The 143,358-nt window shown below is 45.7% G+C and overlaps 3 protein-coding genes and 1 non-coding gene across 6 annotated transcripts; 2 read left to right on the forward strand and 2 right to left on the reverse strand.

Annotated features, from left to right (window-relative positions):
- Positions 1 to 17,230: 17,230 nt before the first annotated feature.
- THPO (thrombopoietin) lies at positions 17,231 to 31,778 on the forward strand. Of its 2 annotated transcripts, none has more exons than XM_087726128.1 (5): positions 17,231 to 17,331; positions 20,096 to 20,223; positions 22,695 to 22,781; positions 25,838 to 26,002; positions 30,522 to 31,778. In XM_087726128.1, the coding sequence occupies exons 1-5, from the start codon at positions 17,319 to 17,321 to the stop codon at positions 30,702 to 30,704; spliced, it is 576 nt and encodes a 191-aa protein (XP_087582254.1). In that variant the 5' UTR covers positions 17,231 to 17,318; the 3' UTR covers positions 30,705 to 31,778. The 2 variants fall into 2 exon arrangements, with proteins under 2 accessions (XP_087582254.1, XP_087582255.1); XM_087726129.1 differs by having other exon boundaries at positions 17,239 to 17,296.
- Positions 31,779 to 35,369: 3,591 nt separating this feature from the next.
- Positions 35,370 to 41,619, reverse strand: POLR2H (RNA polymerase II, I and III subunit H). 2 transcript variants are annotated; one of them, XM_087725151.1, is made up of 5 exons: positions 41,372 to 41,619; positions 39,833 to 39,916; positions 38,635 to 38,728; positions 37,614 to 37,697; positions 35,370 to 35,976 (listed from the first exon to the last, which is right to left on the reverse strand). In XM_087725151.1, the coding sequence occupies exons 1-5, from the start codon at positions 41,442 to 41,444 to the stop codon at positions 35,859 to 35,861; spliced, it is 453 nt and encodes a 150-aa protein (XP_087581277.1). In that variant the 5' UTR covers positions 41,445 to 41,619; the 3' UTR covers positions 35,370 to 35,858. The 2 variants fall into 2 exon arrangements, with proteins under 2 accessions (XP_087581277.1, XP_087581278.1); XM_087725152.1 differs by having other exon boundaries at positions 41,256 to 41,383.
- A 3,103-nt stretch (positions 41,620 to 44,722) lies between these two features.
- LOC148043522 (major facilitator superfamily domain-containing protein 8-like) lies at positions 44,723 to 77,901 on the forward strand. Its single transcript, XM_087725153.1, has 12 exons — positions 44,723 to 45,026; positions 58,884 to 59,069; positions 60,455 to 60,517; positions 63,313 to 63,432; positions 64,516 to 64,595; positions 65,462 to 65,780; positions 66,380 to 66,453; positions 67,897 to 67,980; positions 70,605 to 70,734; positions 71,772 to 71,894; positions 75,723 to 75,853; positions 77,284 to 77,901. The coding sequence occupies exons 1-12, from the start codon at positions 44,951 to 44,953 to the stop codon at positions 77,371 to 77,373; spliced, it is 1,476 nt and encodes a 491-aa protein (XP_087581279.1). The 5' UTR covers positions 44,723 to 44,950; the 3' UTR covers positions 77,374 to 77,901.
- Positions 77,902 to 141,989: 64,088 nt separating this feature from the next.
- LOC148043523 (5S ribosomal RNA) lies at positions 141,990 to 142,108 on the reverse strand. The gene has a single exon (XR_015698101.1). It is a non-coding gene; the product is annotated as a 5S ribosomal RNA (ribosomal RNA).
- Positions 142,109 to 143,358: the final 1,250 nt, after the last annotated feature.

The following is a 143,358-nucleotide window of genomic DNA, read 5'->3' on the forward strand; positions in this document are numbered from 1 at the left end:
CACCGAAGCAATGCGGGTGAGCTTAAATGGACTCCAGAGGATGGCAGAGGACAGGAAGGCCTGGAGGAACGTTGTCCATGGGGGTCGCAATGGTTCGGCCATGACTTTGCAATTAAGAACAACAAGATGATTTAGAATAGAATAGAATAGAATAGAATAGAATGGAATGGAATAGAATAGAATGGAATAGAATTCTTTATAGGCGAAGTGTGATTGGACACATAAGGAATTTGTCTTTGGTGCAGATGCTCTCTGTGTACATAAGGAGAATAAAATACATTCATCAAGAATAAATGATACAACAATTAGTGATAGTCAAGGTTAATAATAAGCTATCAAATCATACTAGGATTAGAACAACTAAAATGATTAAAGGCCTGGAGATTAAAACATATCAAGAATGGTTTAAGGATTTGGGGTTGGCTAGAAAAGGAAGGCTGGGGGGACATGATAGCAGTACTCCAGTATTTGAGGGGCTGCCATGAAGAAGAGGGGGGGGGGGAGATCAACCAATTTTCCAATGTGCCAGAAGGCAAGACAAGAAACAATGGATGGAAACTCATCAAAGATTAGAACTAAATGTCCTGACTAAACAAGTCTGTGGAATAATTTGCCTCCAGAAGTTGTGGGTGCTCCATCACTGGAGGTTTTTAAGAAGAGACTTGACAGCCACTTTTCTGAAATGGTTGAGGGTCTCCTGCTTCAGCAAGGGGTTGGACTAGAAGACCTCCAAGGTCCCTTCCAGCTCTATTCTGTTCCGATTCTAAACTTTGATAATAATGTTTTATCAGATTGTACGTCGTGTGACAGTGAGGTCAGAGCATATAAATTTAATAAACGAACAAGCAAATAAATAAGGTGTGATTTAGACCAGGGGTCTCCAACCTTGGCAACTTTAAGACTTGTGGACTTCAACTCCCAGAATTCCCCAGCCAGCGAGGGAAATCATATTGCATCACAATGGAATCTTTTGTTTATTTATGACTTTTGTGTCTCATCTCCACTTTCCTGCTCTCCTCTAAAAGACTATTTAGGCAGTTACTTGAGGCTAAATAATGCAAGCATCTCCCCATTTTTTTTCCCAGAAGGAAGATACTCAGAAATATTTGGAAGCATTAAATATGGACACAGTGGAGGCATTGCCAATATTTATGGGGAAGTGATGGGGTTAGTACCACCCAGATGGAGAACATGGCTTTGCCAAAGAAACATTGCTATTTTTTATACTCTTTTTTTCCAGCAAAAGTTCCACTGTTTGGGTTGGTGGTAATGCTGCAAAACCAGACGGAGAACTGAACAGAAAAACTCTCTTGCCTGTCCAAATTTTGTCTCTAAAGTTTTGCCTCTAAAGTGAACAGAAGCTTGATCTGCACGCATGCCCGCACACACAAACACACACAAACACACACACAGACACACCAGCATCATCAAAAGACGAGCTTCAGATCCAGACAGACTTCTATGTCAGTGTCTAAAGTAGAAGAATGTGGGTTAGACAGCATCACCACCAGATGGATTCGTAACTGGTTGACCAACCGCACTTAACATGTAGTCCTCAATGGAACTGCATTTACATGGAGGGAAGTATGCAGTGGAGTCCCCCAAGGCTCTGTTTTAGGCCCAGTACTATTCAACATCTTCCTCAATGATTTGGATGAGGGAATAAATTGGGAACTCATCAAATGTGCAGATGACACCAAGCTGGCAGGAATAGCCAACACTCCAGAAGACAGGCTTAAGATACAGAAGGATCTTGACAAACTTGAACTTTGGGCACTATCTAAGAAAATGAAATTCAATGGTGAAAAGAGTCAGGTTCTACATTTAGGCAAGAAAAACAAAATGCACAGGTACAATATAGGTGGTACCGTCTTCAATAGTAGTAACTGTGAAAGGGATCTTGGAGTCCTAGTGGACAACCATTTAAATAGGAGCCAGCCGTGTGCAGCAGCTGCCAAAAAAGCCAACATAGTTCTAGGCTGCATAAACAGAGGGATAGAATCAAGATCACATGAAGTGTTAATACCACTTTATAATGCCTTGGAAAGGCCACACTTGGAATACTGCATCCAGTTTTGGTTGCCACAATGCAAAAATGATATGGAGACTCTAGAAAGAGTGCAGAGGAGAGCAACAAAGATGATTAGGGAACTGGAGGCTAAAACATATCAGGAAAGGTTGCAGGAACTGGGTATGTCTAGTTTAATGAAAAGAAGGACTAGGGGAGACATGATAGCAGCCTTGCAATATCTCAGGGGTTGCCACAAAGAAGAGGGAGTCAAACTATTCTCCAAGGCACCTGAGGGTAGAACAAGAACCTGGATGACGGAGAATCTCCGTAGACATTTGAGATCAGGAATCTTTGGTCATAATCTTTGTATCAGGCCTGCAGCCATCTTTTCTGTCATTCTACTATGCATTTTCTATTGTACGGAGTGAGATGCAATGTAGCCATAACAACATTCTTTCTAGAAAGCCAAGGTCATCCTTTGTCTTTGCACCTCTGCACCTGACCGGAACTGGATGCGTGGAACTGCCAGCAGGGCAGTGGGAGATTGGACCATGGGATGGACTTGTGGGTGTGGGGGGCAAGATCTTGAACTTTCAACTGAGTGGGAAAACCCGGGAAGCTTTCAGCTTCGGGTTTTCCCCAGATGTGCCAACATGGCTCTCTTAATAAATTGGAACTTTGAGCAATACTTTGCCTCGGACTCTGATTTACTTTTGGATGCTACATGGGACCCTGACATTTTGGTCATAATCTTTGGTCATGTCATTTAACTGCTAGTTGATGTTCATGAACTTTTGTTTTCAATTGCCTTCTTATTTGTCCCACATCTCCCACATCTGGTGTCTTCTCCCCATCACTTTCATTTTGCTTTGCATTTTGGGCTACTGCCCTGGAGGACAGATAAGGAGAGTGTTGCTGAAGCTTAAGAGAAGCCCATCAGCTCCTCATTAACTGCTAATAGCTGCAGGCCATGCTGTTGTTAAAGGACAGTGTTAGGAACCAACCAATAGAGAACTTGACTCTCTCTGGTCCTCTGGTTAATCTTCCTGGGTTGATAAAGGAGAATATTTGTCACTCGAGACTGAAGGAGGGGGTCCTTGGTTTTCTCTGAGGTTGGTTGTTTTCTTGCAGACGTTCCAAGATCCAAATTAAGCAACATTATCAGTGCTAGGAGCGAGTGGGATTTGCTCACGTTATATTCTACTAGCACTTCAGATGTTACCTAATTTGGGTCATGAAAAGATCTGAATTCTAATTGCTCTGCATCCATTTGGTGGCGGACAGTGGGAAATTCTGGTATCCATCACACTTGTAGTCAATCAATCAATCAGAATAGAGCTGGAAGGGACCTTAGAGGTCTTCTAGTCCAGCTCTCTGCTCAAGCAGGAGACCCTATACCGTTTCAATCAAGTGGCTGTCCAGTCTCTTCTTAAAAACCTCCAGTGATGGAAAATCCACAACTTCTGGAGGCAAGTTCTGTTCCACTGGTTAACTGTCCTAATTGTTAGGAAATTTCTCCTCAGTTCTAATTTGCTTGTCTCCTTGATTAGTTTCCACCCATTGCTTCTTGTCCTGCCCTCAGCTTTGGAGAATAGCTTGACTCCCTCTTCTTTGTGGCAGCCCCACAAATACTGGAATACTGCTATCATGTCCTGCCCTAGTCCTTCTTCTCTCTAGACTAAGACAAATCCAAATACTGCAACCGTTCTTCATATGTTTTAATCTCCAGGCCTTTAATCATCTTAGTTGCTCTTCTTTGAACTTTTTCCCTCAAAAGAAGTAGAGTTATATGCTTCTTTATTGCAAATCAGCTCAACCGTCTCTCAAAGTAGGACATGGGTAACATGTGGTGGTAAAATTTTGAAACCCACCACTGGTATACACGGAAACCAAGTTTGACATCTGATCTACTACAGCCTGCTGGTTCTTTGATAGATGGCTTTTCATCTCCATTTAGTTTCTCAGCTTCTTGCAAGCAGGATGGTGTAGCGCCGTTGTAAAAACGCATCAAATAACTGCATTAAATAAACATTGGAGACAGAAGATCAGAGAAGAGTTTGAAATAAAGTGAGCAAACGGCTGGCTCTTAGATCTTGGCAAGAGGATTTTAGATCACTAGAAGAAAAATGATATTAATGTTCAACTGTTTGTTCTGGTCGGCTTTAGTTCAGCTCTGCCTTATTCCAAAAGGGTTTTTTTTGGTTTGTGTGTGTGTGTGTGTGTAGGTGCCATTTCTACCCTTCTTTTTTGTCCGTGGTCCATCTCTTTTCCTTTCCATGGGAAATCTACCAGGAGAAGTTGGACTCCAAGCAATTTTTTGTGCTGCCTGAAGAGAAAGGAAAAATAAACTCCCTTTTGCAATATATATATATAGGGAAGGAAACGCTCAAGTAGTCCTTGGCTTGGAACAGTTCACTTAGTGACAGTTTAAAGTTACAACAGCACTGAAAAAAATGACTTTTCACACTTACGATTGTTGCCGCATCCTCATGGTAACGCAATCAAAATTCAGAAGCTTGGCAACTGACTCATATTTATGATGGTTGCAGTGATTCCCCTTTGCGACCTTCTGACCAGCAAAGATTTAAGGGGAACCATATTCACTTAAGAACCGTGTTACTAACTGAACACCTGCAATGATTCACATAACCACCCTGGCCAGAAAAGTCATAAAATGGGGCAAAACTCACTTAACAAATGTCTCAGCAACTTACATTTGGGGCTCAATTGTGGTTAGGAGTTGAGGACTACCTGTATAAGATAAATGGGGAAAGAAGAAAGAGAAGCATTACAATACAATACAATACAATACAATACAATACAATACAATACAATACAATACAATACAATACAATACAATACAATACAATACAATACAATACAATACCAGAGTTGGAAGGGATCTTGGAGGTCTTCTAGTCCAACCCCCTGCCTAGGCAGGAAACCCTATACCGTTTCAGACAAATGGTTATCCAACATCTTCTTAAAGACTTCCAGTGTTGGGGCATTCACAACTTCTGAAGGCAATTTCTGTTCCACTGATTAACTGTTATAACTGTCAGGAAGTTTCTCCTTAGGTCTAAATTGCTTCTCTCCTTGATTAGTTTCCACCCATTGCTTCTTGTTCTACACTCAGGTACCTTGGAGAATAGTTTGACTCCCTCTTCTTTGTGGCAACCCCTGAGATATTGGAACACTGCTATCATGTCTCCCCTAGTCCTTCTTTTTATTAAACTAGACATACCCAGTTCCTGCAACCGTTCTTCATATGTTTTAACCTCCAGTCCCCTCATCCTCTTTGTTGCTCTTCTCTGCACTCTTTATAGAGTCTCCACATCTTTTCTACATCGTGGTGACCAAAACTGAATGCAATGTATTCCAAGTGTGGCCTTACCAAGGCCTTATAAAGTGGTATTAATACTTCACGTGATCTTGATTCTATCCCTCTGTTTATGCAGCCTAGAACTGTGTTGGCTTTTTTTGCAGCTGCTGCACACGGCTGGCTTATTATTTCCATTTTTTTTCCAGTGCATAAAAATACAAAGTAGAATTGCAGTTTGAACTATACCAAGTTATCTTAGGAGCCGTTTCTACAATAACCAACTTATCTTAATTAGCTAAACTCAAAGTCAAGATTTTTTTTCCCTGTCTCCAGGAAAAAAAAATCTGGATAGCACCAAACCTGGATTATTTAAAGCCGAATCAATTAATTATTATTTTTTCTAATTAAACCAGTCCATTTCGGCATCTCTTGTCAGTGTCATCTCTTTTTCCATCCATTCTTCGCCCCCCCCCCCCATTTCTGTTCGGGTTAGGCGAGGGGAGGAGGCAGCTTCCAATGATGGCTAGATGTAGGTGAATCTCAAAAATCGGTTTGCCTGCATTCTCATGCAGACTGTTCCTCTTTGTGTGCATGCGTGTGTATTTCTATATCTGGTAAAAGACAGAATAGCCAGGAAGAGGAGTAAGCAACTGCCAGAGACATCACCAACGAAGGTGTGTATAGTCAAGACGATGGTTTTCCCAGTTGCAATGGATGGCTGTGAATGTTGGACCATAAGAAAGGCTGAGAGCCAAAGAATGGAGGCCTTTGAACTCTGGTGCTGGAGAAGACTACTGCATTGAGTCCCTTGGACTGCAAGGCCATCCAACCAGTCAGTCCTAGAGGAGATCAACCCTGACTGCTCTTTAGAAGGCCTGAAGATGAAACTCAAATACTTTATCCACCTAAGGAGAAGGAAGGACTCCCTGGAGAAGAGCCTCATGCTGGGAAAGATGGAGAGCAAAAGAAGGGGAGGACAGAGAATGGGGTGGCTGGAGAGTGTCAAAGAAGCAGTGAGCTTAAATGGAGTCCAGAGAAGGGTAGAGGACAGGAAGGCCTGGAGGAACATTGTCCATGAGGGTCACGATTTTGCAACTAACAACAAATGCTTATTTGGTACTTATCACTACATTAACGTTGAGATTGTTGCAATGAATGGAACACATCAAACCCATTTTCTCCAATGTGGATTGATTCCGCCTGGGGGCCTCCTGAATCAGCCAAGGACTTGAAACCTTGATTTTGACACCTCCAGTTAAGTTGGGGGTATAAATCCACCCCCATCCCCGATCATTAACAGCTGTCTTTGCCTTTCTCTGCAGGAGCTGTGGTGCCAATTAGTAGCCAATCAAGGGCTGCCAGCTTTTTGGATGGGAGAGACAGCTGGACCTTAATTGCAGTTTGAGAAGCTGGCATTAACAGGTGATAAGATGTGAAAAGATGTGATTTATTTTCTGGTTTTCAGAAAATGGTAGGGGGTGGGTAGGAGCTAAGAATATCTTTTTAAAGGTCTTTTAGTCTGTGAAAACCATGGGTGGGGGGGGAAGTAATAATAATGACAGCCTGACAAAGAGTTGGAGGGAACCTTTGAGGTCTTCTAGTTCAACCCCCCCTCCCCCGCTCAGGAGACCTTATACCATTTCAGACAATACAGTAACGGCCCAAATTGCCGAAACCTTTTGGGGAAAGTGTGCAGTATTTTTGAGGTTTGATGGCTAAAATAACACCACTTTTTTGGGAGTAGAGCTATAAAATTATATATCAATGGAAAGATAATTTAATCAAGAATATAATGCAATAACGTTTACGAAGGATTTGCTGTTAGAATAGCAGTTATAAAGAAGAAAAGTGAAACACATAGTAAAAACGAGATATACAAAAATGATCACCATGTCAGTTAATACTTAGTTGGGCAAACTTTAGCATGAATTTCGGCCTTCCCGTGGAGTGAACCAAGCCTTTTAGTTCTGCAACTGTTATAATGTGAAACCAAGATTGAATGACTGCTTCTATTAACTGGGTTTTATTGCTGGCTATATTTGGCTATACCTTTTCATAGAATACAGATAATTGAAAAAAAAACTTTGTTGCATTATATTCCTGATTAAATTATCTTTCCATTGATATATAATGTGATGGTACTACTCCAGAAACAAAGTTATTAGCCGTTAAACCTCAAAAATACACTTTCCCCAAAAGGTTTCCACAATTTAGGCCACTATGTTTGAACAATATTAAATTTATTCTATGCTTTAGTCGTTTATAACTGCCCTTTTCAGTAAATGGCAAGAGATTAGGAGCTAGCACTATTTTCTTTTCTTTTTCTTTTAGTTTGAAAACCATGAAGGGTGGGGAGGAGAACAATGATATGAGCTATATTAAATTTATTCTATGTTTTATTCCTTTAGAATTGTCCTTTTCAGAAAATGGCAGGAAAGTAAGAGCTAAGAAGAAGAAGAAGAAGAAGAAGAAGAAGAAGAAGAAGAAGAAGAAGAAGAAGAAGAAGAAGAAGAAGAAGAAGAAGAACTACTACTACTACTACTACTACTACTACTACTACTACTACTACTACTCTACTACTACTATTACTAGCAATAGCAATATAGCAGTAGACTTATATACCGCTTCATAGGCCTTTCAGGCCTCTCTAAGCGGTTTACAGAGAGTCAGCATATTGCCCCCAACAATCCGGGTCCTCATTTTACCCACCTCGGAAGGATGGAAGGCTGAGTCAACCCTGAGCCGGTGAGATTTGAACCACTGAACTGCTGATCTAGCAGTAGCCTGCAGTGCTGCATTTAACCACTGCGCCACCTTGGCTCTTTACTACTACTACTACTACTACTACTACTACTACTACTACTACTACTACTACTACTACTTCTTCTTCTTCTTCTTCATCATCATCATCATCATCATCATCATCATCATCATCATCATCATCATTTAGGTCTCAGCTTTCCAAGATCAACCAAAACTACGAAAGATGCTCTTGTGACTTTCCTGGACACACTCTTCAAATCAGAATAATAATGATAATAATAAAATTAGAGCTCAGCACTGGCTGAGGGATTCTGGGAGTTGGAATCCACACGTTTTATAGTTGCTGAAATTGAGAGGCACATAGTTTTGGAAAAATGGACTGTGCCAAATTTATAAAGCCTTAGTATAGTATAGCCACACCTAAGAATGGTGCATCCAGTTTTGGGAACCATATTATAAAAAAAGAAGTGGAGACTATGGAAAGAGTGCAGAGAAGAGCAACAAAGATGATTAGGGGACTGGGGGCTAAAACATATGAAGAACGGTTGCAGGAACTGGGTATGTCTAGTTTAATTAAAAGAAGGAACAGGGGAGACATGATAGCAGTCTTCCAATATCTCAGGGGCTGCCCCAAAGAAGAGGGAGTCAAGCTATTCTCCAAAGCACCTGAGGGTAGAACAAGGAGCAATGGGTGGAAACTAATCAAGGAGAGAAGCAACTTGGAACTGAGGAGAAATTTCCTGACAGAACAATTAATAAATGGAACAACTTGCCCCCAGAAGTTGTGGGTGCTCCAACTTTGGAAGTTTTTCAGAAGAAACTGGACAGCTATTTATCTGAAATAGGATAGCAGGGGATTGGACTCAGGGGTGAGTTCCGGCAGGCACTACTGCCGGCTCGCTTGTGTGCCCGCTTCACGCTCCGCGCTTGTGGGCACACTTCACCCACGTGCACAGTGCAATTAAAATTGTTCTGCGCATGCACAGAACTGAAAAACAACCGGGGAACCGGTTCGGGGGTGTGGCAGGTTGGGGTCGCTGCCAGTTCCAGCCAAACCACCAGTGGTTGGACTAGAACAGGGGTCGGCAAACTTAAACACTCAAAGAGCCATTTGGACCCGTTTCCCACAGAAAAGAAAACACCTGGAACCACAAAAGTCCTAACCGGAAGCCCCCTATTCAGTTCTGGAGCTGACTGGAAGTTCAGTTCCTCCACCATAGAGTCTCCTCCTAGCATGGCATACTTTTTCCTCTACCTGTCATAACCCAAAGCCCTATCAATTGTGGAGACAACTGGAAAACCCTCCCCTTGCCGTAGAGTCTTCTCCTGGCACACTGTGCTTCTCTCTCCCCCACCCCACTGGAAGGTCTTCTCAAAATTGCGCCGACCAGTGACAGGGAGCCACAGCAGAGGGAGGAAAGAGCCACATGCGGCTCCAGAGCCGCAGTTTGCTGACCCCTGTACTAGAAGACCTCCAAGGTCCCTTCCAACTCTGTTCTTCTGTTAAATTGCTTTCATCCATCTGTCAGGAAACTTCTCCAGATGTCCATGAAAGTCACCAGAAGATTCTAGGAATCAATAAGATTGGGGAACGTTTGCAATTTGAATCACAGCCGGAGGATTAAAGAAAAGAGAATGAGAAATGATGAAAGGAAGGAGTGCTTGCCTCCAATTTCGTGAAAATTGGAGCTTAATTTATTCAAGATTATTTTTCAATTTGAAAGGAAAATGCTCCTCATTTAAACTACTTCCAGTGGACTTCCCCCCTCCCCACTTGAAAACAACGTTCCTTTTCTGCCCTCTGCTGTCTTCCTGTGATACTGCAATCAGATTAAACATAATTTTGCTCCCTTGCCATGTAATAGCAGGCTACAGGTAGTCCTCGATTTACGACCACAATTGGGATTTTTAACTCCCTTTGCTAAAATGATGCAGTTGCTAAGTGAGTCATGCCCGATCTTACAATCTTTTCTCCCGCGGTCGTCCAGTGAATCATGTCAATAAGCAAATCTGGTTTATCAAAAGGCAGCTCGGAAGGTTACAAATAGGGATTAAATGATCCTGGGATCCTGAAACAGTTGTACAGGTAGTCCTCGGTTTACGACCACAATTGAGCCCACAATTTCCATCGCTAAGCAAGACAGTCGTTAAGTGAATTTTGCCCCATTTTACGAGCTTTCTTGCCACACCGGTTAAGCGAATTGCTGCCATTGTTCAGCTAGTAATGTTGTTAAGTGAATCCCATTGACTTTGTCAGAAAGTCACAAAAGGGGATCACCTGACCCCGAGGTGCTGCAAACGGTCGTAAATATGAGACTGTGTGGAAATGGCTAGGTTAACATTAAAGATAAAGGATAAAGAAGATACAGAATACAGGTTTGTTTTACCAATGGTTAAATAACAGAGGTAGAAATTAGAAGTTGGAAGAATATCAATAGAATAAAATTGAATAGAATAGAAATAACAAGAGAATATCAATAGAATAGAATAAAAATAATGAGAATATCAATAGAATAGAATAGAAAAGGAATGGGAATAGGGATGGGATGAGATAGACTAGAAATAATGAGAATATCAATAGAATAGAATGGAAATAACAAGAGAATATCAATAGAATAAAATAGAATAGGAATGGAATAGGAATAGGGATGGGTTGGGACAGAATAGAATGGAATAGAGTAGAATAGAATAGAAATAACAAGAGAATATCAATAGAATAAAATAGAATAGGAATGGAATAGGAATAGGGATGGGTTGGGACAGAATAGAATGGAATAGAATAGAATAGAAATAACAAGAGAATATCAATAGAATAAAATAGAATAGGAATGGAATAGGAATAGGAATAGGGATGGGTTGGGATGGAATAGAATAGAATGGAGTAGAATAGAATAGAAATAATGAGAAAAGCAATAGAATAGAATAGGAATAGGGATGGGGTGGGATGGAATCAGTGGTGGGTTTCAAAAATTGTTCGAACCAACTCTGTGGGTGTGGCCTCTTTTGTGGGAGTGGCTTGCCGCCCATGTGACCGGATGGGAGTGGCTTGCCGCCCATGTGACCGGATATGAAGATGCCGACGACACTTGTCAGAACCACCTTAAATTACCTCACACACAGCACTGGCATGCAAAAGAATATGATGTAAACTTGTTTTTTAAAAGGCATCTTTGGTTTGCGTTAAAGCAACTTCAACACACACAATGTTCTGATTGCACCACAAACGCAGTAGTCATCCTTACCTTTCACAGAGGCACTGAATTTTATCAATATGAGCATGATAGTGTAGAATAATCATATCCAAGGACCAGTGGTGGGTTTCAAAAAAATTTGGAACCTCTTCTGTAGGTGTGGCCTGCTTTCCGGGTCCACTGGTGGAACCTCTTCTAACCGGTTCGGTAGATTTGATGAACTGGTTCTACTGAATAGGTGCGAACTGGTAGGAACCCACCTCTGGATGGAATAGAATAGAATAGAATAGAATTGTGTTCTTTATTGGCCAAGTGTGATTGGACACACAAGGAATTTGTCTTTGGTGCATAAGCTCTCACTGTACATAAAAAGACAGGATACATTCGTCAAGAATCATAAGGTACACTTAATGATAGTCGTAGGCTACAAATAAGGAATCAAATCATACTAGGAAACCTTTAATATAAATTGTAATGATGCAAGTAACAAAGTTATAGTCCTACAGTCATAAGTGGGAGGAGATGGGTGATAGGAACAATGAGAAGATTAATAGTAATATTAATTATGTAGAAGTAAATAATATTATCCTTACTATTATTATGAAGTAAATTGACCCAGACAATACACTGCTTATTAAGCACTTATGCATGTTAAAGAAAAAGGCATAAATAAAATTTATAAAATAAAAACAAATGTGAGCCAGCTACATCCTAATTTTGATCCCATGACCACAAGGATGTTGCACTGATCGTAAGCCCAAAAAACGATCAGAGGTCATTTTCTCACTGCCGTCGTATCTTCAAGTGTTGACTAAACGGATGGTTACAAGTGAAGGACATACCTAGATGAAACTCCTCCTATCTGCTGGACCCAGATTGAGGAAAACTGGCCATTGGCCCAAATAGATTTGCCAGTTTTTAAAGCACCACTAGACTTTTCCCTACTTTGCGGTAGCCAACTTGTCTGTCTAGAGAGACCAGGGGTCTCCAACCTTGGCAACTTTAAGACTTGTGGACTTCAACTCCCAAAATTCTGCTAGTTAAAGTCCACAAGTTTTTAAGTTGCCAAGGTTGGAGACCCCTGTTCCAGCTGGTCTATTTCTATTTCCCCAAGTGCTGACTGAGGAATTCTGGGAGTTGGAAGTCCACAAGTCTTAAAGTTGCTCCTGGTCTAGACACAGTTGGGTCTTAATTTCCAGAGAACCTCACAGGAATGAAGCCTATAACTAGTTTCCTGCAGCTGGAACAAGTTGATTTCCAGCCAAAATCCTTTGGCTTGCTCGGAAATCCCGCTTGTAGCTTTTACTATCACCGGGAAAGTAATCTCACATGATCCAGAGGGATTCTAGCAGGAGCTCAGCTGCAGGCGTGAGCTACGGCAGCTTCTGAGTGCCGGAGCCAAGTTGGTTGACCTTCCTTATCCTTAATCGTCTCTTCTTGCTCCCTTGTATGTCAGTTTCCTCTCCATTCCTCTCCCGGTCCAGGAGTGACATCAAGGCTTCTGGCTATCCCCTGATTTTACCTCAGATCTTCCAGTGATCAGTGAAGTCTCAGAGCAGGACTGAGATTGGTTTGGTTTGGTTTGGTTTAATTTTATTTGTATGCCGCCCTTTTCCCTGAAGGGAGTCAGGGCGGCTCACAACTCAAAAGGGAGGGGAAATACAAACAGAGTAACAAAACATAAAAAACCATACATAGTTAAAAAGCATAACAATCATACCATTCGAAGTGGGGCAGCGAGTCTTTAGCCCCAGGCCTGTCGGAACAGCCAGGTTTTAAGGGCTTTGCGGAAGGCCTGGAGGGTGGTGAGGGTCCGAATCTCCACGGGGAGTTCGTTCCAGAGGGTCGGAGCAGCCACAGAGAAGGCTCTCCTCCGGGTGGTCGCCAGTCGACACTGGCCGGCTGATGGAATTCGGAGGAGGCCTAATCTATGGGATCTTATCGGCCTAGTGGAGGTAATTGGCAGTAGGCGGTCTCTCAAGTACCCAGGTCCAATACCATGAAGGGCTTTGTAGGTGACAACTAGCACCTTGAAGCGTACCCGGAGATCAACAGGCAGCCAGTGCAGCTCGCGGAGGATAGGTGTAACATGGGTGAACCGAGGCGCACCCACGATCGCTCGCGCGGCTGTGTTCTGGACAAGCTGAAGTCGCCGAATACTCCTCAAGGGCTGCCCCATGTAGAGCACGTTGCAGTAATCCAGTCTGGAGGTCACAAGGGCAGATGGGTGTTTTTGTTAGACATAGTCAACTGCACAGAAGGAGCTTGAGGTGTCTGTAGAGATTCTCAGTTATCCAGCTCATGGTTGTCCCAATGGTGCTTTTTCATGAGGCAACGGGATTTTCTTTCCCCAAGAAGCTGAGGACACAGATAAACCTCCAAGTGGCCTCAACGACTCTCTTAAAAGGATGAAAATCTCCAGCTGTCTGCAAGGAGCACAAATCCTTTCATCCTCCACTATCCCGAAGAAGCTTCTTGGATGAGAAGTGAAACGTCTTCAAAAGAAAAACAAGAAAGTCCAGTTTCCTCCTGAAAAAGCCCCTTTGGGGCAACCATGGCCTGGATGGCTGGGTTCCACCACAAAACCGCGGACGACAAAATCGCGGTCGACGAAAGCGCGTATGTGACATCATCACAGCGCGACAAAAAAGATCGAAAAATGTAAAAATAAAGCGAAAACCTTACCCTAACCCCCCCAAACCTAACCCTAACCCTAACCCTAACCCTAACCCTTAACCTAACCCTAAACCTAACCCTAAACCTAACCCTTAACCTAACGAAAAACCTAACGCTAACCCTTAACCTAACGCTAAACGTAACGCTAACGCTCTAAACCTAACCCTAACCCTTAACCTAACCCTAACCCTTAACCTAACCCTTACCTTTATGTGAATCGGCTTGCTGTAATTTAATTTTTATTTCAATTTTTCGATCTTTTTTGTCGCGTTTTGATGACGTCACATACGCGATTTCGTCGACCGCGCTTTTGTGGAACGCGGTTTTGACGGGTCACGGGATGGCTGAGGATCTCTACAGACTTTTAGCTATACAATTTGGGATGAAGACCCTTTGAGTGGTGTGGGAGAAGGAATGGATTTCCAGAGGAATAACTGCAGACTACAAGAACCAGGAGCAACCGGGGTGAAAAATGAAAACAACAACAACAACAACAACAACAAAGTCCACTTGCCACCTGAAAAAGCACCTTTGGGACCGTAAAATTTGCTTTAAGCCACTTTTTGTTTTTTTGGTTCCAAACATTCTGGATTTGGTAGATCCCGATGAGAGGCAGCAAAGTCAAGATCCAGCTTTGGAGACATCCATCAGTGACATCCATGTCCCATAGAACTAGGGGGGCAGTGCCGAGCACCCCCAAATCTATCTGTCTTTCTCCAGGGCTGCATGGGGTGCCTCAAAGAATTGGGTATGTCTAGTTTAATGAAAAGGAGGACTAGGGGAGACATGATAGGAGTGTTCCAATATCTCAGGAGTTGCCACAAAGAAGATAAAGTCAAGATATTCTCCAAGGCACCTGAGGGCAGGAGAAGAAGCAATGGGTGGAAACTAATCAAGGAGAGAAGCAACTTAGAACTGAGGAGAAATTTCCTGACAGTTAGAACAATTAATCAGTGGAACAGCTTGTCTCCAGACGTTGTGAATGCCCCAACACTGGAAGTTTTTAAGAAGATGTTGGACAACCATTTATCTGAAGTGGTGTAGGGTTTCCCAGCTAAGCAGGGAGTTGTACTAGAAGACCTCCAGGGTCCCTTCCAACTCTGTTATTCTGAGACTCTAGAAGGGTTTCAGAGAAGAGCTACAAAGATGATTAGGGGACTGGAGGCTAAAGCATAAGAAGAACAGTTGCAGGAACTGGGTATGTCTACTTTAATGAAAAGAAGGACTAGGGGAGACATGATAGCAGTCTTCCAATATCTCAGGGGTTGGCACAAAGAAGAGGGAGTCTAACTATTCTCCAAGGCACCTGAGGGTAGAACAAGAAGCAATGGGTGGAAACTAATCAAGGAGAGAAGCAACTTAGACTGAGGAGAGATTTCCTGACAGTTAGAACAATTAACCAGTGGAACAGAAGTTGCCTCCAGAAGTTGTGAATGCCCCAACACTGGAAGTCTTTAAGAAAATGTTGGATAACCATTTGTCTGAAGTGGTGTAGGGTTTCCTGCCTAAGCAGGGGGGTTGGACTAGAAGACCTCCAAGGTCCCTTCCAACTCTGTATTCTTTTTTATTCTATTCTATTTCCCCAAGTGTTGAATGGGGAATGCTGGGAGTTGAAGTCCACACAATCTTAGAACTGCTGAGGTTAAGAGACACTGACATAGAGATCTGTCGGGATCTAAGCTCATCTTTATCCTAAACATGATGCTGGCCTGTGTGAAGACCAATAATAAGTCATTCCCGCCCCCCGCCCCCAATGGCACTGTAGCTTTGAACTGTCACTAAAAAAATAGTTGGTTGTTGTGAGCTACCTGTAGTAAGCCTTCTTTAGAAAGAGTGCAGAGAAGAGCAACAAAGAGGATTAGGGGACTGGAGACTAAAACATATGAAGAACCGTTGCAGGAACTGGGTATGTCTAGTTTAACGAAAAGAAGGTCTAGGGGAGACATGATAGCAGCCTTCCAATATCTCAGGGGTTGCCCCAAAGAAGAGGGAGTCCAACTATTCTCCAAGACACCTGAGGGTAGAACAAGAAGCAATGGGTGGAAACTAATCAAGGAGAGAAGCAACTTAGAACTAAGGAGAAATTTCCTGACAGTGAGAACATTCATTTCATTTCATTTCATTTCATTTTTCATTTATTAAGATTTATAGGCCGCCCTTTTCCCTGAGGGGACTCAGGGCGGCTTACAATCACAAGGGAAGGGGGTGCAGTATCAAAGGACAAAACAAAATGTGAACAAAGAAAAAAATAAAAACACAACTTTCGTTCAGCAATCAACACTCGGGCGGGTAACTTGGAAACCTATCCCCAGGCCTGCTGGGAGAGCCAGATCTTGAGGGCTGCGCGGAAGGTCTGGATGGTGGTGAGGGTACGAATCTCAACGGGGAGATCGTTCCACAGGGTCGGAGCTGCAACAGAAAAGGCTCTCCTCCGTGTAGTCGCCAGTCGACATTGACTGGCAGATGGAATTCGGAGGAGGCCCAGTCTGTGCGATCTAGTTGGTCGAAGGGAGGTAATCGGCAGGAGGCGGTCTCTCAAGTACCCAGATCCACTACCATGGAGTGCTTTAAAGGTGGTCATCAGTACCCTGAAGCGCACCCGGAGACCGACAGGTAGCCAGTGCAGCTCGCGGAGGATGGGTGTAACGTGGGCGGACCGCGGTGCGCCCACTATCACTCGCACGGCTGCATTCTGGATTAACTGTAGTCGCCGGATGCACTTCAAGGGCAACCCCATGTAGAGCCCATTGCAGTATTACAAACAATTAATCAGTGGAACAACTTGCCACCAGAAGTTGTGAATGCTCCAACACTGGAAGTTTTAAAGAAGATGTTGGATAGCCATTTGTCTGAAGTGGTGTAGGGTTTCCTGCCTAGGCAGGGGGTTGGACTAGAAGACCTCCAAGGTCCCTTTCCAACTCCCTTATTCTGTATACTAATAAAGCCTTGAGGCTGGAACGTGTTTGCAAGATCCCTGCGGATGGCTTCTCGTGGCTCAGTCCGTAGCTACTGTGCTGCCTTTCCTCCATCAGCTGCGAGCCAAGACGGAAATATCTGGAAGTGAGAAGTTTTCCTGACGGCCTGCCGTGTTCCCTTCTCTAGTGCCTTGGCCCAGAGGTCAGCACCACCAGTAGCAGCAACACAACAGGAAGCGACGCAACCCTGACTTGGGAAAGCTGGAATTGCGCAGCAGAGAGCCTTGGCAAGAGAAGCCAGCAACCTCTGGGGCTCTCCCCTCTGTGCGGCACTGGGGTTGCGTGGTTAAGCCGTCTTCAATGGACGCCGGGCAGGAGCTGGAGAAGACCAGCTGTTGTCCCCCTGCGGAGCGAGGAGGTGACCCGATGGACAGTGGGGCATGGAGTTGAACCGTGAGTGCCAGCCTGGCAGGAGAGGGCAGGGCAGGGAAACCCCAAAGTGCAGGGATCCTTGGTGCAGGCATTTCGCTGGCAGCACTGATGATGTTACCTAGTTTGGGTAATGGAAGGTCTGCAAGAAAGCCGCCAAAGCTCAGAGGGCACCAAGGATCCCTCATTTTCAACCCCGGGCTACAAATATTCTCCCTGATTGACACTAAAACGAATTGGGGAAGGACAGGAGCTCAAATAGAAGGCCTGGCATGGGCTCTTTCTTGAAAAAGTAGCATGCAAGGGGGAAAGCACTCTGCACATGAGCTGAGGCTAGAGGGCAATAATCCAGGATGAGGTCTGGGGAAGAACTAGCCCCACCCCCAGCCCCAGACTGAATTGAGTGTCCAAACTTGGCAACTTGAAGATGTCTGGACTTCAGCTCCCAGAATTCCCCAGCCAGCATTCGCTGGCTGGGGAATTCTGGGAGCTGAAGTCCACAAGTCTTAAAGCTCCCAAGTTAAGTTTCCAAATGGGGAGGGATCCTATCTAGAACTTAAGATATTTAGGTTTGGGGTTAGAATTAGGAATCTGCAATTCAGCTGACCCCAAAGATGGGATCCTGTTAATAAGCCACCTCAGCTGGGGATGATGGAGGTTGGAAGTCCAACTGTTTTGCTGGGGTTTCTGGGGGAGGTTGGTCGAAAAACATCAAGATGGAGGCCTCAAGTCCTCGATTTATGACCACGATTGAATTTCTGTTGCTAAGCGAGACAGAATTTTGCCCCATTTTACGACCTTTCCCGAAACGGATGTTAAGGGAATCGTTGCCGTTGTTAAATTAATAACGCGGTCATTAAGTGAATCTGGCTTCCTCATTGATTTGCCTTGTCAGAAGTTCGCAAAAGGCGATCTCACCTGACCCAGGGACACTGCAACCGTCATAAATACGAACCATTTGACAACCGTCTGAACTCTGATCATGTGACCATGGTGAGGCGCCAACGGTCGTAAGTGTGAAAACTGGCCATAAGTCACTTTTTTCAGTGCCGTTGCAACTTGGAAGGTCACTAAACAAATGGTTGTAAGTCGAGGACTTCCTGTATTAGAAGCCCTTTCTGTTTTCTTGCATGCAGAGAAACCACCGGTAGAGCCTTGTGTTTTTGTGGCTGCCATCTTGACTTTTTTGACCACTCCCAGATCGATCTAGGGCATTTTTGCGGCCTTGCCTCCCAAACTACAGTATCCATTATCCCAGGCTGAGGGGAGAGCCAGGAGGGTGACGAAACTGGAAACAAACTGTATTTTGGGTTGGAAACTAGATGCATCTGACTTAGCAATGAGCAAAAAATTAAGACTGGACGTTTGAAGTTGTACATTTAGGCAAGAAAAACAAAATGCACAGGTACAGTATAGGTGGTACCTTCCTCAATAGTAGTAACTGTGAGAGGGATCTTGGAGTCCTAGTGGACAACCATTTAAATAGGAGCCAGCCGTGTGCAGCAGCTGCCAAAAAAGCCAACACAGTTCTAGGCTGCATAAACAGAGGGATAGAATCAAGATCAGGTGAAGTGTTAATACCACTTTATAAGGCCTTGGTAAGGCCACACTTGGAATACGGCATTCAGTTTTGGTCGCCATGATGTAGAAAAGATGTGGAGACTTTAGAAAGAGTGCAGAGAAGAGCAACAAAGAGGATTAGGGGACTGGAGACTAAAACATATGAAGAACGGTTGCAGGAACTGGGTATGTCTAGTTTAATGAAAAGAAGGACTAGGGGAGACTTGATAGCAGTCTTCCAATATCTCAGGGGCTGCCCCAAAGAAGAGGGAGTCAAGCTATTCTCCAAGGCACCTGAGGGCAGAACAAGAAGCAATGGGTGGAAACTATTCAAGGAGAAAAGCAACTTAGAACCGAGGAGAAATTTCCTGACAGTGAGGACAATTAATCAGTGGAATAACTTGCCTCCAGAAGTTGTGAATGCCCCAACACTGGAAGGCTTTAAGAAGATGTTCGATAGTCATTTGTCTGAAACGTTATAGGGTTTCTTGCCTAGGCAGGGGGTTGGACTAGAAGACCTCCAAGGTCCCTTCCAACACTGCTATTGTATTTGTATAACTGCGTGGACTGAATTCCTGCAATGCCTGTGTGACGCCCCTGTGCCCCCGCCCACCACATGCACACGCAACCCCCCTGTGTGCTCCCGCCCCCGCACATGTGCCCACGATCCCCTGTGCTCCCCTGCCATCTGCACATGCGCCCATCATGCCTCCCCCATATATTTTTTTGCTTCCAGGTTGATGCAGGAGGCTTTCCAGGCCCAAAACAGGCAGGGTGTGTGTGTGCGCATGTTACTGGTTCAGGCGAACCGGTATTTCCAACGATCAGCTGTGACGCAAGATTTATATTAGCTAGAAAGCAGAATTTCCCGCTTTCTAGCTAATTAAATCACGTGGCGTAGCAGATTCCCCCTCCGCTCCCTGTTCTATTCACCTTTTAGGCATGCTGGCTAGCAGGCTCTGCCCACCCGCCCGGACGTCAACACACCCATTTTTGCTAACCTGCGCATGCGCGGAAGGTCCTGCGCATGTGCGGAGGAGGGCGTGGGCGCCCACATTTGCGAACCTGTAGTGAAGGTAAGTAGCTTTCACCCCTGGTTTGCACCGGTACATGTTAGCTACTTGTGGATTGGGTGAGCGTTTCCGTTTTGTGAGAGTGCCCACCTTCAAACTCTAGCAGAAGATAGTTAGTGAGTCCTTCTCTGGTCTATCTCCTTGGTCTCCTCCAGGGCTGCTGGTCTTCGTTGTATTCCTGTTCCAGATGAGACTCTCCGGGATGTGGCCCACGGAGCTCGTATGTGACAGGCGACTGATTCAGAAATACGTGGCTGAAGCTATGGACATGGAGGAAACGTTGGTGAGAAAGCACCTATTGGTCTGTCCAAGCACACTGAACTAGTTTCCCCTTCTTGGCCTATTTCAAACGGGGGGAAGAATAACAGAGTTGGAAGGGACCTCGGAGGTCCAACCTGCTGCTTAAGTAGGAGACCCTATATTAGGGGTGTCAAACTCAAGGCCCACGGGCCGGATCCAGCCCACAGGGTGTTTAAATCTAGCCTGCGGGGCATTGGTGGGTTCCAGATCCTGTTGCAACCGGTACGGCGTCCACTACATGAACACACGCAGTGCACGCATACATACTTACCACCCGCAACACCTCCACGATGCTCCAGCTGCTCGGTGGAGTGTTGCGCAGGCGCCGTATGCTCGGTGCACATGCACAGAAGTCCTGAAATCCTCAAATACCGGTAAGGAATGCGGGCAGGCAGGCCCTCCGGAGCACCATATGGGAATGATATCGGGTGCTCCTGGCAGGCACCGGTACGCCCGTACCGGGGCGTACCGGTTGTTACCCACCACTGCTGTGGGGGTATCCTGTAAACAGCGAAGGACCAGCTCACAGTGCCTCTGACAGCGAAATCGGAGCTTGAGATGGCCATATGCAGATTCACTGACAGAGGGCTGCAGGAGGCCATCACGGCCAAAAACAAAGCCTTAATGAGTGACATTGAGCTGGCCACGCCCACACTGGCCACATCCCCCCCAACCCCTCCCAAAGTCAAACACAACCCTGATGCGGCCCTCAATTAATTTGACACCCCCGCCCCAATACCATTCTGGAGAAATGATTGTCCAATCTCTTCTTAAAAACCTCCAGTGATGGAGCAGCCACAACCTCTGGAGGCAAGTCGTTCCACTGGTTAACTGTTGTCGCTGTCAGGAAATTCCTCCTTAGTTTCCAACTGTTATTTTTTGTCTTGCCTTCGTGTTCCTTGGAGAATACTATATTTTTCGTAGTATAAGATGCTCCGAAGTATAAGACGCACCTAGCTTTTGGGGAGAGAAATAAGAGAGTAATGACTGTGCTCTCTCATCCCCCTCCCCCAGCTCTGAATCCTCGGTTACTTTGCTGACATGGCAAAATGACAGCATTTGTTTTTCGCGGTGTTGATTTCACCTTTGGGGTGTTTGGGTTGGGAATTATGAGGGAACTGGCGTGAAAGCGAGACTTTGTCCTGTTGTGGCCAGGAGTCTCGCTGAAGCGTCTGAAGCCTGCGGCCTATGGTCTCGCCCAGCTGTTTACAAAACGCCACCCCAACCTGCGTTTGAAAACCATAAATAAATAAAAAGCACATTCAGGCAGCGTTAAATCACCGCAGGGGGATGCCGTAAATTATTCCGTTCCTATCACATGTGGGATTCCCTATTCTGACGCCACTCTGTTTGAAATGAGGGGGGATTCCAGGTACCCATGCAATGTGGGGAACCCCTTTTGCCTAGTGAAGTTGGGGCAATTAAATTTCAGAGTTGGCCCCATATACCAACCAGGCCCAAAGTACCATATCTTTCAGAGTATAAGATGCTCTGAAGTATAAGACGCATCTAGCTTTTGGGGAGGAAAATAAGGGGGTGGGGAATCTGCTTCTGCCTCCCAGCAATTTGCCTCCTTGCAATCAACAGCAAACAGTACAGAAGATATACACTGTTTGTAGTGTTACATTTCAGACTATACTTGTGCAGATGTTGTTAAAATTGGTGTGCTTTCTGGAAGTATAGTTATTCTCTGCTATTTAAAAGAAGATACAATAGCACTGGGCCTCTTCAGATCAAGCATTAACTTTAAAAAGCTTCTTCATTTTGTTAAATTGTCTAGAACAAGAATAAATCAGTCTTTAAAAAATAAGTCTAATAATTTGAACATTCTATAGGCATTTCTAGTTATTGACTTACCTTCTTGCAGGAAACAGCAAACAGCCTGATTAGCACAAGAAAAAAAATATCTGCCTCTGCCTCCCAGCAATTTGGCTTGTGGAGCGAAACAGCAAGTTTCACTTTCAATTTCAGCAGGGGCCTCCCGATTATCAGCTGTTTCAGGCTGCAGGGATTGCTATAGCCTATTGCAGCCTCTGCAAGCTGCATTTTCCCCGTTTGTTGCAAGGAGGTAAATTGCTGGGAGGCAGAGGCCGAAGGGTGGAGGACAGTGGGTGGGTGAGGCTACATTCAGTGTATAAGACGCACCCAAATTTTCACCCTCTTTTAGGGGGGGGGAAGGTGCATTTTATACACCTAAGTTGACCCCCCCACTCTTTTCTGCGGCAGCCCCTCAAGTAATGGAGTATGGATATCACGTCACCCCTAGTTCTTCTCTTCATTAGACGAGACGTGCATACTTCCAATAATCCTTCATCGTAGATTTAGTCCGCAGAATAATATTTGCCTTTCTAACAAGAATATTCCCATTTCTGTTTCCTAGAAGGGGTAGAAGGCAGAAGTGGAATTTAGCCAGCCTCAAGCTGATTTTCCTCTGCTTTTCTCCTGTTTCTGCAGAGCCAATGTGAAGAATTTCCTTTGCTCCTGGAACCTGTGCATTTACCCTTGGTGGGGTTGAACCTCAGGGTGTGGAAAACAAAGACGGTAAGTATGTTCAGGCCACTTGGGGGTTCATCTGTATCAGGGGTGGGTTTCTCGCCCCGTTCCAACCGGTTCGGTTGGAACGGGGCCGGCGGCGTCCTCGTGCACGCGCGCAGTGCACGCATGCGTACTAGCGTCTGCGCGATGCTCCAGCTGCTCCTGGACGATCGCGCAGGCACTGTATGCATCCTGGGCATGCGTGGAAGCGCAGAACTAGTCAAAACAAGGTAAGGACCGCGGGCGAGCGGGCGCGCCCTTCGCCGTTCCCAGAAGTTACTTACTTCCGGGTTCGGCGACCAACCGGTTCGCAGGGACTGCTGCAAACTAGTTGAAACCCACCCCTGATCTGTATCCTCAGAATCACCTGAATCAGAGTGCAAACGGTTGTGAACCTTATTGGGACTGCTGAAAGGACCGTGCTAAGAGACAGGTGCTGCCATATCCTATGATCTAAGCCCCAGAGTTCACTGTAACAGCATTGCCAAAAAGGCATTCAGAGTTGTTAACCTAATTTTACGAAGCTTCTTCTCCGATAACACTGTATTGCTAACTAGGGCATACAAAAACCTTTGCCAGACCAATTCTCGAATACAGCTCGTCTTCCTGGAATCCACACTGTATATCGGACAGTAACACGATTGAGCGGTTACAGAGATATTTCGCGAGAAGAGTCCTCCAGTCCTCCGCTCACAATAGTATTCCCTATGCTACCAGGATTGAAATTTTGGGCCTTGGACAATCTGGACCTGCGCCGCCTGCGGTCTGATCTGAGCATAGTACACAAAATTATCTGCTACAACGTCCTACTTGTCAATGACTATTTCAACTTCAACCGCAATAATACATGGGCAATCAATACAAAGTCAAGGTAAACCGCTCCAAACTCGATTGCAGAAAATACAGAGTGGTTAACTCGTGGAATGCTCTACCTGACTCCGTTGTTACATCCTCAAACCCCCATAACTTTAATCTCATCTGTCTACCATGGACCTCAGCCCATTCCTAAGTGGTCCATAAAAGGGGTGTGCATAAGCACACTAGCGTGCCTTCCGTCCCTGTCCTACTGTCCCCATTTATCTGTTTTTACTTCCTTTGTTCATGTTTATGTTCATATCTACTTGTTATCTTGTATATACAATACAATACAATACAATACAATACAATACAATACAATAGAGTTGGAAGGGACCTTAGAGGTCTTCTAGTCCAACCCCCTGCCTAGGCAGGAAACCCTATACCATTTCAGACAAATGGCTATCCAATATCTTCTTAAAGGCTTCCAGTGTTGGGGCATTCACAACTTCTGGAGGCAATTTCTGTTCCACTGATTAATTGTTCTAGCTGTCAGGAAATTTCTCCTTAGTTCTAAGTTGCTTCTATCCTTGATTAGTTTCCACCCATTGCTTCTTGTTCTACCCTCAGGTGTCTTGGAGAATAGTTTGACTCCCTCTTCTTTGGGGCAGCCCCTGGAACACTGCTATCATGTCTCCCCTAGTCCTTCGTTTCATTAAACTAGACATCCCCAGTTCCTGCAACCGTTCTTCATATCTTTTAGCCTCCAGTCCCCTAATCATCTTTGTTGCTCTTTTCTGCACTTTCTAGAGCCTCCACATCTTTTCTACATCGTGGCGACTAAAACTGAATGCAGTATTCCAAGTGTGGCCTTACCAAGGCATTGTAAAGTGGTATTAGCACTTCACGTGTTTGACAAACAAACAAAAAATAAATAAAATAAAATATCCCAATAACAGAATAGTAGAACTGGAAGGGACCCCAGAGGTCTTCTAGTCCAACCCCCTGCGCAAGCAGGAGACCTTATAGCATTTCAGACAAATGTTGTCCAATCTCTTCTTAAAAACCTCCACTGTTGGAGCACTACAAGTTCTGGAGGCAAGTTGTTCCAATGATTAGTTGAGAGAGGGTTGCTCAATAGATGGCCTCTTTGATCTCTCTCTTTCAAACCAGTGGTTCTCTCTGTCTGGGCCAAGTGGACCAGTGTTTCCAAGCTAAAACACTGTCTGAGGAATTCTGGGATTTGAAGTCCACCCATCTTAACGTTGCCAGGTTGAGAACAGAGTTAGGTGTACACAACTGTAATGGGAAGAAGAAATAACCCTGAAGAACAGTGGGAAAAGTTTTAATGAGCGTCACCTTCAGATAAAAGAAATTTGAGTCTGGAACAGAATGGTAATCTAAGTATCTCACCTTGCCTAGTTCTCATAGTGAGAGAGTGAAGATGCATTTAGACTTGTAAGCTTTATAACATAATAAAAGTAACATTAAAAGGTAAAGGTTCACCTCGCACATATGTGCTAGTTGTTCCCGACTCTAGGGGGCGGTGCTCATCTCCGTTTCAAAACCGAAGAGCCAGCATTGTCCTAAGACGTCTCCGTGGTCATGTGGCTGGCAGGACTCAATACCAAAGGCGCATGGAACGCTGTTACCTTCCCACCAAAGTGGTTCCTATTTTTCTACTTGCATTATTACCTGCTTTCGAACTGCTAGGTTGGCAGAAGCTGGGACAAGTCACGGGAGCTCACTCCGTTACGCGGCGCCAGGGATTCGAACCGCCGAACTGCCGACATTTCTGATTGACAAGCTCAGCGTCTTAGCCACTGAGCCACCGCGTCCCTTAAACTAACATTAGCATGCGTTAACTTTGGTTTCCTAGCCTTGCCTAGGAAAATTAGTGTGGTAGCTAAGCATGACATTTGACTGTAGCTTGTATGGATTACTGATTTTTTTTAAATTATTTTGGGTGTGCTGAAATTCTGCTGTAATACGGGACAAAGAGGCTAATGGCAGTGAAACTAAAATGATGACAGTCTTACCTCTTAAATTTTAAGGGGAAAAAACCCCAATTCTGGTCCCACCCTAGTAAATACAGGAGTGTTTCTCAGTTTGACAACTTTAAGAGGTGTGGACTTCAACTCCCAGAATTCCCCAGCCAGCCTTGATGGCTGGGGAATTCTGGGAGTTGAAGTCCACACTTCTTAAAGTTCCTAAGGTGGAAATAACAATGTCCTTCGGGATGGCAAAAATGACTGATTCTATTTCAGAATGAAGTCAAGGCGCAGGAAATCCTCCAAGCGTTGATCCAACTGATGGATGGTGTAGTGGTGGCCCAGCGATCGACGAACGAGACCTGCATCCTGGTACGTCTTCAGCAGCTTTATGAGAAAGCCAACTTCTTCCTTCAGCACTTAAGGAGCTTCCAAGGGCAGGTGAGCCAATCCCAGAATTGGTGGGGTGGATGGATGACCACTACAGAAGCCATCTCATCACGCTGTGGGGTTTTCTGAATGGAGAGAGATAGTATTTCTATATGGATTTACAGCAGGGATGGCGAACTGGATTTCATTGAGGGACAGATCAGGGTTGTGTTTGACCTTGGGGGTGCTGGGGTAGGTATGGCCATATCGACGTCACTTGTGTCGGGGGCACCTGTGGTGGTCAAGTGCTAAGGCAGGACTTCCTTCAGACCCTCCCTCACTCTCATTATAATCTTCCTTCCTTCCTTTATCCCTTCCTCCCTTCCCTTCTTTTTCCTTCCCTCTTCATTCTTTCTTATTCTTTCCCCTTTCCTTCCTTCCTCCCTTCCCTTCCTTTCCTTCTTTAGCCTTCCCTCTTCATTCTTTCTTCTTTCCCCTCTTTCCTTCCTTCCTCCCTTTCCTTCTTTAGCCTTCCCTCTTCATACTCCTTTCTTCTTTCCCCTCTTTCCTTCCCTCTTCCCTCCCTCCGCTCCCTTTCCTTCTTCTTTTTCTTCCCTCTTCATTCTTTCTTCTTCTTTCCCCTCTTTCCTTTCCTCCTCCCAACCTCTCTTCCCTTCCTTTTTTTCTTCCCTCTTCATTCTTTCTTCTAAGGAGCTGAGGTGGCACAGTGGTTAGAGTGCAGTACTGCAGGCCACTTCAGCTGACTGCTATCTGCAGTTCAGCGGTTCAAATCTCACCGGCTCAAGGTTGACTCAGCCTTCCATCCTTCCGAGGTGGGTGAAATGAGGACCCAGACTGTGGGGGCAATATGCTGACTCTGTAAACCGCTTAGAGAGGGCTGAAAGCCCTATGAAGCGGTATATAAGTCTAACTGCTATTGCTATTCTTCTTTCCCCTCTTTCCTTTCCTCCTCCCTACCTCCCCTTCCTTTCCTTCTTTTGCCTTCCCTCTTCATTCTACTTTCTTCTTCCCCTCCTTCCCTCCTTCCTTCCTTCCTTCCCCTGTTCCCTTCCCTACCTTCTTGTGCCTTCCCTCTCCATTCTTTCTTCTTCCTTCCCCTCTTTCCTTTTTTTCCTTCCTTACTCTCTTCCCTTCTTTTTCTTTGTCTTTCCTCTTTCCCTTTCTCCTTTGCTGTCCCTTCTTGCATGCTCAAGTGCAAAAGGAGAAACATTTCTCCTTTCGTTTTGTTTTTAGTTTCTTTTGCTAGCCCTCTGCCAGCGAAAACAGAGGGCAGGGGAGCCAATGGGGTGGGGGGAGAAAGCGCATACTTGGCCCTCCCAAGCTCCATTTTAGCTGGCAGAGGCATCATGGGCTGGTGGGCCTTGCGTTCGACATCCCTTATTTAGAGAATGTAGAGAATTATGGGGAATTACCAGGGATTTGGTGGCTCAGTGGCTAAAATGCTGAGCTTGTTGATCAGAAAGGTCGGCACTTCGGCAGTTCGAATCCCTAGCACCCCGTAACTGAGTGAGCTCCCGTTACTTGTCCCAACTTCTGCCAACCTAGCAGTTCAAAAGCATGTAAAAAATGCAAGTAGAAAAATAGGAACCACCTTTGGTAGGAAGGTAACAGTGTTCCATGTGCCTTACGGCGTTTAGTCATGTCGGTCACATGACCATGGAGATGTCTTTGGACAGCGCTTGCTCTTTGGCTCTGAAACGGAGATGAGCACCCCCCCCAGAGTCGGGAACAGTTAGCACACATGTACGAGGGGAACCTTTACCTTTATAAAGGACTATCTGAACCATTTACATATTGCCCCCAAGAACCTGGGTCCTCATTTTGCCAACTTTGGAAAGATGGAAGGCTGGGACAACCTCGAGCTGGTCAGGTTCGAACTTCTGATTGCGGGCAGAGTTTGCCTAAAATTTAGAATTATGGAAAGCGAAATCATCGGTGTTTGATGAATGCATGAAAAGTGGCATCTGGCTTCAATAAACCACGCCTGAAAGTAAATTGGGTAGCGGCTAACGAGTCAACACTGAACAGGAAGAATGTGTGACATCCGCTGAACTGTTTAATGATGGAATGAGTGGAGATGAAAGAGAAGAAAGTCACAGGGCAGATGAAAGAGTTGAGATTACGGAGAAGAGGGACATGAGAAACTTCCGTAAGGTGTGAAGGGTTTGATATATACAGTATACCATAGTTGTGATGGACGTTTGTTGGCACTAAAAGATAATGGACGGGCAGTGAATGCTCTTGGCATAAACATAGGATATGACTAAGGGTTCCACCACAAAACCGGGAACGACAAAATTGCGGTCGACGAAAGCGCGCATTTGACGTCATCACAGCGCGACGAAAACATCGCGCTGTGATCGAAAAATGTAAAAATAAAGCGAAAACCTTACCCTAACCCCCCCAAACCTAACTCTAAACCTAACCCTAACCCTAACCCTTAACCTAACCCTAAATCTAACCCTAAACCTAACCGTTAACCTAATGCTAAACCTAACGCTAACCCTTAACCTAACGCTAAACGTAACCCTAACGCTCTAAACCTAAACCTAACCCTTAACCTAACCCTAATCCTAAACCTAACCCTTACCTTTATGTGAATCGGCTTGCTTTAATTTTATTTTTATTTCAATTTTTAATTTTTTTCGTCGTGCTGTGATGACGTCAAATGCGCGCTTTCGTCGATCGCGCTTTTGTGGACCGCGGTTTTGACGGGTCACGATGACCAAGAATTTGAGCAAATCTGGGATGCTTTTCTCACCATCAAAGGCACCTTATCAGTTCCCTGAAGCTGGGCTGTTTTAGTATATACAGTATTTTTTTTTCACAGTCTGCCTTTGCATTTTACAAGATAGTCCTCGGTTTAATGATGAGCACTGGCAACTCATCACTAAATGATGCAGTGTAGGCACAATTTATTTATTTATGCCATGTTTGTGTGGTGTATATTGGAGGTGGTGAACCCTTTGAGAGCTGTATGCAACAAAATGTCACGTTAATGTATGCCGATAGGTACATTCAAAGTGACAGTAAAGTTATTCTAAGTCTGTTATTGAGGTATCAGGTAACATATGATTCTTATGAATATAGCAATAGCAGTTAGACTTATATACCGCTTCATAGGGCTTTCAGCCCTCTCTAAGCAGTTTACAGAGTCAGCATATTGCCCCCAACAACAATCCGGGTCCTCATTTTACCCACCTTGGAAGGATGGAAGGCTGAGTCAACCTTGAGCCGGTGAGATTTGAACAGCCGAACTACAGAACTGCAGTCAGCTGAAGTAGCCTGCAGTGCTGCATTTAACCACTGCGCCACCAGAATAGAATAGAATAACAGAGTTGGAAGGGACCTCGGAGGTGTTCTAGTCCAACCCTCAGCCTAGGCAGGAAACCCTATACCAGTGATGGCAAACCTTTTTTGGCTTGTGTGCCAAAAGTGGGGGGAGCACAGGGGGGGGGTCGTGCGTGGGCGTGCCACACCTATAATGCTTTGTGCACGACCAGCGCTCCCCCCCCCATTTTTGGTGTGCTTTTTTTGCCCTCCCCAGGCTCCAGAGGATTTATAGGAGCCTGAGGAGGGCGAAAACAGCCTCCCCTCCCACACGAGGCCCTCCGGAGGCTTCAGGAGCTACGAAGGAGGAAAGGGCCCTGATTCCCTTCGCAAGGCACACCTGGGGATGGAGTTTAAAGGAGAGGCAAATGGTCTAGAACACTGAGTTCATCTGGCGTTAACTGCTTATCTGAGTTCCTGGCATCCTCCCAACTGGTTTGATTTACTGCCATGCTATTTCACTTCTGGAACTCCGTGGCACGACAAAACCACGCTCGATTAAGCCGCGCCCGATTAAACCGCGTCGCTGACGTCATCAACAGGGCGACAACAGCGAGCGCGGAGAAAGAAGGGCGCTTTAAATAGCGCTTTGAAAGCAAGCCGATTCAACTTAAGGTAAGGGTTAGCTTTAGGGTTAGGTTAAGGGTTAGGATTAGGTTTAGGGTTAGGTTAAGGGTTAGGGTGAGGTTTAGGGTTAGGTTAAGGGTTAGGATTAGGTTTAGGGTTAGGTTAAGGGTTAGGGTGAGGTTTAGGGTTAGGTTAAGGGTTAGGGTGAGGTTTAGGGTTAGGTTAAGGGTTAGGATTAGGTTTAGGGTTAGGTTAAGGGGGGTTAGGTTTAGGGGTTAATTTTAGGTTTAGCGTTTACAGCGTGCTTCTGTCTCCGCGCTGTTGTCGCACTGTTGATGACGTCAGCTACGCGGTTTCGTCGAACGTGGTTTTGTGGTGGAACCCTATAACTCCTTATCTAGCTTGCCCTGCCTGATTAATTACCTTTTCTTGCCTTGTTGGATTCATAGTTGGAAGTTTTCTGCTTACAACATTTGGACTGGAGTATTTTCAGCCAAAGGCTGTTACAGGTTTGTGGGAGAGCTTTTCTCCAGGCCGGAGAGTTGAAAGGGACGTTGGGGGCACAGCTGGTATTAATAAAGGGACTCATACCTGTTCTCTGGTTGTGTAGCCTTTGTGCCACACTCCGGGTCATCGCAGGCAGTCTGACTGGTTTCTTCTTCTCTTGCCCTAGGAACAAAGTATCACGGCACAGCCAGAAAACGTCCCCAAACTGATTTCGACAAGGAACCTTAGGACAGTCTTCTGGACCTACGTGCAGCTTTTGCAAGGAAAGTTGAACTTCCTGTTTTATGACCTCCGGAGAAACTCCTGTGCTGAGGAGGACCATCCGCCTGGGGTTTCCTTTCCTCCATAGCACCTTGGCCACGTCAAGCGGGCATTGAGTAACCCTGCAGGTGGCCTGGCAAGAGTCATCGAGCAACGCAGTTATTGGAGGAGAAAAGCCACCTGGACGCTGGGGTGGAAGAACAGGGCTGACCAAGCCCTCAGAATTGTGGGGGGGGGGGAGGGCTGATGCTAAAAGGTGGGGGAGAAAAAGAAGAGGGTGTGTGTGTTGTGTTAACCCTGGAGATCCCAATTCTCTGCATTTAGTACCAACTTGCTTCAGCTGCCTGCAAAAAAAAACCAAACCAAACTCGAGGCTTATGGAGTTGGGCAAGTCTGCCTCTCCCCCCTAAAAAGGTTTTGGCATCTTTCTCCTCTAACCCGATCGATGTCCTCATGGAATAAGCACCTCCAATGAACTCTACGGAAACTCAGGGGAAAAGATGAGGGCATTCAGACCATCTTGCTCGAACAATTCTGGGCCATCTGAGTCGGAATCAGCAGAGCAACCTCATTGCTCCCCCATAACGTTATCTTGTGCAAACCAACTTCTTCGTCATGAAGGTGGTTCTCTTATTAATTAGTCATTAAGGACGAAGATATTCTGGGCTTTGCAACAGAGGCTCTACAAGGGCCCCTTAATTATTATTATTTTTTGCAGCCATGACCTAGGATTTAAGCATTTCTCAGTGCAAGGGTCAGCAACTTGCGGCTCTGGAGCCGCATGTGGCTCTTTCATCCTTCTGCTGTGGCTCCCTGTCGCCAGTCGGCTCCACAATTGATAGGGCTTTCGGTTAGGACAGGTAAAGGAAAACGGATGCCATGCTAGGAAGAGACTCTATGTTGCGGGAACTGGATTTTCACTCGGCTTCAGAACTGAACAGAGGGACTTCCAGTTAGGACCTTGGTGGCTCTTTTGGGTGTTCCAAGGTTGCTGAGCCTTCTCTTAGTGGGCGTGTATATACTGGGGTTTTCTTCAAGGACCAGAATTGAAACCTAGAGTAGGGGTCTCCAACTCCTGGCCCAGTACTGGGCCGCACAAGAGGCTGGGCAGTACATGCACGCGCACAACCAGCGGTGGCTCAGTTCTCCCTCATTACCCTCCCGGACCGAGAGCAGCTCCTGGCAAATTACTACGCCCAGATAAATTCCAGACCTACTTTCTTGCCTGTGGATTCCATTCTAATAAACTTGTCTTATGAAAACCACATCTAGGCAATACCATTTGGAGGGATCGGGGAAATTTGAGAATCAGCAAAATGTTTGCCTGGATGTCCTTACTTTATATCAAGAAGCTGCAGGGGGAGGAAAAGAGCAGCCGAGCATTTTCTGATTAAGGTAGGGCCCTCTAAAATTGGCAACTTTTAAGACTGGTGAACTTCCAATTCCCAGAATTCCCCAGCCAGCATGGGTTGGCCGAGGAATTCTGGAAGTTGACGTCCACCAGTCTTAAAATGTTTCCACGTTTGGAGACCTTTGGATTAAGGGATCATGGCTTGTCCGGGTAATTTGGGGCAAGGTGTCCAAAATGTCTTCAGTTGTCTTCTTCTCCTGCAAAGGTGTGCTTGGAGCGATAAGTACCATATTTTTCGGAGTATAAGACGCACTCCCGCCCCCCAAAGTGGGTGGAAATGACGGTGAGTCTTATACAGCAAATATTGCGGGGGGGGGAGGGTGTTTAGTGCGGTGCCAATCAGCTGTTCTAGAACGGACAGCAGTGGCAAACAAGCGCTGCCGAATGGGCCAGGTGAATACCGGATGGATGCTGGAAGGCAGAGGCAGAATTATTTTTCCTTGCTTTCCTCCCCACAAGCTAGGTGCATCTTATAGTCCAGAGCGTCTTATAGTCCAAAAATATGGTAGGTCAGAATGGAAAGTAAATACAATTCAGCTACAGGTGGTTCTTTCTTATAATTCTGACATCCCAGCCAGGTATGGATCAGGAAATCTACAAGGAAGGAATGAAACCTGCTAATTATTGCCATTACATGATCAGTAATGATCTTATTCAGTTTTTTTTTAAAAAAAATAACTATGATGGGATATATATATTTAACCAGCACAAGATGATCTTGGATAAACAGGGTAATTGAGCTCTTATTGCTGCTTTGGCCAGTCATACATATTGGAAAAAGCTTTGGGAGAATTATAGGCTTGTGATAGCAATAGCAATAGCAGTTAGACTTCTATACCGCTTCATAGGGCTTTCAGCCCTCTCTAAGCGGTTCACAGAGTCAGCATATTGCCCCCAACAACAATCCGGGTCCTCATTTCACCCACCTCGGAAGGATGGAAGGCTGAATCAACCCTGAGCCGGTGAGATTTGAACAGCCGAACTGCAGTTGAAGTAGCCTGCAGTGCTGCATTTAACCACTGCGCCACCTCGGCTCTAGCATCTCAAGCATAACCCTTTTCTTGCTTACGTACAAAGATCATAAACCAGCTTTCTTGCACAGGTAGTTCTTGATTTATGACCGGTTGCTTAGCGACTGTTGGAAGTTCCAACAGAACTCCAAAATGGGATCAATCAGAATAGAGCTGGAAGGGACCTTGGAGGTCTTCTAGTCCAACCCACTGCTCAAGCAGGAGACCCTATACCATTTCAGACAGGTGGCTGTCCAGGCTCTTCTTAAAAAACTCCAGTGATGGAGCACCCACGGTTTCTGGTGGCAAACAGTTCCACTGGCTAATTGCTCTGACTGTTAGGAAATTTCTCCTTAATTCCAGGTTGCTGCTCTCTTTGTTTAGTTTCCATGCATTATTTTTTGTCCTGCCTTCTGGTGCTTTGGAGAATAAGTTGACCCCCGTTTCTTTGTGGCAGCTTCTCAAATCCTGAAATCATTATATCGTTATAATGGGATCAATGACACGAATTCAATGTTCCGATGTCCAGATGCACTCCAGCGTCACATCGCTGCATTATGGATACTCGGCAACTAGCCTGCATTTACAGTCACAGCACTCCCACAGTCACAGAACTATGATATACAACATTGTGGTTTTTTTTTTTGCCAGAAACTGGTATTTACTGGAAAAACCCATCCCATAGCAAACAATGGGTTCACTTAACAACTGTGGCATTCACTTAATAACCGGCACAAAAATGTTGTAAAATCAGGCATGGTCATATGGAGATGCACTTGTTGGACCATCATTGCCTGTGTAATACATACAGCATCATCTCCCTCTGTCTGTCCATCCGTCCATCCATCCATCTAATTAGGGCATCATTATTCCTGCCATCCCCAACCATTAGATCAGTGGTAGTCAACCTGGTCCCTACCGCCCACTAGTGGGCGTTCCAGCTTTCATGGTGGGCGGTAGGGGTTTTGTCCGATACTGAAGCACTTTCCTTTTTTTTAATTTGACTTTTTTTAAAAAATGTCATAGCGTTATTTAAAAGCATTTTCATTAAGTTTTCATAAAATCACCATTACTGTGGAACTGGTGGGCGGTTAGAAAATTTTACTACTAACAAGAGATATAAAAGTGGGCGGTAGGTATAAAAAGGTTGACTACCCCTGCATTAGAGACTTTTTCAAATCCATAGTTTTGAGATAATTACACACAAACTCCTATTTCATTTTTCTTTGGACATTTCTACACAGCGAACAGGACAGGAACCCCCCCCTCCCATTGTATCTTTACTATCCTGAGAGATTAATTGAGCTGAAACACAAACTGTTTCCAATTCACTCTTGAATTATTATTTCTTTTGCTCAAGGACTTGAATCCAGGTCTGCTGGACACCCCTCCCGCCCATCGGAAAGATTAACCACTATACCATTCAGGCTCCCACAATCCCTTTCTGCTGTGTCACAGGTGGTGTGGCTGATGGGCATAGAAGTCCCAAGCATCTGGAGGGCACCCAAGTTGTCTTCTGGGTCCCATTACCCCGTTTCCCTGAAAATAAGACAGGGACTTATTTTCTTTTGATACCCAAAATAAGCACTTGGCCTTATTTTCGGGGAGGTCTTTATTATTTTTAAGGTGCAGGAGGTGGCAAGTATGGTCACCTCATGGTTGCTGCTGTGTTGCAAAATTTTTGGGTAGGGCTTATTTTTGGGGTAGGGCTTATTTTAGTGCATGCACTCAAAATCCCAATTGGGCTTATTATCCGGGGAGGTCTTATTATTGGGAAAACAGGGTACATCCGTGACGGGAAAACCTGTGACACACATGCCAGAAGTGGCATGCAGAGCCATCTCTCTGGGCACATGAGCTGTTGCCCATTGTTCTTCCAGGTTCTGCCGCACTGGCCGGCTGGTCTTCGTGTGTACGGGAGTGCGGGAAACTGGAAGAGTGGCCACCTGGTGCACATGAGCACACCGGATAGATGATCTGGTTTCCAGCAAGTGCATGCGCCCTGGCCAGCTGGTCTTTGTGTGCATGGATGTGCGCCGGAAACCGGAAGACCAGGAGGCCTGCGTGCATGCACGCGCCGGAAACCGGAAGATCATTTTCTCGGTGCACGCACGCTCACTGAGAGGCTGCTCTTCCAGTGTCCAGCACACACATGCTCCCCCGTTTCAGCACAAAAAGATTACCCATCACTGCTCTATACCATCAACATAAAATTGGGAGAAGTGGTGAAAGCTTTGTACTGATTAGCTACGTTAATGAAAGAGATACAGAGGTTCCTTCCTGCACACAGCCCCCGCCAACCACAAAAATCCCTAAAAAATATTTTATTTGAGGTTTTTTTTTTTTTAAAAAAAGGAGTAATTGTTACCTGTGGGAGTTTGATTCAGGAGCTAACTTCTTTTGCTGTGTGTTTTTGACCAAAGCATCAGGAAGAAAAAAACAAAAACGAAACAAGCCAAGTTTACCAGAAATGGCAAATGTTGCCTTTGTAGGAAAATGCCCTGTAAAAACACATCACCTTGTCAAAAGCATAGAGTTTCCGGCACCGGGAAATACTATGCTTCAGTTTCAGAAGGAATGCTGCCCATGTAGCCTGGCAGCTGCTTCCTAACTGCAAAGGGCCCTGGGAAAAAAATGGCATGGAGAAAAAAAACTGTCCTTGTTGTGGCTGCTAAGAGGTGGAGAACCTCCGAGGGGGGCTTCTAATTCGTTGCCGAGCTTTGCTCCAAACGGGAAGGGAAACCGAGGAAGATCCGTGTTGTTATTCTGAAATGTCCCAAGCTGCAAATCGAGCCCCTGACAGTTTGATGGGAGAAGCTGCTCAGAAGGCTAATTTCTTCATCAGGAGGTAGACCCTCGAATCCACTTCAAAGCCATGCAAGTTGTTGGCATCTCCCTGGAGTCTCATGAGGAGGCCACCATAGGAGACGTAGGCAGAGCTGGAGGAGGGGAGAAAGAAGGATGAGATAAGAGATGGAATAGATTGGAACAATGTTGCCTCCAGAAGTTGTGGATGCTCCACCACTGGAAGTTTTTAAGAAGTTGTTGGATATCCATTTGTCTCAAGTGTTGTAGGGTTTCCTACCTAGGCAGGGGGTTGGACTAGAATTTTGATTTGATTTGATTTTGATTTGAAGTTTATTTGTATGCCGCCCTTTTCCCTGGGGGAACTCAGGGCGACTCACAACCAAAAGGGGAGGGGGGAGACAAACTTTTAACATATAATACATAATTAAAAAACACAACATTCATACCATTCGGGCGGGTTACAGTCTTAGCCCCAGGCCTGACGGGATAGCCAGATTCTGAGGGCTGTGCGGAAGGTCTGGAGGGTGGTGAGGGTACGAATCTCCACGGGGAGATCGTTCCATAGGGTCGGAGCTACCACCGAGAAGGCTCTCCTCCTTAGAAGACCTCCAAGGTCCCTTCCAACTGCTATTCTATGCTGTTATTCTATTCTATGCTATTCTATGCTACTCTACTCTAATTCTACCCTACCTTACCCTATTCTACATTACTCTAATTCTACCCTACCTTACCCTATTGTCAAAATGAACTGTTCTAAGTCAAGGACTAGCTGTACTTTAGATGCTCAACACATGGACTGCTCATACAGCTGTTTGCAGCATCGCATGATTTTCCGCTGGTTTTGCCAAAATGACATAGCATTAGCAATAGCACTTAAGACTTATATACTGCTTCATAGTGCTTTCATAGTCCCCTCTAAGCAATTTACAGAGTCAGCATATTTGCCTCCAACAATCTGGGTCCTCATTTTACCCACCTCGGAAGGATGGAAGGCTGAATCAACCATGAGCCGGCGAGAATTGAACTGCTAGCAGTCGGCAGAATTCGCCTGCAAAACTGCATTCTAACCACTGCGCCTCTTAAGCTCAGAAAGTCTAGCACACCTTGAGAACGGAATGGGACAACTCGCCTTAGCCAACTCACCATGATCAATTTGCAGTGGCCAACTTGCTGTGGGGCAATTCAACTTAATTATTTAAAATAATTTAAACGTTATTTCAATCTTTGTCCTTCACATTTTATTTTGTCCCTCCTTTTGCATCCTTTCTTTAATGATTCTGTTCAACTATTTCTACAATATCAGGATAACTCCTGCCCTGCGGCGAGTCATCCTTCAGCAAGTTAACTATGGTGAGTTGTTCCAAACAATTTGGCTGTGATGAATTGACTGTAGCGAGCTGCTTGTGGCGAGATGTTGTAGACCAGTAGTGGGATTCAAATTTTTTTTACTACCAGTTCTGTGAGCGTGGCATGGCTTGGTGGCCGTGGCAGGGGAAGGATACTGCAAAATTTCCATTCCCTCCCGATCAGCTGGGACTTGGGAGGCAGAGAATAGATGGGCCAGTCAGAGGTGGTATTTACTGGTTCTCTGAACTACTCAGAATTTCTGCTACTGGTTCTCCAGAACTGGTCAGAACTTGCTGAATACCTCCTCTGTTGTAGACCATCAAACAACATCCTCAGCCTGAACGCAACCAATCAAGTTATGGCTTTGTGTGATGTCAAAACATGATAAGCTTTTCAACCTTATTTCAGAAGAGAGACTTACAGGCGTGTGGCTGCTTCCGTTGATGTCTCATCGCCCTCAATCCTGTACACTTTCCCATACATCACGTATTCAAACTGATCCGCCCTGTGGTAATAAGAAGAGCCGGCCAAAAGAAGGGAAGATATATTAAAATATCAGAAACACCAAAAATGAAGGCGCACATTCAGCATCAATCCAAAACTCAAGCCTTCCATCTGTGACATACAGACACCAAAATATTCTTTGTGCAAGAGCAAAAATGTCTTTGCCTTCAATTCTTGAAATTATCATCCTATGGCTCTGCACACTTCAGACTGGATTACAGGGAGTCCTCGAATTACAACCACAATTGAGGGCAACACTTACGTTGCTAAGTGAAACATTTAAGTGAGTTTTGCCCCATTTTCTTGCCACAGTTGTTAAGTGAATTGCTGCATTTGTTAGCAACGTGGTTGTTATGTGAATTTGGATCCTCCACTGCTTGTCGTAAGGTCACAAAAGGGACACTGCAACTGTCATAAATATGAACCAGTTGCCAATCCCCTGAATTTTGATCATGTGATGATGGGGAAACGGTCATAAGTCACTTTTCGGTGTGAAATACGGCCGTGTCACTTTTTCCAGTGACACTGTATCTTTGAACGGTCACTAAATGAACTGTTGTAAGTCAAGGACTACCTGTATTTCGTTGTGGTTCATTGTGATTGAGTAACAGAACTCAAGCACATTTTCTCAGCCTAACCTACCTCACAGGATTGGCATGAAGGTTTGAGGTGGAGGAGGAGAAGGGAGACATTTGTAGACTAGTCTAAAATCCAGGGGACAATATTTGTTCCTCTAGATCAGGGGTCTCCAAACTTGGCAACCTTACGACTTGTGGACTTCAACTCCCAGAATTCTCCAGCCAGCTGGAGACGAATCCCTTATTATTACCCCACCAGATTTAAAAACTCAAAGCTTAGATGAGGAGACCAAAAAAATCAGATCTGTGACAACCGCTGCCTTTCCTTTACACTGGCCTCCATCCCAGACTTTTTGTCACCTGGAGGGCCTATCATCTGTAGGATTATATTCGCCATCATCCAATGTTCCATCTTCGTACAAGGTGCTGGCTATCACAAGGCGGAATTTGTCTCCTGCAATGCAAGAAACGATAAACATGAGAAGTGAAATACAACATGCAAAAGAAAAAAAAAACACCTGTGAATCAGACCTAATCCTCAGAAGAGGAATGTGGAAATCTGGTATGTCAGGGTCCCCAAAAACTTTTGTGGAAGATCCGAGTGTAGGACTTGAAAAGAAATTGTGCATGAATGACTAGAATAGAGCTTTCTGGAGGTAACATCTCAAGACAAACCCTGGAATGTATTACTTTGAACAACACTTATTTACTAAGTTATGGACATGCTAGTTTTGATCAGGGTTTTCTAAGTATGACTGGGCATGCTTTATATTGAGTTTAGTCTCTGATTAGTTATTATGATTATTATTTTTTTATGCCACCGATCTCCCTTACTAGGGATTCTGGGGCAGGTTTAGTTCATGATTCAATGCATAATGCAAACTTAGAATAATCCAGATCAGAGGTGTCAAACTCATGTCGTGATGGCATCGTTACATGACATATAGGGACTTTTTTCCTCTTTGCCAAATTGGTGTGGCTAGTGCATAACGCATCTGGCCTGTGGGCTGGGAGTTTGATGGCCCTGTTCTAGATGCTGCTATTGTTCTAGTAATAAGCAAAAAAAAAATTAATGAGGTGTCTTGATGCTTTATAAGCTTGGTTGTTTGGTTGGCTGTTTGCCCTCAAAATAAATCCTTTAGCTTTTACATTCCATTTAAGAAAGAAAAAAAAACCCAAGGAAACAAAGACAGAAGCACATCCTCTTCAGCAGCCAACTCCCAAATAAGCAGGGATTAACACCAAGCAATCAAGCAAAAAAAAAAAAAAACGCTACCCTAATTAAGGAACTACCAAGGAGAAAACCACACCTCACCAAAAGGCTATTGTATATAAACAAAGAATAAACTCCACCCTGAATAGCACTGATGATGTTACCTAGTTGGGTAATGAAATGTCTACAAGCAATCAAGCTCAGAGAGCACCAAAGACTTCACAGTTCAATCCCGAGCTACATATATTAGTGAATATCTTATATTGCAGGGGAAAAAAACCCACCATCCAAATATATTTTATAAAGATACAGGAACTCAAGGAACATTGCTAGGTATGTGCTCACCAAGATCAACTGGGTAGATCTGTACATTCACATCGAGGATCAGATCCATTTTGAAGGACTCACTCTCACAGTGCAGCCGGGAAACTAAAAACATGCCAGGATGTTAGTTGTTGAAAGATAAAAATCTTCAAGAAAGATGTTTCCTGCTCAAATTCTATTCTATTCTATTCCTATTTCTATTCTAAATGTCACTCCAAAAGTATGTGAGGCTTAGGGAAAAATCTCCATGTTCATCCAAGTTTTCTACAGCGTGTTGAAAATTCTTCAACATTCAACTGAATACAGTAAAATTCTTGGATTTCCGTTTATTTGGGTAACATACTACAAGTTGAAGGAGTACCTATGCACAGCCAGATTTGAAGGCTGCAGTAAAGGACAACCTTACTGAGGGACGAGCACTAGTACCCTATTCTTAGAATGGGGATAATCAGTGGTACTTTTCTACCACAAATAGCACGCAGGAGGCCAGGAATCTTTACAGTCCATAGTAAAGTTGGTATTAGTTGTTCCAATAAATACTTCCCTCAAGGAACCCAGCACGACTAGATGGATTGAAATGTTAACTCATTTTATTTGTACAGTTCCTTGGCTGCTTTATCAAGCAGCCAACATGCAATACCCCAAATCTGTGATTTGATTAAAATAAATCCATGCTACTCAGAGTAAAAACAAATTTATATTTGATTTAAAAAAAACTATATACAGTGGGAACCAACATTCCCAAAGCACAATTAAAATTACTCATCCATTGGGGTAATCATAGCAGCCCTATCCTAGGGCTTGATGGAACAGTCCAATCTTCACAAATCACCTGATTTATATTCCACCTTGATAAAAGTATATCAACAATCATTCTCTTCTATACTTACAACAACCCTGTGAGGGAGGCTACATCAAGATACAGAAAATATTCTACTCCCCCTATGCTGCATTAGCCAAATGAAGCCAGTTTTTTTTCTCCAATCTGCTGCTTTCCAGAATGTTTGCCCCCAAAAGTCATGTTTTTCCAAATTGTTGTGTCTTCTCCTCCCTCTCTTTTCTCCTCCCCCTCACTTTCTCTTCCTCCTCTTCTCCCCCACCACTCCTCTTCTCCTTTTCTTCCCCTCTTTTCCTCGCCCTCCTCTCCTCTTTCCCTCCTTTCTGTTCTCCTTTTCCTCCCCTCCTTCTCTTTTCCTTCTCCTCCCTCTCCTCCTTTTCTCCCTCCTCTTCTCTTTCTCCCCCTCTTCTCCTCCTGCTCCTCTTCTCACCCTCCTTCAGGGTCACCTCCAAGTGGTTTTGCAACAACCAATAAACGGCTTCCCAATTTAAAGAACCGTAGGCCTCAAAGCTGGAATAGCAGCTCGGCTCCAATCTTAACACCAAGAGACGCAACTCTCTGCTTCGGGGGACCTGGGGCTGCTCAGCGCCGCGAAGCCTGTCCTACCTCACAGGGCTGTTGTTGGGGATGAAGCGGGGAGGGGCAGAACCCCCTAGGCCTCCTAGGAAGCACAACGGAGGGATAATTGGGGGAAAGGGGGGGAGACCCTAACTGAGCCCCACCCCGGTCGAATTTCTTCCCCTCGGGGTCGATGTCCTTCACGTCAAAGATGTCTTCGAAGAGGATGCCCGCCATGGCGAGGAGCGAGAGCGGGCCGGACGCAAGATTTAAGCAAGGGAGGGGAGAGCCGAGGGTTACACCAGGCCTCTGCTAGGAGCCAGAGCAGCTACACAACTCTCCACGCGGAACGCACGTGAAGCATCCACGCATCCAGACCCTGGCATGAAATTCACGCTCTTCCGCTTCCGGCGCAGGCGCTCCACGATGACGTCAGGGGCTTGAAGTAGAGCGGGTCCAGCCATATTGTTCCCGGGAGAAAGCCCGCGAGGGAGGGGCGAAAACGTAAACCAAAAAAAAAAAAAAAGAGGGACCAACGCCTCCAGAATGAGGCATGAGACATCTTTGTGCTGCGCACGCGCAGGCGTTGCCGTGACGCTCGGAGCCCGCCCTCTTTTTAAGGCTCCAATGAAAATCTCGAATATTTGTATTGCTGTTGAAAAAGCCTATTATCGCTGTAAAGTAGTCCTCGACTTACGACCACAACTAGACTAGGATAAGAGAGTTGGAAGGGACCTTGGAGGTCTTCTAGTCCAACCCCCTGGTTAGGCACCACTCCAGACAAATGGTTGTCCAACATCTTCTTAAAAACGTCCAGTGCTGGAGCATTCACAATTTCTGGAGGCAACTTAATTATGTTGTCAGGAAATTCCTCCTTAGTTCTAAGTTGCTTCTCTCCTTGATTAGTTTCCACCCATTGCTTCTTGTCCTGTCCTCAGGTGCTTTGCAGAATAGCTTGACTCCTTCTTCTTTGTGACAGCCCCTGAGATGTTGGAAGACTGCTATCATGTCTCCCCTTCTTTTCATTAAACTAGACATACCCAGTTCCAGAAGCTGTTCTTTATGTGTTTTAGCCTTCAGTCTCCTAAGTTTGATAAATATTTTTTAATATACAATTTTTATAAATAAATCAAGGCAGTGAACATACCTTCTATTTTCCCTACAAAAATTCTGTAAAGTGAGTTGGGCGGAGATTTTATATATACGGTATATGTATGTATATGCATGTGTATGTTTATATGTATTTTTATATACACCACACAATTTTATAAACAATTTTTTAAAAATAATCTTTATTGGTTATACATTTTTTAAAAGAATAAGACATACAAATACAAAAACAACTTTAAACATACAACCCCCCCTCTCCCCCCCCCCTGCGGTGACAGTCATTCACAGCCCAACTTTTTTTTTCTTCCTCATTGTTTAGTCTCTAACCAGCATCTTCTCATTACAAAGTTCAGGGATCTATTACAATACCAATGTTCACTTTTAGTTCCCATTGTTAACAACTGCTATTTTACTTTCCCCGTTTTAAGTCCCTGCTGTTCTCCTTGTCGCCCATATATACCATAGGTTCCAGCTAAGATAATGTACCGTTTCTCCTTTGTCCCTCAGCCAACCCGTCATTTTATCCATTTCTGCACATTCATAAATCTTTTTAATTATGGCATCTTCCAATGGTATGGTAGTAGATTAGCAAAATTGCGCACAGGTTATTCTTGCGGCCACAATTATATGTAGGCTCAAATGCCATATAGATTTACTCATGTTTTCTGGTTTTATGCTTAGTAAAAAAGTCTCAGGTTTCCATTCCATACTTGCCCCGTAACCTCTTTTAGCCAGTTTTGAATCCTCCTCCAGTATTTTGTGGCCTCAGTACAAGACCACCAAATATGGTAGAATGTGCTACAATTTTATAAACAAATTTCATTTATTATAAACATTACATATATACCAAAATGTACTCTACAAGTAGTCCTCGACTTATGACCACAATTGAGTCCCAAATTTATGTTGTTATGCTCCCGGGGCCTGAGATATTGGTTAAGTGAGTTTTGCCCCATTTTGTGACCTTTCTTGCCACAGTTCTTAAATGAATATGTGTGTCTCTGTCTGTGTGTGTGTCTCTCTCGTACTGCAAACTGGGGCATACAAAATCTTTGCTAGACCAATTGTCAGCACCTCTCCATTTAATAATTAGGAAAGAAGACCATGAGACTTCATTTGTAGAAAATCAAATGTACTTTTACTAATTAAAAATAGTTAAAGAGCGGTTGCATAGCAAAGTCTGGTTAATTAGGCTCGAAAGCAGTTGATATATAGAAGAGCCCATTCCACTCCCCCTGGCATCATAGGCCTAGTCCAATCATAAGTCCTTCAAGTGTCAGGTGTGAGATAACTTCAAAAGACATCACGAAGATGGAATGTCGGTGCCGTTAACCCAGGCGGGAAACATCCACGCATGCGTAGTACGTCCATCCAAAGATCTCCAGAATCTTCCTCCAGCACAATAAGTAACCCCACCCAAATACTATGCCCTCCCTCCCCGTTTCAATGGCAGCTGAAGCAACAGCCAAAGCAGAAGCTGACACCAATCCTTGCATACAGCTATCTGGAATCCGCACTGTATAGCGGGCATTAACACAATTGGGCGAGTCCAGAGGTATTTCACGAGAAGAGTCCTCCACTCCTCTGCTCACAATAGAATCCCTTATGACACCAGGCTCAAAATGTTGGTCTGACCTAAGCGGAGTATGTAAAATTATCTGCTACAATGTCCTACCTGTCAATGACTACTTCATTTTCAACCGCAACAATACACAAACTCACAATAGATACAAATTCAAGGTAAACCACCCCATTGATTGCAGACAATATGACTTCAGCAACAGAGTGGTCAACTCCTGGAATACTCTTCCTGACTCCTGAGGATGTTGTTACATCCTCAAACCCCCATAACTTTAATCTTAAACTGTCTACTGTTGACCTCACCTCATTTCTAAGAGGTCCGCAAAGAGGGGGAGTGCATAAGCGCACCAGCATGCCTAACATCCCTGTCCTACTGTCCCCATTTATTCCTAGCCATTTCCTGTGTTCTTATTCATGTTTATTCTTATTCCTATTATCTTGTACATGAGTGACAAACTAACTGAATAAATCTCTCTCTCTCTCTCTCTCTCTCTCTCTCTCTCTCTCTCTCTCTCTCTCTCTCTCTCTCTTTCTCTAATCTATCTGTACATGTGTGTAAAATCTATATATATTATCTGTGTATATAAATTTACTCTCTGTGTGTAGAATAGATTTTGGAATTAACCGATTCCGAATCCATGCGCTTCTGCGTCCTTTCGGTTGTTTCCCCTTTTTGCTTTTCGGGAAGCAACAGAAACAGGAGCCGCCAACTCTGGTAAAGGTCGTTTCCCCCCCCCATCTCCAACTTAGTTCCTTCCACTCTCTCTCGCTTCCCGGGGCCTGCGGGCCAGCCCAAAGGGCTCTCGCGGGGGTGCGGAGGAAGGGCTGAAGCCAGGGCCGTAGCCCAGCCAGGTCTCCGCGGCGGCCCGCCCGCTCCCAGTCCGGGTCGGCAAGCCAGCTGCGCCGCGTAACTAGCCGGAGGAGGAGGAGGAGGTGCTGGAGATGCCTGGCTCGGCCTACCTATAATCGCCCGGCGGAGGGCGAACCGGCTGCAACTCCTCCCCGGGATCCCTCGCTCCACATCTGTTACCTGGAGAGCGCCGGGCGCATGGATGGATTCCCAACGGAAGAAGAAACGGACCGGCTTCACCATCGGGCTGCTTTTCCTATCCGGAGGGATCGAGTATGGTAGGTTTGTCCGGGGGTCGGTAAGCGGATCACCGGGGAGAAGGGTGGTTGGATGGTTGGGGAGGGGGCGAGGGTACCGTGGGGTTGGGGTTGGGGGACACCTGGGTGCATCTTTTAGCCTGGCGACCTGGGGGTGTGTGCCTCTTTTAAAATTCGTAATAGAGCTGGAAGGGTCCTTAGAGGTCGTCTAGTCTGACCCCCTGCTCAAGCAGATTGGACCGCCATTTGTCAGAAGTGGTGTCCTTGCTTGAGTGGGGGTTGGACTAGATGACCTCTAGGGTCCCTTCCAACTCTGTTAATAGTATTACAGTCTTTATTGTCACCGTACAAAATAAATAAATACAACGAAATTGGTTCATTTGTAGGGTTTTAGATAAGTGGCTGTCTTTTCCGGTCTTTTCTTAAACTAATCAAGGAGAGGAGCAACTTGGAATTAAGGAGAAACTTATTAAAAGTAAGAACAATTAACCAGTGGAGCAGAAGTTGCCTCTGGAAGTTGTGAGTGCTGGAATTTTTTAAAAACCTGGGTTGTTTTTTTTTAAAGAAGAGACTGGACAGCCATTTGGTCCAAAATGGTATATAGGGTCTTATGCTGGACCCCCAAGACACCTTCTGCCTCTATTCCGATTAACTTCCTAAGAATGAGGACAATTAACCAGTGGAACAGCTTGCCACCAGAAGTTGCGGGTGCTCCAACACTGGAGGTTTTTAAGAAGAGACTGGACAGCCACTTGTCTGCTTGAGCAGGGGGCTGGGCTAGAAGACCTCCAAGGTCCCTTCCAGCTCTGTTCTGATTGTTTCTTTGTTTGATAAGCCTTCAGTGATGTAGCTCTCACAACTTCTGGTGGCAACTTCTGTTCCCCTGGTTAATTTTAAGAAGTCCCTCCTTAATTCCAGATTGCTTCTCTCCTTGATTAGTTTAAGAAAAGACCAGACACAGCCACTTGTCTGAAACGGTACGGGGTTCTCCTGCTTGAACAGGGGGTCGGACTAGATGACCTCCAAGGTCCCTTCCAGCTCTATTCTGAATTTTAAAAGATGCCCTCCGCTCTGGGTGGGCAACAGCGAGGCTAGCTAACCAGGCAAGCTGATCAACTGTCCTCACTGTTAGAAAGTTTCTCCTTAATTCCAGATCGCTTCACTACTTGATTGGTTTCCATCCATTGTTTGTTGGCTCTTCTGGTCTTCTTCGTGCCCAGGGTCCTGTGTGTTGCTCCGGGCAACAGAAATTGGGGTGGAACTGAAATATAAAATAGGAAGCAGGGTCAGGGTTAAGGCTCTTTACCCCTTTTTAAGGGGGTGGGGGATTGCCACTGAATATCCCCAGATTTTAGGAGGGATGCTGGAAGGAAGCTTCACCAAACAGTTGGAGAAATGCTACTCATTTCTCCAACCTTGGCAAATTTAAGACGCGTGGACTTCAACTTTAAATTGAATATTAACATTTGAACTGAATTCATCTTACATGGATCTTATTTTTCCCTTCTTCCTAGTTACTCTCCTTCCATTCAGTTTAGCGACATACTTTAAATAGTTTGGTTTTTACCGTGTGATTATGGATGATGGGTGCTTGTTTATTATGCTTCAACGTTTTATTTTATTTTTGGGGGAATAAAATATGTGTGGATTTCAACTTTAGTTCTGGGAGTTGAAGTCCACACATCTTAAGAGTTGAGAATTTGAATTTGAATAGAGGTTACTCCTTGACTTAGGGGCCCACCCAATCCAGCTCAAAATTTAGGTTGCTAAGCGAGACATTTGTTAAATGAATTTTGGCCCACATTTTGTGCTCTTCCTTGCCATAGTTGTAAAGCGAATCCCAGCAATTCTTAAGTTTGTAGCATGGTTGTTAAGTGAATCCGGCTTCCCCGTTGACTTGGCTTGTCAGAAGCCGCAAAAAGGGCATCGTGTGACCTTGGGACACTGCGGCCGTCGTAAATATGAATCAGTTGCCAAGCATCGCAGTTTTGATCACATGGCCGTGGGGACGATTTCATAAGTGTGAAAGTCGCTTTTTCCGGTGCTGTTGCAGTCAGTAAATGAACTCTTGTAAGTGGAAAATTACCTGTGCTTTATTTGGCTAAGTGTGATCAGACCCACAAGGGATTGCAGAAGCTCTTGGCTTGCAGAATCAGCATTCTTAAAATTGTAAATTTTTGCAACGTCTAATCCCTGTTCTAGATTGCCCAAAGATCTGGATCTGTAAGGGAACGAACAAGGTTTTTCTCTTGCTTTTCCACCCCGAGCTCTGAACATTTTATACCTTTATTTTGATCCCGCCTTTATTATGTCTGTAAATAACTCAGGTGGCGAACATACCTGATGCTCCATCCTCCTCCTATTTTCTCCACAACAAACCTGTGATGTAAGTTGGGCCGAGAGAGAGAGAGAGAAGGATTGGCCCAAAGTCGCCTAGCCGGCTTTCATGCCTCAGGCCGGACTAGAACTCAATACAGTAAAAATAGCATTGGGGAAGAGCTGCTGGGAGTGCTTCGATTTTAGGCCCTCTGGGCTTTTGAATTTGAGCTTGTATTCTGATTGGTTGCCAGACTCCCATGGGGCCATGCTGGGGCAACCCTAATACAATAGTAGAGTTGGAAGGGACCTTGGAGGTCTTCTAGTCCAACCCCCTGCCTAGGCAGGAAACCCTATAGTGTTCCAGACAAATGTTCCTTCTTTCTAGCCTAATGTACTAGACCCATGATGGTGAAACTTTGGCACCTCTCTGCCGGCACGCGAGCCATCGCCCAGCTCAGTTCCACTACACATGCGCACGCCCCTCCTGCTGGCCACCTGATTTTCGGGTCTGGGTTGCGCATACGGGAGATGCATGCATGGGGGGGAGTGGGGCGGTGGCATCACGCATGCATACGTATGGGGTGGGGAGCTGCACATGCATGGGGGGTGTGGGGAGGGGGCGTGCCCCCTGTGCCCCATTTTTGGTCCCAGGGGGCTTCAGGGAGGCCTGCTAGCCCCAAAATGGGGTGTGGCACCCCCTTCTCCCCCCGTGGCCTGTTTTTGGTCTCAGGACGCTGCAGGGGTGCAGCGCCCATGTGCGGGGAGGGGGTGTGCGCATATGTGGGGGGCAGTATGCGCATGCACGGGAGGGAGAGTATTGCATTGTGGGTGTGGGCACGCCCGTGATTTCGGCATGCGAGGACACAGTTTGCCATCACTGTGCTAGACCAAATTGGCTCATTTTTCCGTAGGAGTTAATTATGATGCTGGGTTTTCATGTTCTCACACATGGTGTCCTACATCTTCTGTTGATGTTATCTAGTTGGCCTGAAAGCAAAGGACCGGGTAAACGTTTTCTAAGCCTTTCCTTGAACTTCGCCCACAACAGCAAAATCGGGAGCCTGTAAAACAACAGTGGCATGTTTTTTTTTTAGACTGCAAACACACCAAGTTTCTACCTGTCCTTCTTAAGGCACGTTTTGCGGTTAACAGGCAGAAAGATTGACAGTTCTTATTGGTTTGCAAGCGTCAGAATTGGTATTACGACTTCCTTTCCAGCTTTCTGAAATGTGGAAGCATTTTTGCTTGTGAGCTTCTCCCCTATCCGAAGATTTTATTTTATTTATTTACTAGCTGATAACCCGGCGTTGCTTGGGTATTTATTGATAGATGGGAAAATGTCCGGACCAAACGTAATAATTTCTAATGTTGGATTTTCCCCCTTAACAGAGGGAGCCCCCTTGTGGAGTACTGTGAAGCCGTTATCATGACAACTCCACTGCGCTGCATAGTAGAAGGCATTTTACAGCAGTACGGTAGAAGCCGTTTCAAGGCACAACAGGCTGTATCTTAACAGACCCCCCCCCCAGGAGTGTTAGGGGTGTCTTACCCCCACATTGTTTTTTTCCCAGAGAGTAACTCCTGCATGCGTGGCAGACACCTGAAAATCAGCTGATTGGTGGGAGGCGTGCGCACATTGCCATGCGCGGTGGAGCTGAGCTGAGTGACGGCTCACGTGCCCGCAGGGAGGGCTCTATGTTCTACCTCTGGCTAAAAGTTCGCCATCACGGGAATAGGGTGCCTTTGCCTGCCCGGCCTTTGGGGAGAGGCGCCCAAATCTGCTCTCATCACAGCCACAAAATGAAAGTTCTCACTCCGCGTTTAGGTTGAGATAAAATTATAGCCAGGTGAATGATGCTATCTTTCTGGATGATTTAACCTGCTTTTGCTACCTCTGTTCCAAAAGATAGCTGGCTTCCCTTGTAGATATTAAAACCTGAACTGATTTTATCCTATTTGGAGGTGAGGCTTGGCTGGGTAGGGTTGGAATAAGAGAGAAAATGCTGCCTTAAGGCTGGGACCTTTGAACTTAACTCCGTCCCATACCTGGGCTGTGGACAAGCTGAGGGCAAACATCACTGGGGTCCCAAAGGTGCTTTTCCATTAACTGAAATCCTTCCACTCACCACCATCCAGTGAGAGCTGAAGAAGCTTCTCGGATGAGAAGCGAAACATCTTCAAAGAAAAACCAGAATGTCCAGTTGCCTCTTGAAAAAAAAAAGCATGTTTGGGACAACCTTGACCTGGATGACCGAGAATCTCCATAGACATCTGTTCTGACCCCCTCCTCCGTCCAGTAAGAAATGCCGAGGCAAGCTTAACTGGAATTGCACAGCACTTTAATTAACAGGAAACATAAACTCATAAATTCATTGCTTCTTTATGCCCAAGCATAAACAAACAGATAAGAACCTTGTTAGCAACTCAGACTTCAACATAGACAGATAACAGTTTCTCCAGCGTTAAGAATGAAGTTGAATCCTGGGAATCCCATGGGAACTGACATTCTGGGTCGGCACTCGAAGTTTGCATTGTGGTACAGGTAGACTCTCAACATTTCATTCAGTGACCCTTCAAAATTACAGCGGGACTGGAAAAAGCGGCTCACGAGTGTGTTCTGACCCCCTCCTCCATCCAGTAACGAATGCCGAGACAAGCTTAACTGGAATTCTACAGCACTTTATTAGCAGGAAACATAAATCTCAGTGGCTGAAAGCAAAGCACAACAAACAGATAAGAACCTTGGCAGCAACTCAGACTTCGACAGAGACAGATAACAGCTTCTCCAGCGTTGAATGGAGAATGAAGTTGAATCCTGCAAATCAGACTCCTCCCCGAGTCCCTCCTTAAATACAATCTTGAGAGGAGCCTAATTACAACCAGCTGGGTCCAATTATCTTTTGTAACTGCGTAGCTGTTTTCTCCGTCGATCTGCCCGGCGTTGCCAGGTAGATCCAGGACCACCTTCCTTGTCTCCTCGTCACTACTACAAGGCCTGACGTCATGAGCACACTCCCTTCGGCTCTCACCGCTGCTGCATGCCTCAGGCGTCTCCTGGTGGCCAACCAGCCTCTCTGCGCCCTGCTCGGAGTCGGAACCCTGTCCAGGTCCTCCACCTCTTCCAGAGCCGACTCATAAGGCCCCTCGCTGTCGGAGTCTGTTTGCAGCTCCAACGGCTCCTGCTGGGCCACAACAGACAGCACTGGGATGCAGTAGAAAAAATAATCTTAGGCAAAGAGATTCAAACAACTGCTGCAGGAAACCAAGATAATTACAACTACTAAATCCATAAACACTTTAATAAAGCGTCCGTTTCCTCAGATTGAGCCATAATGAGGAAGTGCGAATAGATTGGGCGTAGCTCAGCCTTTGTTAATTGGAGGCCTTCTGTCTTGGACTACAGTCCCCATCATGCCTCACGCATCATGCATGCATAGAAGAGCCGAGGTGGCGCAGTGGTTAAATGCAGCACTGCAGGCTACTTCAGCTGACTGCAATTCTGCAGTTCGGCTGTTCAAATCTCACCGGCTCAGGGTTGACTCAGCCTTCCATCCTCCCGAGGTGGGTAAAATGAGGATCCGGATTGTTGTTGGGGGCAATATGCTGACTCTGTAAACCGCTTAGAGAGGGCTGAAAGCCCTATGAAGCGGTATATAACTGCTATTGCTATTGCTATCTCCACGGGGCTGCTGGAACTGGCTTACCAGACCCGCCTTCGCTTCTCGGCTAAGCCGCTTTCCGATTCTTGCCACGTCCGGTTGGATTTTTCCCAGTAGGTTCAGTTCTGTGGATTATTTTTTTTTTTTTAGTTTTGATTCAGTGTAAGGTATGAAACTGAAGGAAAGGAAAGAAGACGATAACCGACAGCAGGTTTAATTGATTAATTGCTATGAGCACACCATTGGGAGATGCAAAGGACTAGATTAAGGCCAGGTTGTCATGGAGATAATCCGTGTGGTTGCTAAAGCAGAATATCAGACGGAATAACAGAAGTGGAAGGGACCTTGGAGGTCTTCTATTGCAATCCATTGTTCAAACAGGAAACTCTAGGCCATTCCAGACAAGTGGTGTCCACTCTCTTAAAAGCTTCCAGTGATGGAGCATCCACCACTTCGGGAATGTCTGGACATTTCTCCTTAGTTCTTGGTTGCTTCTCTCCTTGATTGGTTTCCATCCATTGTTCTTATCTTGCCTTCTGGTGCTTTGGGGAATAGTTTGACTCCCTCTTCTTTGTGGCAGCCCCTGAGATATTGGTACACTGCTATCATGTCACCTCAGGATATTGTAAAATTCCCATTCCCACCCCACTCCAGGGGAAGGATACTGTAAGATTTCCATTCCGTCCCCACTCCAGGGGAAGGATACTGCAAAATCTTCCTTCCCTCCCCACTCCAGGAGAAGGATATTGCAAAATCTCCAGTACCTCCCCACTCCAGGGAAAGGATACTGCAAAATCTCCATTCCCTCCCCACTCCAGGGGAAGGATACTGCAAAATCTCCCTTCCCTCCCCACTTCAGGGGAAGGATACTGCAAAATCTCCCTTCCCTCCCCACTCCAGGAGAAGGATATTGCAAAATCTCCCTTCCCTCCCCACTCCAGAGGAAGGATACTGCAAAATCTCCATTCCCCCCCCACTCCAGGGGAAGGATACTGCAAAATCTCCCTTCCCTCCCCACTCCAGGGGAAGGATACTGCAAAATCTTCCTTCCCTCCCCACTCCAGGAGAAGGATATTGCAAAATCTCCCTTCCCTCCCCACTTCAGGGGAAGGATACTGCAAAATTTCCCTTCCCTCCCCACACCAGGGGAAGGATACTGCAAAATTTCCCTTCCCTCCCCACTCCAGGGGAAGGATACTGCAAAATCTCCCTTCCCTCCCCACTCCAGGAGAAGGATATTGCAAAATCTCCCTTCCCTCCCCACTTCAGGGGAAGGATACTGCAAAATCTCCAGTCCCTCCTCACTCCAGGGGAAGGATACTGCAAAATTTCCCTTCCCTCCCCACTCCAGGGGAAGGATACTGCAAAATCTCCCTTCCCTCCCCATTCCAGGAGAAGGATATTGCAAAATCTCCCTTTCCTCCCCACTCCAGAGGAAGGTTACGGCAAAATCTCCATTCCCTCCGGATCAGTCAGGACTGGAGAGGCAGAGAATAGATGGTGGCGGGGTCACTCAGAGGTGGTATTTACCGGTTCTCCGAACTGCTCAAAATTTCCGCTATCGTTTCTCCAGAGCTGGTCAGAACCTGCTGAATCCCACCTCTGGTTTGTGGTCTACTTTGTCAACTGCCTTACTGAAATCCAAGTATACTGTGTCCGCTGCATTTCGCTGGTCCGCTACCACCAATTTAGTCACTTTGTCAAAGAATGAAATAAGATTTGTTTGGCAAATCAATCAATCAATCATGGTGTGAACTCAGGGCATCCTACCTTATCTACTGTAATGAGATGTGGAAATGATCTTGAGGAATGAAGGGAAGAGGTGGTGCCTAGGAAACAATCAGATAAGAGAGGTTGGTGCCCTCAGTGACTCAATGGTCGGAGGAAGAAACTTAGGAAGGACTGTCCCTAATTGTTCAGGTCCTTGAAAATGGTGATGGGAGATTTATACCCTCAGATTTGCAAGATTAGGTTAACATGGTCTTACAATAAAGTAGAATTAGCTCACCTTGTCAGGTTTCCTGACTGCTTCATCTGGAAGGGCGGACATAAAACAAAGAGTTATGGGACAGTGAATTATGTGTATTAGGTAAGCTCCCCATTGGGAGAGCGAGTGCATTCAGAGAAGCATTGTGAGAGTTGTGTTGGAGAACACACAAACCAGCATACAGAGACACTGCAGTTTAAATAGGCTTTTACATTCTTGGAAATAGGGGTATCAGACTCCATCAAACAGTCCAAGTCCTACACGGATAAGACAGTCAGTCACCAATGTCTTTCAGTTAAGGGATAATCCAAATAACATAGTCCATAATCATATAAACAGTCTGGTACTCAAAGTTTGCTATCAGTTGCAAAACTTACTATAGATTACGGCACTTTCTAACAGCCAGCTTCCAAAACACTCAGATCAGATCAGCCCAGCATCTAACAAACAGAGAGCTAACAGTCGTTCTGGCTCCCTCTTATGGCCGATTGAGGAAAACAGCAACCAATCACATTTTACAGCATTATTTAAAGAAACGGGTACAGCATTGCTATATGATTTATATATTGCCAACCCAACCGTTAGATTATATTCCTAACAATGTGTACTCAACCAGTAGTGATTTATTCATTAAACCATGTTTTCAGTAATGTGGATGCACACATCTTTATTTGTTTGTTCAGTTTCCCTAGCCATCCATCTCCGTCAATGACTCTTAATTTAAACTAAGTTTGTTTAAATTTAAATTAAGTTTGCTGCCTAGCTTTCTGAGGCTTGCTCTTCAGACAGCCAGTACAGATGTTAAGTATTAGATTTGGACCATGAAGAGTCAGTTGCACATCTAACTAGGATTGTTATCTTAAGCATAGAATTAGACAGCCTTCCTTTGTAAATTTGGTAGATTTTGCTCTCCGAAAAGGTAGGATTTAATAAATTAAACTGTTATTAATTTATCAGCTGACCTTGAGTTTTTTCCAGGCAGTTTCTTAATCTTTGGATGCTTATTTGAAGGATGTTAATTTGGGACTCATCCTACCACAGTTTGCGGTAAAAAAATAAATCTGAATTTGATCCTGGCATAAATCTTACAGGAATAGAAACAGTCTGGGTTAAGTGTAGCTTGAGACAGTCTGGCTTGGTGGCCAGAAGGCTGTGTTGAACACGAGAAGGTGAGGAATTTGAGGTTTGTCATCATCTCTAGGATCTGGATTGGCAGGAAAAACTTAAGTATGCCCTAATGGAAGGAAGGTGAGAGACACATGTGAGAAATAAATAATCTATGAAAGTCACTCAGGCTAATTAGCTCAGAGAGAAGTAAACGGAAGTGGGAGGGAGAGGGGGATCCGCCCTTCTTAAATTGTAAACGCAGCAGAGAGAGTGGATAGAAAAAAGGTTTCGTCTTTCTCTCTCTCTGTTAGTACTTGCCAATGTGATGACACCTGACCCACCAGTCAGAAATCAAGAACTACTTTGTATATCTAATGTCTAATAAATCATTGGCCATTGCAGAATGAAGGAAGGGAGCAAGGCTTATATACATATACATATATATACATACAGTATACATCATATACATATACACATACATATACATATACATCATATACATATACATATACATATACACATACACATACACATACACATACACATACACATACACATACATCATATACATACAACATATACATATACATATACATCATATACATATACATATACATATACATATACATATACATATACATATAGCAATAGCAATAGCAGTAGACTTATATACCGCTTCATAGGCCTTTCAGCCCTCTCTAAGAGGTTTACAGAGTCAGCATATTGCCCCCAACAATCCGGGTCCTCATTTTACCCACCTCGGAAGGATGGAAGGCTGAGTCAACCCTGAGCCGGTGAGATTTGAACCGCTGACCTGCTGATCTAGCAGTAGCCTGCAGTGCTGCATTTAACCACTGCGCCACCTTGGCTCTATATACATATACATATACATATACATATACATATACATATACATATACATATACATATACATATACATATACATATACATATACATATACATATACATATACATATACATATACATATACATATACATATACATATACGTAATTAATTTATGGCCATAGGGTCCAAATAGAAAGTTGTAAATACAATCTAAACTTTGGCATTTTATTTAACAAATAAAACCTCTCTCTATAAAAACGACTGCGGGTTTGTATGTTCCAGCATAACTCTGGAACGCCTCGAGCAATTTCAGCCAAACTTGGTACACAGATGACTTACTCTCTGGAAAAAAATATATCGTGGGAGTAAAACACCCCTAAAATCCCTCTGGGTGTGTGTTCTGTTAGATACAGCCTGTTGTGCCGTAAAATGGCTTCTACTGTACAGCGCAGTGGAGTTGCCATGGTAACGGCTTCACAGTACTCCACAAGCGGGCTCCCTCTGGTAAGGGGGAAAATCCAACATTAGAAATTACATTTGGTCCGGACATTTCCCCCCTATAAATAAATACCCGGGCAACGCTAGGCTATCAGTAGTAATTTAATAAATATTATAGAAAATGCTTTAAACTCCAACTTATTTAAGGACCAAAAACCTGCCTGTGCACGCATGCCAATCAGTTCATTGTTGGGCACGCATGCACGCTAGAACCAGGAAGTTCAGCTTTTCTGGAACACGACCCTAATGAGTGCACACGAGCACGCACAACATTTCTGTGCGACCTTTTTGGCACTTGGTGCCAAAAAGGTTCACCATCACTGGTATGCCTCATGGGACAGATAGAGGTAGTCTTTACAATAATACAATAGCAGAGTTGGAAGGGACCTTGGAGGTCTTCTAGTCCAACCCCCTGCCTAGGCAGGAAACCCTACACCACTTCAGACAAATGGCTATCCAACATCTTCTTAAAGAGTTCCAGTGCTGCCCAAATATGGGAGGAAGTCCACTGCTTCCATTCTCTGTCCATTGGCTCATCGCCTTAGGCAACAGTAAAAATATTGGGTTTCTGTCTGGATGGTCTCTTGTGACGAGCCGATGGACAGAGAATGGAAGCAGTGGACTTCCTCCCATATTTGGGCATACCAGGGGTAGTAACTTTAAATACTTACCTATTCCCTGGCTCAGCTGATAAGGAGAAGAACTCTGTGGCTTAATGGTTAACACATCTGCCTAAAATGCAATACAGCACAGGTTCTAATCCCAGTAAGGGTATGGCTAGCTGATGAGAGCTAAATAGCTTGAAATAGATCTATACTACTCTCCCTTTATTTATTTATCAGCACAAATACAAAACACACACACACACACACATTTATATATATATTAGATTTTTTATTTTTTTTAGCACAAATACAACATATATATATTAACCAATATATATATATATTAACATATATATATATATATATATATATATATATATATATATATATATATATATATATATATATATATATATGTATCGTTATTAATCTATTCAACAACATAATTGTATTATCACTTAACTCCTTCATTAGAACACAAGTAAAACATTTTTCATTTCCAGGTTTTTTTTCCCCCCGCCACTGATAAAACAAATCCCATATCTTATAAAATTGCTCGTCTTCTTGTTCTCTAATTTCAAATGTCAATTTGCTCATTTCAGCACACTCCATTATTTTTCGAATAACTTCTTCCTGTTTTGGTATTGTTTCATTTTTCCAGTTTTTTGCAAATACGAAGAAGCCACTTGCTTTTATGGCCCCCCAGTGGCCCAGCAAAGCTGGCTGAGGAACTCTGGGAGTTGAAGTCCACACCTCTTAAAAGTTGCCAAGGTTGGAGACCCCTGGTTTAAAGAGTTACTAAGTGAATGAGTGTAAGGCGAGGACTACCTATGCCTCAGTCCAACTTAATCTACCGGGTGGCCTTTGCGGGGAGAACATCTCGTACTGCGTTTAAATATAAGCACATACTAAAATAAAAATAATTTCCCATGCAGATCTATGCATAAATCCTCAGTTTTGTTCCAAGGGTTCCGTTCCCTCTTAGTTGTGGTTTCCCCACAACCACATTACTGGCAATAGAAATGAGGGGCGGTTTTTTTTTTTTAAAGGGAAAACAAGCAAGATAAGACTCCCCGCTTAAGACGTTGGCATTAAGCTGTAATGGGGGTTTAGCCTTTCGTATAATCCCAGCCAAGAGAGCTTCAAAGGAGTCACCCAGCTTGGTTTCGGAGTTTATAAGAAACGTGGTTAACCACAGTAGCCGCATCGCTCGGATCAAAGGTTTTGCAATCCAAAGCTTGAATTTAAGCAAAGTTGAACTTGCCATCCAGCCAGTAAAGAAAACCAGAGATTCCAAAAACGAGAAAGGAAGTGGCTGGGGCAGACAGCAAGAAACCTATGCTTGGTGGGAATCTGCTTCATTCAAGATGATAACCCTCGATTTACGACCATTTGTTTCGTGACCTGTGACAGTTTTTCCGCGCTTGGCAGATTTTTTATTTTTATTTTTCCCCTTCTACAACACCTTACAGCAGTGTTTCTCAACCTTGGTGACTTTAAGTCCTGTGGACTTCAACTCCCAGAATCCCCCAGCCAGCTGGCTGGGGGATTCTGGGAGTTGAAGTCCACAGGACTTAAAGTCACCAAGGTTGAGAAACACTGCCTTACAGTCATTATATCAACGTTGTTATGTCATCATACCTGTACATGTATATAATATTTCGCTTCTATATTTACACACCTTTATACACAGTTCTCTATATATTTATATATATATATTGTTTTTTGGCTTAATTAATTTTATTCTTGTTTTGCAGCCGTTTGTACCAATTGTTCCAAATTTCATAATATTCCGACTCTTCTTTATCTTTGAATTTCAGTGTTAATTTGTCCGTCTCTGCACAATCCAGAAAGTTTTTTTCATCGCTAATTCGTCCGAGGGGGTATTATTTTGTTTCCAGCATTGGGCAAATGCTATTCTAGCTGTAGTTAGCAGATGTGTTAATGTGTACTTAATTTTCTTTGTATATTTCCCTTTGATTATTCCCAGCAGAAAGATTTCGGGTTTGTATTTTATCTGTTCTCCTGTAATTTCTTGCACCCATTTCCAAATTTTTGTCCAATATTTTTGTGTTTCCGGGCAGGTCCACCATATGTGATAATAAGTCCCTTGTACTTTTTTACACTACCAGCAGGTCGGCTTCACGTTTGGGTACATTTTAGCCAATCTTCTTGGTGGTGGAGCCGAGGTGGCGCAGTGGTTAAATGCAGCACTGCAGGCTACTTCAGCTGACTGCAGTTCTGCAGTTCGGCTGTTCAAATCTCACCGGCTCAGGGTTGACTCAGCCTTCCATCCTTCCGAGGTGGGTAAAATGAGGACCCGGATTGTTGTTGGGGGCAATATGCTGACTCCGTAAACCTCTTAGAGAGGGCTGAAAGCCCTATGAAGCGGTATATAAGTCTAGCTGCTATTGCTATTGCTATTGGTAAATGCCAACGATAAAACATTTTGTATATATTTTTCCACACTTAATGACCTTTGCAGGCACCCCTATGGTTACGTCATCAAAATCCAGGCTCTTGGCAACTGGCATGTACTTATGACGGTTGCAGTGTCCTGGGAGTCATGCCATCCCCCCCCCCCCTTGTGACCTTCCGACCAAGTCAATGGGGAAGCCAGATTCACTTACCGACGGTGTTACTAATTTAATAAGTGCAGTGATTCACTTAACAGCTGTGGCAGGAAAGATCATAAAATGGGGCAACAGCCGCTTAACAACTGTCTTGCTTCGCAACGGAAAGCCGAAGATCTTCTGTAATTTTGGCTATAGGGGGGGCATCTTCTAATGCACGCTTATTTAGACACGTTTCTTAACTTGTGCGTCTCTTTTCTTCCTCCCTTCTCCATGCCCAGCGGTGATCCTGCCAACCATTTGGGCCTATCTGCAAAAGCTTAATGCTGAGCCGTACTACTTGGGCCTGGCTCTCTCTGCCTTTAGCTTTGCTGGATTAATCACGGGTCCCTTCTTTGGATACTGGTCCGATCGCACCCATCGGACCAAGGGGAGCATCATGTTTGCCAACTTGTTTCAGATAGCAGGTGAGTGGACGCGGCCGGGGGGGGGAGGTTGGCACAGGTCGCCCTTACAAGATAATTTGCCATCTGCTTCTGTTCCTTCAGACCTCCAAGGTCTCTCTGCAAGGGCCTGCCTCTCCTCTGACGTTCAAGAAAGTCGAACTCTTGAAACAGTTAGCCTTTCAAAAGGAGCCTTTTATTGAAGGAAAGAGATATTTAGATATTTTTTAGATATTTTATTAATATTTATAGCCCGCCCTTTTCCCCGCGGGGACTCAGGGCGGCTTACATAAAATAGGGGGGGGGGGTTATAAACAATAAACATAAAACAATACATAAGAGTAAAATAGTACACAACATTCATTCTTCATTCCGGTGGGGACAGATTGTGATCTTATCCCCAGGCCTGACGGGATAGCCAGATCTTGAGGGCTGTGCGGAAGGTCTGGACGGTGGTGAGGGTACGAATCTCCAAGGGGAGATCGTTCCAAAGGGTCGGAGCTGCTACTGAAAAGGCCCTCCTCCGTGTAGTTGCCAGTCGGCACTGACTGGCGGATGGTATTCGGAGGAGGCCCAATCTATGTGATCTTATGGGTCGCAGGGAGGTAATTGGCAGGAGGCGGTCTCTCAAGTACGCAGATCCACTACCATGGAGGGCTTTATAGGTGGTGAGTAGCACCTTGAAGCGCACCCAGAGATCAACAGGTAGCCAGCGCAGCTCGCAGAGGATAGGTGTTATATGGGCGAACCGAGGTGCGCCCACAATCACTCGCGCGGCCGCATTCTGGACTAGCTGAAGTCGCCGGATGCTCTTCAAGGGCAGATAGCAAGGCAAAAGAAGCAGGATCTGAGGATCCCCTGCGCAATTCACATAGTTTAAGGCAGTTAGAAGTTTCGAGTTTCGAGTTTAATTTTATTTATAGGCCGCCCAATCCCGGAGGATCCCTCCCATCAGTCTGGTGTTGAATGAGCCAATCTACAGGTGTGAAGTTTATCATCCAGTCCATCCTTCTGTAATGTGCAGGAACGCCAGCAAAACCATCCTTGAGAAGTGACGGTTCATCTCTTTTTGGAAGCCCCCAGAAATGGAGAACCACAGTCTCCATAGATATATTGTTCCACTGATCCAATGTTCCAATAGGAGTTTTATTCCAATGGAGAGTCCGTCCGTGACGTCTTCCAGGTTTAGGAGACACATCAACCCATAATCCACTTGCTCCCTGATCATAGTGAGAGAGCTGTTGTGCTGTGCACAAAAACCCAACCAGCATCATGCTGTCCATGAATGATTTAGAATTGGGTGCCGTCAAGCTTGGTGGCATCGTGGGCAGCCAGGTGGGTTCTAGTCCTGTGACGTATGGCTGAGCTCCACCAAGCCATACTTCTTCTAGTCTTTCTTATCATTTCAGGAAACTTCATGTACTTCATTGGCGGCTCCAAATGGATGCTTCTCAGCAGCCGACTAGTAGCAGGTAAGGACCGGAGAGGAACATCTTTCTGAGTCTAACTCAACTCAACCCAACTAATTGAGCTTTGAGGTACAAATAAGAGAATTCTCTTCCCTTTTTCCTTAATCTAGAGCAGTGTTTCTCAACCTTGGCAACTTGAAGATGTCTGGACTTCAACTCCCAGAATTCCCCAGCCAGCATTCGCTGGCTGGGGAATTCTGGGAGTTGAAGTCCAGACATCTTCAAGTAGCCAAGGTTGAGAAACACTGATCTAGAGGTTTAAGCTTCTCCAATTCTATCGGCCCTTCTCTCCTTTCCTCCTCTTTCCACACAGCTTACTAAATCTCTTAGGTAAAAGGCCTAGCAAAAACATCAACGTGCTGTTCTAACCTTGATTTGCAACGTGGCCTGTTGGGCCAAGTTAGCTTATTTGGTTAGTCTGGCCTCCTCAGGGTGCCGTCGGCCAGACAGTGTCGGCTGGCGACCCCCAGGGGGAGAGCCTTCTCTGTGGGAGCGCCTTCCCTCTGGAATGAGCTGCCCCCGGAGCTTCGCATAATCCCCGACCTCCGGTTCTTCTGACGCACCCTAAAAAGTTGGCTTTTCCAGCAAGCCGGCCTGGCTTGAATAGAATAAAATATAGGATTAATTTGGTTGTTAATTTTAGTTTAATTTTTAAATTTTTATTGTAAATATCAATTGGGTTTTTTTGGGGATACTTTATTTAATTTTTGTAATATGTGTTTTGTTTTATGTTGTACGCCGCCCTGAGTCCTCGGGGAGAAGGGCGGCATATAAATCCAATAAACCTCAACTTAAACCTTTACTTCCGTGTGTACTGTGCAAATTCCAAAATAAAAATAAAAGGTCCGCGCGTCAAGTTAAGAGGATTGCACAGTTACAGGACTTCAGTTATATTTTGGATTTGACGTTTTTAGCTGGTTTTGTAATATTTGAAAAGTGTTACACTTGGTCTTGTTACCCCTTTGTTTTAAATTTAACAAAGAGAACTGCATCGGAAGAAAATATCTTGCCCAGCCAACCAGATATTAGCTGGACAAATCTTGGAAGGTGCCATATCTGTCAATGGACGTTGGCGACCAAGTTGGCGATCCTATTTTTATCAACAGCCACACGAAAAAGTGCTGTTGGGGTTTTTTTTTTTTGAAAAGTTTTATTGTTTTAATTAAACAAAAACACACACAAAAAAGAATCATCTTTCGTTACATCTTGTAGAAAGCGTGCCGATTGGTTACAAATACATTCCGTGCGTTTCTTCCACAATCATTACATATACTCCATTCAAATTGAATTGTACATTTTAAAACAAAAAGAAAAAAAATATGTATTTTGCTATCACTGTACCCCAGTTCTCATTTAATTGCAATTATTTAAACGCGCTTTTATCTAAAATCATTTGTATTTAAAGACACGACCACCTACTGGCATTCATTCGCAATTTCAATAAACCTCCAATAACATTATACCATTATAACATATTCTGAAACAAAGTCAGTTAGTAAGATATCTAAGCATTCCCCTCCCTTCCCCTCCCCCCCAAAAAGTGCTGTTGAGTTTTGTCCAAACCAGATCCTTAGATTTTGAAGCCACAATGTTCTTCTGCCTGGACCTCATTTGCCTTCAATCTTTCCTTGGAACATTAAGTGAAGGATACTGTATTTCTCCAGGTGTCGCACCTCATGTCTGAAATATTCTTTTGCTTTTTTAGAAGTGAATGTATTGGTGTTGTTTTTTAACTTGTTTATTTTTATTTTTTATTTTATTTTATTTTATTTCTTTCTGTAAGACGCCCGGAGTCCTCCGGGATTGGGTGGCCTATAAATAAAATTAAACTTCAAACTTCAAACTTATGGTTTTGATGATTTCCCTTGGATTTCCCAGGCGGCTTATCACCTCATTTCTGATGTTGTCAACCCAATTTATATGTTATCTGCCGCCTGTAATCCACATTTCAAAGATTTCTAGTCTCTTCAAGTGGCTTTCTGTCCGTGACCAATTCTCCACTCTGTAGAGCAGGATAGAAGAGATGTAAATTGTTCTAGGCTTCCCCCCAAAAGCACGAAAGCAGATTCCTGGTCCCGACAAAACCTCTTTTATTAAACGAATGTGAATTCCTCTCATTCACATTCAGCAAAGGCCTGGCAAACAGTCTTTCAAAGGTGAAGTTATGACCACAGACCTTATCTATCTTGGAAAGCTGCCATGTAAATATTTCCCAAACACAGTGCGGTGCAAGGAAAGGCTTGGCACAGAGTCTCTGAGATACATGGACAGATCTTCACACTCCTGAAATGAACGAATGAATCGTTTCCTGCAAAATCCCACTCTCCTTTCGCTCCTCTCTTATTTCCTATGGGAGGGGCCATTCACCGTCCAGCTGTGACTTTACTCCCAAGTTGACCCTGATTTCTGACCTGTTCTTCTCGTCTGGCAGCTCTGCGCATGCGCACACTGGGAACAGGCTCCAGCTGTTCCTCTGCCTCACTGCTGTCTTTCTCCAAAGGCAGCTGAGAACTGCCAGATGGCCTTGGCCCCATCTCTGCCTCCGACGCAGAGCTCCTGTCCGAGCCTTCCCCAGCCTCCAGGACTGGCCCATGCTCCTCCCCAACCTTCTCACTGTCTGACTCTGCGGCCAGCTCTGTTGGCTGCTGGCGGGCCACAACAGTAGCATTTTCAGTCTTCGGTGTCAAGGTGTCAGACAGGGAGGGGATAATGTACTTCCGGGTGGTGGATGAGCGAAGATATGCTTAATTCACCATCCTTTCCTTCTCCAATGGACTTTTTTTGCCTTTCCACTACAGGTGTGGGAACTGGGGCAGGGGCCTCCATCTTCGGCTACCTCACCCGTTCCACCACTTCGCAGGAGAGGTCCAAGGTCTTTGCGGCCGTCATGGCATGCCGCCAGGTTGGCTTGCTTATTGGTAAGGACTTCTGTTTTTGACAGCTACCCCCCCCCCCGACCCCCCGGGAACTGACATTCTGGGTCGGCACTCGAAGTTTGCATTGCGGTACAGGTAGACTCTCAACATTTCATTCAGTGACCCTTCAAAATTACAGCGGGACTGGAAAAAGCGGCTCACAAGTGTGTTCTGACCCCCTCCTCCATCCAGTAACGAATGCCGAGACAAGCTTAACTGGAATTCTACAGCACTTTATTAGCAGGAAACATAAATCTCAGTGGCTGAAAGCCAAGCACAACAAACAGATAAGAACCTTGGCAGCAACTCAGACTTCGACAGAGACAGATAACAGCTTCTCCAGCGTTAAGAATGAAGTTGAATCCTGCAAATCAGACTCCTCCCCAAGTCCCTCCTTAAATACAATCTTGAGAGGAGGCTAATTACAACCAGCTGGGTCCAATTATCTTTTGTAACTGCGTAGCTGTTTTCGCCATCGATCTGCCACACTTGGAATACGGCATTCAGTTTTGGTCGCCACGATGTAGAAAAGATGTGGAGACTCTAGAAAGAGTGCAGAGAAGAGCAACAAAGAGGATTAGGGGACTGGAGGCTAAAACATATGAAGAACGGTTGCAGGAACTGGGTATGTCTAGTTTAATGAAAAGAAGGATTAGGGGAGATGTGATAGCAGTCTTCCAATCTCTCAGGAGTTGCCACAAAGAAGAAGGAGTCAAACTATTCTCCAAGACACCTGAGGGTAGAACAAGAAGCAATGGGTGGAAACTAATCAAGGAGAGGAGCAACTTAGAACTAAGGAGAAATTTCCTGACAGTTAGAACAATTAATCAGTGGAATAACTTGCCTCCAGAAGTTGTGAATGCCCCAACACTGGAAGTCTTTAAGAAGATGTTGGATAGCCATTTGTCTGAAACGGTATAGGGTTTCCTGCCTAGGCAGGGGGTTGGACTAGAAGACCTCTAGGGTCCCTTCCAACTCTGCTATTGTATTGTATTGTATTATTATTGTATTGCAGAAGGTGCTAATGTCCTGGCAGGTAACCTGCATGCCTTATTTATATACCTCTTCTGTCCTATTTGCTTCCAGGGCCAGCATGCAACCTTTTTCTTCGCCTCTGCAATTTCCATCTGGGGCCCTTCGTGGTCAATAAGTTTACCTCTCCTGGGGTAAGTTGCAAGATTTTTTCTTTTTTGGGAAGCACTATTTATTTACTAAATGTATATATGTTGCCCATCTTGCTCCACAAAATGACTCTGGATTGGCTTACAATTAATATCACAAATAGCGATAGCGCTTAGACCCTGGACAGGGTTCCGACTCCGAGCAGGGCGCAGAGAGGCTGGTTGGCCACCAGGAGGCACCTGAGCCTTGGACCAGAGGGGAGGAGACAAGGGAGTGTGAGCATGAGGTCAGCAGTGAGTTGTTCCTGGATGCACGCCATCGAAGAGCTACTAGGCGTCAGAAACAATTACACAATTACAGGAGGTAATTGCACTCAGCTGGTGGTCATTAGGCTCCTCCCCAGACTATAAAAGGACTGCTTGTGCACACGCCCCTCTTGCAGAAGTCAACGCAGGAACTAATGTCGGAGAACATTATTGTGAGCTTGGCAGGCTGGATTGTTGCCACGGCTTATCTGTGCTGGATTGCTGCCAAGGACCTCTCTGTCTGTTAATTAAATGCCGTAACTTATCTTTGGCTCGGAGTGTGTGTTGGTGTGGGACGAGGGGGGGGGGGTCAGAACAGATTCCTATCATTCAATGCAAGCCTACGTAGAAACAAGTCCCCTCTCCCCCCTTGGGTTGATGGAGATCTCAGTCTAGCTTTAGGTTAATCAAATATTTATTTGTCATTTGTTGTAAAAAAACAAAAACCTTCAGGGCTGTCTTAAAATTTCAGCATTGGATGCCCTTTGATGAAATGGAATGAAAAAATAATTCTGGTTATTCCTGGCCTTCCTTTTATTCCCCGCAACACGATTCTGTGTTAATGCAAAAATGCTTTCTATTCTTCTCCACTCTCCTGTCGACAGCTCTTCATGTGCCTGGTGTGGATCCTGCTTCAAATTATTGTGATGACGATGTACTACGACATCCAGCCACCGACTCACACCGCGAGGAGCGTGACAGCGGTGCAGCAGGGTGCCCTGGAAGAGGAGCAGAAGCCCCTGATAGGGCATGAGGGCGGCCAAGGAGAGGCCAGGAGAGGGAGCTGCTACGGCAGCACTCCTGTGGCACTGCCACAATCTTCCCTCGGTGACGAATGCCGATATGTGCCCAATGGACACTTGGCAGATGACGAATTGGCTGAAGAAGACAAGAACCCCTTCCATCACTTTAGCTCTGTGAAAGGTGAGGTGAACCCTCATGGTGGCAGGAACAGGCCAGGTCCTAGTTGCCCAGGCTATGGGCTGCGTCTGGTCCCTTTTTAGAACGTAGAGCAGAGGATAATGGTTGGAAGGGACTAAAAAGGGCCTCCAGCCTCCTCAGCCTCAATGAGGCTCTTGGTTACGGTTATGGTTATGGTTAAGTTTATTTATAGGCCGCCCTTTTCCCTGAGGGGACTCAGGGCGGCTTACAACTTATATAGGAAGGGGAAACATACAAAGACATATAGGACAATACATAATTAAAAGAGTAAAGCAACATTCATTCAACATTCGGGCGGGGATGGAATATAATCTTTAACCCCAGGCCTGACGGGATAGCCAGGTCTTGAGGGCTGTGCGGAAGGTCTGGAGGGTGGTGAGGGTACGAATCTCCACGGGGAGATCGTTCCAAAGGGTCGGAGCTACTACTGAAAAGGCTCTCCTCCGTGTAGTTGCCAGTCGACACTGACTGGCGGATGGGACTCGGAGGAGGCCCAATCTGTGCGATCTAATAGGTCGCAAGGAGGTAATTGGCAGGAGGCGGTCTCTCAAGGCTTGATGGTGGTTGTCTTTTCATTTCAGAATATTTGCGGGAGGAAGTGGTGGTTCTCCTCACCGCCCAGTTCATTACCCTCTTCAATCAAACGGCGCTGGAGGTAGGTAGGCCGAGTTGTGCATCGACCCTGAGCTCATTCGGGAGCTCCGAAGCAGAAAGTGGAAGGCTTAATGCTAAGATATTTCAATTTAGTAGCTGCGATGGGGAGATTGTGAGCCAGAATACATCGTACTAGCAATAGCCCTTAAATTTAGATACCGCTTCACAGTCCTTTACAGCCCTCTGTAAGTGGTTTACAGAGTCAGCCTCTTGCTCCCGACAATTTGGGTCCTCATTTTACTGAACTCAGAAGAATGGAAGGTTGAGCCAACCTCCTGACAGTGAGCAGCCAATCACAATGGTGGTTGCGACTGTGTGGGCAAAACCTCAGATTTGTGTGCATCAATGGGTATCAATCAATATACACAAGGGATGCCCGGGTTTTGGCAACTTTAAGACTTGTGGACTTCAACTCCCAGAATTCCCCAGCCAGCCATGCTTGGCCATTTTAAGAGTTGTGGACTCCAATTCCCAGGGGCGTCCCTACCTGAACCGGGAGGCCCTCGCAACAGTCACTCGTGCCCTTGTGACCTCAAGACTGGACTACTGCAACATGCTCTACATGGGGCAGCCCTTGAAGAGCATTCGGAGACCAGCTTGTCCAGAATGCAGCCGCGCGAGCGATCGTGGGTGCACCTCGGTACACCCACGTTACACCTATCCTCCGCGAGCTGCACTGGCTGCCTATTGGTCTTCGGATACGCTTCAAGGTGCTAGTCGTCACTTATAAAGCCCTTCATGGTATTGGACCTGGGTACTTGAGAGACCGCCTGCTGCCAATTACCTCCAACAGACCGATTAGATCCCACAGACTAGGCCTCCTCTGAATTCCATCCGCCGGCCAATGCCGACTGGCGACCACCCGGAGGAGGGCCTTCTCTGTGGCTGCTCCAGCCCTCTGGAACGAGCTCCCCGTGGAGATTCGAACCCTCACCACCCTCCAGGCTTTCCGCAAAGCCTTAAAAACTTGGCTGTTCCGACAGGCCTGGGGCTGATGAGTTCCTGTCCCCGCTCGAACGGTGTGGCTGTTGAGTGTTTTAAAATTGTGGTGTTATGTTGTCCGTTGTTTTTCTTTATTCCCCCCCCCCCCTGACTTGGTTTGTGAGCCGCCCTGAGTCCCTCTGGGAATAGGGCGGCATAGAAATACAATAAAATCGAAATCGAATCAATTCGCAGAATCCCAGAATTCCCCAGCCACCCTGGGAGTTGAAGTCCACAGGTTTCAAAATTGCCAAGTTTGGACACCTCTGATATAGGCCATACCTCTCTACCTTGGTGGTTTCCCCAGACCAAGTTCCTTCTTCCTCATTTGGGAGACTCGGAAGTTGAAACGCTGAGAATCAAAAGCAGGAGTTTAATGCATTGAAAGTTGCTGCTTGTAGCATTGGAGGTCATTCTAAGAATAGGGAAACAACCTGAAACTTGTATTGATTTTCCTCCACAGACTATGGTGACTCCAATTACACAGAAGTATTTGAACTTTGGGGAACTGGAGAATAGCATCATGTATTTCCTGTGTGGTGTGGAGGTAAGGGCGAAAAAGGGCTGACCCTGTAACTGAGCAGTGTGTGTTATAGGAGATTTTGCTCACCGTGCCACTTGAACAAGGTAGAGTGTCGGCCTGGCCAGGTAAAGCAGGTAGAAATCAGGACCGAATGAGCTGATTCTACTTCATTGCCAAACTACATTGATAGACGGGACGCGGTGGCTCGGTGGTTAAGACGCTGAGCTTGTCGATCAGAAAGGTCGGCGGTTCGAATCCCTAGTGCCTTGTAACGGAGTGAGCTCCCGTTACTTGTCCCAGCTTCTGCCAACCTAGCCGTTCGAAAACATGTAAAAATGCAAGGAGAAAAATGGGGACCGCCTTTGGTGGGAAGGTAACGGCGTCCCGTGCGCCTTCGTCGTTGAGTCATGCCGGCCTCATGACCACAGAGACGTCTTCGGACAGCGCTGGCTCTTCGGCTTTGAAACGGAGATGAGCACCGGCCCCTAGAGTCGGGAACGACTAACACATCTGTGTGACAGTGGTGGGTTGCAAATATTTTTACTATCAGTTTGGGCGCGCTCACGAGCAACGCGCATGCACTGAAGCATCCCGGCAGGTGGGTGGGGGCCTCCTGCCGCTGCTACTATTGGTTTGGCCAAACTGGGAGCAACCCACCACTGATGTCCGAGGGGAACTTTACCTTTACCTTACATTGATAGAATCTTGCAAGTATGAAAGTACAATTCTCCCCCCCACACACACACATCTCTTTTACAGCCTAAGAAATTAGGGAGGGTCTTATCTGACCCTCTTGCCCTGCCATTTCAGGTAGTCCTTGACTTACAGCCATTCACTCAATGACTTGTCGAAGTTACGACACTGAAAAGAGTGACTACTTATGACCGTTTTGCACCCTTATCGCTGTTGCAGCACCCCCAAGGTCAGGTGATCAAAATTTGGGGGCTTGGCAGCTGGTTCATATTTGTTGTGGCCCAGCAGGAGCCGTTGGAGCTGCAAACAGACTCCGACAGCGAGGGGCCTTATGAGTCGGCTCTGGAAGAGGTGGAGGACCCTGGACAGGGTTCCGACTCTGAGCAGGGCACAGAGAGGCTGGTTGGCCACTAGGAGACGCCTGAGGCATGGAGCAGCGGTGAGAACCGAAGGGAGTGTGCTCCTGACGTCAGGTCTTGGAGTAGTGACGAGGAGATAAGGGAGGTGGTCCTGGATGCCCGGCAATGCCGGGCAGATCAACAGAGAAAACAGCTATGCAGTTACAAAAGATAATTGGACCCAGCTGGTTGTAATTAGGTTCCTTTCAAGATTGTATTTAAGGAGGGACTCGGGGAGGAGTCTGATTTGCAGGATTCAACTTCATTCTTAATGCTGGAGAGGCTGTTATCTATCTCTGTCGAAGTCTGCAGTGTCCCGGGGTCACGCGGTCACCTTTTGTGACCTTCTGACAAAGTCAGTGGGGAAGCCAGATTCACTTAATAACCGTGTCCCAAATGTGCTTTTTCAAAAGGCAACTGGACACTTTTTTTTGTTTTTCCTCCGAAGATGTTTTGCTTGCCATCTTCTTCAAAACTGAAGTCAAAACTGAAGAAGCTTCTTGGATGAGAAGTGAAAGGTCTTCACGGCAAAACCAAGAAAGCTCAGTTGCCTTTTGGAAAAGCATCTTTGAGGCAACCGGGACCTGGATAATTGAGAATAATCTCCATGGACACTTAACTGTCCTGTATTTTACTGTACTGATTCATTTAACAACTATGGCAAGAAGCATTATAAAGTGGAGCAAAACTCACTTAAGCACTGTTAGAGCGTGCACAGGTCGATCACATGTATCAACCCAGGGCAAAGTATTGCCAAGAGTGGTTTGTATCAAATAGTGGTTTTTTAAATCTACAAGAGGAATATAGGAGTAGTATACATACACATGCTACAAGCACTATCTCAACAAACAGCAATTACAGCAGGGAAGAAATTCAATGAACATCTTATTACCCAGGCTCTTAAAGGCATTCTAAGGTGGTGGCATAGAATCATTAAAAAAAAGAATGCCAAAGGAGGGACAGAATGAAATGTGAATGACAAAAAATAAAATGTTTTTTTAAAATTTATTTTTAAATTGTCCTGTGCCAAGTCGGCAGTGGTGACTTGGCCATGGCGAGTTGTCCCCATTCCTTGCCATGAGAGTCACTGCACAGGGTCCGATTACACTCATTGTATCAGGCCTGCATCCATCTTTCCTTTTGGATCTTTGGCCTGACACACTTTCTATTATTCTACTATGCCTTTTCTATTATGGGAAAATGGAAGGGGGGATTGTACTGACCTAGATGCTATGTAGCCATAACAACATTCTTTCTAGAAAGCCAAGGTCATCCTTTGTCTCTGCACCTCTGCACCTGACCGGAACTGGATGGGTGGAAGCTACCAGCATGGCAGTGGGAGATTGGACCATGTGATGGACTTGTGGGTGTGGGAGCAAGATCTTGAGTTTTCAACTGGGTGGGGGAAACCGGGAAGCTTTCAGATTTGGATTTTCCCAGATGTGACAACATGGATCTCTTATTAAATTGGAACTTTGAGCAATACTTTGCCTTGGACTCTGATTTATTTTTGGATGCTATTTGGAACGCTGACACGTTGTGCCTCTTCTTTTTCAGGTCATCGCTGGCTTCTTCCTGGTGCGCTTTCTCAGCACCTGGCTCTCCGATCGGATCATCTTGCTCCTAGGCCTGGTCATCTGCAATGTGGCCTGCGTCTGGTGCCTGCTGTTTTTGGCAAAACCCCAGGGTAATGATGTTGGACGGCTGGCGAAGAGCGTGACGGTGTCTTCGCTCCCATCTTCTCAGTTCCTGACCTCTTGATGCCCTGGAGACATAGCGTTCTCCTAGAAGAGAATACTTGTAGCCCAGGGTCGAATCATGGGGTGCTTGGTGCTGACTGAACTTGGTTTTTTACTTGGGGATCAACAAAGGGACATCATCAGTGCTGGCAAGCTGTTCTGACCCCACTCGTCCCACACCAACACACTCCGAGCCAAAGATAGGTTACGGCATTTAATTAACAGACAGACAGGTCCTTGGCAGCAAACCGGCACAGACAAGCTTGGGCAGCAATCCAGCACAGATAAGGCGTGGCACCAATCCAGCCTGCCAACCTCACCATAATGTTCTCCGACATTAGTTCCTGCATTGACTTCTGCAAAAGAGCCGAGGTGGCGCAGTGGCTAGAGTGCAGCACTGCAGGCTATTTCAGCTGACTGCAGTTCTGCAGTTCGGCTGTTCAAATCTCACCGCCTCAAGGTTGACTCAGCCTTCCATCCTTCCGAGGTGGGTAAAATGAGAACCCGGATTGTTGTTGGGGGCAATATGCTGACTCTGTAAACCACTTAGAGAGGGCTGAAAGCCCTATGAAGCGGTATATAAGTCTAACTGCTATTGCTAACTGCTAAAAGGGGCGTGTGCACAAGCATTCCTTTTATAGTCTGGAGGGGAGCCTAATGACCACCAGATGAGTGCAATTACCTCCTGTAACTGTGCAACTGTTCCTGACACCTATTAGCTCTTCGGTGCCGGGCATCCAGGAACAACTCACTGCTGGTGTCTGGCTCACTCTCCCTTGTCTCCTCCCCACTGGTCCAAGGCTCAGGGGCCTCCTGAGGATGAAAACATGTAGCACATATTCTTGACTCACCAAAGAGCTATGTTAGGATGGCCAAGTTGAAGGCGGGACATCCAGTTGAGGAAGCCGAGGTGCAATTTACACTGGGATGATTTGCTGTGAACTTTCTCCTGACCTTGTTTTGCATGTCTCTGTCCCTCACGCAGGTACCTTTGCTGTCCTCCTCACGGAGCTGGTCATAGGTGTCTTCTTGCAGATCTTGGGCCTACCCTTCGTTGCCGTCTCCCAAGTGTCGCTCTTTTCTAAAATCACAGCAGAGAGAACCCAAGGTAAGCCCACCTCGTTCCTGATTCCAACCTCCAAACTCCCAAGTGTTGGCATGGCTACTACCGGTTCTGTAGGCGGGACTTGGTGGGGGTGGCAGGGGAAGGATACTGTAAAATCCTCATTCCTTCCCCACTCCAGGGGAAGGATACTGTAAAATCTCTATTCCTTCCGTACTCTAGGGGAAAGACATTGTAAAATCCCCATTCCTTCCGCACTCCAGGGGAAGGATACTGTAAAATCCTCATTCCTTCCCCACTCCAGGGGAAGGATACTGTAAAATCTCTATTCCTTCCGTACTCTAGGGGAAAGACATTGTAAAATCCCCATTCCTTCCGCACTCCAGGGGAAGGATACTGTAAAATCCTCATTCCTTCCCCACTCCAGGGGAAGGATACTGTAAAATCTCTATTCCTTCTGTACTCTAGGGGAAAGACATTGTAAAATCCCCATTCCTTCCGCACTCCAGGGGAAGGATACTGTAAAATCCCCATTCCTTCCGCACTCCAGGGGAAGGATACTGTAAAATCTCCATTCCTTCCTCATTTCAGGGGAAGGATACTGTAAAATCTCCATTCCTTCCTCATTTCAGGGGAAGGATACTGTAAAATCTCCATTCCTTCCCCACTCCAGGAGAAGGATACTGTAAAATCTCCATTCCTTCCTCATTTCAGGGGAAGGATACTGTAAAATCTCCATTCCTTCCGCACTCTAGGGGAGGGATACTGTAAAATCTCCATTCCTTCCCCACTCCAGGGGAAGGTTACGGCAAAATCTCCATTCCCTCCCACTCCAGGGGAAGGATACTGTAAAATCTCTATTCCTTCCGTACTCTAGGGGAAAGACATTGTAAAATCCCCATTCCTTCCGCACTCCAGGGGAAGGATACTGTAAAATCCTCATTCCTTCCCCACTCCAGGGGAAGGATACTGTAAAATCTCTATTCCTTCCGTACTCTAGGGGAAAGACATTGTAAAATCCCCATTCCTTCCGCACTCCAGGGGAAGGATACTGTAAAATCCTCATTCCTTCCCCACTCCAGGGGAAGGATACTGTAAAATCTCTATTCCTTCCGTACTCTAGGGGAAAGACATTGTAAAATCCCCATTCCTTCCGCACTCCAGGGGAAGGATACTGTAAAATCCTCATTCCTTCCCCACTCCAGGGGAAGGATACTGTAAAATCTCTATTCCTTCCGTACTCTAGGGGAAAGACATTGTAAAATCCCCATTCCTTCCGCACTCCAGGGGAAGGATACTGTAAAATCCTCATTCCTTCCCCACTCCAGGGGAAGGATACTGTAAAATCTCTATTCCTTCTGTACTCTAGGGGAAAGACATTGTAAAATCCCCATTCCTTCCGCACTCCAGGGGAAGGATACTGTAAAATCCCCATTCCTTCCGCACTCCAGGGGAAGGATACTGTAAAATCTCCATTCCTTCCTCATTTCAGGGGAAGGATACTGTAAAATCTCCATTCCTTCCTCATTTCAGGGGAAGGATACTGTAAAATCTCCATTCCTTCCCCACTCCAGGAGAAGGATACTGTAAAATCTCCATTCCTTCCTCATTTCAGGGGAAGGATACTGTAAAATCTCCATTCCTTCCGCACTCTAGGGGAGGGATACTGTAAAATCTCCATTCCTTCCCCACTCCAGGGGAAGGATACTGTAAAATCTCTATTCCTTCTGTACTCTAGGGGAAAGACATTGTAAAATCCCCATTCCTTCCGCACTCCAGGGGAAGGATACTGTAAAATCCCCATTCCTTCCGCACTCCAGGGGAAGGATACTGTAAAATCTCCATTCCTTCCTCATTTCAGGGGAAGGATACTGTAAAATCTCCATTCCTTCCCCACTCCAGGAGAAGGATACTGTAAAATCTCCATTCCTTCCTCATTTCAGGGGAAGGATACTGTAAAATCTCCATTCCTTCCCCACTCCAGGGGAAGGATACTGTAAAATCTCCATTCCTTCCTCATTTCAGGGGAAGGATACTGTAAAATCTCCATTCCTTCCCCACTCCAGGAGAAGGATACTGTAAAATCTCCATTCCTTCCTCATTTCAGGGGAAGGATACTGTAAAATCTCCATTCCTTCCGCACTCTAGGGGAGGGATACTGTAAAATCTCCATTCCTTCCCCACTCCAGGAGAAGGATACTGTAAAATCTCCCTTCCCTCCCCACTCCAGGGGAAGGATACAAATAAAATCTCCATTCCTTCCCCACTCCAGGGGAAGGATACTGTAAAATCTCTATTCTTTCCGCACTCCAGGGGAAGGATAAGACGCACGTTTTTCCCTCAAAAAAGAGGCTGAAAATCTGGGTGCATCTTATACACTGAATACAGTATTTTTTGTCTCCTAAAACTGCGCCCCTTCACCAAAATGTCTGTGCATAACTTGTAGGAGGCTTTCAGAGAGCTCCTGGGGGCTGGGGAGGGCAGAAATGAGCAAAAAATGGGCTGTTTTTTGCTCAGTTTCCCCCCCCCTCCCCCAGGAACACTCTACAAGCCTCCTAAGGGCTATTCATGCCCTTGTATTGAAAAATAAAACAGGCTGTTTTGGGGAGGTTTGTTGAGTGCAAAAACTTTTTCTTTATTTGCCTCTTTAAAACTTTGATGCATGTTATACTCCAGTGCGTCTTATACTCTGAAAAATACGGTACTATGTTTCAATTACCCAAACACTCTCCCATTGGTTGAGCTGTTGCCGTGCCCTATTCCAGTTCATGAATATACTCTGACCATTTTGATGCTCCAGCCAAGGATGCCGAGAAGCCCTTCCTTTCTTCAGGCGTAAAGCTGGGTCTCTTTGTGCTAATTTTAGATTTTTGTAAGGTGAGATATCCACAAGAGTTTTGTGGATGAAGAAAAAATGAGATTCCTTGACTCCCAAACTCAATGGAGCCCAAAATTTCTGTTGCTAAACAAGGCAGTTATGAAGAAGTTTAAAAAAAGTTCCAACGATCACGTTTCACAGCCGATTGCCGTAACATTTTTTAAACTTCTTTTAGCCTTTTTTAACTTACCGGTTCGGGAGAAAAAAAAATGCTAAAAAAAAGTTTTTAAAAAGTTGGCCACGCCCACTCAGTCACACGATTCCCCCGTCAAGCCACGCCCACCAAGCCGCACCCACAGAACCGCCAGGGATAATTTTGGAATATCACCACTGCATTTATGCCCTTTCTTTCCACTGTTGTTCAGCAAATCACTGCAGTTATTATCTTAATAACACGGTCGTTAAGTGAATTTGTCTTTCCCATGGACTTCGCCTGTCGGAAGGTCACCAAAGGTGATCACATGGCTTCCGGGACACTGTGACCGTCGTAAATATGAGCCAGTTGCCAAACATCTGAATTTTGATCAGGTGACCCCAGGGATGCTGCAACGTGCGTAAGGGGAAAAAATGGTCGTAAATCACTTTTTTCCGGTGCCACTGTAACCTAGAACGGTCATTAAATGAACAATGAGGCTTGGAAGCGCTTTTAAAGAGAGTCCTGTTTTCAGACTGGCTCCAGGTTGTTGTGATAGGCATCTCCTTTTAATGACCCCATAATCCCTTGCGGGCTGGAATCTGGGCAACTGAATGGAGCCGAGTGTTTACTGGCCGGATGCCCTTCCTGTCACCATTGCCGAGTTCCTCCCCCCCCCAAAGCAGATAGAGTCTTCATTGTACCCAGAGAGAGAGAGAAAAATATCTGCTCCTATCTAGGATTGAACTCACAGCCTCCTAATTGTGAGGCGAGAGCACCACCTCTAGGCCACCGCACCACTCTCACGAGAGCCTTAATACAGCAGGATCTATTTCTCTCTTGTTCTCTCTTCTTTTGGCAGGATTCAGCCAGGGTCTCCGTCGCTCCGTTGGAGGAATCGCCACCATCCTTGGTCCTTTGTGGGCGGGAGGATTGACGGATAATCTGTACATCATGCTAGGTGTGATGATGGGGCTCCTCAGCCTATTGATGGTGAGTGTGCGAAGGCCAGCGTCAGGGTTCCAAATAGCATCCAAAAGTAAATCAGAGTCCAAGGCAAAGTATTGCTCAAAGTTCCAATTTATTAAGAGAGCCATGTTGGCACATCTGGGAAAACCTGAATCTGAAAGTTTCCAGGTTTCCCCCACCAAGTTGAAAGTTCAAGATCTTGCCCCCACACCCACAAGTCCATCACATGGTCCAATCTCCCACTGCCATGCTGGCAGCTTCCACCCATCCAGTTCCAGTCAGGTGCAGAGGTGCAAAGACAAAGGATGACCTTGGCTTTCTAGAAAGGAATTTCGTTATGGCTACATAGCATCTAACTCTGTACAATTCCCCCCTCCTGTTTCCCCACAATAGGAAATGCATAGTAGAATAATAGAAAGTGTGGCAGGCCAAAGATCCAAAGGAAAAGTTGGCCGCAGCCCTGACAGCCTGTTTTTCTTTCCTTCCCCCCCCCAAGTTTTATTTGTTTTATTTATATAACATCCAGTTTTCATCAAACAGTGTGTGTTCTGGGTACAATTGTGCTTAAGTAATCTCCGGGTGCACTTCAAGGTCCTACTTACCACTCACAAAGCGCTCCATGGTAGTGGATCTGGCTATTTGAGAGACCGCCTTCTGCCAATTACCTCCCTGCGTCCCATCAGATCGCACAGGGTAGGCCTCCTCCGAATTCCATCCGCCAGTCAGTGCCGACTGGCGACTACGCGGAGGAGAGCCTTCTCAGTTGCAGCTCCGACGCTATGGAACAATCTCCCCGTGGAGATTCGCACCCTCACCACCGCCCAGGCCTTCCGCACGGCCCTTAAGATCTGGCTATCCCGTCAGGCCTGGGGATAAAAAATCTTAGTTTGTCCCCTCCCGAATGATGAATGAATGTTGTGCTCTATTTTTAATATTATATATTGTCTTATGTTTTTTGTCTTGTACCCCCTTTCCCGTGTTTTGTAAGCCGCCCTGAGTCCCCTCAGGGAAAAGGGCGGCCTATAAATTATAATAAATACCTAAATACCTAAATCTTATTATGTATGGGACGTGGTGGCTCAGGGGCTAAGACCCTGAGCTTGTAGATCAGAAAGGTCGGCAGTTCCAGCGGTTCGAATCCCTAGCGCCGCATAACCGAGTGAGCTCCCGTTACTTGTCCCAGCTTCTGCCAACCTAGCAGTTCGAAAGGGCGTAAAAATGCAAGTAGAAAAATAGGGACCACCTTTGGTGGGAAGGTAACAGCGTTCCATGCGCCTTCGGCGTTGAGTCATGCCAGCCACTTGACCACGGAGATGTCTTCGGACAGTGCTGGCTCTTCGGCTTTGAAACAGAAATTAGCACCGCCCCCTAGAGTCAGAAACTACTAGCACATATGTGCGAGGGGGACCTTTACCTTTAGCTATGTATGCTATCTTTTCATCTTCCCCCTGCAGGTCATGGTGGGGCTATCCTACAAATATCTGGTCGAGATCCCGAGTCAACCCCCTTGGCCACGAACAACCCAGGAGGAGTCCAACTCGTGAGGATCCGATGAGTTTCTCTTGGAGGGACGGAGAAGCTCATATCCCACCCACCCCCCGCCCACCCCCAGGTGAAGGAACCGCCAGCCAGCTGGCCACGCCAGGAAAACCACTTTGGCTTTCAAATTCCAGATTCGGGAATGTCAGGAGAAGCCCTGTCCACCTTCGAGATGGAGGAGTCGGATGGAATTTGTTTTGGTCTCATCTTTCCACCAGGATATTCCTCCCACTCCCACCCCAACCCTTCAGTTGAGCAAAGATCCATGCAAATCTCAACGTCCAGTTTTGCAGAAGAGAACAAACAAGCTCCTGGGTGAATTTTGAAACCCTTCACCAAAAAGGGAAGACATGCTGGCCTTGGCTCTTCATTTCCTTACATAATTTTATGACTCTCATAATTTATTATGACTTTTGTGGCGACCCATTATTTTGCTGCTGCTGTTGCTGCTGTTTTCACAATTCTGACCGTGATGATTGTTAAACTGCACTGGGAGGGTTGGATGTTTTATTTATTAAACCTTTTTCCAACCTGTCTTTGCTTTCCATCTTTGGGCTGAGGACTGAATAGAACATAGAACATGGAATAATACAGAGGTGGGTATTCCTACCAGTTCGCACCAGTTCGGTAGAACCGGTTCGTCAAATCTACCGAACCGGTTAGAAGAGGTTCCACCAGTGGACCCGGAAAGCAGGCCACACCTACAGAAGAGGTTCCAAAAAACTTTGAAACCCACCACTGACACACACACACACACACACACACTCACACAGAGAGAGAAAGAGAGAAAAAGGAAGAAAAAAAGAAAAAGAGAAAAAAGGAAAGAAAAAGTGAGAGAGAGATGAAAGGAAAAAGGGACAGAGAGACAAAAGGAAGGAGAGAGAGAGAAACACATGGCTGGCAAGCCACTCCCACCAGGTCACATGGCCGGCAAGCCACTCCCACAAGGGAGGCCACACCCACAGAGTAGGTTCGAAAAAATTTTGAAACCCACCACTGGAATAATAAGAGTTTAACAGATTAACTAGAGTTGGAAGGGACCTTGTAGGTCATCTAGTCCAATGCCCCACTCAAGCAGGAGACCCTACACCATTTCTGACAAATGGCAGTCCAGTCTCTTCTTGAAAGCCTCCAGTGATGAAGCTCCCACAACTTCCAAAGGCAACTTCTGTTCCATGGGTTGATTGTTCTCACTGTCAGAAAATTCCTCCTTATTTCTAGCTGGACTTCCGGTTTGCTCGTAGGGTTGTTTTTTGCCCTCTGGAGCCTTCAGGGAAGCCTCCAGAAGGCTCTCGGGGGGCAAAAAATGCCCTCAAAAAAGGTCTACGTCAGCTGGCCAGCATGCGCATGCACGCTGGCAGCTGACATGGCAATGCCTTGTGTGCCTGGACAAATGGCTCCAAATGCCACCTGTGGCATGCATGCGATACTGTGTAGATCAGTGTTTCTCAACCTTGGCAACTTGAAGATGTCTGGACTTCAACTCCCAGAATTCCCCAGCCAGCTGAAGTTGAAGTCCAGACATCTTCTGCCCAGGTTCCTCCACATCTTCCATAGCAGACTCATAGGGATCCTCGCTATCAGAGTCCATCGGCAGCTCCAATGGCTCTTGCTGGGCCACAACACATTCCTCACCATTCAGTCAAGAGCTGAAGAAGCTTCTTGGATGAGAAGCGAAACATCTTCAAAGGAAAACCAAAAAAGCCCAGTTGCCTCTTGAAAAAAGCACCTTTGGGACCTGGATGCCTGAAAATCTCAACAGACAACACTGTGTAGACGCTTCCCGGAAGCCCCCCTCCCCAAAGAAACCAAGCGTGCAGATTGACCCGCACGGCAGAAGGTCCATCTGTCTAACTTGTCATTAGGGATTTAATAAGCTTCTGGGGTCCCTCGATTATCAAAAGATTCTTGCCTGACAAGCCACAACGCTGGTTGGGGAATTTTAATTAAGAGAAGAAAAAAAGCTGGCACGCTCTTAATTCCTGGCGTCCCCCAGGGGCTGCCCACACCAGCTGGGAATTCTCAGCTTCTCCTCCAACCTAGTGGAGGGAAGCCAGCCAGCTCGGAGAAGGTGAGCCCAGGGTTTCTCCCTAGGTGGATCGACCAAGGGATGGCTGAACGGCACCTTCCGTTCCATTGGGCGAGGTTTGGATGGGTGCACTGGACAAGAAGAGCTTTAGTCAACGGGGACCTTTCGTGGTCCTCCTGTGTGAGGCCTCTGGAGATGCTGAAGGCGGTGGGATGCTGCAGTAATCCCCTAGTTTGTTCTGCCAGCCTCCAGCCCACCACATGTCTTCAGCCTGGCAGGGTTTTTCCCCCTGATCATTCTGGTTCACTTGCAGGCCACCAAATGAGCAGCCTACCCATGCCCTCTTCCCCCACCCCCCAATTCCCAGGGTTATTTTTAGCAAGCATCCAAAGCCCATGCCAGGTCAGTGGAGGAGGCATGGAAGGGTGAGCCAGAGGCCAGGGCAGGGTGTGTGTGTGCGTCTCAACCCCCTGACCCTCTTCTTTGCTCGGCTGCCTTGCTGCTGTCCTGAATCTTCCCATAGGGAGGAGAGAAGTTGTGTTCGCACAACCCACTGAATCAGTCAAAGACTTAGTCCTTTGTTCGGTTTACTAAGTCGTTTAACAGACAGGTTAACAGAGTTGGAAGGGACCTTGTGGGTCATCTACTGTGTTTCCCCGAAAATAAGACAGGGTCTTATTTTCTTTTGAGCGCCGAAATAAACTCTTGGCCTTATTTTCGGGGAGGTCTTATTATTGAGGTGCAGGAGGCGGCGAACATGGTCACCGCATGGCTGTTGCTGTGTTGCAATATTTTTTCAGGGAGGGCTTATTTTGGGGGGAGGGCTTATTTTAGTGCAAGAGAGGGTATGAATATTTCTCTTTCTCCCTCCCTCCCCCCTCTCTCCCATGTGCTTTTTTTGCCCAGGATCTCAAACCATGTGGTCCTGCCCACCATTAAACCATCTTAGAGCCGAGGTGGTGCAGTGGTTAGGGTGCAGTACTGCAGGCCACTTCAGCTGACTGCTAACTGCAGTTCGGTGGTTCAAATCTTACCGGCTCAGGGTTGACTCAGCCTTCCATCCTTCCGAGGTGGGTGAAATGAGGACCCAGACTGTGGGGGCGATATGCTGACTCTGTAAACCGCTTAGAGAGGGCTGAAAGCCCTATGAAGCGGTATATAAGTCTAACTGCTATTGCTATTGCTATCTTTCCAAGTAGCCTCCATGTTTCCAGTGTCTTTCTTCCCACATGGAACTGGACCTAGATGGACATTTCTTCCAACAATTCCTTTATCCATCTCCCTCCCTCCCTCCCTCCCTCCCTCCCTCCCTCCCTCCCTCCCTCCCTCCCTCCCTCCTTCCTTCCTTCCTTCCTTCCTTCCTTCCTTCCTTCCTTCTTTCCTTCCTTCCATCCTTCCTTCCTTCCTTCCTTCCTTCCTTCCTTCCTTCCTTCCTTCCTTCCTTCCTTCCTTCCTTCCTTCCTTCCTTCCCTCCCTCCCTTTTTCTGGGCAACATACAAGATCAAAACCAAATTAAAAACCATAATTTCTATACGACAGGAAAATTTTTAAAGCAGCAAATGCAATTACTATAAAAGCCATGCTGGTGCTTTTTCTGAGCTGAGGGTAGAAAGTTATAATCTCCCAACAATAATCAATAATGCAGAGAGCTCAAGGAGCAGATCCGGCACACAGAAAATGCTAAACCGCAGCAGTGTGCAGAGATTAAAAACATAATCCTTTATTGTGCTTCTCCTCCTCATCTTTAAACAACTTAAGCAAGGGAAGGCAATCACAGACAAGGCTGCATCTTTGTGGTTGGGGAAGAAGAAGAAAAGGAGGGGCAGGATGCCTGCCTCCGCGTATGCACCCCACACCCCGCATATACATGCGCACTCCCTCTCATGCTCCCCCCCACGCATGCATGGCGGAGATCTGAAGACCAGCTGGCATGTGGGAGGTGCATGGGCATGCACGATGTATCTGAACTGGGGCGACAGCTCACGGGCCATCAGAGAGGGCGCTGTGTGCCACCTCTGGCATGTATGTTGTAGATGTGCCATCATGGCTCCGTATCAGTGTTTCTCAACCTTGGCGACTTTAAGTCCTGTGGACTTCCCCAAAATTCCCCAGCCAAGACGCCAAGGTTGAGAAACCCTGCTCTATATCACTTCAAACCAATGATTGTCCAGTTTTAAATAGCATTCCCTGTCAGGAAAGCTCTCCTTAAAACAACAACAACAACAACAATAGCAATAGCAGTTAGACTTATATACCGCTTCATAGGGCTTTCAGCCCTCTCTAAGCAGTTTACAGAGCCAGCATATCGCCCCCACAATCTGGGTCCTCATTCACCCACCTCGGAAGGATGGAAGGCTGAGTCAACCTTGAGCCGGTGAGATTAGAACCGCTGAACTGCAGATAACAGTCAGCTGAAGTGGCCTGCAGTACTGCACCCTAACCACTGCGCCACCTCGACAACCCAAGTCTTCCTTTTGTTAAAAAAAATATCTTTATTTAGTCATTGTCTTTCCAGTGGCATCAAGAGGGGCCGGCTCTGCCTCCTTGCCCGTAAGGGCTTTTTCAATATTTGTAGCCTGCTATTATTATTCTCCTCAGTTTTCATTTCTGCAAGCTAAACACCCCCCCCCCCTCATCTCCTTTCATGTCAGAAAGTGCCAAGGGAGGATGTCCGTCTGAAACGATGCTTGACAGCCTTCCGAGAAAGATGCCACAGTTGTCACACTTCTCAATTGACTTGGTTTCTTTTTTAAAAAAATATATGGAGGTTTTGCAGGAAGAGAGTCGGCACCGGAAACTTTGTCGTCTACTCCTGGCCATTTTTGCTCAGTCACAAGTGTCGAATTTGGGAAGCCATCAAGGTTTCTTATCCAGTACAGAAGGTTGTGGATGCTCCAACACTGGAAGTTTTTAAGAAGATGTTGGGCAACCATTTGTCTGAAGTGGTGTAGGGGTTCCTGCCTAAGCAGGGGATGGATTAGAAGACCTCCAAGGTCTCTTCCAACTCTGTTATTCTATTCTATTCTATTCTATCCTATCCTATCCTATCCTATCCTATCCTATCCTATATTCCATTCCATTCCATTCTATATTCTATTCTATTCTATTCTATCCTATCCTATATTCCATTCCATTCTATATTCTATATTCTATATTCTATATTCTATATTCTATATTCTATATTCTATATTCTATATTCTATATTCTATATTCTATATTCTATATTCTATATTCTATATTCTATATTCTATATTCTATATTCTATATTCTATATTCTATATTCTATATTCTATATTCTATATTCTATTCTATCCTATCCTATCCTATCCTATCCTATCCTATATTCCATTCCATTCTATATTCTATATTCTATATTCTATATTCTATATTCTATATTCTATATTCTATATTCTATATTCTATATTCTATATTCTATATTCTATATTCTATATTCTATATTCTATATTCTATATTCTATATTCTATACTATTCTATCCTATCCTATCCTATCCTATCCTATCCTATCCTATCCTATCCTATCCTATCCTATCCTATCCTATTGTGCCTGTTCAATCTCTTCTTTGTTGTTCTTGTTAATTGGGATGTCGTGTCCGACCCATCGTGACCCCATGGACAACTTTCCTCCAAGCCTTCCTGTCCTCTCCCATCCTCTGGACACCCTTTAAGCTCACGCCGACTGCTTCCGTGACTCCCTCCAGCCACCGCATTCTCTGTCGTCCCCTTCTTCTTCTGCCCTCCATCTTTCCCAGCATGAGGCTCTTCTCTCCAGGGAGTCCTTCCTTCTCCTTAGGTGGCCAAAGTATTTGAGTTCCATCTTCAGGATCTGGCCTTCTAGAGAGCAGTCAGGGTTGATCTCCTCTAGGACTGCCCAGAGGTTAGATGAGTGGATTTATGCATTTTTTTTAGTACTGCGCACGAACACGTGTGCGAAGCGTGAGTCCCTGAGAGAACTGGCAGTAGCAGCAACTGGAGCCCATCGCTGGCACAGATGCCAGAGGTGGCACACAGTGCCCTCTCTGATGGCATGCGAGCCGTTGCCCCAGTTCAGCTCTGCCGCACATGCGCGCACCTCCTGCCAGCCAGCTGGTCTTCAAATCTCTGCTGCGCATGCGTGTGTGTGTGTGTGTGGAGGGCGCATATACATGCGTAGGGTGGAACATGAGGGGGGCTCGCATGCTCATTGCATTTTGGGGGTTCGAGCACTCAGTCGCGCCCGTTTTGGGCACTCAGTCTGGAAAAAGGTTAACCATCACTGGCATAAGGTCTCCTGTCTTGGGCAGGGGGTTGGACTAGAAGACCTCCAAGGTCCCTTCCAGCCCTATAATTTCGTGATCTTTGCGTCTAGGTCCTGCTTGTTCATCCCACACAGACCATCCACAGGGCTAAAACTTCTGGTCCACCTTGCCTTAATTTTCAAGCATTTCTCCTGGAGACAAAAGGATCCTCTGTGCATATATCAATGTTCACTTCCAGACATATTTGGTGTTTTTTTTTCTGCTTTGATCCCCAGCTTGATGACAAAGGAAGGTTGGCTTAGTTGGTGGGGGGGATGCATAAAACTGTCCATTAGGGAGTTTATTCATTCTGTTCACATCACTTTATGATTTATTTTTTTTAATGGCTTTTAAAAAATATGCCCCTATCTCCTAATGTAAGCACACTTGTATACCTTTTCCATAATCTATGAATTTTTCAACCTACTCCTTACTGAAGAATGTAAACTAAAAAGATCATAAAAATTGATTTTTAAATAACAGCTGTTGGTTGTTTCTCGAAAAGCAAATTAGTTTTGTTTGCACTAAAATGCAAGCAGAACCAATTTCTCTACAGTTTCGTTCGCTTTTACAATGATTATCTAAACTACGTCGGGCCGTTTTCATCATACCAAATACCGTCTTTTCTTCACTCCCCCCCCCCTTTTTAATTTTTTTTTCACAGAGGGAGTGAAACCGTTCCAGTACACTTGAAAGCTTTCTTGCGTCTTATAAAATTTATTTTAGAATGCATAGCCTATTTTTCTTTCCTTAATGAGCTTCAGTTCCCAATAAAAACAGATCAAGTTATAATTTTTTAAAGGGAGCATTTCCAACCGCTAAAATTATTGCCATGCAATAAAACCGCAAACACATCTAAACATTTCAAAATAAGAAGAGGTCTAACTCATAAAGTGACCTCTGCGAAACGAAAATCTCTTAGCTTTGTAAGAAGGCAGGACAAAGAAGAGTGGAAACTCATCAAGGAGAGAAGCTAAAACTAAGGAGGAATTTCTTAACAGCTAGAACAATTAATCAGGGCAACAACTTGTGTGTGCTCCAGGAGTGGGTTGCTACCGGCATTACTGCCAGTTCGGCTGCCTTTATCGTGCTTCATCCACAGACAGAATCTTGCCACATTAAAGCATGCGAACATTCACATCATAAAGCATATAATCTGGGAACTCTTGAGGAGGAGGAGTCTTTATCCTCTTTCCTTCACATAAACTGCCTGAACTGAGTTGTCTCTGGAATGCAGCCCCTCCCGCCTGGGAATCGAACTACATTCCACCACACAAGTGATGCAAATTCTAAGCTTGAGATAATTAATTCTAGGAGTTCATGGAGAGCCAGTTTTGTATAGTGGTTGTGGAGCCAAACTAGAAACCAGGAGTGGTGAGTTCTAGTCCTGCCTTAAGGCATGAAAGCCGCCTGGGTGACTTTGGGCCAAACAGAAAGACACTGTGAGTTTCAGTCCCGCCTTAGGCATGAAAGCCAGCTGGGTATCTTTGGGCCAATCAGCAAGACACTGTGAGTTCTAGTCCCGCCTTAGCTAAGAAAGGCCGCTGGGTGACTTTGGACCAATCAGCAGGAGACTGTGAGTTGTAGTCCCACCTTAGGCATGAAAGCTAGCTGGGTGACTTTGGACCAATCACCAGGAACCTGTGAATTCTAGTCTTACCTTAGGCATGAAAGCCAGCTGGGTGACTTTGGGACAATCACCAGGAGACTGTGAGTTCTAGTCCTGCCTTAGGCATGAAAGCCAGCTGGGTGACTTTGGACCAATCACTAGGAGACTATGAGTTCTAGTCCCGCCTTAGCTAAGAAAGCCCGCTGGGTGACTTTGGGCCAATCACCAGGAGCCTGGGAGTCCAATCAGCAGGAGACTGTGTGTTGTAGTCCCACCTTAGGCATGAAAGCCAGCTGGGTGACTTTGGGCCAATGAGCAGGAGACAGTGAGTTCTAGTCCATCTAAGGCAGTGTTTCTCAACCTTGGCAACTTGAAGATGTCCGGACTTCAACTCCCAGAATTCCCCAGCCAGCATTCGCTGGCTGGGGAATTCTAGGAGTTGAAGTCCGGACATCTTCAAGTTGCCAAGGTTGAGAAACACTGATCTAAGGCACAAATATAAAGTCCATGCGTCTTAAAGTGGCCAACTCTAAAGGTTGAAGCAAACCCTCTCAGACATCTGTGAAGTACTAAATGGGGGAGAGCAGCTTCAGGCGAAGAGCTCTTTGTCTCCTTATCCAGAAGATGGCAGAATTGCACTCCGAATGGGACTTGCAATTCTGAATCTCGAAAGGGTAAAATTCTCTGGCTGTTGCTTCCTACACCTTTCAGCTCTTCAGAAAGGCCACTTCCTCCTGCTTCCCATAAGGATGACAAGCAGGGAAGGGATGCCATCTTTCAGTTGGAGATCCCAGGAAGGTTCTCTCCACCTGCCAGCTTCTTAATTTGAAGCAGGCCTCTTTCCCAGCTCTGTGAACCTTCCGTTCAGAACTAAGCCATCATCGGGGTGAGTAGTTCTCTCTCAAGAACAGTGGTCTCTTCCTTCCCACAGTATTCGCTTCAATGCTCTTTGGCTGGTTGAAAATAAGAAAGAAATTCATTTCTAGCAGCCCACGATGGCAAAATTGGAGAAGAACCCGGTGAAGAAGAGACTAGGACCGTGAGGGCGAATCTATGACACGTGTGCCAAAATCGGCATGTGAAGCCATGTCACCCGGCACGCGGTTTGTCTTCCAGGTTCCTGGCACAGGCGATGATCTTTGCCTGTGTGGCAGTGCCGAAAACTGGCGTGCGCATGTGACCAGCCAGCTGATTGTCATGCACGTATGCGCGCTAGAACCGGGAAGTTCGGCTTTTCCAGAGCGTGATCCCTTTGCGCACACGGCAGTGCTGATCGTCAGGTGCGCATGCATGCTAGAACTCGGACGTTTGCCTTTTCTGATAACCGCACGGGCTATGTTTCCCTGCAACCTTTGAGGCACGCTGTGCTGAAAAGATTCGACCTCACTGGATTAGGACATTAAAAATAGAAAAACAAACGTAAGTTTTATAGAGGAAATGGCTGGATAACCGTGATGACTTTTCATCGTATTGATAGGAAGCTTGCGTGGCACGACAAAACCGTGCTCGACTAAAGCGCGCCCGATTAAACCGCGTCGCTGACGTCATCAACAGGGCGACAACAGCGAGCGCGGAGAAAGAAGGGCGCTTTAAATAGCGCTTTGAAAGCAAGCCGATTCAAGTTAAGGTGAGGGTTAGATTTAGGGTTAGGTTTAGGGTTAGGTTAAGGGTTAGGGTTAGGTTTAGGGTTAGGTTAAGGGTTAGGTTTAGGGTTAGGTTTAGGGTTAGGTTAAGGTTTAGGTTTAGGATTACGTTTAGGATTAGGTTTAGGGGGGTTAGGTTTAGGGGTTAATTTTAGGTTTAGCGTTTACAGCGTGCTTCTGTCTCCGCGCTGTTGTCGCCCTGTGATGACGTCAGCTACGCGGTTTCGTCGAGCGCCCTTTAGTAGAACGCGGTTTTGTGGTGGAACCGGAAGCTTGTAGTTCAGGGTTGAACTGTGGGGTGATTGTCAAATGTCAATATCTCTTAGATTGTCTTAGATGTCTAATGTTTATTTTCTTAGCATGTAATTAACTAATTTGGGATTGAGGGAAAAGTCCTATAAATCTTATTAATAAATCATTGTTTAAAGACGGTTATAAAGTTATAATATTGTGTGGGCCTGGAGAGGTGAGGTAAACAGTAAATAACTTCTAGTTAACAACAATAATAACAATGAAATATTAATGGACAATATTTAATGATACATACATACAGGGGTGGGTGGGGACGCTTAGATATCTTACTTAACCGAATTAATTTTGGAATATGTTATAAAGGTGCAATGTTATTGGAGATCTATTGAAATTGCAAATGAATGCCAGTAGGTGGCTGTGTCTTTTAATATGAATGATTCTAGACAAAAACATGTTTAAACAATGGTAACCAAATGAGAATTATGGTACAGGGACAGTAAGATACATAACTTTTCTTTCTTGACTTAAAATGTACAACCTGATTTGAATGAAGCATATGTAAGGATTGTGGAAGAAACGCACGGAATATACTCGTAACCAATTGATACGCTTTCAACAAGTTGTAACGAAAGATGATTTTTTAAAATCTTTTTGTTTAATTAAAACAATAAAAAAAATTCTCAAAAATATATATATAGAAAAACAAAGGAAAGTTTTATAGAGGAAATGGCTGGATAACCGCCCGGAGTCCTTCGGGAGTGGGCGGCATACAAGACAAACAAACAAACAAACAAACAAACAAACAAATAAATAAATAAATAAATAAATAACCATGATGACTTTTCATCGTGTCGATAGGAAGCTTGTAGTTCAGGATTTAACTGTGAGGTCCTCTGCGTTTGCTGAGCTTGTTTCCTTGCAGGCGTTTCATTACCCATCTGGGTAACGCCATCAGTGCTAGAAGGGAGAGGGTTTATTTATTTATTTTCTTAATTTCACACCACATGGGCAAACTTAACTACAGCTCTTCAACTGGGAAAGTGTGAGCATCCTAAACAAAGCTAAGTTTGAAAACGCCAGAGGATTTCTGGAAGCCTGGCAGTCTGACAAACCAGCCATCAACAGGCACATATAATGATAAACAACACCTACATGCCACTCAAAAGAGGCAATCAAAAGCCAAAAAGGGAACAAAAAAAAAAGACCAAACGCCTCCTTGTCAGTAATCAACACTCAGATAAGCAGAGATTAATGCCAAGATTAATACTACAGCGACAATCAAGTAGTGAACAATCGTCCAATCAAGAAACTATCAACTCAGATAAGCAAGCTAATAGTAAACAACAACCTAATCAAGGAACTTCTAAGATCGGTTCCACCACAAAACCGTGTCTGACTAAACTGTGTCGCTGACATCATCAACAGGGCGACAACAGCGCGGAGACAGAAGCACGCTGTAAATCCTAAACCTAAAATTAACCCCTAAACCTAATCCTAAACCTAACCCTAAACCTAACCCTTAACCTAACCCTAACCCTAACCCTAACCCTAACCCTAACCCTAACCCTAACCCTTAACCTAACCCTAACCCTAACCCTAACCCTAACCCTAACCCTAACCCTAACCTTTAACCTAACCCTAAACCTAACCCTTAACCTAACCCTAACCCTAACCCTAACCCTAACCCTAACCCTAACCCTAACCCTAACCCTAACCCTAACCCTAACCCTAACCCTAACCCTAACCCTAACCCTAACCCTAACCCTAACCCTAACCCTAACCCTTAACCTAAGCCTTAACCTACCCTAAACCTAACCCTAACCCTAACCCTAACCCTAACCCTAACCCTAACCCTAACCCTAACCCTAACCCTAACCCTAACCCTAACCCTAACCCTAACCCTAACCCTAACCCTAACCCTAACCCTTAACCTAAGCCTTAACCTAACCCTAAACCTAACCCTAAACCTAACCCTAAACCTAACCCTTATCTTAAGTTGAATCGGCTTGCTTTCGAAGCGCTATTTAAAGCGCCCTTCTTTCTCCACGCTGGCTGTTGTCGCCCTGTTGATGACATCAGCGATGCGGTTTAATCGGGCGCGGTTTAGTCGAGCGCGGTTTTGACGGGTCACGTCTAAGACCATTCCCACCAACACTGATAGGGCAAGCTACCAGTGCTGTGATGGTGAACCTATGACATGCATGCCACAGGTGGCAGGCTGAGCCCCCTCTGCGGGCACATGAGTCGTTGCCCCAGCTCAGATCCACCACGCATGTGTGTGCTGGTTTCAGGTCTCTGCTGCATATGCGCGAGGGGCAGGGCACATTGGGAGATGCATGCGCATGCACAGGGGTGGGGGTGGTCGAGCATGCATGGGTGGGGAAGGGGTGCATATGGGGGGTCGGGCATGCAGAAATGGGGTGTGTGCAGGGAGTCATGCACGGATTTGCGGTGGGGGTGGGGGCAGCGCGGGATTGCCCAGGGGAGGGGGAGCGCAGGGGCTGTGAACGCATGCACAGGCGTGGGGCAGGGCGCACACAGGGGAATTGTGTACGCATGTGTGTGGGGTGGTTCGTGCAGGGGGTCACAGGTGCATTGCATTATGGTGTGTGTGCAAACAACAACACAAAGGTTATAACCATTACTGTACTGGTATATAAAACTAAGAGAAAACCCCACTCCCTTCTAGCACTGATCATGTTACCTGGTATGGTAATGAAACGTCTGCAAGAAAACAACCAAGCTCAGACAGCACCCAGGACCCCAATTTCATATAATCACATTTTGTGATGTTCTGGTAAGGAAAGTCCGGTTCAGTTAACAGCCACGTTACTAACTTAATAACTGCAGTGATTCACTTAACAACTGTGGCAAGAAAAGACATAAAATGGGGCAAAATTCACAACAGCTGTCTTGCTTAGCAACAGAGATGTTGAGCTCAGTTGTGGTCCTAAGTCTGTAAAGGCAATTGTTTAATCGTAATTAAAGTCACTCTCCAATGTTCTGAGAATTCAATTCAATTTTCGTTTTAGATCCCACCTCTCTGTCTGCGCAAACACACAAGACGGCTTCATAAAGCATAAACTGCAGGATCCAAACTTAAAACCAACACCATTACAAGAGGAATCAAAATAACAGCAGTGAAAAGCTTGAGAATAAAGGCATTCTTTTTCACGCTGGGTTTGTATGAATGAATGAGTTATTAATATAAAGGGAAATGGAATGCACCTTGATTCTTTAATAGGTTTTTTGCAATTCATTCATATCCTGACTCTTTGCCCATTCAATGGGTCAAGGTGATTTACAGCATTTAAAATGCACTTTAAAAACTTTTATGTTCTTATATGCATTCAGTTTTGGTCGCCGCAATGTAAAAAAAAGATGTGGAGACTCCAGAAAGAGTGCAGAGAAGAGCAACAAAGAGGATTAGGGGACTGGAGACTAAAACATATGAAGAACGGTTGCAGGAACTGGGGATGTCTAGTTTAATAGAAAGAAGGACCAGGGGAGACATGATAGCAGTGTTCCAATATCTCAGGGGTTGCCACAAAGAAGAGGGAGTCAAACTATTCTCCAAAGCACCTGAGGGTAGAACAAGAAGCAATGGGTGGAAATTAATCAAGGAAAGAAGCAACTTAGAACTGAGGAGAAATTTCCTGACAGTTGGAACAATTCATCAGTGGAACAACTTGCCTTGCGAAGTTGTGAATGCTCCAACACTGGAAGTTTTAAAGAGGATGTTGGATAACCATTTGTCTGAAGTGGTGTAGGGTTTCCTGCCTAGGCAGGGGGTCGGACTAGAAGATCGCCAAGGTTCCTTCCAACTCTGATGTTATGTAGTGTTCTGTTGTGTTGTGTTGTATGCTGTGCTCTACTATACTATACTATCAGTGGTGGGTTTCAAAAAAATTTCGAACCTACTCTGTGGGTGTGGCCTCCTTTGTGGGAGTGGCTTGCCAGCCATGTGACCTGGTGGGAGTGGCTTGCCAGCCATGTGTTTTCTTTCTCTTTCTCTCTCTCTCTCTCTCTTTCCTTCCTTTTGTCTCTCTGTCCCTTTTTCCTTTTTTTCTTTCATCTCTCTCTCTCACTTTTTCTTTCTTTCTTCTTTTCTTTCTCTTTCTCTCTCTGTGTAAGTCTGTCTGTCTGTGTGTGTGTGTGTGTGTGTGTGTGTGAGTGGTGGGTTTCAAAAAATTTTGGGACCTCTTCTGTAGGTGTGGCCTGCTTTCCGGGTCCACTGGTGGAACCTCTTCTAACCGGTTCGGTAGATTTGACGAACTGGTTCTACCGAACTGGTCCGAACTGGTAGGAACCCACCTCTGTATACTATACTATACTATACTATACTTTACTATACTATATACTATATACTATATACTATATACTATATACTATATACTATATACTATATACTATATACTATATACTATATACTATATACTATATACTATATACTATATACTATATACTATATACTATATACTATATACTATATACTATATACTATATACTATATACTATATACTATATACTATATACTATATACTATACTATACTATACTATACTATACTATATTAATTATATTATATTATATTATATTATATTATATTATATTATATTATATTATATTATATTATATTATATTATATTATATTTATTATATTATATTATATTATATTATATTATATTATATTATATTATATTATATTATATTATATTATATTATATTATATGGAATGATTAAAACTATCATTAAGATCAAAATCAGTTTGACTAATGGTTAAAAGCTTGAAAAAGGGATGGGTTTTTGACATTTTCCTACAGGGGGAAGAGAGAACCGTTGCATCTCCGTAGGGAAAGGCCTCCACAGCCCAAAGGCACATCGGAGGAGGTCCTCCCTTGTGTCCTAGCTAGTCCAACTTCTGGCAGCAGAGATTCAGAAAGCATCCTTCCTGCTGATCCGGTTCAGCAGAGCAGAACAAGGCTGGTTCATATTCATGACTGCCGAGCGCTTGCTGCTCTCTCAGCTTCCCTTCTTTCTTTGCAGACATTTCATTACCCAACGAGGTAACATCATCAGGGATAGTTGGCGTGAGGGTGGTGGGCTTTGCTCCCTGTTTATATGCTGGTAGTCCTCAACATACAAACACAACTGAGCCCGAGATTTCTGTGGCTAAGCGAGACAGTTGTTAGGTGAGCTTTGCCCCATTTCGCGATCTTTCTTCCCACAGTTGCTGCCATTGTTAAGTTAGCCACACGGTTGTTAAGTGAATCTGGCTCCCCCGTTGACTTTGTCAGAAGGTCGCAAAAGGGGATCACACAACTCTGGGATGCTGCAACCATCATAAATACATTCCAGTTGTCAAGCGCCCCAATTTTGATAATGGGACCATAGGGATGTTGCAACAGTCATAAGTGTGAAGCATGGTCATAAGTTCCTTTTTCCAGTGTTGTTGTAACTTCAAATGGTCACTAAACGAATGGTTGTAAGTTGAGGACTACCTGTTCAGTAGTTTGTTCCGCCAATGATGGTTTGGTTTTCTCCTACCAAGACTAGCAGGGTAAACTACTGTGGGGAAACAAGAATGAAACCCCCACACTCACTAGCACTGATGATGTTACCTAGTTGGGTAATGAGATACCTGCAAGCATACAACCAAGCTCAGAGGGGGCCAAGGACCCCACAGTTCAACCCTGAGCTTTTTCTTTTATTGAAATGTTTACGACTCTTTCAATCTACAAATATTTGCAAAGAAAGGTTAATTTTCTGGAGCTAATCGCATGCAGGGCACAGGTTTTTTATGGGGGCTGCCCTGATATAAACCCAAGGTTCATGTTGCAATTTGGAACGGGCCCGGTGATATCCACATGGATGTGCGCAGGGTGGTCACGCGTCTTAGCGCCTCTGCAAGCCTCCAGCTGCTCAGGGAAGCGTCGCACAGGTGCTATACAAGCTGTGTGCAAGCAGAAACGCCGAAGACTTAAAAGACTGGTAAGGAGCTCGGGCAGGCGGGTGGGCCTTCCGGAGCACCGTGCCAGAACGGTATCCAGTGCTTTGGGCAGGCTCCGATACGCCCGGACCGTCGCATACCCCCTGCAACCCACCACTGCAGCATTGTGTGTGTGTGTGTGTGTGTGTGTGTGTGTGTGTGTGTGTACTTAGATGGGAAAAGACCTGAATACAACAAGACCAGCATACCTACACCAGTGAAAATATACAAATCTCTCTCTCTCCCGCTCTCTCTCTCTATATATGTATGTATGTATGTATGTATGTATGTATGTATGTATGTATGTATATGTGTGTGTGTCAGGGCTGGGTTTCAACCGGTTCGCACCGGTCCCTGCGATCCGGTTGGTCGCCGAACCCGGAAGTAAGTAACTTCCGGGAACGGCGAAGCCCCCCCCCCCCCGCGCGCCCGCACACCCGCGCCCGCTCCTTACCCGTTTTTTTTGAATTTCGCGCTTTCCACGCATGCGCAGAACGCCTGCGCGATCCTCCAGGAGCAGCTGGAGCATCGCGCAGACGCTAATACGCATGCGCACGCCGCGTGCGTGCGTGAGGACATCGCGTGCGTGCGCGCGCACGTCACGTGCATGCGTGAGGACGCCGCCGGCCTCGTTCCAACCGATCCGGTTGGAACGGGGCGAGAAACCCACCCCTGATATATATATACATATCTATCTATCTATCTATCTATCTATCTATCTATCTATCTATCTATCTATCTATCTATCTATCTATCTATCTATACACACACACACAACTCTGGCAACTGTGCACATGTGCACACTGGGAACTGGCTCCAGCTGTTCGTCTGCCTCACTGATCTCTGACTCTGAAGGCAGCTGATAACTGTCATACGGCTCTGGCCCCCTCTCTGCCTCCGACACAGAGCCCTCATCAGAGCCTTCCCCAGACTCCAGGACTGGGCCAGGTTCCTCCCCAACCTCCTCACTGTCCGAATCTGCTGCCAGCTCTGCTGGCTGCTGGTGGGCCACAACAAAAGGTTCTTCTTCCATCTGGATCCTTTCGTCCTGCTAAATTTAGTCTCTCCCTCCTTATGTCAAAAGATAGGTTTTGCAAAACTGTCCTGCATAATGAATGTGTTTTACTCCATACAGTGGGCTGCAGTGTGTTTGCCTCAAGTTAAGCAGCGCACTTAACCTGGTTTCTGAATTAACCATCAGTGCACATTATGCTCACAATGTGCCGGGTGGCTGCACTCAGAACATATTCGTAAATATTTTTTTATCACAGCTCAGGGAGAGCGGAGGGCCATAAGGGCTCTATGTCCTGGGCCCTGGGCCATTCAAGATTTTTTATTTATTAATAACATCGATGGAAGTAAGGGAATAATGATCAGATTTGGAAATGACACAAAATCCAGAGGATTTTGGCGAGAAAGACACAATTCAGAAAAAGGCAGACAAACTTGAGCAGTGGACTGTAATGAAGAAGATGGAATTCAATAGAGAGATATGTCAGATTTTGCATCTGAGATGTATCCCTGAGAGTTTAACTCTGATAGTTGTGACCAACGTTAGAGGGCGGTGCCATCTCTGGACAATGCTAAAGAACCAGCATTGTCCAGAGGCATTTGTATAGCCTCATGACCAGCGTGATATCATGACGCAGAACAGAGCAGATGTCAAAACACAGAATACACTGTTAACTTCCCTCATGTTTACCATATTTTTCAGAGTATAAGATGCACCTTTTCCCCGCAAAAAAGAGGCTGAAAATCTGGGTGCACTGAATGCAGCATTTTTGGCCTCCCAAAACCTCGCCCCCTTCACCAAAATGGCCGTGGGGGCCGGAGGGCAGAAATGAGCAAAAAACGGGCAGTTTTTTGCCCTCCCCAGCCCCCAACAGCACTCTTTAAGCCTCCATAAAGCTATGCATGCAATTGTTTTTGACAATAGGCCGCGTTTTCGCAAAAAAGGACTGTTTTTTGCTCGTTTTTTGCCCCCCAGGAGCACTCTGCAAGCCCCCTCAAAGCTATTCATGCCTTTTAAAAAAAATGGGCCTGTTTTCGCAAAAAACAGGCCAGTTTTGGGAGGTTTGCAGAGTGCAAAACCTTTTTATTTTTCCCTTTTGGAAAGCTCTTTAACTGATCGATGAGAATTAGACTGATCAAGTGCTGTGCCAGCAGAAACAAAGTCTTAGGTGCTGCAGATTGTCAGTGATTTCCTTCTTCAGCTCATGGATAAATACACTTGGAAACTTCTACCTACCTACCTACTCTCTCCCTCTCTCTCCCTACCTACTGTATTTCTCTCTCTCTTTCTATTTCTCTCTCTCTATCACTCTACCTACCTATTTACTTACACACACTCTCCCTCTCCCTACCTACCTGTTGTATTTCTCTATCTCTCTATGTCTCTCTATTTCTGTTCCCAGTGTGTGCATGCGCAGAGTTTCCAGACGAAGGGAAGAGCTAAAGAACAGGGGTCGACTTGGGAGTAGAGGAAATAAAAGAGGAGCGAAAGGGGAGTGGAGTTTGCAGGAGACAATTAGTGCCTGCATTCTTGCCAAATATTGCGGCATCTGAAAGATATTGGCTTGGCTACTCTCCAAGCCTGATAGAGGTCAGTAATTGTGAACTATCTTGAACGACTGTGGGCCGGGACTTTGCTGGAGAGGAATTCACTGTTAATTAAATAAAAGGGGTTTATTGGGACGAAGACTCGCCTTCGTGCTGCTGGGGAATCCTAGGTCAGAATAGTCCCCTGCCATGGGCAGGGTGTTGGAATAGAAGACCTCCAAGGGTCCTGCCTAGCCCTCTGACTTTATGATTCTATATTACCATAGAGGAGCAAAAATATTCCAAGCGTATCTCTAGATCAGTGTTTCTCAACCTTGGCAACTTGAAGATGTCCGGACTTCAACTCCCAGAATTCCCCAGCCAGCATTCGCTGGCTGGGGAATTCTGGGAGTTGAAGTCCGGACATCTTCAAGTTGCCAAGGTTGAGAAACACTGCTCTAGATGAAGCATCTTTTCATGTCTGTCTGTCTGTCCATCTATTCTGTAATTGCGTGATCCCCAAAGGCATGGAAGTTGCTAGCAAAAGCATTGTGGATTCTCCAGGCAAGGCGGGAGGTGAGAAAACAAAATGAAAGGACAAGGGACCAAGTCGGATCAAAACCCCATATGGATACCAGTGCCCCAAACCACCCATGTGAGGAAGGGGCATAACGTGAGAAGTGAGGGGAGAGGGACAAGCCAGGATCGCAGAGGGAAAAGCTCACCTTGTCAGCTTGTCTTGTTTCTCCGATGGCCAAGGTCTCCAACATGCCAAGCTGTCAACATTTCCTGCCACGAGGCAGCCCGCTTTTCCTCCCCCGCTTGACTGAGCATCCGAAGCCATGGAAATGAAAAGGCCGAGATAACAAGAGGAAGGGAAGAAAATATAATAAAAAGTTTTGTTGCTGTTGCACTGAAAGCCAATTCGTAAAGTATTTCTGCCAATGGGACTGAGGTCTCTGTCCCTTTGGCACCCTCCAAATTGTATGGTGCCACAGCTCCCATCATTCTGAGCCACCATCTAGACCAGGGGTGTCAAACTCGACTTCATTGAGGGCCGCATCATAGAATAGAATAAGAATAGAATAAGAATAAGAATAAGAATAGAATTAGAATTAGAATTAGAATTAGAATTAGAATTAGAATTAGAATTAGAATTAGAATTAGAATTAGAATTAGAATTAGAATTAGAATTAGAATAGAATAGAATAAATGAATAGAATAAGAATTAGAATAAGAATAAGAATGGAATAAGTATAGAGTAATAAGAATAAGAATAGAATTAGAATTAGAATTAGAATTAGAATTAGAATAGAATAAATGAATAGAATAAGAATTAGAATAAAAATAAGAATGGAATAAGTATAGAGTAATAAGAATAAGAATAGAATTAGAATTAGAATTAGAATAGAATAAATGAATAGAATAAGAATTAGAATAAGAATAAGAATGGAATAAGTATAGAGTAATAAGAATAAGAATAGAATTAGAATTAGAATTAGAATAGAATAAATGAATAGAATAAGAATTAGAATAAAAATAAGAATGGAATAAGTATAGAGTAATAAGAATAAGAATAGAATAGAATAGAATAAGAATAGAATTAGAATTAGAATTAGAATTAGAATTAGAATGGAATGGAATGGAATAGAATAGAATAAGAATAGAATAATAAGAATAAGAATAGAATAAGAATAGAATAGTATAAGAATAGAATTAGAATTAGAATAGAAGAAATGAATAGTAGATTAAGAATAGAATACAGTAAGAATAAGAATAAGAATAGAATAGTATAGAATAAGAATAGAATAGAATAGAATAGAATAGAATAAGAATAAGAATAAGAATAAGAATAAGAATAAGAATAAGAATAAGAATAAGAATAAGAATAAGAATAAGAATAGAATTAGAATATAATAAGAATAGAATAGAAGAAATGAATAGTAGAATAAGAATAGAATAGAGTAAGAATAGAATACGGATAGAATAGAATAAGAATAGAACAGAATAGAATAGAATAGAATAAATGAATAGAATAGAATAAGAATAGAATAAGAATAAGAATAGAAGAATAGAATAGAATAGAATTCTTTATTGGCCAAGTGTGATTGGACACAGAAGGAATTTGTCTTTGGTGCAGATGCTCTCAGTGTACATAAATAAAACAGAATATATTCATCAAGAACCATAAGGTACAACACTTAATGATAGTCATAGGGTACAAATTAGCAATCAGGAAACAATCAATATCAATATAAATCGTAAGGATACAAGCAACAAGTTACAGTCCTGCAGTCCTAAGTGGGAGGAGATGGGTGATAAGAACGATGAGAGGACTAATAAGAATACTAATGCAGCCTTCATGAATGGTTTGGCAGTGGTGAGGGAAGTATTTTTATCAGGGTTGTGTTTGACCTTGGGAGCCTGGGGTGTGGGCATGGCTGTGTGGACATGGCTGTGTGGGCATGGCCAGCTTGACAAGACTCTGTTTTCGCCTACGACAGACTCCTGCACCCAAATCCAAGTGAAAACGGAGCTCGGAGAGGTCACACACTGGCTCCGTTTTTGCTGGCAGAGGGCTGCAGTCGAAAACGGATCTTGGGAGGGGCAAGTGCAGTCATCCCGGCTCTGTTTTTGCTGGCAGAGGAACTGCGTGCCGGTCCTTCGCTGTTTCTAGGGCGGCCCCACGGGGCCAGATCTAAGCCCCCTGTGGGCCAGATCCGGCCCGCGAGCGTTGAGTTTGACACCTCTAATCCAGAGGCACCAGATCAGGGCACAAAGAATTGGGTATGTCTAGTTTAATGAAAAGAATGATTTGGGGTGAAATGATAGCAGCCTTCCAATATCTCAGGGGTTGCCACAAAGAAGAGGGTGTGTGCCACTTCCAGCATGTGCCCTACGTGGCTTAGGGCCAGCATACCTGCGAGACCGCCTACTGCCACATACCTCCCAGCGGCCAGTGAGATCCCACAGGGTGGGCCTCCTTCAGATGCTGTCAGCCAGACAATGTCGGCTGGCGGCTCCCTGGAGGAGAGCCTTCTCTGTGGCTGCCCCGACCCTTTGGAATGAGCTATCCCCAGAAATCCGGACCTTACCCACTCTCATGGCCTTCAGGAAAGCTGTTAAAACCTGGCTATTCCGGCAGGCCTGGGGCTGTTGACCTCACTGTATGTGTGGTAATTTTAAATCTGTCTTTTTATTTTTATTATTTCTTTTTTTCTCTTTGTTGTAAGCCTCCCGGAGTCCCTCAGGATTGGGCGGCCTATAAATCTTATTAATAAAATAAAAATAAATAAATTAAAAAAATGTGTGCCACATAGTGGTGGGTTCCGGATCCTGTCGCAACCAGTATGCTGCGCACGGGGCCAGGCATTCTAGTTGGGCACGCCACCGCCCTATGCAAACATGTGCGCACACACACCCTGCAACACCCAGCTGCTTGACGGAGGTCACGGAGGCACTGCACGCTGTGTGTGTGTGCACAATTGGCCAGTGGCGTTATAAACAGCTATGGAAAGTGGGCAAAGCATGTGGTCCAAACGAGCCACCGTATCGGTACGGTGGCCACAGTGCTCCCGGCTACTACTGGTACAGCCGTACCGCCCGGAACCCACCCTTGGTGCTATACGTTTGCTATCACTGGTATAGAGTTTCCTGCCTGAGCAGAGGGTTGGTCTAGAAGGCCTCCAAGGTCCCTTCCAACTCCTGTTATTCTGTTCTGCTCCTCTTCTACTGGAGCGGAGCAAGGGGGGAGAAGAGGCATTCTTTTTTAGAAGAATCACCTCTGTACAGCCAGGATCTTGTCACTTCTGTTACCCTCTGGTGTGGCTTGGCAAGACTTCCATCCAATTCCGGAGATGCTGAAGCAGTGGCTTTCTCAAGGGACCCGATTAGAATGTTAAAAGGCCTTTAAGTGACGGGCTTTTAATTGTTTCTTTTTAAAAATTAATTAAATGCAGTTAACGCCGGCGCCAAGGGGCAGTTTCACCCTCGTGCAGAGGAAGCCTTCCCCTTCCCTCTGCCCCCCCCCACCCGATCTCCACTCTCCACTCGGAAGGAAAGAGTTAACCCCCATCCTCAATCTTTGGCTTCTTCCAGTCCTGGAAAGCATCAGCTTTCCTTGCCATCACATCTGTCTTTTCCCAAGACCTGCACATTAACTGCAGAGATGCCTTTGACATCAGATGCTGCTTGGCTCTTAATAAACATCTGATGAAAAGAAGAGGCCAAGGACCATATGCCAAGGATTATAAATAGGTTGCGGCTCAGAGTGGCCACTTTGATTTCAAAGCGGTTTGGTCGGAAGACGTCAGATTCTGCAGCGGGCCTGGCTAATGGGCCAGGGGAGCCCTATCCTTGATCTTTCCTTTGTCTCGGGAAGGCTGCGCGCCCGCTCTGCATGCGTACCGTCAAGGCACTTTCCAATAATTAAAATCTATCGCTTCTTCCTTTCTTCACGGAATGCAGGAAACTCATTCCACCCCCCCTCCCCTCTTCTCGTGGATTGGCAACTCTTAAAAAGTTCTTTCAGGGAGCAATTGCAAATCCAAACGTGTCACGTGTCAATGCTGAAGCAGGAGACCTTGAGATCAGGTAATGGATACTCCCAGGAGAGCCCAAAGTGGTCCCATTAAAATACAAATGCTTGATTATTCTTACCTAGCTGATAACCGGATAGCAATACCAATAGCAATAGCAATAGCAGTTAGACTTATATACCGCTTCATAGGGCTTTCAGCCCTCTCTAAGCGGTTTACAGAGTCAGCATATTGCCCCCAACAACAATCCGGGTCCTCATTTTACCCACCTCGGAAGGGTGGAAGGCTGAGTCAACCCTGAGCCGATGAGATTTGAACAGCCGAACTGCAGAACTGCAGAACTGCAGTCAGCTGAAGTAGCCTGCAGTGCTGCATTTAACCACTGCGCCACCTCAGATGTTGCCCGGGTATTTATTTATAGAGGGAAAATGTCCAGACCAAATATAATTTCTAATGTTGGATTTTTCCTAGGTGGGTTTCCAATTTTTTTTACTATCGGTTCGCTCGGGCACGCTTTCTCTCTCTCTCACATGCATGCAATGCTTTTGCACATGCGCAGAAGCATCTGGGCGAGTGGGCAGAGCCTCCCACTGACTGCCGCTACTACCAGTTTGGCCAATCTGGGCTGAACTCAGAGCAAACCACCTCTGATTTCCCCCCTTTTACCAGAGGGAGCCCCTTTGTGGAGTACTGTGAAGCCATTACCATGGCAACTTCACTACGCTGTACAGTAGAAGCCATTTTACGATAGTATGGTAGAAACCGTTTTAAGGCACAACAGGCTGTATCTTAACAGAACACACACCCGAGGGGTGTTAGGGTTGTTATACCCTCACAGTATTTGTTTCCAGAGAGTAAGTCATCTGTGTACAAAGTTTGGTTGAAATTCCTCGAGGCTTTCCAGAGTTATGTTGAAACATACATATATACATACATAAAAATAATAATATATAATATAAAAAAATAAATTTAAAAATAAAATAAATAATAAATGGAAGAAGATAGATTGATTTAACTGGGCTTGTTTGTTGAACTGTGAACTCATCAAACAAAGCTGGGCTTGCAGAATATGCTCTCACCATTGCTTTGCCGATGTGCAACACTGCACTATACTGGTTAATCCAGGTTGAACTGTAAAAATAGCAATAGCACTTAGACTTATGTATTGCTTCACAGTGCTTTTCACAGCCCGCTCTAAGTGTTTTACAGAGTCAGCATATTGCTGCCCCAACAATCTGGCTCCTCATTTTACCCACCTTGGAAGGATGGAAGGTGTTCTGACCTAGCCTTCCTGAGAAATCAGAAACCACAATCTCAGTCCCCCCAAAACCTCTTTTATTTATAGGACTGTGAATTATGGTCATTCACAGCCCGCTGACCAACCGCACTCAACGCATAGTCCTCAATGGAACTGCATCTTCATGGAGGGAAGTATGCAGTGGAGAACCCCAAGGCTCTGTTTTGGGCCCAGTACTCTTCAACATCTTCATCAATGATTTGGATGAGGGAATAAATGGGGAACTCATCAAATGTGCACATGACACCAAGCTGGCAGGAATAACCAACACTCCAGAAGACAGGCTTAAAATACAGAAGGATCTTGACAAACTTGAACATTGGGCACTATCTAAGAAAATGAAATTCAATGGTGAAAAGAGTAAGGTTCTACATTTAGGCAAGAAAAATGAAATGCACAGGTACCGTATAGGTGGTACCTTGCTCAAAAGTAGTAACTGTGAAAACTGTTATCTGACTGTTATCTGCAGTTCAGCGGTTCTAATCTCACCGGCTCAAGGTTGACTCAGCCTTCCATCCTTTCGAGGTGGGTGAAATGAGGACCCAGACTGTGGGGGCGATATGCTGACTCTGTAAACCGCTTAGAGAGGGCTGAAAGCCCTATGAAGCGGTATATAAGTCTAACTGCTATTGCTATTGCTATATTGCTAAATAGTTACATCAATTCATCTTACCATCAACCCCCAAAGACTATTATTGGCCCTTCTGCTCTCCATACACCATATTTGTACCTTATACATCACTTTCTTCTCCCTCTCTCCTCTCACTCCCTACCTCCTTTCTTCCCTCTGTCATCCTTCTCTTCTCCACTTCCCCTTCCTCTCTCCTTCTCCTCTCTCCCCTCTCCACTCCTCTTTTCTCTCCTCCTCTTCCCCCCAACCCTCTCTCCTATCCCTCTCTTCTTCCCTTACCTTCATCCTCTACTTCTCACTCTTCATCTCATTCACTTGGTGTATTTCAGCTTCCGAGCGAGTTCCGTTTTATGTTGATGGTATTTATAATTCCTTTTCAATATACATATTTAATTTTAACGTATATCTTCCTCCTTCTTTTTTTAAAAAAGAAATGGAACAAAAAAGTATACATATATAGTCATTGTGCCATTGTGGCTGATGGCCATAATGCCCCTGGTCACATGATCGCATCGTGGGCACTTAGCAACTGGCTTGCACATACAGCTGTTTGCAGCATCTGCGATCACTTGACTGCGAGTTTTGGCATTTTGTTTGGCAGTTTTGGGGCCTTTAGAGTGAAAACAGGTTTGATTAAAGGCCATCGCTTTGCTTAACAACTGCAGTGTTTGTTTAATGAACAGCAGAAGGAAGCCCAGTCTTAGCCCGCTGACTCACTATTAGGTAAACCGAACAGAGAGATAGTCCTTGACTTGTAACCGTTTGCTTATGGACCATTGGAAATGACAGCAAAAATGAATTCACCATGGGAAATTACAAATACAATACAATACAATAGCACAGTGTTTCTCAACCTTGGCAACTTGAAGATGTCTGGACTTCAAGTCCCAGAATTCCCCAGCCAGCGAATGCTGGCTGGGGAATTCTGGGACTTGAAGTCCAGACATCTTCAAGTTGCCAAGGTTGAGAAACACTGCAATAGCAGAGTTGGAAGGGACCTTGGAGGTCTTCTGGTCCAACCCCCTGCCTAGGCAGGAAACCCTCTACCGTTTCAGACAAATGGCTATCCAACATCTTCTTAAAGACTTCCAGTGTTGGGGCATTCACAACTTCTGGAGGCAATTTCTGTTCCAGTGGTGAATTGTTCTAACTGTCAGGAAATTTCTCCTTAGTTTGAAGTTTCTTCTCTCCTTGATTAGTTTCCACCCATTGCAGGCTACTTCTGCTGATTGCTGGCTGGCTGGCTGCAATTTGGCAGTTCAAATCTCACCAGGCTCAAGGTTGACTCAGCCTTCTGTTGTGGTCCGCGGGTGGCCTGCGGAGCTGGAATGCGGAATGCACATGGGGGTTGCGCATGCATGCACAGGGGGATCACAGAGATAGAATTATGGATGTGGGCATCCCTGCGCACGACCCCCCCCCTGCGCTCCCCCCACTTTTGGCATGTAGTAGGGGGTTGGACTGGAAGACCTCCAAGTTCCCTTCCATCTCGGTTAGTCTGTTAAAGACACAACACAGCAACGAACCTGCCTAACCAGCAGCACAGGTAAAAGCCAGGTTATCTTTCTGTTGTGGCTTTTGAGTTGTCTTTTGCAGCCTTCAGACTGGCAAACTTTCTGGATTTTCTCCTCTCCGAGTTTTAATCGGCTCCGACTCAGCTGAGCTTTTCAAGATCAGCCAAGGTTGGCTCGGATGAACCTCCAGGTTAAAATGCTTCCCCCCCTTCTGTCGAATCTGAAATCATTATTAAGTAATGACGTTATGAGGTTGCGAGCCGGTCCCCAGCCTTCAGGGAGTCACATCTGGCCTGGACTTCAAATCTGCCCTCCTATGTTGGGGTGATACAGTGTGAGGCATGTCTAGGAAGGAGGGTGGGCAGGTGGGAGTAACAAAGCCCACCTGGATGAAGGGCTCCCTCCCCCCTTCCTTCCTCCCATCCACTCACTCATCTCCTTCCATCTTCCTTCCTTCCTCCATTCTTCTTCCTTCTTTCCTTCCTTCCTCCCATCCACTCACTCATCTCCTTCCTTCCTCCCTCCTTCCCTCCCTCCTCCCTTCCATCCACTCACTCATCTCCTTCCATCTTCCTTCCTTCCTCCATTCTTCTTCCTTCTTTCCTTCCTTCCTCCCATCCACTCACTCATCTCCTTCCTTCCTCCCTCCTCCCTCCCATCTACTCATTCATCTCCTTCCATTTTCCTTCCTTCTTCCATTCTTCTTCCTTCTTTCCTTCCTTCCTTCCTCCCATCCACTCATCTCCTTCCTTCCTTCCTTCCTCCCTCCCCCCTGCCTTCCTTCCATCCACTTACTCATCTCCTTCTTTCCTCCCTCCTTCCCTCCCTCCTCCCTCCCATCCACTCACTCATCTCCTTCCATCTTCCTTCCTCCCTCCATTCTTCCTTCTTTCCTTCCTTCCTCTCATCCACTCACTCATCTCCTTCCTTCCTCCCTCCTTCCCTCCCTCCTCCCTTCCATCCACTCACTCATTTCCTTCCATCTTCCTTCCTTCCTCCATTCTTTTTCCTTCCTTCCTTCCTCCAAGCCACTCATTCATCTCCCTTCCTCCCTCCCTACTTCCTTCCTTTCCTTTTCCTCTCCATCTTTGTTCTTTCCTTCCTCCTATCCATCCATTCACTCATCTCCTTTTCCTTCCTTCCATCCATCCACCCACTCATTAATCTCCCTTCCTTCCTCCCTACTTCCTTCCTTCCTTCCTTCCTTTCCTTTTCCCCTCCATCTTTCTTTTCTTCCTCCTGTCCACTCACTCATCTTCCTTCCTTCCTTCCTTCCTTCCTTCCTTCCTTCCTTCCATCCATCCATCCATCCATCCAATCACTCACCTATCTCCCCCTCTCTCTCTCTCCCTTCCTTTCCCTGCTCTTAACCAAAGGAAGTGAGAGCCTCCACTTTCCAGCAGTTTCAGATACAGAAAACTTGCAGAATTCATCCCAAACCCACCTGCCTTCTTATCTCTTCACCCTGAAACTCCCCCGCACCCACCCTTCTGCCTCTTTTGCCAAGACCCTCCCTTGCCTGCCAATCCCCTCTGCCCAAGCAGGAGAAGCCCTGGAGAAGTCACACTTCGAGAGATCTCAAGGAATCCAGGCTGCCAGAGGGATTCCAGGAGGGCCGAGCGAGGGCTCCCCGTCGCCTGCTTCCTTGGGCTTCTGGATGCTTGTCAGCTCAGCTCGATGGTGCTGACGGAGCTTCAACAGACTTGGGCCTGGCTGCCCTGCCAGACCCCTCCTGGCTGGATGCTTGCCCGGTCCCCAACCTGGCTGCCCGTCTATCTCCGCTGACAGCAATGGAATCTCATGGAAAGTGGGTCCAGGAGGAAGACAAAGGGCCTTCAGATGGCTGCAGGCACCCTTTGAAGGCTGCCTACCTCAACGTGGAGCTTCCCCTCCTCCTCCCCTCTCCCTTGCCCTCCTGGTCTTCTAGGAGAGCTGGAGGTTTGCCCAGACCATCATAGTCCTGGCCTCTCTCCCCCTGCAGAAGAGCCTCAGCACCTCTGAAAGAGGCTTTGGTTTGTCCCTAGAATGACGACACCGGCGTGACCAAGGGATGACCCTCCCCCCCCCCACATGCACATGGCAGAGGAACGCACACCTGCCCAGCGCCCATCCCAGGGAGAGGCGAGGGCTCCAGGGGGGCTGGCAGCCTAAGAGGCAGGGCCAGGCGGCAGCCGAAGGCTTGGCCTGACCTTTCGAATTCCTCCACTATCGTCTCCAGGGGAGATTGGATGGAGGGAAACAAGAGATGACTCTTTGACATCTCTGGAAAGTGGTTTGCAAGGCGGCAGCCAAGGGGGAGAACCTGCTCTATAAGAGGCCCAGAAATGGAGGCTCAGGTAAGCCTCAAACTCTTCCTTGGGCTGTACAGGTAGTCCTCAACTTACGGCCATAACGGAGCCCCAAATTTCTTTTTTCTTTTTTTTCTAAAAAGAGAGTTTTTATTTTTAGACAGACATAAACAAACAGATGAAAGAAATGTCCTTCTGGGTTCGGCTCCAAGTGGGGAAAAAAGACCCTGGAGACATGGAGGCTGCTTGGAAAGATGGTTTATTGGTGGGCAGGACCACATGGCTTGAGTCCTGAACAGAAAAGGTGATCACCTGCTTCAATGTTGGTAGAGAGGAGAAGAGAAGGGCAGCTGAGTCCCTGGTTTTATGCCCTCTCTGGCCTTTGATCTTGAGCTTGTATTCTGATTGGTTGTCAGACTCCCATGGAGCCATGCAGGGGCAACTCTCTAGGTTGCGTTTTGAATCCAGGTTTGGTTGAGTTCTCAGACGCCATGTGGCGAATTGGGTAAAGGGCCAATGTTATCATGCCTCAATCCCACCCCCTGGAGCTGAAGGGGAGAACTCTTTATTATGTAAAGGGACTAGCTTGGCCTTCTCCCCCCCCCCCAGTAAACTTATGTTTATTATGCCAGTTCTAATTATCATGCAATCTAGTGGCTTTAAGGCTTATGTTTTCTACACCACCAGGCATCACAAACATTAAAGCATTTTATACTGTCATTGTACATCAATGTTTGCACTTGGTTATACATATATACAGAAACGATTCACACCTTGCTATTTCCTTCTTTCAAATGAACGTAATTTTACTGTGAAAGCAACTTTTTAATCAATGTTATAAGAAATACAGCAAGGCACCATTTCTTAATGGCCCATTGACAAAGTGGGGATGGGCAGGAAGCTACAGGGAGCTATTCTGTCTTTTAAAACACGTTTCTTCTTTTTCACATCCCAAAAAATATTTTGCCTTTTCAGTATTTCCTAGGATATTTCATTTTTCTGGGAGAGGGCTGGGTGATAACTTCCTACAAAACAAAATATAAAACATAAAACCATCTTCAATTACATACGGCGTGTCTATTGGTTACAAGATTTTTGTGCATCCTCTCCATAGTCCTCACTTACAATTTATATGGAATCACATATTATCATCAATCAAATATATATGTATACATTATTATCATTGTACATCATTTGTTTGACTGTCACTATTATTCCTTCATTTTAAACAAGAGATTCTAGAAATTGGATTCATTTATATTATAACAATTCATTACATCATCTTAAATCTATCCAATAATAATGTATCTTTATATTGTATTATCCTATAATTCTTACAATACAATAGCAGAGTTGGAAGGGACCTTGGAGGTCTTCTAGTCCAACCCCTTGCCTAGGCAGGAAACCCTATACCACTTCAGACAAATGGCTATCCAACATCTTCTTAAAGACTTCTAGTGTTGGGGCATTCACAACTTCTGGAGGCAAGTTGTTCCACTGATTAATTGTTCTCACTGTCAGGAAATTTCTCCTCAATTCTAAGGTGCTTTTCTCCTTGATTAGTTTCCACCCATTTCTTCTTGTTCTACCCTCAGGTCCCTTGGAGAATAGTTTGACTCCATCTTCTTTGTGGCAACCTGTAGGCTGTCCTGAGTCCCACGCTTGGTTGAGCCTTGTTGGATGATGTTGTAATCAAAAGGCTTTGGGATTCCTATTATAGCTCTGCCTAACGGAGGTAGATCTTTGTTATGTAGAATAGATTGACCAGATAGTAGGGAATGGAAGGATTTATACTCCTTGCAGACAGCTGGTCATTTGCATCCTTTTAGAGGGTTGTTAAGGCTACTTGGAGGTTTATTTGTGTCCTCAGGGTCACCTGAGTGGCGCAAATGATTCCTGTATTCTGCAATTTTTTTCCTCTGGAAATCCATTTCTCCTCCCTCACCATTCCAAGGGTCTTCACCCCAGATTGGATAGCTGTAGAAGTCGGAACTGAAGAAGCTTCTTGGAGGAGAAGCGAAACATCTTCAAAAGAAAAAAACAGAAAGTCCAGTTGTCCCCTAAAAAAAAGCCCCTTCGGGACAACCATGCGCTGGATGGCTGAGAATCTCTACAGCAGTGTTTCTCAACCTTGACAACTTGAAGATGTCTGGACTTCAACTCCCAGAATCCCCCAGCCAGCATTCATCTCTACTGGTTCGGCGATCCTAGTGACAAATAATAATATTTAACACGGTGTTTTTCAACCTTGGCAACTTGAAGATGTCCGGACTTCCACTCCCAGAATTCCCCAGCCAGCGAATGCTGGCTGGGGAATTCTGGGAGTAGAAGTCCGGACATCTTCAAGTTGCCAAGGTTGAGAAACACTTTCCAGAGAGATTAAAGTAGAGAAACCTCCCAAACGCAGGCTCTTTTCTGCCCTCTCGTGGATGTCTGGATTTTTTCAAGCCACGCCTGGCTTCTCTAGATTTGATTGTGGGCAAAACGTCAGAGAAATGAACAAATAACCCAGGAATAACTTGCTGAGAACAATCAAATTGTCTTAAGTAACATTTGTATATTCCCATGAAAAAATAGAGACCCCCCCCCCTTTAGTTTTGGAAGGCTTAGGATTGTATGTGCCAGCAATTATACTCACAGAGCAGGGAAATATATCTTGGGGGGGGGGATGTTGCTTGTTACTGCAATGAGTATCAAGGACTTTGTGGGTTCCCCCCCCCCCAAAATTCCTTTGTGCAGGCTTGGAAATGAGCTCTAAAGTGTAAAATATTTCCATCTGCGCTTGGGAGGCCAGTGCATTGGATCTGGAGCCCCAATCGCACAGCCGGTCTCTAATACCGTGTTATGTGAAGTTGGAGCAGGCACAATAATCACTGTTCAAAACATCATGCAAAACAGTCTTGAGAGGTAGACCAATGCACCTGCAACATGAAACAAATCCCACAACAGGAAAGGAGTTTTTGAAATGACATCAGATCATTAGTATTTCTTATACAGTAATTAACATGCTCTGATGCTAAGGAGTTCTACTCCCCCTCCCCTTTCTGAACAGAACTCTTTTCCAACTGCCAGTTGCCTCACATTCCGTTACCTCAGTTCAAATTGGCACCCAGTTGGCTTTCAAGGCTAAGGCAGATCTAGAACTCACAATCTCCTGGTGATTGGCCCAAAGTCACCCAGTTGGCTTTCAAGGCTAAGACAAAACTAGAACTCATGGTTTCTTGCTGTACGCTATACGCAGTGTCCTGGCTGTGGAATTCTGGGAGTTGAATTCTGCGCATCTCAAAGTTGCCAAGTTTGGGGAAAAAAACACTGAGCTATATGTTCTTCAACCTTTCCATTCAGGATCAGGAAGGTGTTTTTCTCCTTGTTCATAATTGAAAACTATACAACTTTCTCCAATTTTACAAATCAGATCATACTGGGGACTTATTATCCTATTAAGTCATATTACAATTTGTTTAGTTCTGGCTTAATCAGGCTGTAAACCTAGGCAAGGATAGTATTTACATCATGCGTGGATTACACTGAACTTGGCCACTCAGACTTGTTAGCAAAATGTGGTTAAAATAGACCATGTATTAGTTCAATGCTGGGGTAGCCAGCAGCACTACCAAGAGTTAAATCTGGGAGCGCTCTGTTAAATAATTATACAAATAAATAATCATGGCTTTGCATTGAACGGCCCAAATCTCATATATAATTCAGAACTGTAGCTTTCATTCTAGATGTCCTGTGAAAACAGCAAAACACTCGTAAAATAGCCAGGAGATTTCAGATCCTGGTGTGAGATTCCCAAAAGGATCTGGGGGATGAGACTGCTCCAGACTCCTGAGCTTTAGTGATATTCCAAATTCTCAGGAGGTTTGGTAGGAGAAAACATCTGGCGATTGTGTGAGGTTCCAACCCTTGGTTTAAAACACGTCATGGATTTCAAAGAGGAGAGCATACATACAGTAGGTAGTCCTCAATTTACAAAGGTAAATGCAAAGGTTCCCCTCGCACGTATTTGCTAGTCGTTCCCGACTCTAGGGGGCAGTGCTCATCTCCATTTCAAAGCCGAAGAGCCAGCGCTGTCCGAAGACGTCTCTGTGGTCATGTGGCCGGCATGACTCAATGCCGAAGGCGCACGGAACGCTGTTCCCTTCCCACCAAAGGTGGTACCTATTTTTTCTACTTGCATTTTTATGTGCTTTCAAACTGCTAGGTTGGCAGAAGCTGGGACAAGTCACGGGAGCTCACTCCGTTACGAAGCGCTAGGGATTCGGAACCCCGAACTGCCGACCTTTCTGATCGACAAGGTCAGCGTCTTAGCCACTGAGCCACAAATGGCCCCCAAATTTCCATTGCTAAGAGAGGTACAGGTATACCCGACTTACAACTGAGTCCCACATTTCTGTTGCTAAATGAGATGTTTGTTAAGTGAATTTTGCGGCACTTTAAGACCTTTCTTGCTTCCGCTGTTAAGTGAATTGTTGCAGTTGATAAGTTAGCAAACCTTGTTGGTTGAGTGGAACTGGCTCCCCCTTTGACTTCGTTTGTCGGAAGGTCGTAAAATGTGATCTCTGGACACAGCGACGGTCATAAGTGTGAACCAGTTGCCGTGGTCATGTAGCCGGCATGACTAAATTTTGATCCTGTGTGTGTGTGTGTGTGTGTTGCAATGGTCATAATAGTGAAAAACGGCCTTTCTGCAGTGCTGTCGTAACTTTGAATGGCCACTAAATGAACGCTTGTAAGTCAAGGACGATCTCTAATGGTCAAGTGAGCTGTGCCTCATCTTACACACAGGTTTTAAGAGAATCACTGCCGCCGTTAAGTGAATCACGCCATCGTTAAGCAAATATGGCTTGCCCCTTTGACTCTGCCTGTCAGAAACCAACTTGGAAGGCTACAAATGGTCATCAAGAGACCCCCAAGAAAGGGCAACCGTCGTAAAGATGAGTTAGTTTGCCAAGCGTCCAAATTTTGATCACCTGACCACGGGGATGCTGCAACGGTCAGTAAGTGTGAAAACTGGTCATAAGTCACTTTTTCCAGTCACTAAACAGATGATTGTAAGTCACCTTTTATACACGAATGATAATTTAGGCCAGGGGTCACCAATGTTTCGGACCTCAGGGTCCACTAAATTCATAATTTTAAATCCTGCAAACCACTAATATGATCTGCCTAATAACCGGCTGGGTGGGTGTGGCTATGTGGTCATGTGACTGGGCGGGCGTGACCAACTCAATGTCATTCATGTCAAGGGGTCCCTTGACAGCCACTCCTCGCCCCTCCCCTCCCAGCCACTCTTCACCTGCCTACTTGGGCTCCTGGGGGCCCCAAGAGGAAGCAGTTGCTGGAGCTAAGCAGCCACCATGAGAAAGAGTTGGCAAAAGAGCTCAGTTCAAATTGGATCTGACCGAGAAGGAGGCTCAGCAGAAGCACCTCACTGAGGACTACGAGCATGGGCTTTACAAGCATAGGGAAGACCTGCGGGAGTGCAAGGCCAGGTACCGGCGCCTGGAGGCTCAGTGGGCTGAGATGGTCAGCCAGTTCAGGCCATGATGCAGCCCCACTGGAACAAGCCCCCCCCCCGGCTCTTCTCCACCAGCGGTGCTTCCCTCCAGCCTTCGCCCAAAGCCCCCCACCAGGAGGCTAAAGCAGACCCTGAGTTGGAATTTCTGCCCCCCTCCGACCTGCACAAAAAGACTCCGAAGGGGGAGACTCTCTACAGCAACACAAGCCTTCATGGCACGTATCCATCCCAGGGATCGTAGTTTGAGGATCCCTGATTTAGTGCAATATAAAAAATGCAAATAAATTTTCTGCGGACGACCGAAATTTTCTCACGGACCACCAGTTGGTGACTGCTGGTTTCGGCTGGTCTCTAAATGCATAGCTTTTAAAGTAATTTTTATTCTGTAGGGTTTATTTTAAGAGGACCTATAAATTCTGCCACGCCCCCCAATAAAAGTATTAAAACTACTTTTCAGTATTTCTGTTCATATGAGCAAAAACACATTGAAATGTCTGGCAAGGGCAGCACTTTTAATAAACTTTTTTTAAAAAAAATAGCGAGGTCTATTTGATTTAAATGACAATAATTGTGCTTGTCAATCAATTAGAGAACAGCATTTCTCTATATGCCTTACCCCGGTATAAGTTTTTGTTGCAATCCAAAAGCTCATTTCATAGGAGACATCTGCAAGATGGCGTTGTTAAGTTGATTAATTAACTAATTACATTTCCAATGTATGTCACCAAAACTTCAATAGGGCTGCCTATGTGAGATATTGAAGCAAGTGTGGGATAATTTACAATGTAATTAAAAAACACACACTATGATTCACTGTAAGAATGAAGGGGGGGGGGACTGTATTTTCAGTGTTTTCTTTTTCTGGCTCTCTAGCAAAGTATGATTCAGTGTAAAAATTGCCTGGAAAAATAAATAACCGTGCTTTTAACTCCTTCTCAGCCCCACTAATTAAAAAAATGGTCTCAGAAATTAAGCTTTGCTTGCCAAAGCTACCAATTAAACTGATTGCAACCATGCTTGCTAAATGAGAAAGGTTTCATCTGTATTTATCAAAACTCCAGCTTTTAAAGTTTTGTTATGGTTTCTTTTGAGTTTAGAAAGCAGTTCCCTCATTCTATCGGGAGTAGCCATTTTTTGTTTAAAATCTGAACATGTTTATAAGTAACATGTGTGTTTTCAAGAAACTTCATGGCAAAATGGTGGCTGGAGGGGTGCGGGGTGAGGAAGGGAACAAATAACTCCCTTCCCCCTGAGTGAAATCATATTTCTCATTTCAAAATGAAATCATAATTCTCGTGTCTCAATGACCTCATAATCTTATGTTTATTGCCGTGACTTCTATCGGAGCTTTATGTCGTAACCACAAAGCTAGCACTCGACCTACAACCATTTGTTTAGCCCGTTGGAAGAAATGTCCTTCTGGGTTCAGCTCCAAGTGGAGAAAAAGACACTGGAGACATGGAGGCTGCTTGGAAAGATGGTTTAATGGTGGACAGGGTCACATGGCTTGAGCCCTGAACAGAAAAGGGGGATCAGATGCTCCCAGGTGTTGGGTGAAGAACAGTGGTGGGTTTCAAATTTTTTTTAGAACCTCTTCTGTAGGTGTGGCCTGCTTTGTGGGAGTGGCTTGCCAGCCATGTGAGTGGGTGGGAGTGGCTTGCCAGCCATGTGACCAAGTGGGAGTGGCTTGGTAGTCATGTGGCTGGGTGGGCGTGGCCAACTTGTAAAATGTGGTGGAACTCACTTAACAACGCTCTTGCTTAGCAACTAAAATGTTGGCTCAGGAACTCTGGCATTGAAGCGTGCAAGTCTTAAAGCTGTCAAGTTTCAAGACCCTTGCGCCCCTAACCCTTTAGAAAATAAACCCCAGGGGTGTTCAAACTTGAAAGCTTTAAGACTTGTGGACTTCAACTCCCAGAATTCCTCCTCTCGCTCTTCATCTTGATGATGTGAGGACGGGCGGGGGGAGGGAGATGGAACTGGTTCTAAACGGCACTGTAGATTTGTGGAACCTCTTCTCTAGAAGAGGTTAGAACTGGTAGGAACCCACCCCTGCTGAAGAAGAAAAGAAAAGACAGACATGCTGAAAGTCCCTGGTTTTATGCCCAGCATCCTAGGTATCAACCAAGTACCTTCTTAAGATGTATAATGTTCCTAGTAGCACAGTGTTTTGCAGTTCCGCTGGTGTTATTGCAGGAAGCTACAGTTTTTTTTGATGTGTTCTGTAAAATTCTTGGACATGTTACCAAGTGCCCCCGATGATAATGGCTATCACTGTTACATGTTTCATCCCTAGCCATGTAGTTTCGATGGCCAACTCGCCGTATTTCATGATTTCTCCCAGTTCGACTTTCCTAGTACCGCGATATCAATAAATTGTACGTTTCGGTTTTCGACAACTGTGAACATGTTGTGTTCCAAATGATGATCCATCTGGTTGTTGTTATTGTTGTTGATGTTGTTGTTATGTCGTTAATCTTTGGTGAGATTCACAGCCTTTGAGGGCTGGTTGGTAGCTCAACAGCTCGAGTCCTAACCAAGGACCTAGGAGCTGTTAAGGTAACATCGGAGGATATAAGCTGTTCCAAGTAGGGTGTTTTTTTGTAGAGTCAGAATATTCAAGTCGGATAAATTTAGAATTTCCAAATAGCGAGGTAGCCCTTTAGGTATTGCTCCAAGGGCTCCAATTACAAACACGATTTCTTTTTCTACAGTCGCTCAACTTCAATTTGCGAGTTCTGGTACTTTGTGATTTTTTTCTTGCTGCTTATCTTCAATTCGCTCATCACCAGGTATTGCAATGTCAATGAACCAAACTTTTTTCTTTTCAACTATTGTTATGTGCCAAGTGCCTGCCAGTCTGGATTCTGAAATCCCACAAGATCTTGACTTTTTCATTCCCTAGAACCTTCTCAACCTGATGTTCCCAGTGGTTTTTGCTGTACTCAAAGCCAAACTTCTGTCACAATTTCCAGTGAATGATCCTAGCAACTCGGCCCGCTCATAAGCTGTTCCCCATCTCCCCATCTAAGCTTACCTGTAGGCAATGAAGAGTTTTTAAACATACATGTATCTTAATACTTAAATTAGTGTGCATTTGGGGGAGGGGGTGTGAACTGAATGCCACGAGGAAAACGTGGGGCTCCTAATATAAGAAGTGTTGAAAGGGGAAATTGCCTGCACATGACCAAACTTCACTCTCCCCCAATTCTTCCTGCAAATTCTCTCCCCCCCACCCCAAGTCATGCTTTAAATCTCGTTTGCAACTGTGGGAGGTCTATTTTGGTTTTCTCAAAACTTTGGGGGTTCTGGATTTTGGCTTCACCCCATTTGCTTGGGGTTGTGGACTAGATGACCTATAAGGTCCCTTCCAACTCTGTTAACCTGTATCTAATCTGCTATTGGCTTTCCCCGCTGTACGATCACTTCTCTTTGCTTATTCTTCCATCACGCTGATCCTTGTTGGTGGGACAATCATTCGCAAACAAAACTTTCTTGGGCAGCTGAAGGAAGAACTGTCCAGATAGCTGTCTGCACAACTTGTTTAACCAGACTGGAGAACTGTTGGATTTATCCTCATTTGTTGGGTACCACAATTTTGAATGGTGTCTCTCAAATGTGGCAACCGTAAGATTTCATCGCCCCGAATCTTGAGTTGAGCTTCTGTTTAAAAGCAGAGATGGAGAACAATGGCCCCTTTATGAATTGTGGACTTCAACTCCCAGAATTCCTGAACCAGCATGGCTGGCTTAGGAATTCTGGAAGTTGAAGCCTACAAGTCATACAAGGGCCATTGTCATCAACCTCTGGTTTAAAGCAAGGTTACAAATTCCTCCCTTTCCCAGCTCTCTCCCTCTCCCCCATCCCTCCTCCCTCCCTTTCCCTCTCCCTTTCCCACCCCTCTCCCCATCTCTCCCTCCCTCTCGCTTTCCCTCTCCCCATCTCTCTCCCTCCTTCCCTCCCTCTCCCTTTCCCTCTTCCCATCTCTCCCTCCCTCCCTCTCCCCCTCGCTTTCCCTCTCCCTCGCTTTCCCTCTCCGTCTCCCCATCTCTCTCCCTCCTTCCCTCCCTCTCCTTCTTCCTGCCTCTCTCTCCCTCCCTCTCTTTCCCTTTCCCTCTCCCTGTCTCTCTCTTTCCCTCCCCCTCCCTTTCCCTCTCCCCTTCTGTCTCCTTCCCTCCCTCTCCCCACCTCTCCCTCCCTCCCTCTCCCCTTTCCCTCTCCCTCTCCCTGTCTATCTCTCCTTCTCTCTCCCTCTCCCCATCTCTCTCTCTCCCTCTTTCTCTCCCCCGTCTCCTTCCCTCCCTCCCCCTTTCCCTCTTCCCATCTCTCCCTCCCTCCCCTCTCCCTCTCGCTTTCCCTCTCCCTCCCGTCTCCTCTCCATCCTCCCCGTCTCTCTCCCTCCATCCTTCTGTCTCCTTCTCCCTGCCCCTCCCTCCCTCTCTTTCCCTTTCCCTCTCCCTTCCCTCTCCCCGTCTCTTTCTCCCTCCCTCTCCCTTTCCATCTCCCCTTCTGTCTCTGTCCTTCCCTCCCTCTCCCTGCCTCCCCCTCCCTCCCTCTCCCCGTCTCTTCCTCCCTCCCTCTCCCTTTCCATCTCCCTCTCCCTGTCTGTCTCTCTTTCTCTCTCCCTCTCCCCATCTCTCTCCCTCCCTTCCTCTCTCCTTTGTGTTGGGGGGGATTGTTCATATCAGTCCTAGAGCTTATAGGTGCCAATCCCAACTCCACGAAAACCGCAAAACTTTTTTTTAGCAGAGCTGCTTGCCTGGGCCTCCATCCACCCTCCCTCCGCCATCCATCCAACCATCCATCCATCCTCCTAGGCTTCTGTTCCTTGTTTGCTTCTGTTTCTTAATGCGAAGCTGTTCCACGTTGGCAGTCGACCCAACGGCCCCCGAGCATCCCCCACCCCACCCCTCCTCTCAAGCACGGCTGCCTTCATTAAGCTGTCGGCTGGCGTTGTTCACACTTGGCTGGACCCAACAAGGTTGGCAAAGCGGAGCGATGCCTCGGGAGCTGGGGTTGTTTTAATCACCATTTGCCGCCTGGCCTCTCTGCTCCTTCGGACCACAAAGTGGCTGGTGGGCTGACCCCAGGAGTAACCATGGAGGGTGGGTGGGTGGGTGGGTGGGTGTCAAAAAAGTCAAGAGGACAGTTGTCACTCCAGGGTGGAAGCTGACCCTGCCTTCCATCAAGTAGTTGTGGCTGCGATATTGGCTTTTTTTGACCTTCACCCACAACACGTCCTCTGATTCTTTGTAGAAATGAGAAATGAGATTCTGGGACTGACGAAGAACTTGATTAATTGATTGATTGATTAGATTGTTTTGATGACCCTTTTCTCATATGCAACTGTCCTTCTATACCATTTCAGACAGCCACTTGTCTAAATAGGGTAGGGTCTCCTGCTTGAGCAGGGAGTTGGACTAGAAGACCCCCAAGCTCCCTTCCAACTCTCTTCTCTATTCCTATTCCTATTCCTATTCCTATTCCTATTCCTATTCTATTCCTATTCCTATTCCTATTCCTATTCCTATTCCTATTCCTATTCCTATTCCTATTCCTATTCTATTCTATTTGCATTGTATTTCTATTTTTCTATTATTTTTTATTATTTTCTATATTCTCTTCTTTTCTCTCTCTCCTCTCCTCTATTCTATTATATTTGCATTGTATTTCTATTTTCTATATTTTTTATTATTTTCTATTATTTTCTATCATTTTCTATTATTTTCTATTTTCTCTTCTCTCTTCTCTTCTCTTCCTATTTGCATTGCATTTGCATTTCTATTTTTCTATTATTTTCTATTATTTTCTATTATTTTCTATTATTTTCTATTATTTTTCTATTTATTTTCTATTATTTTCTATTATTTCTATTATTTTCTATTATTTTCTATTATTTTCTATTATTTTCTATTATTTTCTATTATTTTCTATTATTTTCTATTATTTTCTATTTCTATTATTTTCTATTATTTTCTATTATTTTCTATTTTCTCTTCTCTCTTTTCTCTTCTCTTCTATTTGCATTGTATTTCTATTTTCTATTATTTTCTATTATTTTCTATTATTTTCTATTATTTTCTATTATTTTCTATTATTTTCTATTATTTTCTATTATTTTCTATTATTTTCTATTATTTTCTATTATTTTCTATTATTTTCTATTATTTTCTATTTTCTCTCTCTCTTTTCTCTTCTCTTCTATTTGCATTATATTTCTATTTTTCTATTATTTTCTATCTTCTCTTCCCTCTTCTCTTCTATTTGCATTGTATTTCTATTTTCTATTATTTTCTATTTTCTATTATTTTCTCTTCTCTCTTCTCTTCTCTTCTATTTGCATTGTATTTCTATTTTCTATTATTTTCTATTGCTCGCTTCCCCCCCCCCCCCAGACCCTAGGAGCACTGTACAAGCCTCCCAAAACTCTTCATGCCCCTGCACATTTTTTGCAAAAAACAAGGCGTGCAGAGGGTTTGGGAGGCCTGCAGAGTGCAAAAACTTTTTTTTAAAAAAACATACCTCTTCAAAATCATGGTGCCTCTTATATTCCAGTGCATCTTATAGTCTGAAAAATAAGGTAAATGTCTCCTGCAAACTCCACTCCCCTTTCCCTCCTCTTTTATTCCCTAAGGGAGGGAAAGGACAGGGGTCGATTTGGGATTAAAGCTACAGGTGGACCATTCATGGTCCACCTGTAGCTTTAATCCCAAATCGACCCCTGTTCTTTAGCTGTTCCCTTCGTCTGGCCACTCTGCGCATGCGCACACTGGGAACAGGCTCCAGCTGTTCCTCTGCCTCACTGATCTCTGACTCCGAAGGCAGCTGATAACTGTCAGACGGCTCTGGCCCGACACAGAGCCCTCATCAGAGCCTTCCCCAGACTCCAGGACTGGCCCAGGTTCCTCCCCAACCTCCTCCCTGTCCGAATCCACTGCCGGCTCCACTGGCCAGTTTGTTTCCAGTTTGGCTGATGGTCTCCTGCTCTTGTGATGGCTGAGCAGGGTTGTTTATCTGGGCTACTGACATCCCTGCCTTGGATGGAATCAGCAAGGCCAGCTATATGGGCAGCTGCTTGGTGTGGTTGGTTCCATCTGGAGAACCTGGGATGAAAATACATCCTTCTCCATAGTTTCGATGAAGCCCAATCTGTGGCTGAATTTGAAGAGCTTAAAGCAGGTTGCTGACTGAGTGGTGCAGTGGTGGAGTTCTCACCTTACAATCAAGAGGCCGTGAGTTCAATCCTAGGTAGAGGCACATATTTCTCTCTCTGGGCACAATGAGAATATATCTGCTGAACAAAACTCTGCATTGGCGACAGGAAGGGCATCCGGCCAGTAAGAAAGAAGAGTTCAGAAATGTTAAAGACTTTTTTTACACAGTGAATTTCTTAGAATTGCAATTTCGGGATCTTTTTTTTTTTTAAAAAAAGTTCTAGTTGTAGCTCCTAGGATGAATGCAATCCCAACGGAAGATGGGTGCTTTCTCCCAACAAATGCACTTTTTTTTTCATTAGTACGTTAACAACAAAGACAGCATTGTGGTTAAAAAAAACAAACCTTGGCATCGTGCTGCACGTTTTGTTAGTTTGCGCTGAAGACCCATGGGGGCTGCAAAATAGAATTGGAGGGTTACCTGAAGCCCTAGGCTCTCCTTGTCTGCACTAATATATAACAAACCCCGTGTTGTCGTTGGCACCTGTGAGCATAATTAAAATTATTACCGTGATCAAAAACCCTGGGAAATTGAAAGAGCAAGTCAATGCTTGGTGAAAGGGTTTCCTTTCCTCCCCCCAACTTTATTTTACTGATTCCTCAGCAAATTTACTTAGAAATAAACCCCTTTCTATTCAACAGAGCTGATCCTTTGCCTTGTATTACACTGTTAATCTCGGATTCCCACCTCGGCTCCATTCCAGCCTTTTAGAGAAAGCTTGGTCTCTTTTTCTGATAATGTTTCTTGCCTCGTCCTGCGATTTTCTGTTTTCATTAGGAAAATAAAAAAAATATGGAAATAATCTTATTTGATGAGTGAAATGGCTCTGAAGTAATTGCACTTGTGCCTGGACTCATCTTCCTCCCTCCCTCCCTCCCTCCCTCTTTTCTTCCTTCTTCCTTCCTTCTACCTCCCTCCCTCTCTCACCCTCTTTCCTTCCTTCTTCCTCCCTCCTTTCTTTCCTTCCTTCTTAATCCCTCCCATTTACCTTCCTTTTTTCTTCCTCCTTTCCTTTCCTTTCCTCCCTCCCTCCTTTCTCCTTTCCTTCCGTCTACCTCCATCCCTTCCTCCCTCCTCCCTTATTTCCTTCCTTCTTCCTCCCTCCCTCTTCCCTTCATTCTTTCTTCCTCCTTTCTTTTCCTCCCTCCCTTCCTCCTTCCTTTCCTTCCTTCTACCTCCCTCCTTCCTCCCTCCTTCCTTATTTCCTTCTTCCCACCCTCTTTCCTTCCTTCTTTCTTCCTCCTTTCCTGTTCTCCTTCCCTCCCTCCTTCCTCCCTCCTCCCTCCTTTCCTTGCTTCTACCTCCCTGCCTTCCTCCCTCCTTCCTTATTTCCTTCCCTCTTCATCCTCCCTCCCTTCATTCTTCCTTTCCTTCCCTCCCCTCCCCTTCTTGGAATATACACATAACATTTTTATGAAAAGCTCTGTGAAAGTCGATTGGAGAAGCCCAGCCTTTGACCACATGGGAGGGAGAATGTATCTCTTGGGTCAGCTGAAGGCTGACCACGATGGTGGTAGGGTTGGGAAAGCAAATGTGTTGTTGTCGGGCTGTTGGCAGATCAAGCCCCCCTGTGCCATCTCGATTGGGGGAATGTGTGAATACTTGTTTGAATTCTCTGTGAATTCAGAGAAGTGCACTCCCACCCCCCAGACACTATTAAGCAAAAATGGGCTTAATTTCAGGGTTCAGAACATTGTGGGATTTGAGGGGGTCCTTGGTGCTTTCCCAGCTTGGCTGTTTCCTTGCAGCTGTTTCATTACCTAAACCAGATGTTACCTAGTTACCTAGAGTAGCCCTGATGATGTTACCTAGTTGGGTCGTGAAACGTCTGCAAGGAAACAGCCAAGCTCAGAGAGCACCAAGGACCTCACAGTCCTCCTCGACCACCACTCTGCAAACCCCACTCCCTTCTAGCCTTGATGATGTTACCTAGTTGGGTCGTGGAATGTCTGGAAGGAAACAGCCAAGCTCAGAGAGCACCAAGGACCTCACAGTCCTCCTCGACCACCACTCTGCAAACCCCACTCCCTTCTAGCCTTGATGATGTTACCTAGTTGGGTCGTGGAACGTCTGGAGGGAAACAGCCAAGCTCAGAGAGCACCAAGGACCTCACAGTCCTCCTCGACCACCACTCTGCAAACCCCACTCCCTTCTAGCCTTGATGATGTTACCTAGTTGGGTCGTGGAACGTCTGGAGGGAAACAGCCAAGCTCAGAGAGCACCAAGGACCCCTCGTGTCACCCCAGAGCTACAAATATTCTTCTTTCTTGGTTATGATGGGATTTCTCTAGGTTCGATGGGCTGCTCCTTTATCCAGGGTCGAAAACGTGGATTCTCACCCAGCCAGGAACATAAGGGATGCCTTGCCCTGCACTCAATTTCTCTTATCTGATGCACAACTGCAAGCCATACATCACCAGTCCTGAACCAAGCTGCCAATCCCAGGATCACCCCAGGAGGAGGAGGAGGAGGAGGCTGGTCCCTGTCTGTAAGAAACAGCTCCCGAGGGGGATTGGGAGGGGGGAGAGGAGGAGGGGGATGGGATGGGGGGGCTGGAACGCTTTCTACCTCCCCGGGAACATTCCTGCCCTCATCATTCCCTTTTCTATGGTGCCAGAGAAGACACGGCTGCAATGTGATATATGTGTGCTTGCAGAGGCCGGTAGCCAGAGCCATCTGCACTACTTAGAGGAAGGGGCTGTGGGTTTTACACCCTCCCTGAGGGGTAACTAAGGACTGGGCTACACGAGAGGAGAAAGGATGGGGTATATCTGTCTGCTTGAGGGAGCAGGGATTAAATGGTTGCTTGTGGGAATCTGGAAGAAGGGAAAATGACCTCTAAAAGGACCAGGGGTGGAATAAACGTTGGTCATGGAGAACAGAGAGCTGAATTCCTCCTCTTGCTCTTCAATAGCAATAGCAATAGCAGTAGACTTATATACCGCTTCATAGGCCTTTCAGGCCTCTCTAAGCGGTTTACAGAGAGTCAGCATATTGCCCCCAACAATCTGGGTCCTCATTTTACCCACCTCGGAAGGATGGAAGGCTGAGTCAACCCTGAGCCGGTGAGATTTGAACCGCTGACCTGCTGATCTAGCAGTAGCCTGCAGTGCTGCATTTAACCACTGCGCCACCTTGGCTCTTCATCTTGATGATGTGGGGACGGGTGGGAGGGAGGGAGCTGGGACCGGTTCTAAACGGCACAGTAGATTTGTGGAACCTCTTCTATAGTACTGGCAGGAACCCACCCCTGCCCCACACCCACAAGTCCATCACATGGTCCAATCGTCCACTGCCATGCTGGCAGCTTCCACCCTTTCGGTTCCAGTCAGATGCAGAAGTGCAAAGACAAAGGATGACCTTGGCTTTCTAGAAAGAATGTTGTTATGGCTACATAGCATCTCACTCCATTCAAATAGAAATGGCATAGTAAGAATAACAGGAAGTGTGGCAGGCCAAAGACCCAAAAGAAAAGATGGCGGCAGGCCTGACAATTGGAACACAAACGCTAATCGAACCTTCCCCACCTTGGCTCTTGCTTCTGGGGTTTTTTTCTTCCTTGAAATTCTTATTTCCTTCCTTCCTGGGTTGGCGTTTTGTCCTTGCGGGTGAAGGTGAGCCATTTAAGATAATGGGCTCCTGTGACTAAATCCGCCTTTATACGTCAAAGGCAGGCCTTCATTTGGGAGGAAGAATGCGAGATAACTGGAAAGGCAGCTTAGGCACAGCTTAGAGATGCCTCTGATGGGGGGGATAAATTGCCCTTGGGAGCCTAAGCAGCTAAGCTCAGGCACACACACACACACGCACAGATGCACACACCACACACATGATGAGGTGTGCAGCACACCCCTCCATCTTTGCGGCAGTGGGAATCACAGCGACGGCAAGGCTCCAAGGCAACCCTTCTGCCTTCTGCCGAGCGAAAATGAAGGCGTCACTCGAAGTGAGGATGACACCTTCCCATTTCACGCCTATATGAGCCAAGGTGGCGCAGTGGTTAAATGCAGCACTGCAGGCTACTGCTAGATCAGCAGTTCAGCGGTTCAAATCTCACCGGCTCAGGGTTGACTCAGCCTTCCATCCTTCCGAGGTGGGTGAAATGAGGACCCAGATTGTTGGGGGCAATATGCTGACTCTCTGTAAACCGCTTAGAGAGGGCTGAAAGCCCTATGAAGCGGTATATAAGTCTACTGCTATTGCTATTGCTATTGCTAGATGTCGCTTTAATAGGCTAATGGCCGGGAAGGCAAGCCAGAGCCTCACGAATGCCGGGTCAAACGGGGATGTCATGATTGACACCGTTTGCTAGCATTAGGCAAATGAGAGGGAGGATGGCGGCGGAATTTGGTTGCAGGAAAAGTCTGCGGCATGGAAGGGTAGTCATCGGAGGCCGCACGAAAGAAAAATATTCGACACCGATCTCTCGCAGTCTTCGCTTGGCAAAGGCCTGAATGCGGTTGTGCCGTTGCTTTCACTCCTGATTTGATTTCCCAGTCTAGTCTACGTCTCTGAGATCGCCTGGTGGTCCCCTGCCCGGATACTAAAGATAAAGGTTTCCCCTGTCCAGTTGTGTCAGATTCTAGGGCGCGGTGCTCATCCCCGTTTCTTAGGGAGCCAGTGTTGTCCGAGAACGCTTCCGTGGTCATGTGGCCAGAATGAAAATACAGAATGCCGTTCCCTTCTCCACCGGTGGTACCTATTTATCTGCTTGCATTTGCATGCTTTCGAACTGCTAGGTTGGCGGGAGCTGAGGCAAGTAACTGGCGCTCATCTCACCTAGCGGCACTTGGGTCTTGAACACGAGAGGATAAGCTCAGCGTCTTTAACCACTGAGCTATTGCGCCCCTTGTCCAGTTACTGACTGGATCCAATTCAACTAACATGAGCCGAGGTGGCGCAGTGGTTAGGGTGCAGTACTGCAGGCCACTTCAGCTGACTGTTATCTGCAGTTCAGCGGTTCTAATCTCACCGGCTCAAGGTTGACTCAGCCTTCCATCCTTCTGAGGTGGGTGAAATGAGGACCCAGACTGTGGGGGCGATATGCTGACTCTGTAAACTGCTTAGAGAGGGCTGAAAGCCCTATGAAGCGGTATATAAATCTAACTGCTATTGCTATTGCTAAGATCAAGTGTGTGTGTGTGTGTGTGTGTGTGTTTTACATGAGAATAGAATAGAATAGAATTTTATTATTTGTATGCCGCCCTTCTCCGGGAGGACTCAGGGCGGCGAACAATTCAAGGGGGAAAAAGGGGAACATAAAAAACAAAATACAAATAATAAAAGTAAACAACAGTCGCACAACCATACATGTCGAGAGGGGAGGGAACTCATCACCCCCAGGCCTGCCGGCAAAGCCAGGTTTTGACGGCTTTTCGGAAGGCCTGGAGAGAGGTGAGGGTCCGAATCCCTGCGGGGAGTTCATACCAGAGGGCCGGAACTGCCACAGAGAAGGCCCTCTATTGACAAAAAAATTGAGGGCCTGTGTGCCAATAGTTTTCTTTATTGTGGAGCAATGTTGGAAGAGTAACATTGGATGGACTGCAAGACATGAGCTAGAGAATATTTATTTATTTAAACTCTACAGCTGCCCATCTCAACCAAGTGACTCTGGGTAGCTTACAATTCTAAAACAACAAGACATTGAAAGTGAGTAAAAGCAATCGTAAAAGTGAGTAAAAGCAATTTAATGAAAAGAAGGACTAGGGGAGACGTGATAGCCGTGTTCCAATATTTTAGGGGCTTCCACAAAGAAGAGGGAGTCAAACTATTCTCCAAAGCATCAGAGGGCAGAACAAGAAGCAATGGGTGGAAACTAATCAAGGAGAGAAGCAACTTATAAGGAGGAGAAATTCCTCCTCTAATTCCAGCACTTTGCCAGTTACACATAATCCCCGGGGTACTGTAGAGAAAGGAGGCTGAATTTGGCCTAACCTGGTTGGGGGATCCTTGAAAACAACTCTCCCTCCACCCCTACTTTAACAAAACTCCCCCAACTAAAGGCAAAACAAGGGCTGGGAAACTGAAAACCAGCCGTGGCAAATTGGGGCATTCACATATAGTCCCTGAGTGGTGCGTTTTGTCCAAAGAATTGTAATCTTGAGTTCCTCCCATCGCTCCGTAATTACACCCCGGCGAGAAACGAAGGGAAAGTGGACGGGAAACCCAAAACCTCTTAGGGGCCAACGTTGAGCATCAATGAGAGCCTTGTTTCCATCGACGCTTCCATTGATTCTAGCAGGAGATATAGCCAAGTCTGACGTACGGGCTATTGGGACTGAAGATGGCTCCTTGCAATAACAATGGGAGACACCTGGGGAAATCTCAGTTTTCTTCCTTGGGATGGGTTTCGCTCACGAACTGCCAACACAAAATCTAAGAGGAGGCATGCAGAGCACCCAAACGTTCCCCGTTGTTCGCTGGAGAGGGGTAAGGAAGGGCCGAAGGGGGAGAAATTTATTATTCTAAGATTTTTTAAAATTCTATTACTTTTATAAGGAGCTGAACGCAGTGAATAGACCAGTTCACTCCTTCCTACTCTGTTTTTTTCTTGGAATAACAACCCTGCCTGGTGGGATTTGGGCTGAAAGACAGGGACTGACCGAGAGTTATCCAGCTGGCTTTCATGCCTAAGGCGGGACGAGAACTCACAGCCTCCTGGTGATTGGCCCAAAGTCACCCAGACGGCTTTCATGCCTATGGCAGGACTCGAACTCACAGCCTCCTGGTGATTGGGCCAAAGTCACCCAGCCGGCTTTCATGCCTAAGGAGGGACTAGAACTCACAGCCTCCTGGTGATTGGGCCAAAGTCACCCAGCCGGCTTTCATGCCTAAGGAGGGACTAGAACTCACAGCCTCCTGGTGATTGGCCCAAAGTCACCCAGCTGCCTTTCATGCCTAAGGCGGGACTAGAATTCACAGCCTCCAGAGCCCAGGGGAGGGCGAAAACACACCCCCCCAACACTGTGGTGCAGGAAACTGACTAGGCCATGCCACACCCATCCAGCAATTGGGCAGAGAATTGGTTGCTAAAATTTTTCAATCCCACCCCTGCTGTGACCCCCCCCCTACAGCAACCAATAGAAGATGTGATCTTGCCACAGGAACAGGAAGCTCAAGGGCAAGGCCCAAGAAAGGGTAGAAATAACCCTCACTCTCTCCACTCCATGTGGTCAGCTGCACCAGGACTTCAAACCAGTGGTGGGTTTCAAATCCCATTCCAACCGGTACGGTTGGAATGGGGCCGGTGGTGTCCTCATGGACGCACGCAGCATCCGCATGCGTCTTAGCACCTCTGTGACGCTCCAACTGCTCTGTGGAGCGTCGCGCGGGCGCTATATGTGCCATGCGCGTCTGCGGCAGTGCAGAAGCTTTAAAAAACAGGTAAGGACTTGGGTGGATGGGTGGGCCCTGCGGAGCATCGTACAGGAACGGTATCTGGTGCTCCGGGCTGGCTCTGGTACACCCGTACCAGGGCGTACCGCCTGCAACCCACCACTGCTTCAAACCCATGTGGTCCTGTTCATCAACAAACCCTCTTTCCAATCAGCCTCTAGGTTTCCAGTGTCTTTCTCCCCACTTGGGGCTGAACCAGATGGATATTTCTTCCAACAGCAGAGTCCATCCGTCCTCAGCGGCTGTGCGCGTAACAGCCTGTTCCGCTCCGGAGAAAAATCTCAGTTTTCCTTCCAAACCCCCCCTCCCTCCGGTTGCACAGCAGGCTGCTAATGGCTTCCTTTTTCCGAAATGCCTCCTGTCCTGTCTCATCTGCTCCGGCTCCCTCCTGATTGCTTTTCTGCCCTGCAGGAAGCCCCAGGATGGTCTGGATGCAGCCACCTACACCGCGATCACCGAGAACGGGGATGCTGTACGGCAAGACCCTGGAACGGCTACGGCCTGGGTTCTCCTTCTCCCCGGCAGACGAGCGCTTTGCCTCTGGCGCTTCCTATTCTGAACAAGAGCCGCGGGTCCCAGGCCATTAGCAGGGCACTCTGCAATTCCACCCACTCCTTTTGGGTTTTTAATTTTATTTTGCAGATTGACAAGTAATGGAAGATGCACGTTGCATTCAGCCAACGTAGCATTTCTGCTTTGGGGATGTGCCAGGAGCTGGAGTCCCCCCCCCCCCCGCCATAAAGCCTTTAACCGATCCAAACAGATTGACCAGATGGATAGGCTGTAGTGTAGACCCTAGTCAGCCAAAGATGGTCAGCTGGCAGTGACCAGGAGCTTTTTCTGCTGGAGCCTCTGTTCTATGGCACATCCCCTGCCCCCCCTCCACTTTGGTGATCAGAATGACCTAAACACTGTTAGCCTTTCATGAAGGCAAATGTGAAGGTTTCCCCTGTCCAGGTGTGTCTGGCTCTTAAGGATAGTTCTTCTTCTTCTGCCTCCTCCCTCCTCCTCCCCTTCCCCTTCCCCCCTTCCTCTTCTCCTTCTCCTCCACCTCTCCTCCTCCTCCTCCTCCTCTTCTTCTCCTCCTCCTCTCCTCCTCCTCCTCTTCTTCTTCTCCTGCCTCCTCCTCTTCTCCTCCTCTTCCTCTCCTTCTCCTCCTCCTCCTCCTCTTCTTCTTCTTCTCCTCCTCCTGCCTCCTGCCTCCTCCTCCCCTTCCCCTTCCCCCTCCTTCTTCTCCTTCTCCTCCACCTCTCCTCCTCCTCCTCCTCTTCTTCTCCTGCCTCCTCCTCTTCTCCTGCCTCCTCCTCTCAGAGTCAGCATACAACACTGCATTCTAACCACTGTGCACCAGGTAAGGGAAGGAAGGAGGGAGGGAGGGAGGGAGGGAGGGAAGGACGGAAGGAAGGAAGGAAGGAAGGAAGGAAAGGAACAGCAATGGCACTTGCTAACAACAACAATTGTTTACATAGTTATTGATATGACACTTCTTCCCAAAAGATGCCAAAGAGGTAGCAATCGCAATAGGATTTAGACTTATATACCGCTTCACGGTGCTTTACCTGCAGTACTGCATTCTAACCACTGTGCCACCACGGCTCCTGATGGATGGCACACCTCCCGCAACACCGTTAAAATATAAAAGCCACCCAGCCCTGGATAAAGACCAAGGAGTATGTTGTGTGCAGCTAAGACAACCTTTATTGTGTCACACACATCTCGGTTGGCTCCTGTAGGCATTGCAGCCCCAGCTTTAGAACCGAGCTCATGAGAGTGTGGTTTTTTTCCAGCTTTTTGGAAGTTGTGCACTGCGGGAATTAGAGGGAGGGGCTGGTCTCAAGCAGCTCCAGATTAGGGCCATGCAAAAAAAACGAAAAAAGGGAAATGATTTGAAAAGGACACATTAATTAATCCTCCTTCCCATGACAGAGTCTTTGGTAGAAGCTGCTTCAGTCCCGGCCAAGTTGCTGATGACGAACCGTTCTAAGGACTTCATTCGCTGACTGCAGCGGCTTAATCCCCATTGATTTTTTTTTTCCCCCTGCAAAGGTTTGGGAGGAAGACGCCAAAATCCACTTTATCCTTCGTATCCGCAATAGGCAGGAAGGAGAAATCGGCAGATCAGCAGTTTCTCCCTGGACCTCCTGGTTACCCCCTTTTTTAAGAGATGAAAAAGGGAATAGGTGGCCTTTTGTTTTTGATAGGGCATACATTTTTTGGAAGGTTCCCCTTGCTCACATGTGCTAGTTAATTCCCAACTCTAGGGGGCAGTGCTCATCTCCATTTCAAAGCTGGAGAGCCAGCGCTGTCTGATGACAATTCCATGGTCATGTGGACGGCATGACTAAATGCCGAAGGCGCACGGAACGCTGTTACCTTCCCACCAAAGGTGGTTCCTATTTTTCTACTTGCATTTTTTAACGTGCTTTCAAACTGCTAGGTTGGCAGAAGCTGGGACAAGTAACGGGAGCTCACTCCGTTACACGGCGCTAGGGATTCGAACCGCCGACCTCTTGATTGACAAGCTCAGCATCCAGGCATTATGTTAAGTTTACTTTATTGTCATTGCACCTCATACAATGAAATTAAATGCCATCTTCAATGTATATCATACATAGGTAATGGTAAAGTTTCCCCTTGCACATATGTGCTAGTCGTTCCCAACTCTAGTGGGTGGTGCGCATCTTCATTTCAAAGCCAAAGAGCCAGCGCTGTCCGAAGACGTCTCCATGGTCATGTGGCCGGCATGACTAAATGTCGAAGGCGCACGGAACGCTGTTCCCTTCCCACCAAAGGTGGTTCCTATTTTTCTACTTGCATTTTTACATGCTTTCGAACTGCTAGGTTGGCAGAAGCTGGGACAAGTAATGGGAACTTACTCCACTACATGGCGCTAGTGATTTGAACCGCTGAATTGCTGATCTTTCTGATTGACAAGCTCAGCCTCTTAGCCACTGAGCCACCACGTCCCTTTCCTTTTGGAAGGTGGTTTGTGGTGGGTCTCCTCACAGAAAGGCTGCCAGGGAGATCACTAACTCACTCCAAAGGCATGACACATTTGGCTGGTGACGAAGTATGCCTTGTTTAACATCCCCTCACTCGGCAATCTTTTGAGCATCACCGAAGGAGAAGACTTAGGATGAATCCTCATAGTTATGGTCGTTGCAGCATCTCCATGGTGACATGTTGGCAGTTTGGGCACTTGGAAAGCAGCTTGCAACTATGACAGTTGTGAAATCCAGCAATCACCATTTTTGACCCTTCCTGACAGTTTCCCACAACCAAGGTCATTGGGGAAGACGGCAGGAGGTGGCAAATGGAGATCACATGACCACAGGACACAGAGACCGTGAATTCACCTAAAAAACGGTAACGGAGCCCACAGGAATTGCCTTCGTAAGGTGGTGCAGTCTTATGACCCCTCCCCACATCAGGACTGCAGCCATATTCCTTTTGGATCTTTGGCCTGCCACACTTTCTATTATTCTACTATGCCTTTTCTATTGTGGGAAAATGGGAGGGGGAATTGTAGGGAGTTAGATGCTATGTAGCCATAACAATATTCTTTCCAGAAAGCCAAGGTCATCCTTTGTCTCTGCACCTCTGCACCTGACTGGAATTGGATGGGAGGAACTGCCGGCATGGCAGTGGACAACTGGACCATGTGATGGACTTGTGAGTGTGGGAGCAAGATCTTGAACTTTCAACTGGGTGGGAAAACTGGGAAGCTTTCAGATTCGGGTTTTCCCAGTTGTGCCAACATGGCTCTCTTCATAAATTGGAATTTTGAGCAATACTTTGCCTCGGACTCTGATTTACTTTTGGATGCTATTTGGAACCCTGACACCCCCATCTTATGCCTGCATTGTACGGCGATCTCGTTCCTGCTGCTTGGTAAGCGAGGACTGCCAGGAGCATAAGGCATCCTAACTTTCAGGGTTCCTTCAACGGTATTGTACTGATTTGAAATTCGGGCTTCAAAACTTTTACACTAAAAAATGAGCGGATCCAGTTTCTCCTCCCGCTTTCACCCATGACATGGGCCGCAGCAGGAGGTTAGAAATAAATGCACTGTGAATAGGCGGTCCAGGCAGACTTGAGATGGGAATTAGATTGTCCTGCTTTCCAACCCTGTTGATGAGCTATAATTGGCAAGTAGTCCTTGATTTATGACCGCAATGGAGCCTGTGCATTAGAATTGTAAGCTGTGAAGTGGATCATTGACGTGACCGGCCTGAGTTTACCAGGGGTGGGATTTAAATTTTTTAGCAAGTCACAAACCAATTAAGCGAACTGATTGCCTCCTGCAAACTCCACTCCCCCTTCGCTCCTCTTTTATTTCCTCTGGGAGGGGCCATTCACCATTTATTTCCTCTGGGAGGGGCCATTCATCATTCACCATTTATTTCCTCTGGGAGGGGCCATTCACCATTCACCATTTATTTCCTCTGGGAGGGGCCATTCACCATTCACCATTTATTTCCTCTGGGAGGGGCCATTCACTGTCCATCTGTGGCTTTAATCCCAAGTCGACCCCTGTTCTTTAGCTGTTCCGTTTGTCTCGCAACTCTGCACAAGCACACACTGGGAACAGGCTCCAGCTGTTTGTCTGCCTCACTGATGTCTGACTCTGAAGGCGGCTGATAACTGGCATACAGCCCTGGCCCCCTCTCTGCCTCCGACACGGAGCTCTCAACAGAGTCTTCCCCAGACTCCAGGACTGGCCCATCTTGCTGCCCAACCTCCTCACTGTCCGAATCCACTGCCAGCTTTGCCGGTCGCTGGTGGGCCACAACATGAATAGGCTGACTTTGTAAACTGCTTAGAGAGGTCTATAAAAAGCACTCTATCAAATGGCATAGAAGTGCCTGAGGCAGAATGGCATGCCACCGCACTCCCTGCCGCCCTGGAACTCAGCGAGGTTCCACCACAAAACCGCGGTAGACTAAAGCGCGCTCGACGAAAGCGCGTACGTGACGTCATCACAGCGCGAAGAAAACAGCACGCTGTGAGCGGTAAACTTAAAATTAACGCGTAAATCTAAACCTAACCCCCCCAAACCTAACCCTAAACCTAACCCTAAGCCTAACCCGTAACCTAACCCTAAACCTAACCCTTAACCTAAACCTAACCCTAACACTTAACCTAACCCTAACCCTAACCCTAACACTTAATGTAACCCTAAACCTAACCCTAACCCTTAATTTAACCCTAACCCTAACCCTAACCCTAAACCTAACCCTTACCTTTATGTGAATCGGCTTGCTTTAAAAGTGCTTTTTAAAGCGCCCTTTTTTCTCCGCGGTCATTGTTGTCGCGCTGCTGATGACGTCAGGTACGCGCTTTAATCGGGCGCGCTTTAGTGGACCGCAGTTTTGACGGGTCACGCCTCAGCGAAGCCTTAGGCCTCACCTGCTTCCCTGCCCTAACCCTGGAGCCTTCAATTGCTCCTTCAACTGCCCTCCCCAGCGAGGCTTTCGGCTGTGTTCTGCGTCTCGTCTGTGCTGCATCTGCTTCTTATTAATCTCCGTGTGTAACCAGGCCAAAAGCAGGCCTGGAAAGCAATTTTGCTCAGGGCAGGGGCTCCTCCGTATTTAAAAATAGGAAGGGGCTTCGTCTTGAATGCGCCCCGGCCAGCTGAGTAGATCCAGAGAGGCTGTGCGGTTAATAACGGTTGAGTTCATGGAAAGATTCCCCCCCCTCCCCTCCTCCTCCTCTCGCTGGAGAAGTTGGCAGGATCTTTTCCTCGCCTGCAGCCTTTTCTCCGCCTGTTGCCTGCTTGTCGGTCCTGGTCCGACTTCTCCTCCCAGATCTCCCTTGAGGAGATCCCTTCCAGGCTTCCTTCCCTACACCACACCCGGTTCAGATCAATTAGAGCCCTGTTTGTCTCAAGCTTGGCAACTTGGAGACTTGTGTGTGTGCATCTCTCTCTCTCTCTGTGTGTATATGTGGACTTCAACTCCCAGAATTCCCCAGCCGGCAGTGAATCAGAGGCCTAGCAGATGCGTCCCGACCACCCGTGAAGCGAATCTGGATGGGTTTATCTTAGGGCTTAATGTCGTGTGTGAAAAGCAGCGGATTGAATAAACATTTTACGTGAACGTGACTCTGGTGTCTCTCAAAAGTCCAACTGCAACATACAATGCAATAATACAATGCAATAGCAGAGTTGGAAGGGACCTTGGAGGTCTTCTAGTCCAACCCCCTGCCTAGGCAGGAAACCCTATACCGTTTCAGACAAATGGCTATCCAGCATCTTCTTAAAGACTTCCAGTGTTGGGGCATTCACAACTTCTGGAGACAACTTCTGTTCCACTGGTTAATTGTTCTAACTGTCAGGAAATTTCTCCTTGGTTCTAAGTTGCTCCTCTCCTTGATTAATTTCCACCCATTGTTTCTTGTTCTACACTCAGGTGACTTGGAGAATAGTTTGACTCCCTTTTCTTTGTGGCAACCCCTGAGATATTGGAACACTGCTATCATGTCTCCCCTAGTCCTCCTTTTCATTAAACTAGACATACCCAGTTCCTGCAACCATTCTTCATATGTTTTATCCTCCAGTCCCCTAATCATCTTTGTTGCTCTTCTCTGCACTCTTTCTAGAGTCTCCACATCTTTTCTACATTGTGGCAACCAAAACTGAATGCAATATTCCAAGTGTGGTCTCACCAAGGCATTATAAAGTGATATTAACACTTCACGTGATCAGGGGAAGGATACTGCAAAATCTCCATTCCCTCCCCAGGGGAAGAATACTGCAAAATCTCCATTCCCTCCCGACTCCAGGGGAAGGATACTGCAAAATCTCCATTCCCTCACCACTTCAGGGGAAGGATCCTGTAAAATCCCCATTCCCTCCCCAGGGAAAGGATACTGTAAAATCTCCATTCCCACCTCACTCCAGGGGAAGGATACTGCAGAATCTCCATTTCCTCCCCACTCCAGGAGAAGGATACTGCAAAAGCTCCATTCCCACCCCACTACAGGGAAAGGATACTGCAAAATCTCCATTCCCTCCCCATTCCAAGGGAAGGATACTGTAGAATCTCCATTCCCTCCCCACTCCAGGAGAAGGATACTGCAAAATCACCATTCCCTCCCCACTCTAGTGGGAGGAAACTGCAAAATCTCCATTCCCTCTTGATCAGGCTGTGACTCGGGAGGCGGAGAATAGATGGGGACAGGGCCACCCAGAAGCGGTTCTCCAAACTACTCAAAATTTCCGCTACCGGTTCTCCAGAACCTGTCAGAACCTGCTGAATTTCACCCCTGGTCTATCTTCCAAAGTGTAGCTATGCTGGCCTTCTGCAGGCAGAACACACCAAATCTCAGCCTCTTTTTACACCCTGAGACTTGGTCTTCCTTGATCCCCATCAGAATTTCTGAGCCAGGCTCAAGAAGAGCCGTTTTCAGCCAAACCCAGTTTGCAAATGTCCCAGGTGAAAAACGTGGGCCTTTCATGTGGCTGTAACGCAAAGCCACTGATGGAAAACCATGGAAGATAACAAGGGGCAGCTCCTCTCCCTACGCCTTTATCTCCAGCAGCGGGGACACTAAATCACAGAGTCCATCTCTTATCAGGCGAGGAGTGTGGGCCTTCCCCCACCCTCTTCCGTGGGTGCAAGACTGCGAAGCAGATGGATTGACCTCCTCGGTGAGGTTTCTTACTCAGAAAATTGGCAAAGGGACAGGGTAAACCGTCTGCGCGGTGAATGCCACTGGGTCGAACAGCACGAGAAGAACAATGTAGGGATTTATTAAGCCATGAAGGATCTCGGGAATAGGGGTTGGGCGGGGGCTGGTGGCTGAAGTAGCCGAGGCTTCGGAGAGTCCATAAATTGCCGCATTTTTTCCCACTGACTCCAACCGTCTCCTGTGGCATCAATAAATTCTGATGACAGCTCTTAACATGGTACAGTAGTTCTATCGGGCAGCACCTTCATTTATTAAAGGAATCAAAGTGACTCCAGTGACAGCTTCATGTCACCCCATCCTACTGCATTGATTACAATCTCCCCCCCCCTCCCCAAATAAACCTCCCCCAAGTCCTGGGGGGGGGGCAGATTGCAAGCTGTCCTTGCAATCTGGACGGGGAGTCGGCAAAGGGCCCATCTCTAAACTTCTTGGGTTTTAATTAGCTCGAGACGACCTGGGACAGCCGTGATATAAAGCCGCCGTTCTCAGATGTTGGGTGGGCTTCTGCTAAAAAAAAAAAGTCGGAAAAGTCATTAAAGCACCTCAGTGGCACCTGTCCAGGCGTCTGGGCCGCGGTCCCCTTATAAGGGGTTATTAGCCAAATATTACGGGATGGGAGATAAGATCAGAAGAGAGGGTCTGGGAGAAAGTCATTGTCTGCAGCAATGCGGGGGGGGGGGGAGGAAGGAAGCCTGCAGATTGGGGCAAAACCAATATGGGTAGTCCTCGACTTACGATCACAAGTGAGCCCAAAATTTCTCCCCGAGGGAAGTTGTTAAGTGAATTTCCTCTCCCCCCCATTTTACAACCATTCGTGCCCCAGTTATTAAGTGAGCCACCGCAGTTGTTAAATTAAATCACTTCATATGACTCTGGGACATTGCAACGGTCATAAATAGGAGTCAGTTGCTCACTGTCAGAAAGTTCCTCCTTATTTCCAAGTTGAATCTCTCCTTGCATCAGTTTCCATCCATTATTCCTTGTCTGGCCTTCAGGTGCTTTGGAAAATAGCTTGGCCCCCCTCCCCTCAAATATTGGAAGACTGCTATCATGTCTCCCCTCGTCTACCCTTGAAAAGCGTTCGGAGACTACAGCTAGTCCAGAATGCAGCTGCGCGAGCAATATTGGGTGTACTGAGATACACCCATATTATACCTGTCCTCCGCGAGCTGCACTGGCTGCCAATTGGTCTCTAGATGCAATTCAAGGTGTTGGTTATTACCTTTAAAGCCCTACATGGCTTAGGACCAGCCTATCTGCGAGACCGCCTACTGCCATGCACCTCCCAACGGCTGATAAGATCCCACAGGGTGGGCCTCCTTCGGATACCATCAGCCGGACAGTGTCGGCTGGCGGGCCCCCGGAGGAGAGCCTTCTCTGTGGCTGCTCCGACCCTGTGGAATCAGCTACCCCCGGAGGTCCGGACCTTACCCACTCTCATGGCCTTCAGGAAAGCCGTTAAAACCTGGTTGTTCCGGCAGGCCTGGGGCTGTTGACCTTAGTGTGAAGGTCCAGCCCCAATTAGAACGTATGTGTGTTGTGAATTTTTAAACTATTTTTTTACTTATCTTGCTTTTCTTTTTTCTTCTTTTGTTGTAAGCTGCCCGGAATCCTCTGGGATTGGGCGGCCTATAAATTTAATAAATGAAATGAAATGAAATGGTCCTTCTTTTCATTAAACTAGACCTGCCCAGTTCCTGCAACCGTTCTTCCTATGTTTTAGCCTCCAGTCCCCTAAGCATTCTGGTTACTCTTCTCTGCCGTCTTTCTAGAGTTATTCGCTTAACAACAGTGGCAAGAAAAGCCGTAAAACCTAACAACTGTCTCGCTTAGTAGCAAAAGTGTTGAGCTTAACTGTGGTCATATGCCAAGGATCACCTTCGTGGCCTATTTACTGCTTCTTCCATCCGTGGTCTTCCTCCTTTGGTTTGAGGGACCCAGAGGTTGGATTTGTACCCTAAGTGAAGCTACACCAGAGCCGCAAACAAACAGGAAGGCGGTTGTGTCTACACTCGGCTTTGGCGCGCGATGCTTTTCGTTCCTACCGACAATGTGGCATTTCCTGCTGAACTACGCACACACCTTCAGGGTTGCGGAGACCCGTGCATTGCGAGCCAATGACGTTGCCTGGGAGTATCGGAGTCGGGATAAAATTTCCAGACATCCCAAAGTAGCCTGGATATTATATAGAAATTTATTGTCCTGTCTGGACTTTAGGACAATCCATTTCCTGCGCCTAGAATGTCTGAGCATAAAATGGGATAGAGTGTCGTAGCACTTTGGCGCATAGCCCAAACTTTTACTGTTGTTTTCTTCCCCTCTATCGAAGTTGCTGCTGGGGCAGGAGATGGGGGAGAAACGAGTCTCTTTGTTCCCCATTTCACCCATTTACGCGTCCCCCTCCTTTTTTTTTTAACCGGGTTAACAAAGTGCTCGTATGACACAGGTAGAGAACGCAGCAATCAGGAAATGCCACTGAGTTCATGAAACCTGGCATTAGAGGCAAGGTTGATTTCCGAAGGGACTCGGGAGCCACAAAAGCCAAGGAAAATATGCCCAAGTGATAAATTTTCCTGATTGACAGCTTGGATGCCAGGCAGAAAAAGAAAAAAAAAACCCAGCCATTTAGCAGAGATAAGCTTCCTTTGACCTGCTCGTTGTCTGTCTTAAGGGAGCATTATACAATGAAGGAATATTCAGTTGTGGGAACTTGGCTCAGAACTTCGTCTTCCTGGCTTTCTTACACTAGATTACGGTTAACCATAAAAAGGGAATATTTCTAGCTCAGGGTTGAAATGAGGGGTCCTCGGTGATCTCTGAGCGGGGTTGTTTTCTTGCAGACGTTCCATGGCCCAAACTAGAGACCGTAGTTTTCGGAGTATAAGACGCACCAAGATTTTGAAGAGGCAAATTTTTTTAAAAAAGTTTTTGCACTCTGCAGACCTTCCAAAAGCGGCCTGTTTTTTTTGCGAAAACAGGCCCGTTTTTTGCCAAAAAAGGGGCATGCATAGTCTTTAGGAGGCTTGTAGAGTGGTCTTGGGGAGTGGGAGGGGGGCAAAAATGAGCAAAAACCAGCCCGTTTTTTGCAAAAACGCCCCTCTATTTTGTAAAAAAATTAAAAAGGGCATGCATAGCCTTTAGGAGGCTTGTAGAGTGCTCCGGGGGGGGGGGGGGCGCAAAAACGAGCAAAAATCAGCCTGTTTTTTGCTCAATTTTACTCTCCCCAGCCCCCAAGAGCACTCTGGAAACCTCCTAAAGGCTATGCATGGCCATTTTTGCAAAGGGTGGGGGTTTCAGGAGGCCAAAAATGCTGTATTCAGTGTAGAAGACACACCCAGATTTTCACCCTCTTTTTTGAGGGAAAGATGTGCATCGTATGCTCCGAAAAATACGGTATTATCATCACTCCCACTAGCACTGATGCTGTTACCTAGTTTGGATAATGAAAAGTCTGTAAGGAAACTATTAAGTACAGAGAGCACCAAGGACCCCTCACTATGGTGACATTCAATATCAAACGTTTGCAGTGTCGTGTGTGTGTGTGTGTGTGTGTGTGTGTGTGTGTGTGGTGCAGACATGAGTTCCTACCGGTTCAGCTGAACTGGTAGTGGTTTGGCAGCCTGGGTTGCTGGAACCGGCAGCGACCCAGGCCTGCCACGTCCCCAAATCTGTTCTCCTATTTGGGCCGCCATCTTGATTTTTGGTTCTGCGAATGTTCAGTACAATTGTAATTGCACAAATTTGATTTTTTTTCTATGCATGCACAGACCTATATTTGTGCAAATGAGCACACGCGCGGAGCATTTTTGCGTGCACCGAACTGGCAGTAATGCCGGGAGCCACCCACCCCTGGTCACATGGTCTCCTCCTCTTGCGACTTTCTGGCAAACAGCACCAATGGGGAAGCAGGATTCACTTAACAACCATGTTCCCAACTCAACAACTGCTGTGATTCACTTAACGACTGTGGCAAGAGAGGGTTTTAAAAAGGGGCCAAAATGCATGTTAACAAATGTCTCACTTAGCAACAGAAACTCTAGGCTCAATTGTGGTCATAAGTTGAGGACTACCTGTGATAGTGCCCCCCCCCCCAGGACCACAGTTCCATAAATAACGTCTTCATCTCTACATCTTTTTTGGAGTTCAGGTTTTCGTAGCCGCAATTAGCCATTGGAAAAGTGAGGCCGTCCCTCAAATGGCAAATATTTTGATTCTCTATTCTGCTCCTTTTCTGACGGGATCCCTCTATCTTCCATTTTTCCATTTTCAGATAAAGGCAAACATGATAAAACTTGCAGGGTCCTTGGGTCACCACTGTCAGTCCGATTTAATACAGATATAGGGAGGGGGGGTTCAATTTTTTTTACTACTGGTTCAGTGGGCGTGGCTAGATGGGAGGGGCATGTGACTGAGTGGGCAGGGCCAACTTGACGTCACTCACGCCCACTCAGTCACATGACCCCCTCACCAAGCCAGCCCCACCAAGCCAGCCCCACCCAAAAGTTTTGGCGAAAAGTTTTGGCGAAAAGTTTTGGCGAAAAGTTTTGGCGAAAAGTTTTGGCGAAAAGTTTTGGCGAAAAGTTTTGGTGAAAAGTTTTGGCGAAAAGTTTTGGTGAAAAGTTTTGGTGAAAAGTTTTGGCGAAAAGTTTTGACGGGGGGGCGGGGGGGGGCCTCCAGCCTCGCTGTAGCTAAGGGAGCGCCTGCAATCTACCTACTAAGAAAAAAAAGGTTTTGTTCCCCCCACCCCCGGCCCCCAGGAACACTCTGCAGGCTTCAGCAGGGCTGGGGGAAGGGAAAAATGCCAGTTTTCGTGAAAAATGGGCAGAAAAGGGCCCGTTTTTCACAAAAACAGGGGCATTTTTCCCTTCCCCCAGCCCTGCTGAAGCCTGCAGAGTGCTCCTGGAGGCTGGCGGAAGGCAAAAACGCTTTTGCGAAAAACGAACCATCTCTGGGACCTTTCTGGGACTGGCATACGCATACCATTAAAAAAGGAAAGAAAATTACATTTTTTTCAATGAAGATAGTGGACAACCATTTAAATAGGAGCCAGCCGTGTGCAGCAGCTGCCAAAAAAGCCAACACAGTTCTAGGCTGCATAAACAGAGGGATAGAATCAAGATCACGTGAAGTGTTAATACCACTTTATAAGGCCTTGGTAAGGTCACACTTGGAATACGGCATTCAGTTTTGGTCTCCACGATGTAGAAAAGATGTGGAGACTCTAGAAAGAATGCAGAGAAGAGCAACAAAGATGATTAGGGGACTGGAGGCTAAAACATATGAAGAACGGTTGCAGGAACTGGGTATGTCTAGTTTAATGAAAAGAAGGACTAGGGGAGACATGATAGCAGTCTTCCAATATCGAATGCTGGCTGGGGAATTCTGGGAGTTGAAGTCCAGACATCTTCAAGTTGCCAACGTTGAGAAACACTGGCCTAGATTGTAAATATATGGGCTAGACTTGTTAACAATGATTAATTTAATAACCGTCTTCTCAAATAACCCACTTTTCGGAGTTTGCATAACAGATTGAACCACTAATCATCCTGTCCGGATTCGCACAACTCCGTAAATTAGCCTAGCATGGAAAGGCAGCTAGGCAAACAGTTTGCCGTATTTTATGGTTTCGCCTGGATTTTACGAGCCCCTCAAACTTCTCTGTTTTCACGGAGCATAAAAAGGGACGGTACTAAACCCATTTTATTTCTTTTTTTTCCCCCCCAACATTTTGAAGGGGGTTGACTGGTGAGCGTTTCTGCCAGGATTTCTGGCCCAGCTGTCTACTTTTTTTGCCCCTAAATAAATTCAGGCTTCCCCATTTATGGAGGTGGGGAGGGGTCCTTTGGGTCTTCAACAGGGCATTGCCTTGACCAAATGATATATATGTATCGTGCCCCACCTCCCCCGGGCCATAAATTTCACCCATTTTTAAAAGCCGCTCATTGTGGAATCTCCCCTGTGCAGGATCTGCGCTATCTAACAGTGGGCGCGTCAATTTAATTGTGGTTGGCACAGCCTCCCTCGGTCACAAGCCTTTGCCATTTTGGGCACAAAAAAGGAAAATCGCCTCTGTGAACCTGGGCAGTTTCTCCCATCTGTTCCGTTGGCGCTTCCTTCCAAGTTCCCGATTCTCTTTTGGACCATATGCTGCTTGAAGAACTGGCTTTTCACCATCCTCCCTCTCGCTGGACGACAGCCAATTTATCCGGGGGGCAGCCGGGGGCACCATGGTGATGGTAGGGTGGAAGGGAAGAAGGCGGAGCAGGCAAGGGAGTTGCGTGGGGTTGTGGGCTTTGAAGGCCCAGGCCGTAAGCCGAACCCCTGAGGGTTCTGGAGAGGGGTAGCTTAAAGGATGGCATCTCCTTTGGACTAAGTAACCGGGAGCTGCCAAGACAGCTTGGCAGGGCAAAAAGGGCTGGCACCGAAGCGGTGGGAGACTGGTGCTCTCCAGTTGGTGAAAGAGCTTTCCATGGGCTGGGCTTGCCTGCTCTACCCAGATGCCATGATCTCTGCGAAAGGCAGCCAAGGTGGGTTGCCCAATGCCCTCTTTCAGATGCCAGGGCTGCGGCGTTCTCCTTGCCAAGCCCCGGCCTCCCACCACAACCTAGCCCCTTGCTCAAAGCCTGTAAATCAAAGCCACCCTTGGCCTCCAGCCCTGGCACTCGGATTCAGGGAAAGGGGCTGCGTGGCAGCGTCGATAAAAGCCAAGCATCCCAGATCCGACACATCCCGGGGGGAAAAAAACCACTCGGAGAGGCTGTGTGAAAACGTTGGCTCCCGTCCTAATTTCCTTGTCTTCCTTGTCAGGCATTGGCATCTCCCGGCCAGAAAGCCCCCTGGGCAGCCATCTCAGAGTGCCCGACAGTGCAGCTGGGCCCTGGGTCAGCTGCTGGTGGGAACGGATTGGATCGGGGAGCCAGAGGCCAAGGGGGCTTCGGAAAGGCTGCCTTCGCTGCGGAATTCCACGAGAAAGCCAGGATTCTTCCCTTGTGTGTATTGGGGTGTGTGTGTTTGCCTCTCAGGAACGTTCGGTTTGGGAAGCGGCTGTCTCCAGGATCCCGCGGTGTCCCGTGTGACGCGGATTAGGCCCCATTGAGTTATGGTCAGCTCTTAGCAACCGCTTCGACAAGACTTTCTCCATGATAAACTGTACGGAACGTCTGGAAAGACGCCTGGTCTTTCCATTCTTCCAGTGATGCCCCAGTCTCTCTATTTTATTATTTTATTTTATTTTATTTTATTTTATTTTATTTTATTTTATTTTATTATTTTATTTTATTATTTTATTTTATTATTTTATTTTATTTTATTTTATTTTATTTTATTTTATTATTTTATTTTATTTTATTTATTTTATTTTATTTTATTTTATTTTATTATTTTATTATTTTATTATTTTATTATTTTATTATTTTATTATTTTATTATTGTATTATTGTATTATTGTATTATTGTATTATTGTATTATCGTATTATCGTATTATCGTATTATCGTATTATCTCATTATCTCATTATTTCATTATTTCATTATTTTTAATTTTATTTTATTTATTTATTTTATTTATTTTATTTATTTTATTTATTTTATTTATTTTATTTATTTTATTTATTTTATTTATTTTATTTATTTTTTTATTTATTTTATTTATTTACTTTATTTTATTTATTTTATTTACTTTATTTTATTTACTTTATTTTATTATTAGTTCATTTTATTATTTCATTTTATTATTTTATTTTATTTTATTTTATTTTGTTTTATTCTATTTTATTTTATTTATTTACTTTATTTTATTTATTTTATTTATTTTATTTACTTTATTTTATTTACTTTATTTTATTTACTTTATTTTATTATTAGTTCATTTTATTATTTCATTTTATTATTTTATTTTATTTTATTTTATTTTGTTTTATTCTATTTTATTTTATTTATTTGGTCATGTTCATGTAGTATAAAATCGGAGGTGGTGACCCTTTGAGAGCTGTGTGCAACTGAATTTCGTCTTTAATGCATGCCGATTAGTGTGCATTCAAAGTGACAATAAAGTTATTCTATTCCATTCCATTCCATTCTATTCCATTCAGGGGGGTGGGTTACACCCTTTGGTTCTGCAACACAGGCCAGATTACCACTCCTGATTGGTAGAATAAAAATAGAAATAAATAAAAAGCCTACAGCATCCGGTATTCCCAGGCGGTCTCCCATCCAAGTACTAACCAGGCCTGACCCTGCTTAGCTTCCGAGATCAGACGGGATCGGGCGCTTTCAGGGTAGTATGGCCGTAGACGGAGAATGGGCTCTTTGCTGCTGCTTTTAAGCTGCCTCTCAATAGCACGCACAGTGATCAGCAGGAGTACAACGTGGACCCATCATCCCCTGCCCCCAGGCCCTTTCTCTTGCTGCTGCTGCTGTTTTTCTGCGCTGCCCTGCAAAGCCAGGAGGTCATTCTAAAGCAAGCAGATGCCAAATGAATATATATCGGTATTGGTGTGTGTATATAAATGTGTTTGGGAAGATTCACACGTTTTCTTGAGGGCAAGCTGCAGCATTTCATTCTTAATGTGGGCCAGTCTGCTCACAGGAAAGAAAGAAAAAAAAGAAGGGAGGAAGGAAGGAAGACAGAAAGAAGAAAGAAAAAGAGGAAGGAAAGAAGGAAAAAAGGAAGGAGGGAAGGAGGAAGGAAGAAAAGGAAAGAAGGAAGGAAAGAAGGATGGAAGAAAAAAAGAAAGACGGGAGGAAGAAAGAAAGAAAAAAGAAAGGAAGAAAAGGAAAGAAGGAAGGAAGGAAGGAAGAAGAAAGGAAGGAAGGAAGAAAAAAGAAAGAAAAGGAAAGAAGGATGGAAGAAAAAAGAAAGAAGGAAAGAAAGAAAGAAAGAAAGAAAGAAGAGAGGGTGGAAGGAAGGAAGGAAGAGGGGGCAATTTTACCAGTGGTTTGAAAAAAGGTATAAGAAAGAAAAAGGAACAAAACATGAAATAAGTACACTATATTGCCAAAAGTATTCGCTCACCTGCCTTTACTGGCATATGGACTTACTGTAAGTGACATCCCATTCCTAATCCATAGGGTTCAATATGACGTTGGTCCACCCTTTGCAGCTATAACAGCTTCAACTCTTCTGGGAAGGCTGTCCACAAGGTTCAGGAGTGTGTTTATGGGGATTTTTGACCATTCTTCCAGAAGCGCATTTGTGAGCTCACACATTGATGTTGGACGAGTTTACGTGGCCTACCACTTCGTGGCTGAGTTGCTGTCATTCCCAAACACTTCCACGTTCTTATAATACAGCTGACAGTTGACTGTGGAATACTTAGGAGCGAGGAAATGTCACAACTGGATTTGTTGCACAGGTGGCATCCTATCACAGTTCCACGCTGGAATTCACTGAGCTCCTAAGAGGACCCATCCTTTCACCTGCATGCCTAGGTACTTGATTTTATACACCTGTGGCCACGGAAATGATTGGAACACCTGATTCTGATTATTTGCATGGGTGAGCGAATACTTTTGGCAATATAGTGTATCTCAGACGACACATGA

This window comes from Thamnophis sirtalis, unplaced genomic scaffold, assembly GCF_051295495.1.
Source record: "Thamnophis sirtalis isolate CommonGarterSnake01/CBP01778 unplaced genomic scaffold, rThaSir2_p1.2 scaffold_11, whole genome shotgun sequence".
Classification (NCBI taxonomy): domain Eukaryota; kingdom Metazoa; phylum Chordata; class Lepidosauria; order Squamata; family Natricidae; genus Thamnophis; species Thamnophis sirtalis.

Excerpts from the sequence above, each read along its gene's own strand:
- THPO (XM_087726129.1), top strand. The coding sequence starts at position 17,239 with ATGGACGCCGGGCAGGAGCTGGAGAAGACCAGCTGTTGTCCCCCTGCG. Across the intron at positions 17,297-20,095 it reads TCCCCCTGCGGAGCGAGGAG|GGCTGCTGGTCTTCGTTGTA; the intron begins GTGACCCGATGG and ends GGTCTCCTCCAG. Across the intron at positions 22,782-25,837 it reads GGGTGTGGAAAACAAAGACG|AATGAAGTCAAGGCGCAGGA; the intron begins GTAAGTATGTTC and ends ATTCTATTTCAG.
- POLR2H (XM_087725151.1), bottom strand. The coding sequence starts at position 41,444 with ATGGCGGGCATCCTCTTCGAAGACATCTTTGACGTGAAGGACATCGAC. Across the intron at positions 38,729-39,832 it reads GATCTACCCAGTTGATCTTG|GAGACAAATTCCGCCTTGTG; the intron begins GTGAGCACATAC and ends CTTGCATTGCAG. Across the intron at positions 35,977-37,613 it reads ACGGAAGCAGCCACACGCCT|CTCTGCCTACGTCTCCTATG; the intron begins GTAAGTCTCTCT and ends CCCCTCCTCCAG.
- LOC148043522 (XM_087725153.1), top strand. The coding sequence starts at position 44,951 with ATGGATTCCCAACGGAAGAAGAAACGGACCGGCTTCACCATCGGGCTG. Across the intron at positions 65,781-66,379 it reads TCACTTTAGCTCTGTGAAAG|AATATTTGCGGGAGGAAGTG; the intron begins GTGAGGTGAACC and ends TTTTCATTTCAG. Across the intron at positions 67,981-70,604 it reads ATTTCCTGTGTGGTGTGGAG|GTCATCGCTGGCTTCTTCCT; the intron begins GTAAGGGCGAAA and ends CTTCTTTTTCAG.